Source organism: Telopea speciosissima, chromosome 8 (assembly GCF_018873765.1).
Source record: "Telopea speciosissima isolate NSW1024214 ecotype Mountain lineage chromosome 8, Tspe_v1, whole genome shotgun sequence".
NCBI classification, from domain to species: Eukaryota; Viridiplantae; Streptophyta; class Magnoliopsida; order Proteales; family Proteaceae; genus Telopea; species Telopea speciosissima.
Window position 1 is genome coordinate 25,566,944 of NC_057923.1, and position 126,777 is coordinate 25,693,720.

Here is a 126,777-nt window from a genome sequence, read left to right on the forward strand (position 1 = left end):
GCTTAAGAATTTCTTTAACCAAACTTCTTCTTTGGCTACATCACTAACTGCAATGTACTCAGCATCAATGGTAGAATCGATCGTGGACTTTTGTTATGCACTCCTCCAAACAACACCTCCACCACCCATCATGAAAATCATCTCCGACGTGGATTTTCTATCATCTTTGTCGGTCTGAAAATTAGAATTCGTATACCCCATGACTGACAATCCTTAGTATTTCTTAAATACTTAAGGATATTCTTGGCAACATTTCAATGCTCACGTCCAGGGTTGGACTGATACCGGCTCACAATCCCTACAAAATAGTAAATGTCCGGCCTTGTACACAACATGACATACATGAGACTTCTCACTGTCAAAGCATAGGGAATTCTCTTCATCTCCTTAATGTTCTTTTGAGATTGAGGGCTTTGGGATTTGGAGAGGGTTACTCCATGCTTGAAAGGAACGTTTCCTTTTTGGGAGTTCTCCATATCAAACTTGGCTAAGACTTTGTTTATATATGTGGATTATGATAAACTCAACATCCTTAGCTATCTCTCACAAGCTTAATCCCAAGGATGTAACTGGCTTCGTGTAAGTCTTTCATTGAGAACGTGGAGGACACCACTTCCTCACAAATGAAAGCATAACTACATCATTTCCTATAAGTAGTATGCCACCCACATACAATAATAGGAAACAAACCACACTCCCACTGAGTTTCTTGTAAATGCAAGGTTTATCCATGTTTGTTCAAAGCCAAACATTTTGACTGTTTGATCAAATCAGATGTTTCAACTTCTGGAAGTTTGCTTGAGACCATAAATGGGTCTCTACAGTTTGCACATTTTGTTCTCATCAACACTTGAAGAGAACCCTCCTAGATGATGCATGTAGATTCTTCCTCGAGAAATTCATTCAGAAATGCAGTTTGTACATCCATTTGCCAGATTTCAAAAGCAAAGTGTGTTGTGATGGCTAATAAAATCCTAATTGATTTCATCATCGCTATTGGAGAAAATGTTTCATTATAATCCATACCTTCTTGTTGGGTGTATCCTTTAGCTACTAGTCTTGCCTTGAATCTTTCAGCGTTCCCATCAACGTCTCTCTTCCTTTTGAAGATCCACTAGCATCCAATGCGCTTAACACCTTGTGGTGAATCAACTAGAGTCCAAACATTGTTTGAGTGCATTGAATCGATTTCAGAGCGCACAGCTTTCAACCACTTATTTGCATCTACATCTTTAAGTCCCTTAGTATAAGTATAGGGATCATCATCCGTCTCAGTGGAGACCATATGGAACTCTTCCATAATCTTCTTTTCTACCGTAAGAAGAGTGAAATGTTCAGGTGGCCTAATAGACCTCCCACTATGTTGAGGCTCTTAAGTGTTTGCAGGAGTATCGGATTTGAGTTGACTGACTCATCTATGGGATTGTCAAGTCAGGTTTAAAAGACTATTCTTCTATAACCACTGGTTCAATTCTTTTAGAGATTAGTTCCTCCTCAATGAAAGTAACATGCTTACTAACTATCACCTTTTGGTCAGTGGGATCATAGAAATAATAACCTATTGTGCTCCTGGGGTAACGTAAGAAAAAAAAATTTAGCAGTGCGAGGATCCAACTTATATGTTTGTTGCTTGTGAACATGCACCTGAAAACCCTAAACCCTAAAGTAATTTAGGCTAGGCTTACACCCGTACCACAATTCAAATGGGGTTTTGGATATAGACTTGGTTGGTACATTATTCAAAATATAAATCGCAATATCTATAACATACCCCCAAAAAGATAAAGGTAGCTCACCAAAAGTGAGCATAGTCCTGACCATGTCCAACAAGCTCTTATTGCGCTTTTCTGACACCATATTCTTATGGTGTACCTAAGTTTATCAATTGACACAATTCCTTATGAAGTGAGATATCCTTTGAACTCATCTGATAAATACTCCTCCTCGATCTGATCAAAGGGACTTGATGCACTTGTCTAATTGTCTTTCAACCTCTACTTGAAACTCCTTGAACTTTTCAAAAGTTTCAGACTTTTTGTGCATCAAGTAGATGAACCATACTTAGAGTAGTCATTAGTAAAATTCACAAAGTATTCGAAACCATGTCTCAATTAAATGTTCATGGGTCCACACACGTTAGTGTGTATAAGTTCTAACAGACCACTGGCTCTCTTGCCTCTATTGCTAAAGGGCTTCTTGATCATTTTGTCTTGAAAGCACAATTCATAAGTTGCGTAAGGTTCGACTTTTAGACTTTCTAATGGTCCATCCTTAACCAACATAATAATCTTAACTAAGTTAATATGGCCTAAACTGAGATGCCATAGGTATGTAGTACTCACTGGAGCTCTTTTATGTTTCAAATCAACATTTGAAACCTCATTCATTCTTATAGGTGAATCTAGAAAATACAAACCATTTTGCATATGTCCAGAAACTATGAATTTATTGTTCAAATGAATCGTTAGAGAAGTATTCAAGGAAAAACTATACCTTCTTTAACTAATTTAGAGACTGAAAATGATGTTCCTCTTAAAAGAAGGAACATGATAACAATCCTTTAACAAAATAGTACTAGAATCAAATTTTAAACTAAAATCATCAACAACCATCGCCATGGCTTTCGATCTAGTGTCGATCCTCAGAATCACTTCATTCTTATCTAGTTTTCTTGTTACTTCGAACCCTTACAACATATTGCAGACATGGACAGTGGATCCAGTATCCACTAACCAAGAGTTAGATTGCTCAAAAGACAAGTTTGACTCATAAACTACAAGAATGGTAAAATTACCTTCTTTAGGGGTTTCATTTGACTTCTTTTTTATTTTAGGTAGGTAAGCACGACAGTTTCTCTTGAAATGACCCTCTTTTGAACAAAAGAAGCATTTCCCCTTGGGTTCTGCTGTTTTTTTGTATCTTTCCACCCTTGCCCTTAAGGGTCTTACTCTTGTTGGCCTTGTTCTTCTTCCCTTTATTCTTGGAATTTGAACCTTTGACTTCTGTAGCATTGACCTCACCCTTTTCCTTCTTAAGTGCTTCTCCACCTCTTGTAACATATTGCCCACCTCAGTCAACTCAACATCCAACCTATTCATGATGAAGTTGCAGACAAAAGGGCTATATGCTGAGGGGAGAGAGAGTTGAAGGTCGCATTTCTTTTGTACTTAAGAGTGAAGGAAGTATCCAAGGTTTCTAGTTTCTCGAACAAATTTCTCATCTTCGTGACATGATCAATAACTAGAGTTCCCTCTTCATCTTGGTACTATGGTTAAGACCAACAAGCTCATGGTGCTCATGCAAATCAGTCTGATTGAAAAGTTCCTTAAGCTTATCATCATGTCCTTGGCAAATGTTATGCCTTTGACATAGTCAATGATCGATTTATCAACCGATTCAAGGATGTATAGCATAGCCTTTGAATCACATGAGTGAAAGTATTTGTAGACTTCATGTTGATCATAATCATCATCAACGGGTTTCTGAGGGGCCATCTCATCAGAACTCCAGACAGACATTCCGCAATCAAGAGTAACATAATACTCTGATGCCAGTCATTATAATTGGGTCCTTTCAATTTATGGTCATTGATAAGGATCAAGAGGGCAGAGTTTATGGAGGCTGTCATACTACAGCAAAAGTAATTTATGGCAATGGTTAAAAATTTTACCATTGCCTAATATTATTTATCACAATGGTAAATCTATCACCGTTACTCAATAGAATTTATAATAACGATAAATATACCATCGTCGCCAAATATCAACTAGAGCGACGAAACATATATTACCATTGCTAAACATTATTTATTATAATGGTAATATAACAACTGTTGCTACAAATGATTTTTAACCACGGTGATATACTAACCGTTGGAGGACAACCTTTATAAATATCTAAGGTTTTTTATTGTAATGGTAAATATTAACCATCGCAGAATATAATGGCTAAAATTACCTAAGAGTTTTTTTATTGCAACAGCATCATATAAATCATAGCAAAAGATTAGTTTTTATGGCATTAAAGTATTAACCTTTGCCTAATTCTATTTATGACAATGGTTTAACAACAACTGTATTGGATTATCTTATAGAGTAACACAATTGATTTTCCCGCAGCAATATACATTTAATTTTTTCGGGGTTGCATTCTTTTCACCTTCCAGCTTTGTCTAGTCCCATTCCCGCACTAAACACTCTCCACTATCTCTTCCTCTTCCTCTTCCTTTCCATCTCTCTCTCCAACCTCTCAGTCCCACCTTTCTTCTCTCGCTCTCCCTTTCGCAAATCTCCTGTGTGCAGAACACTAACCCCCTTCTCTATAGCTCGCCTCCCCCTCGGAGCTACTCGCACGACGCAGAATTTTATTTTTCTGTGGAATACCCGCTCTAACCCCTTCCCTAAAACCCCTTCTGTACAACCCCTCTCCCACCCCTTTGAGGTACCAACAGAGACTTGAGAAAATCAGGAGCAGACGACACCAGAATTGGAGAGGTGTTTTAGACTGATAAAATCGATCAGGAGGTAGGTTTTGTTCTCTCACTAACGCTGACTCCTTTATTTGGATTTCAGGGTTTTATCATCGACTTTCTTCCACTGGGTTTGGGTATTGGTCAATCTCTGCAAGGTATCTCTCTCTCTCTTTGGCTTTGGAGTTCTAGCTTCAAAGTCTCTTCCAGTTTTTCAATTTTTCAAGTTTCAACCTTTGAATAACAAAAGAAAGCAGAAACTGGAAACCCTAAGGCCAGCAGTGTCTGTGTTGTATTCATGGACCTTTCAACTTGACCTTCAATGCCAAGTGTGAGGATCCGTTCAGCAGATGCGTTGCTACGCGCGGGGTTAAGTTTTGTTATGTTCCTCAGTTGTGAGAGACAAGGAATGCATCTTCTCAAGATTATGATTATCAGGGGATGGGGGTCATATAATAATATGTAATGGAGTTGCCACCTAGGATTAGGGCTTAGGACTCGATTGAGGTAGCCCTGTGAAGGGCTACATGATTCTGTTTGGTCTGGTCAAAGATTCGGGGTAAGTGGGAAGGTTACAAGAGTGGGAAGGTATAAGGCACCCACCTCACCCGGATAAACCGGTCTTTCTACTAGATGTTGATTTTTGAATATTCTCCCTTTTATGAATGTCCTATACCCACATGCTTGGCTAAATAATGATTCACAAACTACTTAAATGAATTAAACTATATTGTACTAACTACTGTATACACTATACAAGAATACTTAAAGGACTACATCGTGCCAAAATTAAAGATTAGCGATGAAAATGTATACCTGTTCGCTAAACCAATGCAATTATGAGATATACAAAACGGACAGTGTTCCCCAGTTCAGGTGGAGGCAAATGACTGGCTTTATCCTCAATCGGACAAAGTAATGGCTTGCAAGTGTTGGATCTTAGATTCTAGGACAGAATAACGACGTCGTAAGGTTTTGGGAACTGGAAACCCGAATCTCGGGCATAATGGTTATGCCATGGAAGATTTCTGGGAGTCAAGCAAAAAAGGGACGAAGAAGCAGGATTTGGATAATCCAAACTTTGGACATGGGGATAAGACTCGAAAGCTCGGAAACGAGTTGGGGAAGGGCCTCGGAACAAGGAAACTAGGAAACATCAGAAAGTTGTAGCTTTGGGGGTTCCCCCTCTCTCGAAAACTTGGAATATGAAAATGAGGAGGTGAGGGGGTATTTATAGGCAAAAATGGGCTCTGCGGTGCTGTCGTGGGGCTGCCTGGGCGCTCGCGGTGCCGCCTGGTGGGGCCGCGCCTATCTGTAGCACCGTGCAGCATGGCTGCGCCTATTCGCGGCATTGTACGATGGGACCACGCCCGTCTACGGTGTCGCATGGCAGGGCCGCGCCCGTTTGTGATGCTGCGGGGCAGAGCTACACCCGTCTACGGTGCCACATGGTGGGGCTGTGCTTGTTTGTGGTACCTTCGTGTGTGCGGTGCATGCCCCAAGAATGTTTTTGGGCTTTTTGATGCTTTCAAGCGTGCAATACATGCTCCAAGAGTGTTTTTTTGGACTTTTTGGTGCTGGGAAAGGGGTTCCATGGGACTTGGCTAATCATTCGTGCCTTATTGTCGTCATTACTGGGGGGTAACAAAATTCAACATTTATAGTTTGCCCCTTTTTGGCCGAGGCTTGTGCCAACAACCGAAGGGTGAAGACAAAAGATCGCTTGATTTTGTCACCAGGAGCATGTACTGCCGCCACTTTGCTCATAAGTGGCGGAGTTGAACAATAAAACCGCATCTTGGTAAACCATTCGGAAAAATAAATGTGCTCGGTAAAGGCAAACATAATAAAGAACGAGGGCCATGGGCCACTCGTGAGGGTCATAAAGAACCACTCAACCAATGATGAAGGCCATGAGGCCACCCGTGAGGGTTATAAAGAACCGCTCAACCAATGACGAGGGTCGTGAGGGTCACCCGTGAGGGTTATAAAGAACCACTCAACCAAAGACGAGGGCCATGAGGGCCTCTCGTGAGGGTTATAAAGAACCATTCAACCAAAGACGAGGACTGTGAGGGCCATCCAATGCTTTGATCTTTTGGGAATGAGTTGGTATTGCTTACCTGTGCTTTTACCTTTTTGAAGATGAGGTGGCATTGCTCGCTCGTGCTTTTACCTTTTGAGAATGAGGTGGCATTGCTCGCCAATGTTTCATGGCGTTGCTTGTCGGTGTTGCTCGCCAGTGCTTTGATGAGGTAGCATTGCTTGCCGGTGCTTTGATGAGGTGGCGTTGCTTGCCGGTGCTTCTGATCTTTCATTTGTATCATGATGAGATGACATTGCGATCAAATTTTTGAGAGATGTGACGATGAGACGACATTGTGACCAAGCTTTTTGAAAGATGTGATGATGAAATGACATCATAACCAAAATTTTGAAAGATGTGATGATGAGACAGCATCGTGACTGAATTTTTGAAAGATGTGACGATGAAATAGCATCGTGACCAAACTTTTGAAAGATGTGATAATGAGACGGCATTATGACCAAGGTTTTGAAAGAAGTGATGATGAGACGACATCGTGACCAACTTTTTAAACTATGTGACGATGAGACGGCATCGTGACCGAGCTTTTGAAAGATGTGATGATGAGATGGCATCGTGATCGATCTTTTGAAAGATGTGATAATGAGACGGCATCGTGACCGAATTTTTGAAAGATATGGCTAAGTGAAGGTATTACGCGGTCGTAGTTTTTTTAATTTTTTTTGCATGGGGCCACGGACCGAGGCAGCACCACCATGCGCGAATTTGCACTGCAACTCTGGGTGCGTGCCCTGGCTCCACAGTGCTGCCGGCTTCCAAATTGCTATAAATAGGGGGGCTCCCTCATTTCTCACTTCCCTCTTTCTTTTTCTTTGGATTGCTTCCTGGGGCTTTGCTCTCTCTCCTATTTCTCTCTCTTGCTTTTCTTTTACCTTTCTTTTTCTTTTTTTCTTATTTTTTCTTTCTTTTTCTCTCTCTACCTTTGCTATGCCTGCAAAGAAGCAATCCCGACCTAGGGAGCCTTCCTTAGGAACAGTGGGCAATATATGGGCAGAGTGGTACACGGGTACCACCTCGAAAGACACGGCTCACCATAAGTGTTGCACCATTTGGGGTCAGGGCCTTAAGAATGTAAGTTACTTCTGCCTCTTTTCCTTCATAGTGCACTCTACTATGTGTTTGATCTCTGTTGTCCATTTTGTAGGACCTTTTTTGCCCTTGTTACAAGAAGTACTGCCATACGGACGATGTGCGAACGTGGTACTGGCAACTCCATTTTGCAGTGAGGGAGAGGGTGGATCGAACGATGTTTGATCGTACAGCCCAAGTTGTTGCCCCGAAGCTTGATACTCCAGTTGTTCGAGCTCTCACAGACTATTCATGGCTGGCAATGCATACATTTCATCTTCCTACGAGGGAGGTAACCATCACTCCCTTAGACTTTTATATGATTGTCGGGCTTCCCTTTTCTAGGAAGCTTGTCTCCTTGACTCCTATGGACTGGATGAGGTCTTTAGAGGATATTAGCTGACTTCTCAGCTTCAAAGTGGTGGATCGTGTCATGCTCTTGCCTGCTTTGAAGAAGTAGTGGGATGATAGGGAGATAGATGACGACTCCCTTGACCAGCTGTTATACCAGGCTGCTAGGAGCTTCCTCCTCTATCTAGTCTCCAATGTCCTTTTCTATGATGGACGGGGCCGCATAGACACTTCCTTTGTCTGTTTCTTCTCAGACTTTAATGAGGTGAGGTCCTTAACTAGGGTGGATTAGCTTACGCCATTTTCTAGAGATGTTGGATCGTCTGCCTCTTGGGGCACCTGGTCTCACTGGCTGTGCTTATGTGTTGTGGGTATGTTTCGGCTCTCTTGCCTTTCTTTCCTTGCCCTCCTCCTTTTGTTTCTTTTTTGATATAATTTTCTCATGCTATCCTTCCTTGACAGGTGTGGTGCTATGAGGTTATGGGGATCCATGTTCCTTCTTTTCCTGACAAGGCAGCTCCTTATATTCCAAGAGCCACACGCTGGGGGATAGGGTGACACCCCGCTATTGATGATCACCAAGTGCACCTGCAGCTTAATGAATTGACAGCCATTAAGGTAATGTTAGAACCTTCCTTAGCATTATTACTCAAGTATGACAATTGATCTTCCTTGGTATTGGTTGTAGGTCCGATGGAGGCCCTATAATGAGGAGGAGATCACCGAGGAGGGTGACCATGATGAGTATGTTTACGCTCTTGTGCTCACCCCAAAGCAGATAGCTTTTGATGGTCCGAACAGGGTCGAGCTCTATTTGGGAGAGAGGGTCACACTTTAGTGGTCTCCCATTCAGCTAGTGCCTCAGCCTCCCCCTTATGCATACTGTTCTTTTGTCACCTGAATTGCTGAGTTGAGGGTTGGGGTCCCTGCCATAGAGCTGACTTTACCTGACCAGAATTATTGAGAATTCATGTATCGGGAAACAGTCTACGTCCCTTTAACTCGGGAGGGTCCTGTGGTATTCCCCTAAACTCCACTTCATTGAATGTTCTTTTCATTCATTCCTTTCAACCTTTTCTTTCATTCTTTTTATAGTATCCAGGTTGTCGCCTAGTTCCAGGTGTGTACGGGGAGATCCTTCATTCTGGTTGTGGTGCTAGTTCTCGTCTGCCTCAGAACAGGAGTCTTGCTTTTTGCATTTTCGGCATGAGTGACAACATCCCAAGGTACCAAGGATGGACCATGCCTTCCATTACGGATGCCAGTCTACATGTTGTTCTTCCTGCTTGTAGTGTTTTTTTATCATGACTTAGGGCTCCCACTTCCCTTTGAAGGGGTATGTCACTTTCCTTCACCCTTATTGCATTATTCAGCCTTGATACTGATCTTAACTTGTGTCACAATAGGTTAATGCTGAGTGCTATGCTGATGTGCGCCGAATGTAGGCAAGCATGGATGTGGAGCTTTTTGAGCAGGCAGGTTTCATCCGACAGTTTGTGGGCACTTTCTCCTTATTGTATTTTCTTCTCTTCTTCCTCCCCTTTTTTCTCTTTTTTTTTTTTACTTACTTTCTTGAAATGAATTTTTACTCTTTTCCGCTAGAGTGCCCAGCTTGGCGACATGAGAGAGTCTCGAGGCCTTTTTGAGGATCATAATCGGATCCATACGGAGGAGATATGACATCTCCGAAGATAGATGGTGTTTGCAGGACTTGTCCCTATTCCATTCATGCCTCATGATGGTGATGGCAGCGAGGAAGATGGAGATGAAGATGGTGGTGATGACGGTGATGATGAGGAGGATGGTGATGATGACCAGGATGTAGAGGATGAGACTTTATCCTCCGGTGATGTGAATTAGACCCCCTTCCTCTCATGACTTTATTACATACATTATTATATTTTGTTGTAATTTTTATAGATATTTTTTTATGGTTTTATGACAAGGATTGTTTATGGATGATTATGCTTTAAACATACCAAACATTTAACACACTTGTTCATTTCTTTGCAATGCACAATTCCAGACATTTTTATTAAATTTTTTACCATTATATGGATGATAAAGAGGAAACAAAAGAAAAAAATAAGATGGGACTGGCACATAGTCCAATGATATCACCCCACAATTACATATTTCATCCACAACTTGTCTAGTAAGCTCATAACCTTAGGCGTTAACTCTACAGGTGGCTGAATCTTTGCTTCCATCATTTCTGGCAATGATTGGTATTGTGTGGGCACGAGATGAGGCAAATAAAAGGTAGTATGGGTTAAACCCATTAACCTCACAGAATTGTAACCTTAAGTCTTGAGGACTGGGGCTTCCATTGTCCACCAATGGCAATTCCATTGAATCTGCTCATTCGTTCTTTCTTCCAAATACTTCCTCCAATCCTTGATTGTGCGAAATTCCTCCATCTCTCTTCAAATTTGGAAGTGCTTTGGCTACAGCTTGGCGTTGGATATAGGTTTGACTAACCGTAACCTGTCCATTAACCATATTTGCAAAATTGTGGGTAATCCCGTACAATAATCTGTTCCATACTTTCGGGAAACACTCATTCCATCCAAGCCTTTGAAAGTTTCTGCCAATATGGTAGGGATGATGTCGCGCCCTTCTAGAAGTTGCCAAACAAGGTTTGCAATTATAGGTGAGACACCTTTCTTTGGAGTACGTAATAAATACCTTTCGATCATGCAAAAGAGGTATGCCCTTCTTCTGTTCTCTTGTTGGACTCCCTCGACACCTTTTTGCCTTGAGAAAACCTTTGCTACTTTTAAGATATCCACTTTGCCATAGTTCATGACTCCTTTGACTTCTCTCTTGGTCCATCCGAAAAAATCTTATAGACTTTCTTTGTAGTTGTCGCGTAAGGGCGGGTAGAAGAGTCTCCCTGACGGTGGTGAGATCATGCAAGCTTGGAATTCTTCAATTGTAGGTGTTGTCTACACTCCTCCAAATTTGAAAACATGTAGTTTCGGATCTCAACATTGGTGTGCTTGTCGAAGCATGTCGTGATGAACTTCCATACACATGATTCTTCCTAGGACCGGTAATTGAACATCTTCCAAAATGGTCGGATCATCGAAATTCATGTTAATGGTCCACTTGCGCAAGATCTCATCGAGGGTTACTTTCTTTGGGGGATGCATGTTGCCTGCACTCGATCAAAGAACTTTCTTTATAAATTGGAAAAGGTCACTTTCCTCTTTTCTTTTTTTTATTTTTTCTGTTTTTTATATTGATAAGACTTAAGGAATGGTCAACTCCTATTAGTAACACATAGAAGGATGTCGAACGACAGATTTTTTGTTTGGATGACAGACAGAGGTGCCAGGTGGCAGAATTATGGGAGACTCCTATTACCAACTTAGGAAAATGCTGAATGGCGAAGAGAGTTTTTGAATGACAGAGGTATCGGGTGGCAGAATTAGAGACACGCCCCTGGTGGGGATTGGTTATTGAGACCGAACTTGAGCATGCCAAGTTGCCTATGTATCCTTTGAAAAGGAATCAGGTCAAAAATAGTTTATGTAGGCCAGATGGCTGCACATAATATTTTTTGAGTTGATCTATATTGACAAGGCCCTTCAGATCTTCCCCATCCAAGTCAATGAGACGAACTGCTTGCCCAATCAAGATTTCCTTCACTTGATAAGGTCCACTCTAATTAGGTCTGAACTTGCCCCTTGAGTCGTGGATAGGTTTCCTTTGCTCTCAGAGAACCAAATCTGCTTCTTCAATGTTGTGAGGGTGAACTCCTTTTTTTGAATGCCCTTGCCATCCTAAGTTACTTCTTGAGCTGATCCATAGCTTTCATCTTCTTTTCATACAACAAGTTGAGCTCATAATGCCTTGCCTGTATCCATTCTCCTTCAGGTAATTTGCTTTCCATTAATAATCTAAGAGATGGCACTTGGATTTCCACGGGTAGCAGTGCCTCCATTCTGTAGACCAATGAAAAAGAGGTTACCCCAGTAGAAGTTCAAATTGACGTCCGATAGGTCCATAATGCATACGAGTGCTTATCTGCCCAATCCTTGTGAGTATTAGCAATTTTTTGCAATATGACTTTGACATTCTTGTGGGCTGCTTCCACTGCTACATTAGTCTGTGGTCTGTAAGTCGTAGATCGATGCCTTTGGATACCAAACTTGGTGCAGAATTTGTCCACCTTTCCCTAGAAATGCGCTCCTTAATCGGATATAAGGGTATGTGGTACTCCATACCTGCATATGATGTTCTCCCTGATGAACTTTGCTACCTTTGCAGCTGTCAAGACAGCATAAGACTGTGCCTCCACCCATTTGGTGAAATAATCTATGGCAACGAGGATGAATTCGTGTCCATTAGATGCCTTTGGCATAACTTTCCATATTATGTCAATGCCCCATGTTGAAAATTGCCAAGGAGCATTCAATGATTGAAGCTCCATTGGAGGAATATGGATGATATTGGCAAATATCTGACATTTGTGACACCTCCTGATGAATGATGCACAATCGGCTTCCATGGTTGTCCAATAGTATCCCATTTTGAGGATTTTCTTGGTGAGCATCCTGGCATTCATTTGAGGTCTGCAGATCCCCTAGTGGATTCCTTCCATAATCACCTGGGCTTGGTCTTCGTGTACAGAACAATTGTATGCCGTCATAAGACCTTTTATAGAATATGTCACCTTGGAGCATAAACTGTGTGCATTCTTCCGTAATCGCTTTTGTTCACCTGTCATGGAATTCAAAGGATATTTCCTTTCCCTGATAAAATTGATGATAGGTGCAAACCATGTCCTTTCATCAGCCGTTAGAGCATTTATCGATTCTTCATACGTTGGCTTGCATCTTTTATCTACCAAGAATGGGCGGATCTAAGTATTTGGACTGCATTCGACCATTGAAGCCAAAGTGGCTAAGGCATCTACGAATCTATTGTTATCCCTTGGCAAATACTCGAAGGTGAATTCATCAAAGCTCTTAATCAAGCTCTCCAAACGTTCTGGTAGGGCTTTAATTTCTCATCCTTCATTTTTCACTTTCCTTGGGTCTGGTAAATCACGATCGACAAATCCCCATAAATCTTTAACTTTTTTATTTCTAGTGCCATGGCAGCTTCGAGGCCAATTACGTAGGCTTCATATTCTACAATGTTATTAGTGCACGGGAATTCTAGTCGGAATGCAAATGGAAAATAGAGATCATCTGGGGTTATCAACAATATCCCTACCCCATATCCTCTCTGATTGGCTGCATCGTTGAAGTACAATTGCCACCGGTCTTTACAGTTTTCTTCTTCCACAAATGCCAAATTCTCATCTGCGAATGAGTCTTCTAGCGGTTGTGAATCTACCCCGATTGGGTATGCGACTAGATAGTTTGAGATTGCTGGTCCTTTTATGGACTTCTGGTTGACATAGGTAATGTCAAACTCTGACAACAGTAACAACCATTTGGCCATCCTCCTTGTCAAAGCTGGCTTCTCAAAGAGGTACTTAATTGGATCCATCCTTGAAATGAGCCGTATCGGTTGTGTGATCATGCAGTGCCTTAGTCTCCTGGTTGCCCAAACTAAAGCGGTGCACATATTTTCCAATGAGGTGTAGTGAGTTTCATACTCCAACAGTTTCTCGCTTAAGTAGTAAACTGCATGTTCTCCTCCACTCTTCTGATATTGTTGTGCCATCATTCATCCCATTGATGTTTCCTAATAGACAGATATAACAATAGAGGCTCACCCAATACTGGCGGAATAAGAACAGGTGGATTCATTAGTTATTCTTTTATCCTTATGAACGCCTCTTGGCATTCATCATTCCATTCCTTTGGTTCTTCTTTCCCCAGGAGCTTGAAGATGGGTTCATAAATTGTGGTTAAACGAGCTATGAACCAACTTATGTACTGAATTCGGCCTAAGAAGCCTCAAACCTCTTTCTCTATTTTTGGTGCTGACATTTCTGTTATACACTTTATCTTGTTGGGATCCACTTCTCTCCCTCTTTCACTAACAAGAAATCCTAGGAGTTTTTGTGTTGTTGCTCTGAACACATACTTCTAAGGATTCAAATTCAACTTGTACTCTTTAATTCATTTGAAGAAGTTTCTTAATACCTCAAAGTGCCCCTGTTGGGTAACTAGTTTGACAATCATGTCATCTACGTACACTTCCACCTCTTTGTATATCATGTCATGGAAAACGGTTGTTGCTGCTCTCTAGTATGTTGCCCCAGCATTTTTCAAGACAAAGGGCATTACCTTTTAACAATAAGTTCCCCCATGATGTGGTAAATGCTGTCTTCTCTCTGTCCTTCAGGCACATGCTGATCTGATTGTACCCGTCCATGAATGATAACATGGCATGTTTTGTCGTGTTGTCGACCAATATGTCAATGTGTGGCAAGAGTAAGTCGTCTCTAGGGCTCACTTTATTGAGGTCCCAGAAATCCATGCACATTCTCACCTTCCCATCTTTCTTGGGTACAGGGACAATATTGGACAACCACTGGGGGTACTGTGTTACTTGTGGGAATCCTGCATTCCACTGCTTTATGACTTCTTCCTTGATCTTCTCGCTCCATTCAGGTCACATTCTTCTGGGCTTTTGCTTGATGAGCCATGCATCTAGATAAGTAGGTAGTTGATGTTGCACTATCTCTGGATCGATATCGAGTATATCCTTATAGGACCAAGCAAACACTTCTTGGAATTCTTTCAACAGGGCTGTCATTTGACCAACTTCCTCTTTGCTAAGTGAGGAACCAATTTTAACCATTCGGGGGCATTGTTCTGTTCCAAAATTTATGGGGCATATGTCCTCTCGGACAGGTTGGGCCTTTCTTTGCTTCAATTGTTTTATTAAATGGTGATGTTCAAGGATATCATCATCATCAGAAGAAGAATCAGAAGAAGAGGAGACATACTCGGAATGGGCGATTTCATTCATGATAAAAGCAGGAGTACAAACCGACTCGACAAACTCATCAACAGATATAACTAACTCAGAGCTGACCACTCCTTGAGATTCTTTCTTTCTGAACCTTTTAGAGACACTAATCCAGTTTGCAATTGGTTCTTGGAGTGGGTGAATTAACAGATGAGCTCTGGCCACTCTTTATCTCCCGCAAAAATCATGGCTATCTCGAATAATCCTCCGATGTCCAGTTCCTCTCTAGCAGCTTTCAGTTTCATCTATTCTACTTCGAGGGTGACCCAATCGATATTGTCCTGAAAGAAGACTTCAAATTCTGGTTGGAGACTTCCAGCGTCATGATTGAACCAAGGCTCAATGTTTCCACAGTAAGGGAATCTATCCCCTTCTTTGACGAAGTATCCATTCAAAGTCTTGAAGTATGGAGATGGTTTCTTCATCTTGAAAGCGCTTGCCTTCTGGTATTCTTGGCTCATCCTTTCAGGCTTGCTTCCTTTTTCTGATGCTTTATACCCTAATCTGTGATGGTTATCCTATTTAAGAAATGCTTACATCCATTATGTACATTTGCATATGCTGAAAGTCGACCATTGCTGCATATATTGCACATTATCCCCCTAAGAAATAACCAACTTGAGCACACTGACCATTCGAATTTGCAGAATAACAATTGAAGGAAATGGCTCAAGAAGATTCAACAAGATTGGGGTGTTCTTGATAAAAACCTTCTAGGAATGTCTAATGTATCAGTTCTTAAGGAAGCCTAATATGTGGTAAGGAGTCAAGGATCTTTTTGGAGCTTAATTAGCTTATGTCCTACAACCTTAAATCCTATATCTTATTTTCAATAGGGATATACGTGCGAGTTTATGAAGATCGAATGGATCTCTTAAAGGCTGCCATTGTTGGAGCATATGGGACACCTTACCAGGATGGCTTGTTCATATTTGACATCTATAAGAATTTGTATGGATGACATATGTTTTCTCTACATATTTATTTATCAAAAAGTTGTCTCATGAGGCATATACTCCACAATTTGAGGCTTAACCTTGTGTCTTGTAAAAATGGAAGGCCACATGTCATGCATAATTGATCATTACCATTATAAAAACTGCCATAATGACCCTTTCTAGTTTACAGTTCATTCAACCTGCTAGATGAAAAGAGGATGAAAGCCATGGACCACCTCAAAAAGTACCAACTCAGGAGCAAGGGCATTCAACAAAGGAGTTTGCCCATGCAATATTAAAGAAGGAGATTTGGTTCTCCAAGAACAAAGAGCACCCATCCACGACCCAAGGGGCAAGTTCAGGCCTAATTGGAGAGGACCTTACTACGTGAAGGAAATCTTGACCAGGCAAGCTGTTTGTCTCATCATGCAAATCAGTCTAACCGAAAAGTTCCTTGAGCTTATCCATCATATCAGTGGCAAATGTTATGCCTTTGACAAAGTCAGTGATCGATTTATCAACTGATTCAAGGATGTATAACATAGCCTTTGAATCACATGAGTGAAAGTATTCGTAGACTTCATGTTGATTATAATCATCATTAATGGATTTCTGAGTGGCCATCTCATCGAGAACTCCAGACAGACGTTCTGCAGGCAAGAGTAACATAATACTCCGATGTCAGTCATTATAATTGGGTTCTTTCAGTTTGTAGTCATTGATAAGGGTCAGGAGGGTAGAGTTTATGGAGGCCGTCACACTACAACAAAAATAATTTATAGCAACGGTTAAAAATATTACCGTTGCCTAATATTATTTATCACAATAGTAAACTACCACCGTCGCTCAATAGAATTTATAACAATGGTAAATATACCACTGCCGCCAAATATCAACTAGAGCGACGGAATATAGTTTACCGTTGCTAAACATTATTTATTAGAACGGTAATATAATAACCATTGCTACAAATGATTTTTAACCACGGTGATATACTAACTGTTGGGCGACAACCTTTATGACAATTTAAGGTTTTTTATCATAACGGTAAATATTAAACGTCGCAGAATATAATGGCCAAAATTACCTAAGAGGTTTTTTTTTGCAATGGTAGCATATAAACCGTAGCAGAAGATTATTTTTTATGGCATTAAAGTATTAACCGTTGCCTAATTCTATTGATGACAACGGTTTGACAACAACCGTAGTGGATTATCTTTTAGAGCAACGCAATTGATTTTTCCGTAGCAATATACATTTACTTTTTTTGCCATCCCTTAGCAAACAAACATGGACCAGCTCAAGAAGTACTAAGTCTGAAGTTTCCTAAACAAAGGAACTGCGTTTGAGCTGATCCCTTAAAAACCTAAGGGTGCGTAAGCATCTTAGTGAAAAAACACCTAGATTGGTCACTTCAAAAAAAAAATAATAATAATAAGGAAATGAGTCCATTAAAGTTAAATCGCAAATTCATAAAATTCTTATGGAAAAGTGAATTTCACCTGCGATATTTCTCTTAGGTACCACACCATGGAGATGTTGATCCTCATACCACTGGTGCTGAACTAGATGTTCTCCAAAGATAAAGGATGAGACACCTCAAATAAGAGGTTCTGAGTTCAAACCACCTTGGGACCTATCCCCATCCCCTATCCCCCCTATTAAAGCTCTCCAATTCAAAAAAGAAAAAAAGAAAAAAAAAAAGAAAAAAAAAAGAAGATAGAGGATGAAACACCTCGCCAGCTGATCAATCGTGTCGCGACTGGAGGAGTCAGTCACCGTCTTCCCTTCCCACTTGCGACGAAACCACTGGACCCCCTCAGGGGTCATCCCAAATCGAATTTGGGGTGAAACCAACAAGAAAATTCTGTTTTAGATTCAAAAATCTCGTGTTAAACAGGGACTGGGCGATGCACTTGGCGTTACACCCAAACGCCCAGTGTTGTTGTTTGTGGTCAGACTTGATCCTAGCCTTTTGGATCCTTACCCACAACCCTAGAACAGCATGGGAGACATGAAAATCATCTTAAAACCCTACCCCATCCACCCTTGCTGATATCCATACCCTGGGTGCAACAATGGACCCAAAGGAGGTCAGGAACCAACACTGGGTCATAGACCAACTCTGGGGGGGATCTTGCCATCACTTCCCAAGACTGCTAGGACTAAAAGTAAGTAAACCCTATGGGAAAATCCATAAAATTTCTGTATTTTGCATCTTTGGATGATTTATTGGGTGTTTCACCCTAAGGCCCAGTGCAAGTCCCAGAGATTGTTAACTTAACTGTTGGGCATCCAAATTTTAACCCAACCTACCCTAGGACTCTAACCTTTTCTAAATAGTATCTAACATGTTTTAGTGGCCCCATTAACATAGGTTGTAGCCTGGGCGTACGAAGTGCTGTGTCAGAGTCCAACCGGGACCAGGCAGACCGAAGGGCAAGCAGGACTTGAACAAAGTGAGTGAAAGTACACCATATGTGCATGTGTAACGTGACTGATGAATCATGACAACGATAATAAATTTTATTCTACTGTCTTAATTTACATTCTCTTGTTTTATTGGATCTGTATTGAGAATTGTCAATGCAACTGCTTACTTATAATCTGTTAGTTTAGATATCGTAGTCGGCTTGGAAACGGGGCTTGTGGTGGCCCATAGAATGGGATGCGGGGCACCACCTGACTCGTACTATGTCATATAGAATGCATATGATTAGGGTATCATCACCCATGCTACGAGCCCTTTCCAACAGAGTTTAAGGTGTTGGATGTCTATGAGAGAACTAATACCACAGGTATTTTTCGATTGGGTGCCTGTCCTCAAGAAAGATGGTATCACAGACCAATCATAGAGGGCTGGTTGGGCTGACCATGGAGAGGATGTTGGAGTCGACTAGTTTTCTCTAAGAACTCAATGGGTGTATGGCGGGAAAGGGTTAAAGGCCCGCACCAGGGATACATGTATTGGGGATTGTAGTAGCACTATACATGCCTTAGTCTGATTGTTAGGTGGCTTAGTAATAACAATGAACATCATGCATATAGTCTCATGGTTGTGCTTGCATATGCATGCATGGTTATATTTCATTCATGGCTCGGTGGAGCTCACACTCTTGTATGTTCTCTTTTAGATGATACTGCAAGTGGATATCTCGATGGTTGGGAGAATCGTCATGAGCAGGAGGGCAATGTTGATTTTGATTGTGTGGGTTTGGACCCCGACGGAGGTTATCCCTCTGGTGTGGGTGATCTGGGTGACCCTTGAGGATGACCCTTAAGAGATGGAGCAGCTTACTTAATCTAACCTTAGGGATTCTTTTGGGTAGATAGGATCTACTAATTTCCCTTCTTTTGTATAGCTTACTTGGGCTTCTGTTTCTTGCCCTCTTTTGTATAGCTTACTTGAGCTTTTGTTTCTGACCCTAGCTATTTTAGCTTTCGCAACACTCTGTATTCTATTTTTCCATTATTGTGGGTGTTTATGTTTGTGAGTGATATTAACTACTTCTGGATCCTGGGGATTTGGCGGATTATCATCATACATTCTGGGTCACTAGTCCAATCCTCCTGTGGGTGGTTTCGGGCGTGACAAAGCTTGGTATTAGAGCGAGAAGTTCTTTCTATACTCACAAACTGCGAAGATAGGGTAACTAACAATTAAAAGATAAGGAAATAAGGAAATAAATAAATATGAGATAAGCTTGTGAATAAAGCACCATAGAGACTAACAAAATGATTAGGAAACAAGATTCATATAATAAAAAGGGGCATGAGTCGGTACTTCTTGCTTCGAAACTGAAGGTACTACTTCTGATTACAACCTAGAAAGGAAAAGTACCAACTGGTAATAGGGAAATACATAAAGCATGAATTAGAAATAAAACATGGATTCCTAAACTAGAGACATCTGAGCTGGTAGAACTACTCTTGAGCTGGATCATCATCCTATAGGGGCTGTGGCTGACATGAGCTAATCTGAAAATGAGCATCCCAGAAGTTCAGCCATTGTTCAATGGAACCCACTCTTCCCTCTAGAGAAGTGAAACCATCGTCCCATCTTGATGACACCTGGGTACTGGGTACGTATACCCCTAAACTATGTCATCACGTCCTCCCATCCGAAAGCCTCTGGTGCTGGAGGTGGTGCCTGCGAAGTGGAAGCCTCCGAATGGCCATATGTGGGGAGATCCTAAAATTGTACATCGGGGTCTACATTGACATCCCCCTGGGTACCTACATCCCCAGCTTCCTCCTCCTCCTCTGTTTCTTCTTCTTCTTACTCCTCAGTGCCGCTCTCTGGCTCCTCTGCCATTTTCATTTTCTTAATGGAAGTTTTACTGATTGGCTTCTTACCCTCAACCCCCTCAAACTCTCCAGTAAGGGTAACCCCAAAGTGTGCAAAAACCTGGGTAGGAGACCTCCCATAGGGCAGATTCCCATTCGCTGGATTCTTGGCATTATAAAACATAACCTCCATCAGCGGATGTGGCAGGTTAATTTCGGGTCCTCCCTTACCCACCATCAGTAGACAATAGGTAATATATGCTCGCAACATCGAGATACTACCCCGGTTACCACCCTTGGGATAGATGTTGTAGGAAATGCAGCTACTTAAGATCCTCGCTATGGGCTTGTAGCTCACCTCAGACTTTGGAGCCCTTTTTGAACCAATGAGGTCCTTGAACACTTGACTCCTTGTCTCCATGGAAAACTGATCTGAGGCGTCCACCCGTGGCCTGTGATAGGACTTCTTTCCTCTATTGGGGAACTGAAGGATTTCAGCCAAAATAGCTGGGGTAAGTACTATGTCCACCCCCTTCACCCTACTCTGGAGCCCAAAGCCCCCGTCCCAACCGTTGGGATGAGATTTCCATAAAAATGCCGAACAAGGTTGGGGTAACATGGGAGGGTTGGAGATAGCATCGATGCTCAACCTAGGGCATTGAACCTTGCATAGAGCTTGAACTGTTAAAAGTCCACCTCTACCACTCTTTCGTTTACAATTCTCTTGTCTCGGAAATTCTTCCATTCTTGCTCATGTTGGTAACATGAGAACCAATATTGATTGAACTCATGCTCTTTGGATGAGGATCCATCACTGGCTGTAGGAGAAGGAACGGTCGAAGACGAAGATGAAGATGGATTTGACCATAGACGCTTGAGGGATACCGATTTCCTTGTTGTATTGTGCCTTTGGCTTCAAGATATAGCTACATTACAAACAACAAGAACCAGGTTAGGGTTTTACAAAGAAAAAAGGGTAGAAAATCTGGAAAATTTTTAGAAAATAGGCAAATGTCTACCATAGACTCACCTAGAGCTTGCGTGAGGGCGCGGAATTGTGCAGGGATGCCGTAGAATGCTCGGGAGTAACTCACAAGGCACTTTGGGTGCAACCTTGAAGCTCCAGACCTCACAAAATAGAAGAAAGAAATGAGAAAGTGGAGTTCATACTGAGTAAAATAGCAGTCACCGATTCTCTGGGCATTAGCACTGGGCCATACACCTAAACGCCCAGTTGAACGCCAAGAGAATGGCAGACAACTATTTTTTTTTTTGTGTTTTCTTTAATTTGGCTTGAACCAACTTACATAATAGAGATGCATGAACACTCCAAAGCATTTATTTGAACATGGTGATATTGGTCCATATTAAAAAAAAAATAATAATAATATAATAATGGTAAAATAATAATGAATAACCTATGTATGTATGGGTATGAATGTATATACATATACTGGTGTGTAGGAACTTGTGTGTGTGAAAAGTAGTTGAGAATCTATACATATATAGGTAAGAACGAGGAAAACTATACATTAATCTAACTGGATGTTTTCTTTAGGTGTCGGGAGTGACGTGTCGACACACGAGCACGAAAACTGAACTCACAATGGAATACTTTCTATGGCCAATTTCGGATTATCACTATGATGAGAACAACATACATGACCTGAATCAAAAGCTTGAGATTATGATAAGTGACCGTAGGTATCTACAAGACCAGATACACTATAACATGGACCTTATGACTAGGGATTTCAATATCATTGAAGGAGATTTAGTTACCTCCAGTACCACACCACTCGCATCGAGAATATATTTTGCCAATGGTCAGACCTAATCCAATGCTTAATATAGGAATGCAGGTAAGGGTATTTGTTTGAGTTAAAATAAAACCGCAAGCGTACGGGTCAATCGTAGCTACGGGTCGAACACGAGGAGATATACACCACTCTATTTAACTAACTTAAAAGTAATGCAAAGTTAACCAAATTAAAGTGTTAAATTAAACTAATTAAACTAACGAAAATCAATGCATCCAAACTCATAAGCATCTAACAAAATTAAGGGATTAAATCGGCGTCTTAACACATGAGTATCTAACCTATCAAACTAAAGCGAATTGAAAGGAAAAAAAATACAGCCACACATACTACCCATATAAAAAGAAATAAGGGAATAAAAATGCATCCATAAACCACAACCATATAAAATTAAAATAAAAGAAATAGAGGGGGAAGAAGAAGAAGATAGAGAGAGATAGAGGAGATGGAGAATGAGATTGAGAGTTTAGATAGTAAAACCTGGATGTGCTTGCATGAATGTAATTGAAAAGCTTGAATACTTGCATAAACTTAACATGACCTCCTCTTCTAAATCTTCAAGTCTTGTCATCAACTTAAGAACTTAGACTAGAAGGCTTAAAACCTAAACTAGAATTAAGAAATTACAACCCAATTGAAGACTTAAATTGAAATTAAAGCATAAACTAAACTTATTATAACCATTAACTAAAAATCATAAAAGCAAACTAGAACTTAAAAAAGCCAAAAATCACAAATTAGAAGGAGAAGAAGAGAAGAAATTTCACTAAGTGAATGAGCAATTTTTACAAGAGAGGTAGGGGGTATTTATAGGTGGAAGAGAGGAGAAGAGAGAAGATGAAAGTGTAGGAGAAATATTCCCTAAGAAAAGAGAATATTCTCTTCTCTTTCCTCTTTTACAATGCCTTGAATCCTAAGAAAAAAAGAGAAAAAAAAAAAAAAAAGAAAGAAGAAGAAGAGAAGATTGTTTACATAAACCTTCTATTTCTAGAAAAATAAACTTCCAATTCTAACATGTGCTTCCTTTTCTTTGTAGATATCTTCTCCAAGCAATAAAATCAAAGCATCTTTGATTTTTCAACCTTCCATAGATGAGAAAATATAAATCTATCCCAAGTAGAATTCCAGAAGTGCCCTTGAGAAGTTGGAGGAGAGAGAGAGAGTAAGGGTGATGACTAGGATTCCTTTAAGAATAAATAAAATACCCATTCTGTCCTTCAGAAAACGTGGAGCATGGAGTGCTTATATAGGCCTCACCATTGTGTTCCTTGCGAAAAATCACCCAAAATAGACCCAAATTTCGTCCAATTCGGAGTTGGGGAGCCTAAGATATCTCAAGTTGAAGTTGGACTGTCCAGAGCCTTCCAAATGAAATCTTTCGGGTACAGTAAAGTAACTTCTGATAATTCCATTAAGGCTCCTGAAATCCGAACTTCCACTTCACTTTATCCCCATCCGACTGTTAATAATTATAAATAAACCCCTGCAGACCACTTTCGCACGTCGTTACGAAAATGGCCATAACTTCTTCGTTTCAACTCGGAATCAAGTGCCGTTTGAACCGTTGCGAAGCTGGCTCGATGGACTAAGCATCCATACTATTAACACATCTAAAAATCTTAAAAACATCTCCTTAGCATCATCTCCTCCATTTTCACAATAATTCACCTAAATCCTGAAAAGCACAAGAAAGCACCGAGTAACTCTGTCCAATGTGGTAAAATGTATGCTTTATGCCCTAAGAGTTCACACATAAATTTGCTCATCAGTATTAGCTGGCTCCGTCTTTAAGTTTCCAAATATGTATATACCTAGCTTTTGTATTAAATTTGTGAGATATTGATGGTTGCATACACCCCTGAACCATTCCATCTTATGATTCTCCATGTGCGTGTTGCCAGAGTTCGTGCAACTATAAGTATGCCCATCCTAGGCTAAAGCAACCTTAGAGGACTAATGCCTAAATTTTCCATGGTAGGGAATGGTTGTGTTGTTCGGGCTTGGCAATCCCCAACGACATGCGTTACATTAGATAACTAAAAAAGAGACTAGCTCGAATCCAGAGGATTAAAAACCGAGCTGTAAAGTACCTCCTAGCATACCTAGCACATGCTGACACCTATAGCACTGAGGACCGCATTATTTATCTTGCATTAGCCAGTGAGGTTCAGTGTTACCTAGCATACCTAGACCTATAGGCTTATTTAATAGGAAAAAGATTGGAACAACTTACCTTCTAGACACAGGTATAAACCAAAATGTTTTCCTATCATAGGTTTTATTTTAGCTTGTCTTGTACAATCTTTCGTGTCGATTTATTTTCCTTTGATATATGATGTTACTACTATACTGTGAGTTGGAGGATGACAGCTTATATGCTTAAGGTCAAAACTAGAACTTTCCTTAGCTAAGAAATGAAGAGTTATTCATACATGAGGTCCTTTTCAGTGAGTCAATCCTGGTTAACACAAGATCCAACCGGGGTGGTCGGCGTGGAAGAGGCCCTCAATTCGTTCCAGAGGTTGGACTACTAGATGGAGCTGAAGCTCAAAACTTTGAAGTGTCGGTTACTTCTGCAAGGATGCCCCGAGTCATCCCGAATCCGGTGCCTACAGCCCCTCTAGCTACTGCAATTGCACCAACTCCAGCTATGGCCGCTGGCGAAGTGAATATCATCATGACAACCATGATGCGGACCATGCAACAACAACAGGAATTGTTGGGCCAAATGACTGCCCAGTTCAAAACCTTGATATAGCAGTGAGCAACACCACCACTACCCAATCGACCCTCGCAATTTCGACCACCTGTGCCCCAACATGCGGCCGATAACTCTACAACTAAAGTAATGGAGAGATTCAAGAAACTTCAGCCGCCTACATTTTCCAAGATCAGTTCGGAGGTGATGCAACCGAAGAGATGGATTAGCGCATTTGAGAAAGCGTTCAATATGTTAGAATGAACCGACGGCCTGAAGCTGGTATGCGTCGGGTACCAGCTACAGAATGAGGCCGAGGCATGGTGGAAAGTAATGCGACCAAATCTAGAGGCAGTTCATCCCAACCCTACTTGAGACCAATTCAAAGAAGTCTTCTTTAAGAATTACTTTCCAAAGAGCTTCAGGGATTGGAAGGAATTCGAGTTCTTTGCCCTTGTGCAAGGATCGAAGTCAGTGCTTGACTATCAACAGCAGTTTGAGGACCTGTTTCATTTCACACTGGAACATTTGAAGGGAGAGGTTAGTAAGATGAAGAAGTTTGAGAAGGGGCTTAAGCCTGAGATTGGTTCCATCCTATCAGTCTTGTACATTCTGACCTATACCCAAATGGATGATAAGGCCAAGAAAATGGAAGAGAGACTGAAGGAGAAGTCTACGGTGCCATAGGGGATTGGGAAAAGGTCGAGCACCTTCTAGAACTATAATTGACCCAATAAGGTTTAGAGAGGGTCTGGCCTAAATCCCAGCCCAAGACAGTACCGGCAGCCAGAAGTGGGCCAAACTTCTTAATCTTTTTGCCCTGCTTTTAATTGGACTACTTAATACGTCCAACCCACTCAAAGTCAAACAACAACAGCTGCCCCACCACCCTGACCAGTAACGAGCCAAGCAAGCCAAGTCTCCCCTTTAACCGCTCCATCCAACAGATGCTTCATGTTCAACAAGTTCGGGCACATAGCAAGAGAATGTGCCAGCCGGAGATATAGTCCCTACCTGCCATTTCAGTCTGCCGCCCGACCTTTCCAGCCCTAGGATAATAGAACACAAGGGAAAGTGTTCACACTAACCAATGAAGAAGCGGAGGCAAACCTGGAAGTAATGACTGGTACTTACCCACAACCCTGCCAGTTAGTGGACTGAATGCAAGAGAATTGATTGCATCATTATCTTTCATTCAAACCCAAGGTACATTAATCATATCATCCGCTTCTGCATGAGTGTTATTTGACTCTAGTGAATCCCACTCCTTCGTTTTAACCACGTTTGCGAATAAAATGAACATTCAGCTGAAGGACATAGGCCATAAATTAGTAGTTAGCACTCCGACTGGAAGTGTTGTGAGCTTGAGGGAGGTCTATGAGTCTTGGCCAATAGGAGTCTATGGGCGGAATTTGACGGCTCGCTTGATAAAGTTTGACATGAAGGATTTTGACATGATATTGGGCATGGATTGGCTAACGGCGTAAGGGGCAAACGTCATGTCTTCGGAGAAGAAGATTTTATTTAAATTAAAAGACAGTGTAGAATTCACCTACCAGAGTGAGCGGGCGAAGAAACCCAAGAAGATAACCCTATCCGCCCTCCGGGCACAAATGTTGCTGGAGGAAGGATGCCAGGGCTATTTAGCCATGTTAATGGATACCGAACAATGTTAGGTCATTGGAAGAACTTGATGTCATTAGGGAGTTTCCCGATGTTTTTCCAGATGACCCGACTCAGCTGCCGCCAGATCGGGAGACATAGTTCGTGATCGACTTAGTTCCTGGTGCAGCACCTATATCCAAGGCACCATACACGATGGCACCCATGGAGTTAAAGGAGTTGCAGGTTCATCTGCAAGACTTGTTAAAAAAAAGGATTTATCCGGCCAAGGGTATCTCCTTGGGGGGCACCAGTACTATTTGTGCGAAAGAAGGATGGAAGCATGCATCTGTGCATCGACTATCAAGAACTGAATAAGCTTACCATCAAGAACCGATACCCGTTGCCATGCATTGACAACCTGTTTGACCAATTACAAGGCGTGAAGTTATTCTCAAAGATCGATCTGAGGTCTGGATATCATCAGCTGAGGATCAAGAGTAGCGACATTTACAAGATGGCGTTCAGAACCCGATACGGGCATTATGAATTCCTAGTGTCGTTCAAGTTAACCAATGCTCCAGCAGCATTTATGGACTTGATGAACAGAGTATTCCACAATATATTAGACAAGTGTGTCATCGTATTTATCGACGAAAATGTAGTCTACTCCAAAAGTAAAGAAGCTTGACACCTAAGATTGATGTTACAGCAGTTGAGAGAGCATCAATTGTTTGCCAAATTCAGTAAGTGCGAATTTTGGCTCCACCAGATTGGGTTCCTCGGACATATCATCACCAAGGCAGGCATTAAAGTGGACCCAGACAAGGTAAAGGCGGTTCTTGAAGGGGAGACCCCAAAGAAGGCAATGGAAATCTATAGTTTTCTGGGACTGGCTGGATATTACGAGTGATTCATCAAAGACTTCTTCCGCATATCGGTACCAATGACAAAGCTCACGAAGAAGGGGGCAAAGTTTGAATGGACCGACGCGTGTGAGAAGAGCCTCCAAGAATTGAGAGATCGGTTGGTGTCAGCACCAGTATTAAATATTCCAGATGGTACCGGTGGCATGGTAGTGTACACGGATGTGTCCCAAGTAGTGTTGGGTGCCGTATTAATGCAAAAAGAGAAAGTGGTAACCTACACCTCCAGACAGCTGAAGGAACACGAGAAGAACTACCTTACCCACAACCTGGAGTTAGTCACGGTGGCATTTGCCTTAAAAATCTGGTGGCACTATCTATATGGAGAAAGGAACGAAATCTTTACTAATCATAAGGGCCTGAAGTATTTCTTCACCCAAAAGGAGCTAAACATGAGGCAGAAGAGGTGGTTGGAATTGGTAAAGGATTACGATTGCGACATCCAATACCACCCGGGGAAGGCCAACGTTGTGGCTGACGTGCTTAGCAGGAAATCCCAAACCATATCCCTACATCACTGGTCGTTAACGATCAGCTAATAGAAGAAGCTAGGAAGTTCGATCTGGAACTTGTAACTGAAGGAACTGCCACTCTGCTGGCAGCAATGGATGTGAAACCATCGATCAGCGAGGAAATTATTGAAAAATAGCCTAGAGGAAATTGGACAAGAAATTCACCAGGATCCAGACTTCTCGATCTCCAATGATGGAGCACTGAAGTTTAGAGATAGGTTGTGCATTCTAGCCGATTATGATGTCCAAAACCGAATCCTTAGGGAAGCGCACAATTCACCTTACTCAACACACCCTGGCAACACCAAAATGTATAAGGACCTGAAGAGATACTATTGGTGGATCAGGATGAAGCCACACCATAGCATTGTACGTATCAGAACGCCTCACTTGCCAGCAGATAAAAGCGGAGAGGCACAGACCCTATGGGTTATTGCAACCACTCCCGATTCCAGAATGGAAATGGGAAAGGATTACCATGGACTTCGTGACCAGCTTGCCAAATACGAGGAAGGGAATGAATGCAATCTGGGTAATAGTCGATGGCTTGACGAAAGCAGCTCACTTTATTCCCATCAAGATAACTTACTCCATGGAAAGCTCGCCTAGCTCTACATTAAAAATTTAGTCTGACAGCATGGCGTGCCTGTGAGCATTGTATCCAATAGAGATCCCTGATTCACATCAAGATTTTGGAAGAGTCTACAACAAGCCCTGGGATCTAAGCTAAATCTTAGCACCGCTTTTCATCCCCAGATAGACAGACAATCTAAAAGGACCATCCAGACTTTGGAAGACATGCTCAGAGCCTGTGTGTTAGAGATGAAGGATAGTTAGGACGCCCATATTCCCTTGGTAGAATTTGCTTACAATAATGTCTACCACTCCACCATTGGCATGGCACCATACAAGGCCCTGTATGGCAGAAGGTGCCGCACGCCATTATATTGGGACGGAGTCAGAGAATAGAAATATCTAGGTCCCGAGATGATACAAGCAGCTTGTGAGAAGGTGGTTGCGATCTGAGCGGCTCAGTCCAAACAAAAGAGCTACACTGACAACCGGAGGAAGGACATCAAGTTTGGGGTGGCGAAAAGGTATTCCTCTGGGTCTCTCTAGTAAAAGGCCTATTGCAGTTGAACAAGAAGGGGAAACTGAGCGCAAGGTACATTGGACCATATGAAATTTTGAAGAGGATTGGGCCGGTAACATACCGATTGGCCCTACCGCCATCTTTGGAGGGTGTCCACGACATATTCCATGTGTCGATGTTAAAGAAATACGTCAACAACCCGACACATGTACTCTCAGCAGAACCGGAGCATCTTGATGCCGATATGACTTATGAGGAGCAGCCATCAGAGATATGGGATAGAAAGGAACATGACCTCTACAACCGCACGGTTACATTTGTTAAAGTTAGATGGGGAAACCACCCACCTAAAGAAGCATCTTGGGAGCGGGAGGAAGAAATGCGCAAAAAATATCCTCAACTCTTTGGACAACAAGGTAAGCCAATTTCAAGGACGAAATTTCTATTAGGAGGGGAGAATGTTAAACCTGCCCCAAACTGACTAGTACCTTGCTATAGGATCAGAGCCTGAGGTCACTCACTCAAGCACCTTGTGGTGTATTACTTCGATGATTATGATCAGTAAGGAGCCCCCACTGATGGCATCCTACTTACCAGTAAAAGGATGGGTACCATCACCATGCAACTGCTTTGTGCATCATCAGATGTACAACTCCCACACCAGGTAATCACTGCGTAATAAATTCCTGGGGGCCATGCCCACATTCATACCTGATTTACCTTGGTAATGTCTGGGGGGGAATGTTCCCATGTGAAAGCCCCAACCCTTGTGCTGAGGCAATGCAAAATCAGCAAAAGCTGCATTCTCTGGGCGATGCACCAAACACCCAATGCAAGTCCTAGAGTTGCTAGAACCTGTATTTTCATTCAAGACTTGTGGGAACCATGTGCTTTGCTATTGAATTCCTTTAAAACACCCCTTAGGACATATAGGAGCCATCCCCCAGCCTTAGAACCATGTGGGCCCCATCTACATAGAGTTAAATAGAGAGAAGCAAGTGAAAAATGCATTTTCAATGGGAGCAGCCTTGGCCAAACAGGCCTTAGTTACCCAAGGCCTATAAATAGATGGCCCATTTTTAGATTTCATCTCCTAGTGTTCAAAACGTTGGAGAGGAAAAGAGAAAGAAGGAAAGAGAGGGAGAAGGTAGGAGAGGAAGAAGAGAAGAAGAAGAGTGAAGCCTAGGAGTCTTGGCCGAATTCTCTAAGCTTGAAGGTGACCCCCATAGAACCTATCCTACCCCCCCTCATGTTTCCCAGATTCTGTTCCATGTATGTGAATTCCAAAGACTTAATCATATAGCCATATCCTACCATGTTTCCTTGTGTAGAATCATGTAGAGTACATAGTTGAGACATGGATCATTGCATGCAAGCCTTCTTGCATATGTTTTCCTTCCCTTTTATGCTGTTACAAGCTGTAGGTGCATAGATTTCCTATTCTAGCCATGTGTATAGAGTAGTCTCGTGCTAGATCAGGTATGTATCACATAAACGATGGAATAGACACATAGATTCTTGCATGCATGTTGTGGTTATTGTTTTATAGCTTAGATTTGCTAATGTAATAGATAAATATAACCTGAATTCATGTTGTTTATGTGAATTAATGATGCCTATAAGTCTGATTATAGCCTGATTCTTTAATGAACCCAATCCATCAACCCATTAGCTAATCCTGGTTAGGATCATGTAAGCCCATTACAATAGCCTCAATATAAGTGTTACTACCCTCTGGGGTCATCCCAAATCGAATTTGGGGTGAAACCAACAAGCAAATTCTGTTTTAGCTTGAGAAATCTAGTGTTAACCAGGGACTGGGCGATGCACTCGGCGTTACAACCAAATGCCTAGTGAAACGCCCAATGTTGCTATTTGTGGTCAGACTAGATCCTAGCCTTTTGGATCCTCACCCACAGCCCTAGAACAACATGGGGCACATGAAAATGAGATCTTAAAACCCTAACCCATTCACCCTTGTTGATATCCATACCCTGGGTGCACCAATGGACACAAAGAGGGCAGGAACCAACACTGTATCATAGACCAACCTGGGGGGGATCTTGCCATCACTTCCCAAGACTGCTGGGACTAAGAGTAAGTGAACCCTATGAAAAAACTCATAAAATTGCTGTATTTTGCATCTCTGGATGATGCACTGGGCGTTTCACCCTAAGGCCCAGTGCATGTCCCGGAGATTGCTAACTTAACTGTTTGGGATCCAAATTTGAAACCAACCTACCCTAGGCCAACCCTAGGACTCTATCCTTTCCTAAACATTATTTAACATGTTCAAATGGCCCCATTAACATAGGTTATAGCCCGGGGTATGAAGTGCTGTGTCATAGTCCAACCGGGACCAAGCAGACCGAAGGGCAAGTAGGACTTGAACAAGTTGAGTGGAAGTACACCATAAGTGTAGGTGTAACATGACTGATGAGTGATGACAATGATAATAAATTTTATTCTACTGTATTAATTTACATTATCTTGTTTTATTGGATTTGTATTGAGAATTGTTGATGCAACTACGTACTTATAATCTGTTAGTTTAGTTGCCGTAGCCGGCTTGGAAACGGGGTTGGTGGTGGCCCGTAGAATGGGATGTGGTGTACCACCCAACTCGTACTATGTCATATAGAATGCATGTGGTTAGGGTATCATCACCCATGCTACAAACCCTTGCCAACAGGGGTTAAGGTGTTGGATGACTGTGAGAGAAGTAATACCATAGGTATTTTTCAGTTGGGTACCCATATTCAAGAAAGATGGTATCATAGACCAATCATAGAGGATTGGTCGGGCTGATCATAGAGAGGATGCTGGAGCCGACTGGTTTTCTTCGACAACTCAATGGGTGTATCACGGGAAGGGGTTAAAGGCCTGTACTAGGGACACATATATTGGGGATTGTAGTAGCACTATAGCTACCTTAGTCTAATTGTTAGGTGGCTTACTAATAACAATGAACATCATGCATATAGTCTCATGGTTGTGCTTGCATGTGCATGCATGGTGTGTTTCATTCATGGGCTCGATGGAGCTCACACTCTTGTATATTCTCTTTTAGATGATACTGCAGATGGATATCTCGATGGCTGGGAGAATCATCACGAGTAGGAGGGTGATGTTGATTTTGACTGTGAGGGTCTGGCGACGGAGGATACCCTTCTAGTACGGGTGATCAAGGTGGCCCTTGAGGATGATCCTTGAGGGATGGGCAGCTTACTTAATCTAACCTTGGGAATCCCTCATTTTGTATAGCTTACTTGGGCTTCTGTTTCTTGCCCTCTTTTGTATACATGTAAAGCTATTGGTTAGAGATGTATAGACCACCTAGCAAGTAATGGTTGAGAACAGAATAATGATGTACATATTTCTTTAAAGGTTTAATGATAAGGTTTTAGCTTCCGCAGCACTCTGTATTATATTTTTCCAATGTTATGGGTGTGTGTTTTTGTGAGTGATATTAACTGCTTCTAGATCCTGGAGATTTGGCAGATTGTCATCATACATTCCGGGTCACTGGTCCAATCCTCCTAGGGGGTGGTTTGGGGCATGACAATAATATTCTTGAGAGGTCTGGAATGATATTTTTTTATCCAAATCAACTCCACGTTCCATTTTTTAGTTTGAGATCCCTTTTCATATGATTATTTTTTGGAAAATATTTGGCTTTGAGGATTCTTGCCCAAAGTTTATCTGGTCAGATTAAGATTCTCCAGTCCAATTTCATCAATAAGGCCTTATTGTGGATAGCAGTGGATCGGATACCAAGGCCCCCTTGGGGTTTAGAGGTACAGATGGAATTCCAAAAGATAAGATGAAGCCCTTTTCCACACTCTTTCTGTTTCTTCTCTCTAAAAGGAAGTTTTTATTGAAGCACAACTTCAATCGGGGATCATATCACTCCTCCTTACTGAAGCCTAGGGACGTATCAATAAAGAGGAGTGATATGATCCCGATTGATGGTGCTAAAAGAGGTAGGGGTAGGCCTAAAATGGACATAGGAAAAGTTGTGCGAAAGGACATGCAAAGTCTAGGACTTGTACCAAGTATGACCTCCTCAATAAGGAGGAGTGATATGATCCAGATTGAAGGAGCTAAAAGAGGTAGGGGTAGGTTATTGCATTATGACCTTTTATTTGATATCACTGTGAAGCCATTCCATCTTGAGCATGGTTATGGCGATGATTTGGGTTTTTGGGAATTAAGTGAGGAATTGCATTATGGTCCATCTCACCATGAGTGTGAGCATGGTACAAATTTAGGTGTGAGACTAAGAGTGTAAATGGGATTTTCAAATTAAAGGTGTATATATCTGATGAATGTTATGCTTGTTTGTGATGATATTGCTAATTGGTAATGATTGGACTTTTCAAAAATGATTTTCAAAGAGAAAGGTTTTATAAAATGATTTTCAGTGGTTTGGAGTATTTTAAGATATATTTACTCATTGGGCCGTTGTAACTCAACCCTATTGGGGACCCCTCTACAATTTTATTGTAGGTATCACAGTGGTGAAAGGCCACGACTCATCAGAAATAGGCGGGGCTCATTACACAACTTGAACAGTGTTGAACAATGTTGTACAGGGTGGAGGAAATAGCCGAAGGAATCGGGATCACCACAGGAGATATGACATGTGCTCATGAGACCCTGGTCATCTCTACAGCTAACGTGTATTATATGCCTAAGGGCAATGAGTATATTGTATTCATCTCTAAATTGCTTTTGCTTATGATTGTAACTCTGACATATTGAATTTGTAATTAATAAGAGTTAAATTTTCATATATATTGTGGATTTACCTTTTAACCTTACGGTCAACACCCATGAGGGTGGCACCTTTCCCTTATCCCAGGATTGGCGTCACATATTCTTTCTTGATTGCTTCTGAGACTTAATTTCTTCAACAACTACTGAACTTGGGTCTTGACGAAACTTTCCACATTGATTCTTCAAGCCTCCATGACTTTGCTCATATGTTGAATCTTAATGGTCTTTCATACTATTGGGATTGTTTAATCCTTTCATATTCACATATGAATTATACCATGATCCAAATGATTGTTTCATCACCAAAACATGTAGCATGAACCAAAGGTTCAACTTAAATTTCTCTCGTCACATATCAGGTTTCAACAGAAACAAAGTTGGCAATGTGGCAAAACGAACCATTCGAAAATCTAGAACTATAGACATGGTACATAGGACTATTGAGAGAGTGCATGAATATACTTGGGAGGGTACATGACTGAATTTGAATCCAAAATTTGACACAACATATCTCAATTAGGGTTATACCCTAGATATCAAATGTCAGAACTACCAAAACAACCTTCCATGTAGTAGAACTAGGTATGTCAGAAAATACAGGTAAGAAAAAAAAAAAGAGATGGATACATATGTTATTAAATGGACCTGGAATTAAATAATACGTTAAAAAATCCCCGTAAAAAATATGTCAAAAGTTTATATATAAAAAAACAATTACTTTAATATGATTCTTGTTTACAACTTAGTGGAATATTATCATTAGATATATCCCAATTGACAAAAGAGATCTTAGGAGATTATTGGGATAGGTCCCAATTCCTTATATTCTAATTAATGGGGTTAGTAAACATTACTAATGTTTCAATTTTGTCTTTTTTTTTTAATTTTTTTTATTCATCAATCTATAGTTTACAATAATTACTAATGTTCACAAAATTGAAAACATTACTAATAGATTGATGAATAAAAAACATTACTAATGTTTCAATTTTGTCTTTTTTTTATTCATCAATCTATAGTTATTAATAATAGGGTTAAAACATTACTAATTTCATCAATCTATAGTGTGACTTTTTTTTCCCATGAAATTGGGCCCATGTTATTGTATTTCAATTTTGTCTTTTTTATTTTATAATAATTATTTGATCATAAGTAACTATTTACTCACATATATAATACGCTTTGGAAAGGATTCAAATGTTTTCGATTTTGTGTATGTTGTGGAGCATAAAGCTCTTGTATGTGGTCCATGAAAGTAATAAGCCACTTGCAAGGAAAGGAGAGACAGTCTTCCAACATGTTATACAACCCCAACCTAACGCTTTAACTTAGTAGAAAGGATCATTAGCCCTTAACGAAGGGCTACTATTTAGTTAGAGGGACCTTCATAATGATTATAATACAAGTGGGTTTTATTTTTTATGAATCCTATTTTCTTTTTAGGAGAAAAGAATGTTGCCTAGTCGCATGAAGTCTATACCCAGACACAGCTCCCCTGAAATGACCACCAAGCACCACTTTCAATAAGAAAAATCCTCTCTGGTCGATGCCCTTGCACGTCCCCTCATTGAACCCTACGCTGGTATAAGGACCACACAACCAGTTCAGGGACTACACGATCGGCTTACCCCTTGCTTTGTTTTTCAACTGTAGGAAGACCCCTAGATTGTTTTTTTTTTTGTTGATAGACAGTCATTACTCCCACGCTCCATTGGCTTGGTGAGGAGATTTCATTTCATGAGGGGTAGCATGGGAATTCCTTGTCCATAACAGGACCGAGTTTCCATTCACCTACACCATGAGCATTTGTACCATCAGATGTCTAAGGGGAGGTGTACTTTTGACTTCAAATAATATGGGGTAAAATTTTTTGATGAGACAAGAGTACCATCACATGATCACATCACCAGTGGTGAGGGAATTTTTCCTACCCCATAGGTGAAGAAAATTTTGGCCCCACAAGGAAAATGAAGGTTGTTAGGTTTTATGGATCCTGTTCCTAGATATAGAAAGGGCGAAATGACCGCCCCACCATCCATGAAATGAAAATCCCACCTCTGTGAGATGCCCTACAATCCTGCATACACACACTCTCATTGGCTTCGACACTAGGGCATGGGCTTCGCAACGATCACCCTCCTCCATAATATGTATGCAATTCACGAAAACTTGTAGGAAACCAAGCTCGGCTAAATACAAGGCAGATATGGGTTTAATTATGACGCTCGTACTAGTGTAGGACCATTTGGGCCTGGTAAATTACCACTCGTACCCACTATAAGTTTTGTCCTCATCCTATGAAATGTTAACTTGAGGCGAGGGAACGCCTCCATCTACCCTAGCCTATATAAGGTGGTTTAGGGATGAGGAAGGGTTTCTAATCTACAGTTGCTATGACGGCCCCCGCCGTCCTTGCTTTATCTAGAGGAAACTCTCTTGCGACTCGACTCGACACCTCCATCCTCTTAGGGCTTGTAGTTTGGTTTTTCTTCTTTCAGTATTTCTCCATCCTCCATATTTAGCAACTTCAAGGTACGATTGTTCAATTTAATTTTTTGTTTCTATAAATCCTCTCTCTCTGCCTCTTTCCTTAATGAATTTTTACATAAGAAAACTGAAAAGATTTTGGTTGGGATTGTAAACCTATATATTGATCTTGATCATTGGTAGTCTGTCTCCATTCTGTCCCTGCCTTACTTTCATCCATGTTACGTTGGAGCAAATTTTTTCTATTTTTCTAATTAGTCTTATTTGGGAAAGCATGTTTATTTATTTATTTTTTTGGATGAAAAAAAGCATTAGTCTAAGCTGTTAAATAATTTAGAGTAGTGGAGTTATTTAGGGTAATCATATGTGTATAAATCAAGGCATAGGGAATGGACATTGCCTCATTTGCTATGATCCCCCTTTCTAAAGAAAAAAAAATAAAAGAGACCATTCTAGTCTCATTAGCAAATGAGGCAATGTCTATTCCTTTTGCCTTAATTTATACGTATATGATCCCCCTAAATAACACCACCAGTCTAAATTATTTATAGCTAATACTAACATGCTTTGTTTTTTCATCCCAAAAGAAATTAACGTCTTTTACAAAATAAGACTAATCAGGAAAAGGGGAAAATTTTGCTCCAATGTCACATGGATGAAAGTAGGGCTGAAATGGGGACCGAAATAAACCAAGAAGATGGATTGCCAATGATCAAGAAAAATATATCAATTTTACAACCCCAATCAAAATCTTTTAAGTTTTCTTATAATAAGAATCATGAAGGAAGAAAAGGGATAGAGAGAGGATTTAAAGAAACAACAAAATTAAATTGAAAATTTATATGCTGATGTTGCTAAAGCTTGAGGATGAAGAAAGATTGAGGAGAAGAGTGAACATTAAATTTATTACAAGCCTTGGCTAAAGGAAGCTCATAAAGTTCAATTCAATTGGGTAAGTTAGAAATTTATTATATTTTTTAAATTTTATTGTATGTTTATTTTATTACAACTTACATACAACTAATTGTGATCACTCAACCGGTTGATGATTAAAGCCATTGCAGAATCTTCCATGAGTCTGCTAATTGAATTAGTACAGGTAAACATTCATGCTGTTAATATTTTCTTACTCTTATTGGAACTCATACATACTTTTATAATTGAGACACTGCCTGGATTTTCTTTATTTAAGTGATATTGATGACTTTGTGCTACTAGTTTCTAGTTGAGGGAATTTTGCAGTTGTGTTGGTCATATCACTGAACCACCTTCTGAAGTTTTTATTTCAAAGAAAGGTGTTTGGTGGTTTGTTTTGATTTCCATAGATGAGTATTTATGGAATATATATGGTTTGTCAGGTCTTTCTTTCTAAAATAGGGAAACTCAGAACAGCAGGCCAATACAAAAGTAAATGTGATTATTAGTTATGAATCACTGTACCATCTCAGCTGATGGTCTTTCCATTATACAATATTTGAGCAATATTACAAGCAATCAAATCTACTGAGGTTTGGTAACTTCAGAAATTTTAAGTCTTCCAATGGAAACCAAATAATACAGGAATGGTAAGAAATCCTTGGACTGTTATGGTAACAGAGAATGTAAAGATTGTAAGAGATCCAAGAGAGAATGAGGTGACTGACTAGCACAGTCAGAGATTGTGATCTTCGTTTGACAGTCATGTCTTTCTTTCAAACACTTCTTTTATGTCCTTTCTGATCTGCATCATAGTGTACATTCAGGTAGCCTGTATGAATTCCATTCTAGCTGAATTTCTTTTTTAATTTCTGCATGCTTTCAGTTTTCTTAGTGGCAGTTGGATTTCTCATAATACTGCTGTCATATAATAACCTGATTTCATTCTAACTTTGTAGACTTATTCTACTTGCTGATTTAACTCATCAACTGCATTTCAAACATATTTGATTTGTGTTGCTAAAATTATTTACAATTTTCTGTTTCTTGTGCTTATTCCTATAACTTGGATCTTGTATTTTTATTCTTCTATTCTTCTATTAGAGTGCTAGAAGTTTAGAATCCCATTAATAGGCCCAGGCCAAGGTCAAGATTCCTTTTTCTTGATACCTATCCATTGGGATGTGCATGTATATCTCTTTCTTTCTACATGTTTTATGAAAGATGGAATTGAGCAGTAAAGATGTGCTGACTTTTGGCCATGTTGACTATAACTTCTCATCACCACATCAGTTGTTGTAGTTATTGTTGAGTTGTCCTTGTTGTAAGGGAAGCTATGGTTTAGAATAATTACTGAGCTTCTTATCGAACTTTCAAGTACCATGAAGAGACTTTGTATTTCATTAGTATGGGTGTTGCTTAAATTATCTTGTAAACTCCATGTATGTACATGTAGAGCCTGAGTCATCAATGGTCTGTAACATGAATATAATCAGACTTCACTTCTTTGGAGAAATGTCTACTATTGCATCTTGTGCTGTTGGATAATGGGTTTCTAGTGACTAACTATTTTCCCATACAAGTCCTCTATGCATTATTACCATAGAAATTTACTAGCTCTATGGTAAATTATATCAAGTACAAGGGAAAAAAGGCAGCACAAGCTGTACAGATATTTGATTAATGGGCCACTAAGCTCAGTCCAGTTGATTTTGAGGAGTTCAGTCTACCATACTTATGTGGGGAAAGAATGTGATTGTCCCATCTACTTTTTTAATACTGTCGCACAAAGATTGTTACCGGAGGAAAAACCCTCAGGCAGTACAACTTTCAAGCTAGCCTTGGGCTAGGAATGAATTAGGGAAGAACAAAGCTAACACGGCGAAGTCTCTTGATTTCTTTATTGATAAAAGAATGGATGGATGAGTGAATGAATTTACATGAGCTCTAGGGCTCTTATTTATACAAGTTTGGGCCTAACCCCTTTCCTTTTTAGTTAGATGGTCCCTGCGTGCTCGGATTAGGAAACTATGATAGAGACCGAGATTCTCTCATTAAATCTTGAGATCCTTCCATATATGGAACGTGGGTTACGGTTAGCGGCATGTTCCCACTTGGAAGTTTTACAACCGTCTTTGCTGACGTGTTCTGGTTGGTATAACCGTCTCGAGCATGGCTCTTCGGATTCGGGTTTGGAAACTGGTTTGCATGTGGCCCAAGGGAGACCACATGTAAGGCAGAGATTGGTCACATAAAAAGTAGTGTATCATTTGCCCCCTACTCCCTTTACCTGAAGTGAGGTATGGGGAGTATATTTCTTTAGTATCCTGTGTTAGCTCAAATGTAGCTCAGATTATGTGTTCGGTGATGTTGGCAGTTGGTGAATCAACTCGTTTTATCTTTTGGGTCATATTTCTTCTTTGGACGACTTTACCCTCCATGGGTCTTTTATAATCGTGCCACCATTTGCCAATGTTTGCACGTGGGTGCAAAATATCTTTCGGTTTTCACGCCTTTTAAGGGAAACTTGATGGGATGTCATAAAGTTTAAATTTAAACTTTCTTGCTTTCTCGGTGTTTTCCTTGTAAAGGTAGTTTTTCTCATCCTCGACATTCGTGTCTTTTCTTCTTCTCCATCCGGGCATCCTGGTCGTTCAAGTAGAATGAATGGTTGGATTTGGAGGCTTTGTTCTATCGCCCCCCAAGAGTATAAAACGTTCTAGCTTTCCCTGTGTTTCCTTCATCGTTTGCAAGTTTTCTCGCTAGAAACTCTTGGGTTCCTAAAGTCATCTCGCTCAGTGCCTTTTTCTTCAACCGTATCCCTTCTTACCCAAGTAAGTTTTTTTTCTTTCCCTTTCTCTTTTATCGCTTTGCTTTTCTGTTCATTCTGGGAGATGGGGAAATCTAAGAAAAGCTCGATCCCTGAATCCAATCAAGAGGCGGACTCTCTGTTAGATGAGGGCGAGAGGTTGTTTCATGGAGAGGTTCTAAGAGAAAACCGAAGGGTTTCTCTCTGGTCATCCACGGAGGATGCTACAACTTCCAGGATCCCCATATTAATTCCTCGAAGTTCATCTGGCGCTTCTGCCAGTACTTCTAGCCGCGGTTCCAAGAAATCATCGGCTAAAAGGGGTTATTGTGTTCGTCAACCCTAGCACGATCCCATCATCGGAAAAGGGGTGGATGAGATCCCATCCATACTGACAGAGTATAATCTATTGGAGATCCGAAATGTTTATGCAATCCCAGAGTCTATTGATCTTAGGGTTCCATCTCCCGAGGATAGGTTAAACCAACCGCAACCCAATGAGGTTGGTCTCAGTCTAGATGCTTTTGAGGCGGGGCTCTGTTATCCTCTTCCTACCTTTATTTCTTTTCTCCTTAGGCATTACAGGGTTGCCCCCAGCCAACTGGTCCCCAACTGCTGGAGGTGTGTAGGAGCCTTCATTGTTGGATGTTCTAGGTTAGGTAGACTTCCCTCTCCTGCTCTGTTCATCAAATGCTTCACCCTGAACTCAAATAGCGGTAATCCGGGCTGGTACTATCTCCGTCAATGTGACGTTCCTGTTGTGGGCAAGATCCCGTCGGCCATTCATGGCTAGAAATAGAGGTTCTTCTGGGCTTCGTATAAGGGGCCCAAGTGTCCCATTGTGTGGGGTTACCTAGATACCACTACTCAGAATAGAATCCCTTTCCTTGACCCTAAGGATCGGTCCACTCTGGAGAAGATGATGACCGATAAGGCGCGTGTGGAAGTAGCTTCTATTAATGCTCTGGATGAACGATTTGGAGAGGGGTGAGCACCTCGAGGATTTGCCTTATCCTGTCTCCTTCCCGTAGACCTTTGCACTATACTAACTTTCTTTCTTATATTGGCTGTAGTGGAATTTTCTTTGAATTCCCTCACTACGTTAATGGAGGCCGAGAATCTCCAGGTAGCTGGGGATGTTGTTCTTCCTTCCCTCGATAAGAGTAAGAAAAGAAAAGTGCCTTCGATCGAGCATGACAAGGGTCTCCTTAGGAAGGGGTCCAAGAAACTTCCTCCCCCGTCTTCTTAGGGTCTCAAAATTCGAGAGCAACATTCGGATAAGGAGAAGACATCTTCCTCTTCCGGTCATACAACACAGGAGGAGGGCTCTCTCACAGTTTTCAAGGATCTCCCGCCTTTGGATATGACCAAGAAGAACAAGGGGAAGGAGAAAGCAAGCTCGGATGTGTTTGGTCCCAAGTGGTTGATTAATACCGACCAAAAAGTGATTGGCAACACCGTTGCTACTGAGAATTTGGCCCTGAACTGCATTCCTCCGATTGACCAAGAATGGCTCTTAGAGATGGATGATGACATGCTAGAGAGATCCACCCTTGCGCGGGCTTAGGAGGTAATACTCCTTTCTTTCCCTGAAGCTCGGATTTCAGGCGATCCTTGCTAATTTTTCTTATTCCAGGATTTGGCTTGTCTCCGGGTTGGTGGAGCGTAAGAGAAAAATTGCTTCCGTGTATACTGAACTGGAGAAAGAGAGCCGAGAGCTGAAGAGGGCTAGTTGTGAGAGCGATGATCGGATTTACCTTCTGGACACCGAAGTGAAGGACCTAAAGGCGGGAAGAAGACTGTGGAGAAGGCTCGCACCGAGGAAGGGTGAAGCTTGCGACGGCGGAGAAGCAAGTTAAATCTCTTTCTTCTTCTTATGAGAAGACTAAGGAGAAGCTGTGTGAGAAGGAGCAACTGATCAAGGATCAGAAGAATGTTACTGCTTTGAAGTCCCAGCTTAAGGATCCTTGCACCAAGGCCATAGAAGAATATATCAGCTCGGAGGCCAACACCAGAGAGCATCTAAAGATGGCCTCAAAGGTTTTTCTGAAAGTGTCTTATTCCATCTGGCGGCAAGTGAAGGAAAAGGAGCCCGATTTCGATTTTGGTGACATATCTGAGGTGCAATCCATGCTTGCTCGGCTAGAATCAGGTGTTTATGTCCCTACTTCATCTAAGGGTCAACTAGAGATTCCCTAGCCGCATCCTTCTTCTGTGGTTCCTTCTGTGGCTAGCACTAAGGTTGGGGGGGTCAACTTCTTCAGCTAGTGTGGTGGAGACCGGGACCCTGGCTCCCGAGCAGACTGAGGCAACTGCCCCCATTTTTGAGCAGGTCCCCGAGCAGAATACTAAGCAGAGAGTTAAGCTGGGAGAGGAGAATCCTCCGTTAGTACTCGTAGAGGGCGCGGTTCCTGCTTCGGATGCCCAGGATCCCGAGGATGCTCTTGTAGTTTAGCTCTCCTACTTTTTCTGAGTCTTTATTATGTGTCACTCTTTTTTTTTTTAAAAAAAAAGATGTAATTTGCCTCTAGGGCTCTTAATGAAGAATGATCATATTCTCCTTACTTTCTGTGCTTCTTATCCCATGTTGATTTCTTTGATTTTGCATTTATCTGACCATAACCTTTCTGTCTTGCCTATAGGATAATCTCTCGCTGCCCGATAGCACACAATCTGACATTGCGGAACAAGAGAAGGAACTACAAGCTCGGGTAACGGTGTATGCAAATGCAAATGCAAATGCTGTGCTGAGAAAGCGCTACTCTCGTCTGGAGAGTGAATTAGATTACCACAAGTCCCTTGAGAGCTGGGAGAAAGATCTATTGGCAAGACTAAAATTTACTTGGGATGTTGTAGATAATGTTGCTGACTATCTTTGGGCCGAGAAGTACGCTGTTGCCAACCTTACTATAGAGCACGTTGTGAAGTCGGCGGCCTTTCAACGCTCCAGCGAGGATAAAGCACTAGAAGGTGCCAGCGTTTATATGATAACATAAAGGAAGCTGTCCCCCATTTCAAATGGGGGAAGATTAAATTGGGCTTTAATCCTCGGATTCTTGGACGGGAGGTGGTATTAGATCCATCTTCCCTTTCAATACCGTTCTTCCCTCCTCAGAAAGTTCCAGGACCTTTGCCCCCTAATCCTCCACGTCCTGAGTGTGTATATTTGTAGATAATTCATTGTACCTCGGGCAGCGATAGCTGTCACATTTTATCTATGGAATTACCAACTTGCTCGGTATTTTTTTTGCTCATGCTGTTTAGTTTTTCTGTCGTAGTGAACAATTTCCTTCTTCCTTTCGTGTCGCTTTGCCCTTCCTTTTGTCAAGCATGGCCTTTATGACGAAGATCTTTTTTCAGGGGATTTTGTTTGTACTTCCCAATGTAACACGTTAATTGCCCGTGCCTCACTTAACGCCGCGTTTATTGCGCCATTAATGGAACTTAAGTAGGAGCCGAATTGTTGCCTCCATAGTTGAACCCTTTCCCAGTTCTCGAAAGGTACAGTTGTGATGAGATTGAGCCACGTGGCCCTGGCAGTTATTTCCCTTAATTTTGGTGGTTGTCTTTTGATATTCTTCTCTTGGATTGAACCATCGGTTTGTCCTTTAAATAGTGCCTCTACTCTCCGCTTCTGCCATTCATAGTGAAGCCATGAGTCCCCTTTGTATATATCCTTCTTGTGGTTTTGTTGAAGCTCTCATTCTTCTCTGGTGTTTTGGCTGCCGTTGCATTTATGGCTTTACAGGGTGTATGTTTTTGAAGGCTTGTCCTCCTGTAGATGCTACTATTTTTTGCTCCGATCTTCAATCAACATTGGCCCTTACAGCTTTGATCCTCAATCGACATACAGTGTCCTTTGGGTTTCCAGGATTTTGGGCCATCTCTCTGCGTAGTGTGCCCTTGCCAATGCTTGGAGGGATTACGCTGTCACAGAGAGAATGAGAGTCTTGAGGGGGGTGTTTCCTACCGACCCTAACCTCTTCAAGATTCAAGGTGTGGTGGTTTTGCACAAGCAGTGCGGCACGCTCGTCATCTTCATCCTCCTCATCTCTTGCAGATGTAGGACCGGTAATGGGGGCTATTTTGGGCTTTGGAGGAGCTTCCAGATGTCCTAATGGTGATTCTCATTTGGCAAAGCAGTCCCCCCTTGGCTTCTCAGGGTCGCTTTAGAACAGGTTGTATTGCGTCATGAATTTCAGGGTTGTTCATGCACTACCTGATGTTCTTGTTATGGCTACACCTATTTCATATTTCTCGTCCATTGGTTCATGTGTTCTTCAATGCTCTTCTCCGGAGGATCAAGACAAGGCACATTGGGATTGTGGGTTAGGCGCATTTCGATCTTGCCCGGCTCTCGTCTTCCAGGAGAAGAATCCACTTGGAACCGAGCTCAATTTAACCTTTGTATTTGCTACACTATTGGATGCTTATAACAATCTCATGTACTTGTACTAGCATTTTGAAATGTCAATAAAGAACTTTGTTGCTTTTGACTTGTGTTTGCTTGTATTCTTTCTATTGAGCTTTACTTTCTATGCTCGGTCTTTTAGCTCCATAGTAATAAAATGAACTCTGGACCTTTTTTGTAGCTCATTGTGCAATTCTTATTCATGCTCAGATCTCCGTTTTCTTCACTGGGGAAACGCCCCTATGGTGTAACTCACCATTATGGTCGGATGACTATTGTATTCACTGGGAAAACGGCCCTATGGTGCAACTCACCATTATGGTCGGATGACCATTGTCTTCATTGGGGAAACACCCCTATGGTGCAACTCACCATTATGGTCGGATGACCATTGTCTTCATTAGGGAAATGCCCCCATGGTGCAACTCACCATTATGGTCGGATGACCATGATCTTCATTGGCACATCATTAGTAACGACATATGAAATTTGTTTAAAAGAATGATTCCAAAGTTTTATTGCAAGAATAAGCGGTTGCTATAATTTGCTGAATAACCATTGACATCTTTATTAATGTCGTAGCCACATGAAACTTGGAAACAATTTCTATTTTGATTCAAAACAAATAAGAACTGACCTCATTGATAGAGTTTTTGTAAATTTTCTACATTCTAAGACCATGGTATGGGTACTCCCTCCAAAGTCTCCAAATGAAAAGCTCCTGGCGCCACTTGTTTGGAGATTCTTTATGTTCCTTCCCAATTGGGCACTAACTTTCCCATGGATCTCGGATTGGAGGCTTCTACCTTACGTAGAACCAATTCTCCTTGGTGAAATTTTCTAAGCTTCAACTTTGAGTTATAATGATGGGCCGTTCGTTGTTGGCGAGTAGCGTTCCTTACCCGAGCTATTTCTTGGATTTCTTCCAACAAGTCTAAATTCACTCTTAACTCTTCATCATTGACTTCTAGATTGTATAATTGCACCCTCATTGACGGTTCCCTATCTCCACGGGGATAACAGCCTCTGTTCCATATGCTAGCACGAAAGGTGTTTCTCCTGTCGCAAGTCTGGTTGTTGCCGATATGCCTATAGAATGCTAGGCAATTCTTTCGTACACAATCCTTTGGCCGTCTCCAGCTTCTTTTTTATTCCGTCCAGTAGGATCTTATTCATGGCTTCTGCTAGGCCATTGGATTGTGGGTGCGCTACCGAGGTCTTTCTTAGTTGAATTTCATACTGATCACTAAATTCCTTGAATTTTTGCTCAAATTGCTTCCCGTTGTCAGTGATGAGAGTTCTTGGAATTTCGTACCTATATATGACTGAGTGGAGGAAGAATTTCCATACTTTCGCGGCTGAAATTACCGCCAAAGCCTCTGCCTCTACCCATTTAGTAAAGTAATCTACGGCCACGACCACGAACTGCCTACCTCCTGATGCCTTTGGGAAAGGACCTAGGATATCCATACCCCATTGCACAAAAGATAACGGGCTTGAAATTGAAGTGAGCTTCGTGGTCGGTTGACGCGTGATTGGTGCAAATGTTTGGCACTTGAGGCATTTGTGCACAAAACTCATTGCTTCCTTCCGTAGGTATGGCCAAAAGTATCCTTACCTGATGACCTTATGAGCCAATGCCATGCCCCCCAAGTGTTGTCTGCAAATGCCTGTATGGGTTTCCCATAGAACATATTCTGCTTCGGATGGCCTGAGACATTTCAGGTATGGCATGGCATATTTTTTTTTGTACAACAATCCCCCAATCATCGTGTACCGTGCCACCCTCATCCTTATCTTCTTATTTTCATCCTTGTCTGTAGAGAGTGAGCCCCTTTGGAGATAGGCTATTAGGGGATCCATCCAGCAAGGTTCCATCTCAATGGGTAGTGTATCCTCTGCTTCTTCTATGCTTGGCGTACCGATCACGTCTATGTACACGGTTCTGTCGAGGTCTTGAAATTCCAAGGTGGCTAGCCTAGAAAGCGCATCTGCTGAGGCATTCTGTGCTCGGGGTACTTGTAGTATTTGAAAGCTGGCGAACTCATTAATTAAGTTGCACACTTTGCTCAGGTATTGCGCCATGTGTGGTTCCTTTGCCTCATATTCTCCATTGACTTGATTGACCACCAATTGGAGTCGCTATGCACAGTAATGTTCCTTACTACCAAACTCTTGCCAGATTCAGACCTACAATTAGGGCTTCATATTTTGCTCTGGTCTGAAATTCAAAACTTAGTGCATACTGCACTAAGAATCCCCCTGGACTTGTCAGTATCAGGCCTGCACCACACCCGTTAGCATTAGATGAACCGTCCACGAATAAGGTCCAAGTCTCTGTTGCCTCCCTAGCTTTAGTCTCTTGGGCTAACTCTTCTTCGGGTAGGGTGCACTCGACGATAAAATCCCAAGGGCTTGAGCTTTAATGACCGTGCGGGGCTTATACTGAATGTCGAATTCCCCTAACTCTACCAACCATGCAATGAGCCTTCCAGGATGATCGTGCTTAGCCAGGATTTTCTTCAGAGGCTGATTTGTTATTACTTCTATGGTGTAGGTTTGAAAATAAGGTCTCAATTTCTAAGCGGCTGTTATCAGAGCATAGGCATATTTCTCCACATTGCTGTATTTGGTTTCTGCATCTAGGAGTACGTTGCTAACATAATAGACGGGTCTCTGTACCCGTCTGTCTCCTCGGACCAGCACCACGCTTACCGCTACTGTGGTAATGGCTAAATAAAGCTGTAGCGTGTCTCCCGATTCTTGCTTGATCAGGAGTGGTGGTCGGGCCAAGTACCTCATCAACTCTGCGAATGCTGTCTGGCATTCATCCGTCCATTCAAAAGTGAGCTTGGTCCCCTTTGTTTCTCTCTCGCGCGCTCGGTTTTTTTAAGCCTTGAAGAAGGGTAGGTAGCGGTCACCAGAGGCCGAGATGAACCTCCCTAGCGCTGCTACTCTCCCCGTTAGCTCTTGCAATTCTTTGACTCTACCGGGTGAACGCATTTCCAGTATGGCTTTGATCTTAGCTGGATTAGCCTCTATTCCCCTTTCTGAGACCATAAAACCAAAAAACTTTCTTGAGGTAACGCCGAAAGCGCATTTTGCTGGGTTCAACTTCATCTTGCTTTTTCTCAAGACTTGAAACGCCTCATCTAGGTCAGAGATATGGTCTTCTGCCTTCAAGCTCTTTACCAGCATATTGTCTACATATACTTCCATATTATGCCCTATTTGACTCTTGAAGATATGGTTCACCAGACATTGATACGTGGCTCCGGCGTTTTTCAACCCGAAGGGCATACGAGTATAACAATATGTATATCTTCAAGCAATAAAAGAAGTTTTCAGAATATCAGGCTTGTACATCCTGATCTGGTTATAAACTGAATAGGCGTCTATGAAACTCAACATTTCATGGTTACCTGTTGCATCTATTAATAAATCAATACGAGGCAAAGGGTAGTAGTCTTTAGGGCATGCTTTATCCAGATCAGTAAAATCAATACACATTCATCATTTGCTGTTAGGCTTTTGCATCATTACAACGTTAGAAAGCCATTCTGGATAGATGGCCTCCTCTATAAAGCAGGCAGCTAACAGCTTGGTTACCTCCTCGATCACCTTTTCCTCTCGCTTTGGGGAGAAGGTCTTCTTTTATTAGAAAACTGGTTTGGAGGCAGGGTATACGCTGAGTCTATGCTCGACTAACTCCCGATCCACTCCCAGCATGTTGGATGCCGACCACGCGAATATGTCCGCGTTGGCCCTCAAGAAATTGATGAGGGCATTCCTCTGTTCGCAACTTAAGCTTGCTTCAATCTGTACTGTACGCTTTGCATCTCCTTCAACAATCTCGATGGGGACCAAATCCTCCGCTGGCTCTGTTCTCTTGTACTCGGTGGTATCCCAGTTATCATCCAGGTTGATCAAGAGCATCTGTGGCTCTTTTCCCTTGGCTCTTAGATATCCTTCGTAACATCTCCTGGAAGTTATCTAACTTCCTCGGCACTCTCCTATCCCTTGATCAGTTGGGAATTTCATTACCAGATGTGGGGTGGATACCACTACCTGTAGAGGTCGTCCCAATATTCCATTATGGGTAGAGTTTACTTTCACCACCAAGAAATTCATTCTCATTGTAGCGAGCTTGGGGTCCGTCCCCACCATCACCAATAGCTCAATCGACCCCTCAACATGTACCGGGGCCCCATTGAATCCATACAGGGGAGATTCAACTCATTTTAGCATCTCGGGTTTCAAGAGCATCTTCTCAAATGCATTATAATATAAGATCTCCACCAAGCTCCCGTTATCCATGAGTATCCTTCCCACCAAGCAATTGGTGATAGTCATCTTGATCACTAGAGCATCATCATGGGGAGACTAGATGTTGGAGAAATCTTCATCCGAGAAGGTAATTTGATGCTCGGTTCTCAGGGGAGATTCAATTCATTTCAGCATCTCGGGTTTCAAGAGCATCTTCTCAAATGCATTATAATATAAGATGTCCACCAAGCTCCCGTTATCCATGAGTATCCTTCCCACCAAGCAATTGGTGATAGTCATCTTGATCACTAGAGCATCATCATGGGGAGACTAGATGTTGGAGAAATCTTCATCCGAGAAGGTAATTTGATGCTCGGTTCTCCTCCTTTTGTCTGGCACTTCTGTTTGGAATATGCTCTAAGCGTGGTTTTTTCTTGAATTGGAGGTTTCACCTCCCAGCCCTGGGCCTTCATAGATCGTGGCTATTTCCCTTACAGGGGCATTCTCAGCATGTTGCTTCCCTCGGGTATGGTCCACTCTATCCAATCGAGCAGGCAATCGGGGCTTCAGCTTGGTTCCTGGGCGCGATAGTCTTGCCTCCTGTCACTACCATCTTTCTTGATAAACCGGCCTAGACGGCCTCTCTAGATGAGTGCTTCTATCTCGTCTTTCAGCTATCTGCAATCCTCGGTGTCGTGGCCAGGATCTTAGTGAAATCGATAGTATTTATTCTTATTACGCTCATGCGCAGGTTTCACCATGCCGGCCAGCGTAGAGTCACCTGATCCTTTATCTCGTTCAAGATGTATTCTTGGTTGTGGGTGAGGGCCGTGTAAACAGGCTCTGGCTCCACGTCACTCTTGGGAACCCATCCTTCTTATCCACTCTCTTCCTCTTTCCTTCCTTCTCATCTCTGCTGCACTTGGCACCGCTTTCCCCCACCTGGGTATCTTTCTTTTCTTGGCCCTTCTTCTCAGGTTTATCCTCTTTTTCTTGCTCGGCGGCCAGAACTTCAGCCAGATTGATGTACTTCTCACAGCGTGAGAAAAGCTCGTACATATCTCTTGGTTCATCCATGATTAAGGACTTCTTCAGCTCGACATCTTAGATGCAACTACACAACGCCTAAAACTTCACCATCTGATCCAGGTTTTGCACTTCCAGGGCCTCCTTATTGAATCTTGTAAGAAAGCTCCTGATTGACTCATCGGGGCACTGTTTTAAGGCCAAAAAATTGGCGGCAGTTTTCTTATGAACCTAGCTACTCACAAAGTGAGCAAGGAAGGCTCGGCCCAGGCCCACGAAGTTGGAGAAGGAGCGCGGCTGGAGCCGTGAGAACCATTGTCTCACCGCCCCCTTCAGGGTAGAGGGGAACGCTCTGCACATTATGGCGTCTGAGGCACCCTGAAAGAACATCAAGGACTTAAAAGTTTCCAGGTGATCTTCCGGATCCGTTGTGCCCGCGTATTGCTCTATGGCTGGCATCTTAAACCCCTTCGGCAGAGGTTCCAGCTGGATTTCATCTGTAAACGCCAGATCAGTAGTGAAGTGGAAGTCATGACTAGGGGCTAGGTTCTTTCCTCGCATGACCTCCTAGATCTGGTCCTGAAGTTCCAAGACTTTGTCATTCAGAGCTTGTTCAACTTTGGTCATCTGGGAACCCTGATTCTTGGCGTTCCCTGGTACTTCTCTGTCCTTCCGCCTGGCGTTGTTTGCGTTACTGTGATTCTTGCTATGCTCTAGGGAAGGAATTCTTTCTCTATCCTACGGTGGAGGCGGGGGTATTTGGATCCCTGCAAGAAGTCACGCTGCATCTCCATCATCTGTTCCATCTTGTCCTGCCAGTGAGTCTGCAACGCATCGAATTGCTCCACCGTCACGTACCACGGTGGGTCTCTGGGAAGTCTTGGATGAGATTCCTCCTGCTGTGATTCATTCACCTCGAGGATAGGATCTTTCGCCGCCTGACAAGAGCCCACAGGTCGTCCAAAGTTCCCCCCTGAGCGACGGCTGGAGGAATAGTTGGAGCAGCAACTGCAGTTGCGGCCCTGGTGACTTTGGATTGATTTCTAGTGTTACTCATGGTGGGAACTTCAAGGGTCTCTATTCTTCACTTCCCACAGACGACGCCAAAATGTTGCACAAAGATTGTTACCTGAGGAAAAACCCTTAGACAGTACAACTTTCAAGCTAGCCTTGGGCTAGGAATGAATTAGGGAAGAATGAAGATAACACTGCGAAGTCTCTTGATTTCTTTATTGATAAAAGAATGGATGGATGAGTGAATGAATTTACATGAGCGCTAGGGTTCTTATTTATACAAGTTTGGGCCTAACCCCTTTCCTTTTTAGTAAGATGGTCCCTGCGTGCTCGGATTAGGAAACTATGGTAGAGACCGAGATTCTCTCATTAAATCTTGGGATCCTTCCATATGTGGCACGTGGGTTACGGTTAGCGGCGTGTTCCCACTTGGAAGTTTTACAACCGTCTTTGTTGACTTGTTCTGGTTGGTATAACCATCTCGAGCGTGGTTCTTCGGATCCAGGTTTGGGAACTAGTTTGCTTGTGGCCCAAGGGAGACCATGTGTAAGGCAGAGATTGGTCCCATAAAAAGAAGTGTATCAAATACATACTGAAGTGTATCTAATAAGGATTAGAGAGTTTGATTTGGGATGGATTTGAGAGTTTTAATTTCCATAAGGATTTCCAAATCACTGTGTCGGATAGATGTCTACTTTGATAACAAGGAAGTTGCTTTGGTAGTTAGTAGGCCTGATTTTGTGAAAGGTGTAAATATGAAATCCTCATGCTGATGGGATGAGAGTGGAATTTGTATGATGGAATGTGCAATGTTGGGTGGGAAAATGTTTTGAATTAGGGCATGATTCCAAGTCCTTCCTGCCGTGAGATCTTTGACTTTTTTTTATATAAAGGGTGAGGTTCGAAGGAGGATGGTAATATAAAAATGGGAGAATGTTCTCTATGCCGCAGCGCAGCCTGCGCCTAGGCACATGGGCAGCCTGTGCAGGGGGCAGGGTGGTCCTTGCGCACACCCCCATGTGCCTGAGCGTAGGCTGCGCTGCGGCACAGAGAACAGCGCCCCATAAAAAATTTAGGGATCCATGGATGTGTCTAGATGTCTATAGTACACTCATTACCTACTTTCCAAAATAATATTCTTAAGAGGTCCGAAATGATATTTTTTTATCCCATCAAACTCCACGTTCCATTTTTTAGTTTGAGATCTCTTTCCATAAGATTATTATTTGGAAAATATTTGGCTTTGAGGATTCTTGCCCAAAGTTTATATGGTTGGATTAAGATTCTCCAGTCCAATTTCATCAGTAAGGCTTTACTGTGGATAGCAGTGGATCGGATACCAAGTCCCTCTTGGGGTTTAGAGGTATAGATGGAATTCCAGAAGATAAGATGAAGCCCTTTTCCACCCTCTTTCTCTTTCTTCTTTCCAAAAGGAAGCATTTATTGAAGCACAACTTCAATCGGGATCATATCACTCCTCCTTACTGAAGCCTAGGGACGTATCAGTAAGGAGGAGTGATATGATCCCGATTAAAGGAGCTAAAAGAGGTAGGTGTAGGCCTAAAATGATCATAGGAGAAGTTGTGCGAAAGGACATGCAAAGTCTAGGTCTTGTACCAAGTATGACCTCCTCAATAAGGAGGAGTGATATGATCCTGCTTGAAAGAGCTCAAAGAGGTAGGAGTAGGCCTAAAATGACCATAGGAGAAGTTGTGCGGAAGGACATGCAAAGTCTAGGTCTTGTACCAAGTATGACCTTAGATAGAGCCTTTTGGAGGGCAGAGATCCATGTAGCAGATCCCATTTAGCTGAGATTCTCCCGACTTGCTGGGTTGTGCCTCTTTCCTATTACTTTCATCTTTCATTTGTCATTTTCCTTTATAATATCTCATCTCTTTTCCCCTTCTTTTTTTTTTTTTTTTTTGTTTAGATCTCAGTTCACCCTACGTTGTTTTGTTTGGATCCATGTTGCCGACCCCATTAAGTTAGGATAAGGTTGTGTTGTTGTTGTTGTTTGTTGTTATCGAGTCAAGTTTGAGGCAAATTAATTTTGGAAATGGGGAGCAGGACGTGAGGAAAGCTGGAAAAAAATTAAGTACAGATTTGATGAGAATAGTGCAACCTACTTGGGAAAGTAAATTAACTTTCCAATGTGCCAATTAGTTTTTGATTCTGTGACATATTATTCAAGCAGTTGGCTCTAGACTTGGGAGGGAAAGGGGAGTTCCCAAGTATACTGAATCAGGTTTCATATCTTTAATTCCTAGAATCCTCTTGAAGGAGTGTCGAAGGTGGTCTAGTATGTTACTATGAAATAAAAAGCTACTTTTGTCAAGGTTAATTTGTTGCTCTAACAAATCCTCAAAGAGAGCAATGATAGATTTGATTGTAGTAACATCATCAATCATAGCACGACAGAAAAAGAAGGGTGTCATCTGCAAAAAGGAAATGGGTGATCTCTGGAGATTTCTTGCCACTTTAATGCCTTTGAAAAGATTGAGATCCCGATAAGTTTGGAGAAGACAAGAAAGATATTCCATAACTATAATGAAAAGGTAAGGGCTTAAGGGGCACCCTTGGCAAATTCCTCTAATAGGTTCAAAGAAATTAAAACCACTCCCTTGCATTTTAATTGAGAAAGAGAAAGCAAAAAGGATACAACTCATATCACACCAATGGTCATCAAAACCTAGGAATTCAAAGATGGCCTTGATAAAACCCCATTCAATTCTGTCGTAGGCTTTGGACATGTCTAATTTTAGGGCTAGGGAACCCTGTTTCCCTATCTTCTTTTTCTTTAGGAAGCTGAAGATTTCCTGGGGAATGATTATATTATTAGACATTTGTCTCCCTTTAACAAAAGCAGCTTGATAAGGTGAGATCAAAGACTAAAGGAAATGTTTGTCTGTTTGCAATGATTTTTTAGATAAACTTACAAGAGACATTGCATAGACTAATGGGTGCTCCATCTTTTTTTAGGATTAAGGGTATTAAGGGTATGGTTAACAAGAGGTAGGGTGAGGCTTGAGAAGAAATCCCTGACCATATTGATGATGCCAAATTTGATAGTATCCCAATTAAATTGATAGAAGAAAATTGCAAAACCATCGATCCTTGGAGCTTTGAAAGCTCCAATACGAAACACCAAGGATTTGATTTCATTTTCAATAGGTATTATTAAGGGAAATGAGCTCCATTTGTATTTGTGAGATCACAAGGTCAAAGAGACATTCCACAAAGGATGGATCAAGAGGATTGGTTGTAGCGATTAGATTCTGAAAATAAGCAGAGAACTCGGAAGCAATAATAGATGGGTCAGAGATTTTGCTTCAATTTGAATCGACAAGAGAAGGGATAGAATGAGATCTGATATTGCATTTTGCAATGGAATGATAAAATTTAGTATTTCTGTCTCCATCCTAGATGTACATATGTCTAGATTTCTGCATCCTACCGCTTTCTAAAATGAGTTGAATATGATACTCAGTCTCTTTGATGTTGGATATGACCTCGTCAGAAGGTTTTACAGTTTCCAATATGTAGAACTGATAAAAAAGGAATTGTTTCGGATTGGAGATTTAACCAAATACCTCTCTATTCCAAATTTTGAAGAAGTTAGAGAGGGCAGATAATTTGGTTGAGAGGTTAGCATCAAGAAGGAGGTTCCATTGTTGTTTGAGGAAGGAAAGGAAAGATGGGCGTTTGGTCCATGCTGCTTGGGAGTGAATTTTTTTGTTTTTGGTTATTGTTGTAACATTTTAGTGTTAGAGAAGTGCAACGTAAGAGCGGGTTATGATCAGAGCTAAAGGATGGCAGAAGTTGTAGTGTAGAATTAAGCCAAATGTTAAACCAATAGGGCATACTAAGACACCGATCGAAATGCTCTAGAGTTTTATTGGGTGGTTTTTGTTGATTGGTCCATGTGAACCAGGAGCCTGTTGATATTAATTCATCAAATTGGAATTTATTGAGCAGCTCTCTACACATCAAAGCTAAGGGGGTATTGAGGTTAAGAGGCTTACCCTCATACTTATCTTCAGGGTCGAGGAACTAATTAAAATCCCCTATAATGGTAATAGGGGTGGTACAAGAGGAAATGAATGAGCTTAGGTTGGACCAGAAATTAGTCATATCAGCTGGTTTAGGAAGTGCATTGATACAAATTAAACACCATAACTTGGAGTAAGAATGATCACCAATGAAGACAGCATCGATTCCCAATGAATGTATTGGAAATGAGAGATGGGTTCTTACAAAGTAACCAGAGACCACCACTTAACTTTTCTTCCCAGTACTTTCAATAATAGCAATAGAGGTGTAGGGGTTACAAGGTTTGGGGAGAACTTTTAGGTCGGGTGTGTGGATTTTGGTTTCGCACAGGAAAATAAAATTGGGTTTCCATTTATGTATGTGAGAGTACAGAACTCTTCTGGTAGTCTTGGATTTAAGACTTGTAACATTCCGATTAAATATGTACATGATCAAAGGGAAGGGACTTAAGAGTTAAGACGGAGATTATAACGTTTAGAAAACTTGAGCAAAATAAAGGATGTAGCAAGGAAAATAGTAATAACGACGAAACAGAAATCAGAAATGGAAAGCTTTACCGAAGAGGATGATAATGTGAATTCCTTGTCCGCAGCTCTGTTCCCAGCGTCTTGACAAACATGTATAGTTCTTTTTTTTTCTATGAAGAACGGTGGGTTCATGATGAGCCATAATTTACCCCGAGCAACACGTGTCATATCAGACCACACCTAGCAAGTTCACCCAAAACTCGGGTCAGAAACATGACCTCAGGATAATTAAATCTCGCCAAAAGAATGAATGGTTAATTGACTTAACCCAACCATGGACCTCGGTCAGGTCAAAATCACACTTCTTGCGTGACTGCAGTTATGATTTTGGCACGACCCTAGTCGATACACGTGTCGACCAAAGGTCGTGCCACCTAAGATTATATGAAATCAATACTATCGTCTAGGATCAAGCAAAGCTTGGATATCGTATAGAATCCAGAACCTATAAATAGACACACCTAGCCAAGGTATGGGAACTGAATTGATTCTTGCTTACTCAAGTTCCTTAAACTTGGGATTCTTATCTGTTGCAAGCTCTGACTTGGGCATTGAAGTGTACTAACTAGCTCAGGCTGGCACTTCTTTGTCTTTTGTTGTTTACTTGTGCAAGACAACCCGACCAGGTAGACCGCAGCTCGAATCAGAATCTGTTGCAAGGGTTCACAAACTCAGTCTTTCATTTGAGTGGAGAGAATGTCCAGAGATTTGAAGATTTTTAGGAGATCGGTTGAGGTATATATATTGTTAGCTTGGACATTGTGGACTCTTTTTTTTTTTGTTTTTTTTAACTCCCAATGTTGCTTGACTTGGTGTTTAATCTTTTCATCAATTTAATACACTATTCTTAGGTGAGCCCATAGAGCAGCAAGGCTGTATTATCTCATATTGCCTTTGTTTGATCCACATCTGCATTCTAGCTTTATTCTTCAAGATTATTATTATTTCACTATATTAAAAATTTTACCATCACTAACTACTGTGTACATACAACCTTCTGCTGCTAAGTTACTAGTCTTTTATTCTTCACAAATTTAGATTAATTTTCATCACTTCAAATCCAACCAAACACAGCCATTACATTTTTTTAGCTAAAAGTCGACAGGTGAGATGAGTGTTGAGTTACATAAGTTCAAAATCCTGCTCAAACTTGAGAAGTATCCTACAAATTAAGAAGCAAGCATGTTGAGGCACAATAGGTGACTAGATAATCCTAAACCACTTCCAGCTCTGATGACAATTCTAAAAAAAATTATTATTTCTTTCACTCACACAGGTTTCTTGATCTTCATGACAAAATCAATGGATACAATGTGATTCTCCCAAAAATTTCAATGTTTCTTAGTGTATACATTAACTGAATGTAATCACTGGTAATCAGCTCGTCAAAGCATTATTTTGTGCCCTGTACTACGAGAAGGGGCAGGATCTGTACTCAAAAAGATCGTTGCAAAAAAAAAAAAAACACTTCTTTGCCCTAAAGCATTATAACCTTGAAATGCTGCTGGCAGCAGCCCCTCAACCCACCACCACCACCACCTATTTTGTTGATCAAAAGGAGGCGAGGATAAGATTCAACAGCTCTCTCAATACAATGAACTAAATATACACATTTCTAACAGAATCCATCCTGCAACCAGGCAGAAGAAAGGTCATGTAGAGAAACAAAAAGGAAACCGAGTTTCAATGCAAATCAATTGCTCACCGCAAATTTGCTCAAAAAAACCTCATGGAACAATTTTTAAAAGGCTTGAGCTGCCTCCTCTCCTTTCATAGTATTTAGGTAAACTTTTTTCATGTCCCCAAGCCTGGCATGGTTGCAAATCTTGTAACTCTCTTGGTATACTTTTTTAGTCTGACTCTCGCAGATGGGTAAGCAGCAGACTTGAGTTTAAACGGTAAGGTCCTTGAAAGCCTCTAATTTTCCATTTGAAGAATGAGTTAGACGACTCCGAAAAACTTCCTGATGGCTTGGGACCCCATTTTGAGGCGCCTTAGACATCTTTTCTAAAGCATATTTTGCAATGGCTGAACTATAAAGGCCTTCAAAGTATGTCGAGAGAGGGAAGTACTCAGCACATCGTGCTTTCCACCCTGCACAAGAATAAAATCAATCTTGAATTCATCTAGGCAAGATGATATGTGGTTACAACAAAAGATCAATTCTTCCCTTGTATGGCCTACAGTCAATGATTTTTAGCCTTGTGGAAAGGAGTGGAGTGATAATCAACCAGATATCAGCCCATAATTAATAAAATAAACAAATAGAATTGAATTGTTCCAGGATCTTAGACCAAGAAGAACTACATCAAAAGGTTTTACTTCTGAAAATGGCACGAGTCGAGCAACCAATTAGACAAACAGAATATTACATGGTATTTAATCCTCTTAATTAATTATAAGTTAACCATTTCATTTTTGAACATATCAGAGATGAAAATCTTAATTTCCCCCTATACATCAAGTACATTCATGTTTAATTCATATTCCTCTATCCATATATGGGATATACATGACCATGTCTGTCAAGTGTGTTTGACAAAGAGAAAGAGCCAGTACAAGACCAGTATGGGATGTAAATTAGGCATCTATGAGGATCATCGCATGCATATTCAAAAACAAGAGGTAGGTCTAAAGGATTTCCAGAGTACGATGAAGGGCTAACTGGTATCAGAATAAATGAGAGAGCGAGAATGGACTGTCAAATCACAAGTTTAAACTAGAGAGCATTACTGACAACCCCCCCCCAAATTTAAGAATCAACTAGAACTTAGGCATATAAAGAGGAGGTCACCTAATGACTGTTGATTGACAATAACTTTTCAGTTTATGAAACTATAATACAAGAGATCTAGCAGTACGTGTCCACAGAAATAGAGCATAATGGATAAACTAGAGACGTTCTTTAGGAGTGTTAGAATATGACAATGAGCATCTCGGCATTAGCGCCAGTCTAGTGAGGGTATTTTGGGGCTTTTGGTCTCTTTTGTAATTTTACCCTATTCTATTTATAATAGTGAAGAGGGGAGAATAATCTAATTGATTGTTCTCCCCAAAGGATTACAGTCAATTGTTTCCCTCTTCTTCTTCCTACTCTCTCTTTTCTTCTTCTAATCTGTTATTGTTTACATGGTATCAGAGCTTGGCTCTTAGGAATCGATTTAATTTCCTAGGACCTACTCTATCTCTCTCGGTTCTCATTGGAGTTACAGTCTGAAGTTTTTCCAGGTTTGAAGTTTTTCGTGAATTTGGTTTGAAGGGGCTGCAGCACCCTATGCTGCGATTTTCGGAAGATGTTTGAGACTAGTTCATGAAGAAATAAGAAGAACTAGGTCTCCCTTTTGTGGTTTGTACCGATTCAGGGCTAGTAGTTGCGCTGAATTGAAAAGAGATTCAATTTCAGGTCTCGGCTTTTGATAGATTTGTTTGAACCTTTTTTTTTCCTGGATTGATTGTGGTTGAAGCTCGATTTTTGGCTTGTTGAAGATCTGATTTGAGATCAGTATTTTTCTTGTTGGAGGGGCATTATTTGAAGCTGCAAATTCCTTTTGTTTGATCGCAATGGGTGTCACAAGTGGAGATTCTAAGTTGTCGCAGAGGTTATCTCGGGTTCTTTCAAGTCTATCACAGAAAAGAAATTGGAGGGTGTTAGTAATTTCCAGCAATGGAAGAAAATTGTCTGGGTGGTTTTAATTGGTCGTGGTCAACAAAAACACCTTACCAAGGCCAAACCAGAAGATGATGAAATATGGGAAATTGGAGATGCCCGTATTCTGGGACAGATGCTGAACAGTATGACTTCCCAGATCATTGACTTAGTGACTCACATAGATACTGTGAAGGAGTTATGGGATTATTTGCATATTCTATATTCTGGACAGAATAATTTGTCTCGTATTTATGAACTATCACAGGAGTTCTATTGAACCGACAGGAAGGATCGTCCAATGACTCAATATTTTGTTGATTATAAGAGGATGTTTGAAGAATTAAATGCATTGCTACCTATTAGTTCTGATGTGAAACAAATGCAGGAACAGTGGAACAACTTGCAGTTAAGGGGTCAGTTATGGGGTTTTTAGGAGGTCTGGGTCCAGAATGACTCCATACGCTCAACCATTCGTGGAGGTGATAGAGTTGCCTCTCTTTTTGAAACTTTCTCTCATGTTCTTCGTGTTTCTTGCAATAGTTCTCATGAACCAGCACATAGCAATGGTGAGAGTTCAGCTCTTGTTGCATCTAGCCAGAAGAGGCAATGGTGGACGTACTGGGGACCGCGGTGGTGTCCGTGGTAGTGGAAGAGGCAGTAGTGGTGGTAACAGTGGTGGTACTGGTGGTGGTAATAGTGGTGAAAATTTTGGTCCTATCAAGATCTGTAATCATTGTGGTGGACCAGGACATATCCAACACTTTTGTTGGAAGCTTCATGGTAAACCACCACAACAATAATATGCCAATTCAGCGACTAATACCGAGTCTTCTGTTCCATCTTCTGAGGATAAGGTGGTGAGATTATCGGATGAGGATTATGCTCGGTTCACACACTTTCAAATATCTCAGCCTTCTACATCTTCCTCCACTGCTACTTTTGCCCAGACAGGTAATGCCACTGCATGTTTCTCATCTCCTCGCCCCTGGATCATTGATTCGGATGCATCTGATCACATATCTGGTGGGTCAGGTAATTTTTCTTCCTTCCAGTCTACCGAATCTAGTGTTACATTGGTTGATGGTTCCTTTGCCAAAGTCACTGGCACTGGCACTGTTTGCCATACTAAATCTGTCTCTGTCTTCTGTCTTCTATCCTCCATTTACCTGACTTTCCTTGTAACTTGCTTTTTATTAGTCAAATTACTAAAGCCTATAATTGTTCCGTGACATTTCCCCTGATTATTGTGTTTTTCAGGATCTTACTACGAAGAAGATGCTTGGTAGGGGACATGAGAAAGGGGGCTGTATCTTCTTGATGACTCTCCTTCAGTTGCATGCTCCAGTGTCCTGTCTCCACACTAAGTTCATTGTCAGTTGGGTCATCCATCGTTGCAGAGCTCACAGAAGTTAGATTCTCATTTTCGTTCTTTTTCTAGTCTAGAGTGTGAGTCATGTCAATTTGGAAAGCTCGACCGTGTGAGTTATTCCCCTAGAGTTAATAAACGGTCTATGAACCCTTTTTCTTTAGTGCATTTTGATGTATGGGGACCTTGTCCTGTTACTTCTAAGTTGGGATGTAAATATTTTGTTACCTTGTTGATGACTATTCTAGAGTCACATGGATTTATCTAATGAAGCATAGTTCTGAGTTATTTTCAATTTTTCGTACCTTTGTTAATGAAATTCAGACTCGATTCAATACCAATATTAGTGTTTTGCGTAGTGATAATGCACTTGAGTATTTTTCAGCACCTTTTAACTCCTTTATGGCTGACTGTGGTATGTTAAACCAATCTTCGTGTTCAGCCACACCCCAACAAAATGGTGTGGCTGAACGGATGAATAGACATCTAATGGAGGTGACTCGTTCCATTCTTTTTGAAATGAAAGTACCAAAAATATTTTGGACTGATGCTGTTTTGATTGCCTGTTTTATAACGTATGCCATCTTCTGTGTTACAAGGGGGGATTCCTCATTCTCTTTTATTTCCGACTGAACAACTTTTTGTTTTACCACCTCGTATTTTTTGGTTGTGTTTGCTTTATTCGTGATCATCGTCCAGGGCTGTCCAAGTATGATTCCAAATCCATTAAGTGTATTTTCTTGGGATATTTCCGGACTAAAAAAGATTATCGGTGTTATTCTCCTGTTCTTAAAAAATATTTTGTCACTGCCGATGTTTCCTTTTTTGAGTCCACCTTCTATAGTGATAACTCTTGTTCTCTCTGAATTGGACGATGAGATTCCTTTGTATGTGGTTTAGCGGTCTATTTCACAGGTTCCAAAGGCTGCAGTTTCATCACCTCCACCTCCACCTCCACCTGTTCGGCCAACACCTTCTCCGATTCGGTTCACTTTTGTTTGTTGTCCTCATGATGATGCAGTTCCCCAGGCCTCTACTGCTCCTCCAGCATCTACTTTGTCTACAGATCTAGCTGCTCAGTTAAGTGTTCCTCCTGCTGATCTGGATATTCCTATTGCTCATCGTAAGGGTGTTCGTAGTTGTACTAAACATTCTGTCTCATTTTGTCTCTTATGCTGGTTTGTCTGCTAACTTCTCTTCTTGTCTCTCTACTATTGAGTCTTATCCTACTCCTAAGTTTGTTTCAGAGGCATTGTCCCATTCTGGCTGGAGGACAGCTATGGAGGAAGAATTGTCTGCTTTGGCTGAAAATCATACTTGGGATTTAGTGCCTTTACCAACCGGTGCAAAGGCCATTGGTTGTAGGTGGGTGTATATTGTGAAGGTGAATCCAGATGGCTCCTTGACCCGTTTGAAGGCCTGTTTGGTCGTAAAGGGTTATACCCAGGTCTATGGGGTTGATTATTTTGATACCTTTTCCCCGGTTGCCAAGCTTGCATCTGTTCGTCTCTTGATCTCTCTTACAGGTTCTCATCACTGGCCACTTTTTCAGTTGGATGTGAAGAATGTGTTTCTTCATGGTGATCTCCATGAGGAGGTTTATATGGAGCAACCTCCTAGGTTTGTTGCTCAGGGGGAGTCTGGTCTGGTTTGCAAACTCAAGAAGTTGTTGTATGGTTTGAAGCAATCTCCTAGAACCTGGTTTGGGAGATTTTCTGATGTGGTTTTAGGGGTGTCAATGGGTCGGGTTGGCCCGGGCCTAACCTAAACCCTAACCCAGCCCTAGGGGCCTTAACCTAAACCCTAAACTAACCCAACCCTGGTAGGGCCTAAGAAACCCTCAACCCAGTCCGACCCTGCCAGGGTTTTCCCTAACCCGACCCAGCCCTGATTAACCTTGATAGGGTCGGGCAGGGTCGGGTTGGCCCTAATTGACCTTGTCTTGACCCCGACCCTGATTTTGTTTGCAATCCCAAGAGTAATCGAGCTCTCCGTCGTCCATGACCAAAAACCGATGAACCACCGAACAAAAGATACGAGAAGAAGTCTACTCAATGAGACCGTAAGATTTAAACCACTATGCAATTACCCGAATAATATACTGCTACTCCATTGAGAGCTCTGTTAAGAAAATTGATATAGGAGTTAGAATTAGAAAGCCTGCCAGAATTTCGAAATGAGAAAAGAAGAGAAAAGAACAAATACAGAGATATTGAGAAACTTAATATTCTTAACAAAACCAAAAACTGGATAAGAAGTTAAGAATCAAAGCATAAAATCGGTTAAAATGGTCGAAGTATTTTAATGTGAACTAAACTTAAACCAGCAAAACCCAGTTGGAATTTAGTTCATATAGGATCAAATGACTAGGAAAAGAACCAGAAAACAAAGAAATCAAATAACTTCAGCAAACAATAGGCCTGAAACTGCAACCGATGGGTTGATTCAGGGGGTAAAATAAACCTGCAAAGTTAGATTAAATTCTGATAACAAAAAAAAGCAGTATTAGAAATCCTACTGCCACAAGGAAGCTGAAAACAAAATAGAATAGTAAGAATCAATTAGCAGAACCAGAATTTATAACGGGATTTCAATATAACGACATCCGAAAGTAAACTGAAATCAGATCTAGCCATCTAGGGGCATATAAATTCACCAACCACTTTGCGCACCAAGAGAAAATGAATCAAACAGAAGCCCTAGAATGAACTTAAGAAAACCAACCGATAAGATTACATTTTGATGAAAATTCATAAATACACCGTCACTTGATTCCTGTAATGGTTCCTCTAATGGTTTCTCACCTGCAAACTTCAGTACAATAAAGAATTGGAAAAGGAACGATAGTCCGATTCGATCCCGAAACAGGATTCGGTGCACAACAATAGACAAAGGAAATATAGAAAACAAAATAAATCAATGGAGCTTCAGCGATCTGACTTCGAGTTCCGATTTCCGCACAAGAAATTCAATCTGAAGATGAAACCCTAGAAACCTTGGAAGGGTAACAATCGATTGTGGAAAATCTGAAGCGGAGAAGAAAAGAGTGATTGGTTCAGATTCCGAGCCTTTTGAAAATATCCATTCTTCAGGCAAGGAGACTGAGGGAAGGAGGAAGACAGTGAACGGCACCCTTACTCCCTTATAGCGATTAGGATGAAAAGTTGAAAACTGAAAAGGGTGAAAGGGATTTAGGGTTTAGTCGTATGTGCCCTTAGGGGTTTTTTTTTGTCTTTTGCTTTTTAATTTTTTTCTATATATATATATATAATATACAATATTCTATACTTATAATTAATACAGGGTCGGGCCAGGCTAAGCCCGGACCCGACCCGACCCGACCCTGCCAGGGCCAGACTACAACTAAACCCAAACCCGCCCTCAGGGCTGAAAAATCAGGGTCCGGTCCAGGCCAGGCTCAGGGCGGGTTCGGGCCAGCCGGGCTTTATTGACACCCCTATGTGGTTTTGGAGTTTGGGCTGACTCGGTGTGGCAGTGATCATTTGGTGTTCTACCGGCATAGCAAGGCTGGCAGGTTGTTTTTGGTGGTATATGTAGATGATATCGTCATCACTGGTGATGATGTTGAAGGTATTAAGCAGCTGAAAGTACATTTACAGCATAAATTTCAAACCAAGGATCTTGGCAAGTCGAAGTATTTCCTTGGAGTTGAGGTTGCTCAGTCTAGCAAAGGTATTTCTCTCTCCCAGAGAAAGTATGTACTTGACCTGCTTACAAAAACAGGTATGCTTGGGTTAAACCTTCGGATACTTCAATGGACCCAAATTTGAAGTTGATAGATGACAATGGTGATATTCTTGATGACCCGAAAAAATATCGAAGACTTGTTGGTAAATTGAATTATCTCACTGTGACTCGACCGGACATTACCTTGCTAGTCAGTGTAGTGAGCCAGTTTCTGTCCTCTCCAAGGACGTCACATTGGGATGTTCTGATTCAGATCTTGAGGTACCTTAAGAAGGCTCCAGGACGTGGTCTACTCTACACTGATCATGGTCATGGACCGATTGAGGGGTTTTGTGATGCTAATTGGCTAGGGTCTCCCGTGGATAGGAGGTCTACTACTGGGTATTGTGTCTTTGTGGGAGGAAATTTGGTGTTTTGGAAGAGCAAGAAACAGCCAGTAGTAGAATATGAGAGTGAGCATCTCGGTATTAGCATCATTATATTTGTAACAAGCTGGCATGATTAACATCTATGCTCTAGCTTGAGGAGGAGTGTTAGAATATAAGAATGAGCATCCTGATATTAATGCCTGGTGCTAATACCGAGACTAGTCTAGTGAGAGTATTTTGGGAATTTTGATCTCTTTTGTAATTTTATCCTATTCTATTTATAATAGTGAAGAGGGGAGAATAATCTAATTGATTGTTCTCCCCAAAGGATTACAGTCTATCGTTTCCCTCTTTTTCTTCCTTCATTCTCTTTTCTTCTTCTAATCTGTTATTGTTTACAAGGAGTATTGTGTGATCAGTTCAAAACAATTATGGGAAAATTTAAAGCAGATACCAGCCATAACTACAATGCTGAATCTTTGGCAATTGAAAACAACAGAAATATAGTAAGAAGCCTGAGGTGATGAATAGCAACGGTAAATGATAAAATAAAGGATACAAAACTGAATGAAGCACTGATACACGATAGGGATGGTCAACTGAGATGGTTCCCACATGCATGGAAAACGAGGGACCAGGACAATGAGGCAATAGTGGACAAAATGTTTTGGCAGCACTTACTTGATGCAGCATCAGGGTCGAACAAGACTGTTCCAAGTAGTTTGTGAACTGAAATACAGTCTCTGAGCTTCCATTCCTTGACAGGTCCCAATGCTCCATTTCTAATTAGTAAAACATGCAGAGTTAGTCTAAAATTAAGAAGAATAGGTATACCATGCAAACTTTGGCACTGCCTTTGGGTTGGGGTTGGGGTTGGGTGGGTGGAGAATCAAGAAAGAAACATTACATCAACATGAGATTGTTGGTTGAATCTTCAATAATTTTGACAGCCTCAGACTTCTTTTCAGGTTCCATGACATAAAGTACTTCTGCTGATGCTGCTCTATGCATCAATGAATCTACAGAAAAAAGCAAAAAAGGTCAGAAAAAGAGACTATTGTAAGCATAAATCTTCAACTATGATTATCCACATATATATGGTAGACAGCTAAAGAATATGGAAGACACCTTTGTGTTTCTCTAAGAAATGGCTATTTGCTTCGATCAGAGATTTCCCATGCAATTGACTGCAAAAAAGAAGGCAGCATGAGATATTTTCTGCTTTAAGATAAAAAAATTCTAAAAACCTAGCAAACAGTAGAAAAACTCAATAAAGGCTAAACAAACTGCAAGAAATCAACCACAAAAGCACAAGAGTCAAAGCCAAAATCTGTACAAGGAGAGGGGGAGGGGGAGTAGAAACTTAAAATCCAACCTGAACAGGAAGCTACTCACTAGGATAGAATCGTTATTGCACAAAACAAAACCTAAACCGCATCACACACAACATCCCCCTTCCCCCACCAAAAAAAATCGAGGAGAACACATAGAAAACCGAGCAAGAGAATAACACTACATTATGGCAGGAAAATGCATATGATAAGGAAACCTCAAATCTGGACGCTCTGCTACTAAGACACTGCAAATAAGTTTCTCTGAATCAGATGCTGGAGCTGCCATTGATCCCACTTTATGGAAGAATCTTATCTGTGATAATAAGCTCAAAATTAGCATATGGAGAGTAATGTACTGACAATTTCAAGGCAATTGGTGACAAAATTCACACTAATGGGTAGACTAAATATATTATGAAAAGAAAACATCAGACAAAATTAAGCATACAAGGAGTAACATACCAAGCATCGATGTGAATCTGGATTATCTGCATCCAACCTAAGAAGTTGCTTTACAGCCTGGAGAGAAAAAAGGTAGTTCCAAGTCCTAAATACACTAAAGTAAATAAAAAGATAGGAATTAATTCATTAAGACAAACTTCATTCAACAGATGGGGGGGTCTTTCCCTTTAACCACACACACCCACACCCTATATGAGTGTGTGTGTGAGAAATAGAGAGAGAGAGAGAGAGAGTTCAACAGCACGTTCACAACAGAAAACCAAAAGGTGAGGGAATTCCAGAGGAGCAACAAAAATGCATTTTGTATGCAAATGGAACGATCAGTAGCACCTTATGTTTTTCCACAGTTGTCAAAGGCGGTACCCATGCTTTGGAGCATATTTTTAGGGGCTGGGTGGTTGACCACCTTTTGATAATAAAGCGGGTGCCTTGGGACCCTAGACATCATCTAGGGTGCCTAGGCGTCCTGGGTGGTGACTTCTTTGTTTATATACATGTTTTTCATTATGGTATTTCTAGTACTTATATTGGCTCGTGTACATATTACAGTTATGTGAGAAGCAAGCACTGAATCAGTTTGTTTATTAAAATAAAAGAATATAGAATACATAAGTTTGTAAGAACTTTAATAATCAATCACCATTCAGAGAAGAAACAATAAGAGAAGAGAGAAAGAGAGAGACAATGGAGAAGAGAATGGGGAAGAGCTGTTCAGCGATAGAACAAGTCAGTGAATCTATCGCTGGACAGAAAAATCTTTGTTTATAATAAAATAACAAATCCGAGTTCCAATTGGATAAAGAAACCTAGGCAGAAAGGAAACTAAAACTAAAAACACAACTAAACTATAACACAACCGCAAACTCCCGATGGAATAGAACATAATAATAAGGTCCAATCAGGGTCCATGACTCCTCTAGACCAATGCTCTAACACTCCCCCTCAAGCTGGAGCATACACATCTCCCGTGCTCAGCTTGGAACAACACTTCCGAAAAGCTGGACTGAAAAGAGCCTTGGTAAACAAATCAACCAACTGATCCGTAGACGAAACGAATGGTGTAACAACATAGTTGTCATGGCGCCGCCATGGCATCCTGGCACTGGAGAAATGTGCATATCGACTTCGATTTCTTCTTCCTGTCTCTCTCCCTCTTCGATTTCTTCTTCTTTAATTTTTTGTTTCTTCCCCAACCTTAGACCCACTCCTTGTTTCCCCTAATCTCCTATTTTAGCCTTGGTTTCTGAATTTCTTCTTTCTGGGCGGTACTACCAGATTCTGGAAAGCCATCATAGGTTCCTTACACAAACATCGACTGGTTCTGAAATTTGATCCATTAGTTCTTCTCTTGGGCGATCCATATCTGGAAGTTTCATATCCAGCAGTCTCTCTTTCTGTGAGATTCAATTTTTTCGAAGTAACCTGCAACTAAGACATCCGCCAGATCTGATTTCAGATCTCACCATTCGGTTGCCAGCAGAATTTTGGGGCTTTTTCTCGTTGGGATCGGCAGATCTTGGTGCTGCGATTTTGTTCCAGAAATTGCAGGGAGAATTGTCTTCACAAGGAGTTTCCTCTGCTGGAACTACTCCAGTTCACCGCCTCTCTGCCTCTCTTTCTATCGTGTTATTGCAAGGTTGAAGAAGACATTAAGTCTTTAAAATTGCAAGGATAACTTATATTATTTATATAAAACCCCCTATATTCTTTATTGCTATTCTGTTTAGCCCATTCACTTTTCTCTCTAACTCCATCAAATTACAGTTCTGCCACTCCTTTACAACTTCAGATTAATTACAATTCTGCCATTGCTCTTATAAATCTTGATTTATCTACTAATTTGCCATTCAACTTTAGATTTAATTACAATTCTGCCATTGCTCTTATAAATCTTGATTTATCTACTAGTTTGCCATTCAACTTTGCCATTCAACTTTGGATTTAATTACAATTCTGCCATGGTCAACATGATCGCCAATGGCAACGCCATGGCTGGTGACGTGTGGATATATCGATCAGACACCCCTCCACCAACTTGGATCGCCGTGAGGCCGTGACAACTATGTGTAACAATGAGCTTCTTCATAACAGCATTCCTTATAAAGTGACAATCAACCTCATGTTTCGTCCACTCATGAAACACATGATTACTAGCAAAGTAGCAATGTAGATGGCAGCTTGATCATCTCAAAACATGTTCATAGGTTGAGTAACTGGGAACCCCAACTCTTGAAAAAGAGACTTCAACTACATCAACTCAGCTGTCATATGAGTCATAGCTCGATATTCTGCTTCAGCACTGGACCTTGCCACAATGGTTTGCTTCTTACTACGCCATGAGACAAGATTGCCACCAACCATGGAACAAGATCTCGGTCGAAACCGACCAAGATTTCTGAGATATCTCAGTTTCGTGGAAAACTGAGATGAAACCTGCATGTATTTTAAAAAGTTCAAAGTTTTGACTAGTTTCAACTAGTTTCGGACGAGTTGATGGTAATTTCGCAAGTTTCGACACTTATGCCCATCGAAACGTGGGGAAACATGGCTCGAAACCAGTACAGAGTTATTTATCCCAAAAACCAAGCTAGAAACCATGACAGACACTTATTTATGCCTAATATCATTTAAGTAAATGTTTTTGTATTTCATTTACTTAAGTTATTATTCATAAATAAGCAAACTACCCCCTATTTCAATCCAATAAAAATAGTTAAAAAATAAAATTCAGAAAGGATAAAAAGTCAACCCCCCAGTTCAAACAAAAACTGGATTTTCGGTGGTAGGTGCAATTTTCAACTTTCTAATGCTGGGGTTTTTCTCAAATCTAAAATTTCCATAAATCTTAATATGGTAAAACATTGTTAAAAACCAAAAGTGCGGTAAAATATTCATTTGTTTTGATGTCCAAAAAATATTTTCATTCAGAGCGATTTTGATAGCATTAGTTTAGGAGGTACAAGAGGAAAGTAAACTAAGAACGCAACTAAAATATAACACAACAACGAACTCCCGGTGGAATAGAACATAGTAATAAGGTCCAATAAGGGTCCACGACTCCTTTAGACCAATACTATAACACAAAATATCAAACTAGGTGGTTTGATTCTTCTCCTCTCAAGTTCAAGCTCTGCAAATCCTAGTGAAGTCGATGATGGTCGGTGTACAAGGCAGCACTCTTTCCGGCGGCACCACTCCCCTTTACGGCAGCATTCATTGCGACAGCACCCCTCCCCTTTTCAGTAAGTTTTTTTCCCTCTATTTTTTTTCTTCTTCTTTTCCACCTTTTTTCTTCTACTACTTCAATTCTGTTTTTCCCCTTCTCCCCCCCCCTTCTTTTTTCTTCTATTACTTCTTCTTCAGGTGGCACTCTATTAATCTGTTTTTTATTTTTTCTTTTCCTCCTGCACTGCCTAGTGCCGCCGCCTTCTTTTTTACTGCCTAGTACAAATTCTGTTCAAGTTTACCGTCTTCAATGTTACATATTAATTTTACTGCTTATTTTTTCTTAGTTTATTTTCTGTTTTGCAATTGTGCACTCACATTTTTTACTGGTTTTACTGGTTGTTATAATATATCCTTGTAACAATATAAAATCCTGTAAACCAGCACCTTCAAGAAGAAAAGGAAAAATAAGAGAGACAACACAGTGGAGAGAAGAGAGAGAACCTTAAAGCCATGATAGGATTCAGAAGTATATTCTATCGTGGCCTAGGTCCCACCACTTATAATGTTATTATTAAAAGTCCCAGTATAGTTCAAATTACACCCAAAGACAATAAACAAGACTTAACTAATAACAATGACTATCTTAGACTTCTCCCTCTCTCGACTTAACACTAACTCTCCCCCTCACGATACAATATTCAGCACTCCCCCTCAAGCTGGAGCATATATATCAAAGGCTCCAAATTGGAACAACAAGAATATACATAAATAGCAGAACCAGTCTTGAAAATATATAGCAGTCGTAGACGCCATTGACCATAGAGAGGACTACATACTAAATAGCAATACCAACACAATAACACCAATCATCAGCAGCAATAGTAGAGAAAAATCTTCGTGTCAAATAAATCAGGACAAGGAACAAAATAAACGGTACAGAATACCAGTAAGCCAAAATATCATAGCAGCAACATCATAAACCCTTCTCAAGGAAGGCAAGTAATACTCTTCACAAAGATGGAAGATAAAAGTGCAGCATAGGTTGCTGTGAACCACAGCATAAAGAGCAACATAGGTTTGCTGCGAACCACAGATAACAGGATAAGTTAGCTGTGAACCACAAATACAGCATACGGTAGCTGCGAACCACAAATAACAGCATAAAGTTGCTGGAACCCACAAGTAACAATCTTGTTGCGACAAACCACAAGTAACCATCTTCATAAGAAAATAAGTTATTGATGATAAGAGCAGAGGACACGAACAGATAAGCATATGACATTAGGCTGATTTTTTTTTGTTGAAGGTCGGCAAGTATAAATTATATTAAAAAAGAGTTAAAGAGTTAACGTCCAGGCATACCCAGACGAGTAAAAGAAACAATTCAGCCTGAGAAGCCCCACCTTCAGCAATGCCATCAGCAGGGAACAACTCAGACTAACAAAGATAAAAAAGATTTAACTAGAGAACCGATACCGCAGTCTGCCTTGAACATTCTGCTCAAGCAAGGTACTAAAACTCGGGTCTCGGTACCAACTCGGCTCTTGGAAAAACCAAGACGAGTCGAGATCTCGGCTAGAGCTGAGATCTCTCGGCGAGTTGGTGCATTTTTTTTTTCCAACTCGAAGCCTCAACTTTGGATCAACCCGAGATCCGAGATCTTGCTGAGATATATCGAGTTTTGCCGAGTTGGGTAAGGTATTTAAGTGGTAGGTAGCCCAGGTGGGTCTAAAAAATGGGTCGAAACCGAGATCCAAACCGAGATCTGAGATCTCACCGAGATCTTGCCGAGATATTGCACTTTTGAGACTCACAGGCAGTCTCGTCTCGGCTTTTCCAAAAACCGAGAAACTCGGCTAGATCTCGCGAGTTCTCGTACAATGCGCTCAAGTTCCAACAGAATATGAGAAGAGAAAACAATCAAAGTAGAGGAGGAACCCTTTTTAGCAGCATCCTTCGCTAGAAATTTTGCTACCGGATTAGCTTCTCTATAACAATGTGTTATTTTCCACGGTATGGAACCCAAGAAATCTTTGACATACATCCAGGATTGATTAAAAAACCATGGAATTGATTTCCTGTAAATAGCACATATCACAGATGAAGAATCACTCTCTATCCACAGGTAGCGCACTCCCATTTGTTTAGCAAAGCCAATACCGTGGACTAGACTCTCCATTTCAGCACATAGTTCGTACCAACACCTAGATATATGTTAAAAGAAAAAATCACTTTTCCCTTATCACCACGAAAAACTCCATCAGCCCCTGCTCTTCCTTGATTCCCGAGAGAACACCCATCGATATCTAATTTAATCCATCCTGGATTTGGCTTACACCAGCCCACTTCATGAATCCGTTGTGGAGAAGGGTAAACTATTGGAATATTCAAATATATAGCGCAAAGAAGGTCCGAAACAGATTTGACCGAATCTTTGAACTTACATCCCAGCTCACACAGATCTTTTAAAACTAATTTAAAAATAAGTGGAGCAATCTTCCTCTTTCCATCAAATCTTCGTGCATTTCTTTCGATCCAAATATGGTACGGAATTAACATCACTCCGAAATCCAAGCGCCTTTAAGCGAAAGTACCTTAGATTTCCTTTTCCACCACTGTAACAGATCCAATTTCGATGGTGGTGAAAAATCATTAACCCCAAATAGTCCATGAAACAATGATCAAATGATAACACTAACATTATGCTGATAACATGAGTAGATAATAATAATAATAATAATAATACTTAAATATCAGATGATAACTCCAATCTCCCCCTCACGTGTAGACATATGGACAAATAATGTAGAGGATGCAATAAAGGATAGCCCATCATCGTATGGAAGCAATAACCAGCATCACGAAGGATGAGCAACACATAAATCTCATAATCAAAGCAGCCACAATAATATCAGTAGTAGCAACGTATCAGATCAAAGTAGATAAAGAATTCCAACAGCAAGACAAATTTCATAATAAAACCAGAAATTCCAGCCGCAGGGAAACAAATCACAGAGCAGGGCAAAAACACAGTTGTAGGAAGTAGAACCACCAGCAAGCAAGGATCAACTTCCCAAAGTAGGATCTAGATCTGACGACTAGGTGTAGCAAACCAGAATAAATCCTATTGAAGGTATTAGTAGTCATATGCAGGCAGCAAACTATGAAAATATTTCCGTAACAGCGGCAGAAAACTATGCACAGGGAGAGTCAGTGAGCAGAAGAAGAAGAAAACCAGTAACTGAAGATTTTTTTTTTCTTCATCATCACTCTGATACCATGTAACAATATAAAATCTTGTAAACCAGCACCTACAAGAGGAAAAGGAGGAAGATGATAGAACACAGTGGGGATAAGAGAGAGAACCTTAGAGCCATGATAGGATTCAGAAGTATATTCTATCATGGCCTAGGTCCATCACTTATACTGTTATTATTAAGAGTCCTACTATAGTTCAAATTACAACCAAAGACAATAAACAAGACAAGACTAAACTGAAGAAACAATTGAATGGAATGGCTTATCAATGTGATAGCCCTCCACGATTTATTTATAATAGTTTTACAGAAAATTCCAGAATATAAGAATTACAATAATACCCCAAATAGGGAAAAACAACTAGAACATAAACTACCCCATGGGTCGACCATATATCATGGGTCGACCCATGTTACAATAATACCCATATTCCAACACTCCCCCTCAAGTTGGTGCATAGATATCAGTCATGCCCAACTTGCACACTAGAGGTTGAAACACCTTTCCACTCAATCCTTTGGTGAACACATCAGCCAACTGGTCACTAGATTGAACATAGGGAACACAAACAGTCCCATTTTCCAGATTCTCCTTGATAAAATGACGATCAATTTCAATGTGTTTCGTCCTATCATGCTGCACTGGATTATGGGCAATACTTATTGCTGATTTATTGTCGCAGTAGAGTCGCATAGGCAGAGTAATAGGAATGCTCAAATCTTGTAACAAGGTTTTAAGCCACAACAGCTCACAAATGCTAAGAGCCATAGCTCTAAATTCAGCCTCTGCACTGGAACGGGCAACCACAGTTTGCTTCTTGTTGCGCCATGTAACACAATTTCCTCCCACAAATGTACAGTAACCTATGGTGGATTTTCGATCATGAGAGCCAGCTCAGTCTGAGTCAGTGTGGGCCTCAATCTGGAGATGGTTATGACAAGATAAGAAAACTCCTTTACCAGGGGCAGACTTCAAGTATCTCAAAATTCGGAACACTGCTTCCAGATGGTTAGACCGAGGGTCATGCATAAATTGACTAATAAGGCTCACAGCATAGGCAATGTCAGGCCTAGTATGAGATAAATAAATGAGACGCCCGACTAACCGCTGATATCTCCCCTTGTCCACTGGTTCCCCATCAGTGTCTCGAAAACGAGCATTAGGCTCTATGGGAGTATCCACAGGGGAACAGCCTAGCATGCCAGTTTTTTAAAGAAGATCTAGAGTATACTTGCGTTGAGATAAAAATAGCCCTTGGGAAGAATGGGCTACTTCAATCCCTAGAAAATAGCAAAGTATGCCTAGATCCTTGATCTCAAATTCCTTGGCCAAATAAGTCTTCAACTTGGAAATTTCAGCAGGATTATTTCCAGTTACAACTATATCATCAACATATACGATGAGAAGAGTAATGATGCTGCCCGTCTTCTTGATAAACAAGGTGTGATCTGCATTGCTTTGTTTATACCCAAATGTCACTATGGCCTTCCGAAAGCGACCAAACCATGCACGTGGTGACTGTTTCAGACCATACAAAGCCCGTTTAAGTTTACACACCTTGCCTTGAGTTGCAGCAGATGAGAATCCAGGAGAAATATCCATATATACTTCTTCCTCTAATTCACCATGGAGGAAAGCATTTTTAACATCAAGTTGCTGTAGACTCCATCCCAGGTTCACAGCACAAGAAAGAATAACCCTGATAATGTTCATTTTGGCAACCGGCGTAAAAGTCTCCAAATAGTCTATCCCATATGTTTGTGTAAACCTGCGAGCAACCAGCCTTGCTTTAAAGCGGTCAACAGTTCCATCAGCTTTTTGTTTAATTACAAAGACCCACTTGCAGCCCACAGTCTTCTTTTGTGGTGTAAGCGTAACAAGATCCCATGTACCATTCTTCTTAAGAGCTTGCATTTCTTCGACCATGGCCTCTTTCCACCTAACATCTGCAAATGCCTCCTGCCAAGTCTGTGGTATGGAAACAGAAGATAAAGAGGAAACAAAAGCATGAAATAAGGAGGACAAAGATTCATACGAAACAACCTGAGAGATTGGATGTTGCGTACAAGATTTTTTTCCCTTCCTAAGGGCAATGGGTAAATCAAGTGATGGATCAGAAATAATAGGAGAAGAATGTGAATGTGGAGGATCAGAAATATTACCAGAGGAAGTCTCATTCAGTCCTGGTCCAGAGGACAACTCTTGGTTCGGTAATGCTGCAGTGTTGGGCTGTATTTGCCCCTTTTTCTTTCGATAATACTGCTGCTTAAAGTCTTTCTTTAGCTGAACCCGCTGCTGCTCCCCCTGGACAGCATCATCTTCTAAAGGTACATGATAATCATCAATGGGCTCATGCAGCAGCAGTACTAGAGATAAGATCATCGTCGAGCAAATAAAGTCAACCACGCATTTTACCAGCTCCAATCGTTCTCCCTGTCCCCAAGTCCTGAAAGACACAATGAGAAGGATAAAAAACAGCTTTACAGTTGAGATCAGATGTTAAACTACTGATAGAAAGCAAATTGGAAGTTAACTTAGGGACATGCAAGGCAGAGGACAAAGATAAAGAAGGAGAACAATGGACAGCTCCCTTCCCTGATACAGAGGAAAGAGAACCATCGGCTATTTTGATTTTATCTTTGCCTGAAGAAGGAGAATAACGAAAAAATAAATTCGATGTACCAGTCATGTGATCAGTGGCTCCGGAATCGATTATCTAAGGATGAGATAATGCCGAAGCACACTGACCAGCAAAAGAAATACTTGGTTGGGAGAAAACAAGGTTGGATTCAGAAGAGGGAACCACAGTCGAGGTAGAGGCAGATGTAGATGGAGATGTGAGAAACACAAGGTTGGTCATCATACGACGAAATACAGCAAGTTCCTCTGCAGAAAGAGTGGCATTAGGGATTGTTTCAGTAGCTTCAACCTTACCTGTGCACCACCACAATTACTACGACCACGGCCACGACCACTACCACGGCCACCACCACGACCATCAGAAGAGTCAGATGGCCGACCATGCAATTTCCAGCAAAAATCCACAGTATGTCGTTCTTTTCCACAATGGGTACATTTAAGAGGTTCCTTCTCAGACGAGGAACGGGTACCAGTATTAGAAGAACCACCCCCAGAAGTTGTTAAAGCTGATCTCTCTGGCTGTGCAGGAGGTAACATAGTGGAACGACGAGTATCCTCCAACTGTATCATAGAGTAGGCTTGTTCCAAATTGGGAAAAGGGGAACGATTCAAAACTTGAGACCGAAGCTGATCATACTCCACATTAAGTCCAGTAAAAAAAGTATAAACTATGAATTTATCCTCCCTTCGCTGAAATTTTGTAATATTGGAAGGACAATCAAGTTGAAAGTTGTCATAGTAATCAAGCTCTTGCCATAGACTACGGAGTTCAGAGTAGTATTGTGACAAAGTAAGTTCACCCTGTTTAGTTGCATGGAGTTTTCTTTGAATATCATAAACTTGTGCATCATTCCCTACCTGGGAATATGTATCCTTAGCAGCCTTCCAGATTTTGGCGGCTGTATCAAGCAGTACATAGCCATGGGCAATGGAATGGAGTCATAGCACTGAGAAGAAAAGACATTACCAGGGAGTTATTGGAACTCCACTTATCTTGTAATGGACCAGCATCACGTGGCTTAACAGTAGTCTCATATATATAGCCCTTATAACCCCTTGAATCAATGGAGAGAAACACCGATGTAGACCAGAGTAAATAATTTGTACCATCGAGCTTCACAGGGCTGACAGGAAAGGAGGGATAATCATGATGATTCCCTTGTGTCACAGATGGGCCAGTGGATACCACAGTAGATTCTTCTGAATCAGGCATACTGATGAGGCTATCGATCAACAATTAAGAGTCCAAAATACAGAGATGATGTTCCAGAAAAATTGCAGATATGAAATCTTGAAAAAAAAGTCTCGGTTCTGTTGAAGAAGACCTGATCCCTTGTGGTTTCGATCTTAGAGTGCAGAAATCTGATGGAAAAAAAAAATTAAGACGAAGACCAGAAGAGACCTGGAGTGCCGAGAACCAAAAAAAATCGGAACTGTTGTGACTGATGAATATCGAGTCCAAAAAAAATTCTGCAGATGTGCAATCTTCAAAAAACTAATTCTGCAGATCTTCAATCTTCAAAAACTGATCTCAATTTGTATGGAGATCATAAAAAAGTGGAAAGAAAAAGGAGGTAAAGGCTAGAGCAGGTACTAGATCATATTAGATCACCTCCAAGAGTCCAAGTACCGCCCCCATGGGAGAGTAGAGACCTTAGGAGAAGAGAGTCTCGGTTTGTAGAGGAAGGTTTAGGGTTTTAAGAAGGCTAGGTTAATCGATCTAAGAGAGATCGATCTTGAAGAAGGCAGAGATGGGAGAAGGAGGGAGATCAATTTGAATTTAGGAAATTATTTCTCAGGTATCGATAGTAAGCTCTGATACCATGAAGAAACAATTGAATGGAATGGCTTATCAATGTGATAGCCCTCCACGATTTATTTATAATAGTTCTGGAGAAAATTCCAGAATATAAGAATTACAATAATACCCCAAATAGGGAAAAACAACTAGAACATAAACTACCCCATGGGTCGACCATATATCATGGGTCGACCCATGTTACAATAATACCCATATTCCAACATAAACTAATAACAATGACTAACTAAGAATATGACTCAACTTAGACTTCTCCCACTCTCGACTTAACACTAACTCTCCCCCTCACGGTACAACATTAAGAATCCTCAGGTTGAGAGGGCTGGAAATTGGAATGATCTTGATTACCCTTTTCATTGTTGAATTCATCTTAAAGGGGAACAAAAAACTGTTAGCTGTTAGCAATATTATTATTGTTAATATTTGGTCTTTAATAGGATCCATGTAGCCAACCCCATTCAGTTGGGATAAGGCTGAGTTGTTGCTGTTGTTGTTGTTGTTGTTGATTGACCAAGCCTGCTTAATTAGTTCTGCAGCTTCTTGTTTTTTGTTTTTTTTTAACTATAATTATTTATTTATTTATTTTTCGGTTATCCCTGGAAAGGAATTAGGCCCCCATTTAGTTGGGATAAGGCTGAGCTGTTGTTGTTGTTGTTGATTGACCAAGTCTGCTTAATTAGTTCTGCAGCTTCTTCTGTTTTTTTCTTTTACTATGATTACTTATTTATTTATTTTTGGTTATCCCTAGAAAGGAATTAGGTTATACCATTACCATCATCACCACCATCTATGGTTTTGGTTGTTAACTTGTTATTCACTTATTTGTTTTAATAATTTAAGAGATAAGGTATACGTTATAGCATACTCAATGATGTTAGAAAAAAAGGGGGGGGGGGAAATAACACTTGGGTGCGTTGGTCGCCTAAGCGCTTAGGCACCCCTCAACCACTTTGGGTGGGTCGCCTTGACAACTATGTTTTTTTCTTTTTGGAAGAAGAAAAGAATGAAGATGACATGCCCCGCAACAGCTCAGTAAGAGAGCATCAAAGAAACAAGGAGACTACCAAGGGAAAATGAACAGCAGAAGAGGAACTCAATCCCTGTACCCCCAAAAAAAAAAAAAAGATTTGTGCAGTTTGTGGTATGTACAAAAGCGATTTTCTTCTCCTTTCTGCCTTTTTTTTTTTGTTGGGGGGGGGGGGGGGGGGGGGAAGGGGGTGTGGGAGATAAGAATACTTTGTATAGCTACCTGAAAAGCAAGCAAAATCTTCTGCTTCCTCATGTTCACTTCAAAAGAAAACGAGTGTGTCTCCAAGGACTCCGATGAATGCTTCTGAAGTAGCTTCAAGTATTTTGTAGCTTCTGATAATGGATCTTCAACCTGTAATAATGTAGTTCAAAACAAAAAAGTACATTATGTTTCCAATAACCGAACATATGCGCTCAATATCAGCTCAGAATGTCCCTACCCTACTGACAGTATGTGTGCACATATCAGACGGTACCTGGTGAACTTGTGTTAACAGCCGACGTAATTAATGGGAACCAGTTCAATTGCAACAAAACTTACCCACTACAGTAGGGAGTGATGTGTATGTTCTGCATTTTATTTTTTATTTTTTCTCACAAGAGCAGATGGCCTGGACAACTATCACATTGTGTATAAGAAAGTTTTTTTTTTTGGTTGTTTGAATTATTATCCATTTTCAATAAGATTCTGATATATTACCAGAAAAAGAAATAAGATTCTGATATAGGGGAAAAAGGGAAAGAAGGAGAAGGGAAAAAAAAGTCGACACTGTAAAACATCAAAAGCTCTGTAGAAGGAAAAGTATCATGAAGCTGAAACTACCTGCAACAACTTCTCCCCATTGGGATCAGGATCTGCTGGTTTGGCATGTTGCCGCTTTCCAGTCTTAGAGACACCAGCTGCATTTGATTCCTCTTCATTCTTCTCTTCAGCCTCCTTCAACAATAAAAGATTTTACAATTAAAAGCACTGAGAATAAAGGTTACTAAGAACACCCCAAAGAAACGCTAACATACTTTCTTTGCGCGAGCTTCTGCTTTTCTCTGCTTTTGTCTCATCTTCTTTTTCTGAGAAGGAAGCAACTTTGACATTTCATCATCTTCTTCAGTTGCTGATTTTGGAGGAGAATCATACAACTTTATATAGCATCTGCCAATACACATAAATGAATATGGTTGAAGAGAACTTGGAAATGTAAGAAAGTAGCTAATGTAAGACATGATAAAACACCACTCAGTGAAGTACACATACAAAGGGTGCTGATGTGGGATCACTCACTCAGGAGCTTCTCTGTTTAAGCAGAGGACGGCAATTGCACCCACCTTCTTTTCAACCTTCCTCTCTAACTTCCCATTTCCTTTATGTACATCATTTAAAGTGACGGGCAGAAGAGACTTTTTAATTGACAATTAAAAACCCCAAAATCAAAAGACCTTTCTTCCTCCCAAATTTCTAAACCCCCAATCTCCCTTGCAGGAAATATGGAAAGAGTGTTCTCCTCTCCCTCTCCCTCTCCAGCAAATTCTGTCTCCGGTCAATGGAAATATGAAACATCTCCAGCGAGACCATCTTGTTCATCTCAACCACGAAAACTTGGACTAAGAAACTTTAAACGATGTACTTAACTCTAGGGGCACATTTTAAACTGGTGAACCCTGTAGTGAACGAGAAACTCAGAGAAAGGAAGATGTCTCTGGAAATCACACAAAATAGGATCCCTAGTGAATGGGAAGAGAGATCATTGGGGAGAGAGACATAAAGAGAGTAATGCAGTTCAAAGTTCTTGAAAGAATCTGGCACCAAAAACACTGATAACGGTCCAGGATCAATAGACCCAATATTTGGTCAGAATAGACCAGTCAGACGATCAGATTTCAGAAACTGATAAGTTTAAACAGAATTCAGAATGATAGACATGAATTTCAGAAGTTGGAAGACCAACCAAGAATAAGAGATCAATGTGAAGACTAGAAAGGAAAAGAGAGAATACAAAAAAATCGGGGAAAGAAGAAGAGGGGATACAAGAGATAGCACGTGATTTGCATTAAAATTCAAAACTAAAAGAAGAACAGGGGAAAAGCAACTGGATAGATCTGCAATACCAGTCTCGGGTGCAGAGCTCAAGAGCTCTTGAAAAAACTTCAATTTCTATTATCAAATCATGTCTAACTGATGGGGATATAATTTCCTAAACTGACTCATAAAAGGACTCATACTCACACAGACACACTGAATAAGTAAATACTCAAAAATCAAAATAGAACTTTCAACTCAACTCAACTCAACCTTATCCCAACTAAATTGGGTCAGCTACATGGATCCTTTTTTTCCAATCAGCTCTATTCAAAGCCATACTTGTTATTAGTACTAAACTATGCATGCCTTTCCTCACCACTTTTCCTAGAATCATTTTAGGCCTACTGCTGGCTCTTTTAGCTCCTTCAACCTAACCAATTCACACCTCCTTACTCCAGCATTCAAAGGCCTCAGTCGCACATGACCTTGCCACCTCAAACAACTTTCTTACAACTTATCATATATAGGAGCTACTCCTAAATTAACTCTAATTTGTTCATTCTTTAATTTATCCTTTCTAGTTTTACCACTCATCCATTGTTCTTCCTTCAAAGGCTAACATTCAACTCCATATATCATTACTGGTTGTATAACTACCCTATAAATTTGAGTTTAAAGGGAATCCGTCGATCACACAACACTCCGGATGCACCCCTCCACATCATCCACCCTATTTTAATTCTTTGTGCAACATCATCCTCTAGTTCTCCTTCTTTATCTATAATTGAACCTAGGTACTTAAATTTTTACTTTGTGGTATCTCCCTATCATCAATTTTCACCACCTTACTTGCAGTCCTATTGTGACTAAAGTTACACACCATATAATCTGTTTTTGTTCTACTTATTATCTTAAAACCTTTTGACTCCAAGGTTGATCTCCATAATTCTTTACATTTATCCCTACTTTTGCTTCATCCACCAGAACAATATCAACACCAAGGGATCTGATCTTGAATGTCTCTAGGCAGATCGTCTAGAGACATTGTTTTGTGGTTGATCTTCCTAGCAACAGCATCCTCTATTTCTCCTTTATCTTAAAGTTGATCCTTGATGTAATCCAATATTAATTGGGAATACACTAACCCCCCCCCTTCAAAAAATACACACTACACCACTGTATATCCCTTGTTTAGTTAGAACTTTGTTTTCCTTACTATGTTCTGTTTGGATCCGTGTAGCCGACCGACCCCATTAAATTGGGATAAGGCTGTTGTTGTTGTTGTCCATCCTAGAGATGACGTCGTTATCACACTTGGGTCAACCGATCAGTTTCAGTTAAGAACTCAGAAGTATATGAGTATATTCAAACTATCCACGCATAACGGAATGCTAAAAAACGAAGACAAATTAGATAGCCTTTTTAGATTACTGAATGAATTGAATATTGAATCATTAGGATATACTGGGATCCATTTTCTCCTGCAAAGAGATTCCTTGAAACAATAATAGTATGATGGTGAATTTTTTTTTTTTTTTCACAAAGATGATGGAAAACCCATAAAGGAGGTACTCTGAAGAGGCTTCAAGAAGCTACATGAACAACATAGGATACTATCCAATGCACTGTTTAGGATGCAGCAATCCAAGTGGTTGCAGTTTTCTGATGTTTAAGGCCAAAAAATAATACCAAGCAGTGGGATTCTTAACGTAATGACTAAGGACCAGTTGGTACCCCTCAACCAACCCCTTTTGGTTCTTCTATTCCTCTCTTTGGTGCATTAAGAAGTCCTAGTTAGGTTAGCATTTGAAATTGAATCGGTTCAGGATAATATCTACAAACAAATCAATCCTTTACCTGATAGTCCCGACTGCAGCTTTATGAAAATATGCATGTGAATGCAACCGATCCTGAAACTTCAGCATTTCCACATATGCACGCAGAGTCATTTTCCTTAAGGAATAAGTATGGAAGTCGAACTGGTCTTCAGTCATATCAGTGTAATGCTTCTCTACAGCCAAGAATTTTTTCAAAGCCCGACCAAGATCATCTTGACGATAGTAACTTTCACCAGAAGCTAGTTCATACCTTCTCACGATGCATAAACCCATAAAGATTAGCAGCGAAATCACATAAGCCATTTGTGATAGAGATTCGAAATGAAGGGCAAAAAAACACACCATATGCACTGCATATCATAAAGGTTATTGTGTTGATCTCCATCCTTTGTGAACAATACAGCTGTTTTCTCTGCTAAGCCAACCTTAAGAGAAAAGGATAATTATCAACAAAATTCAGTTTCACATGATAAGAACATTAAAAATGAGGAAAGAAAAATAAGGATGATGGAGATGAACACTATAAGTAAGAACAAACTATGCAAATAGAAAAAAAAAAAAAAAAAGAAGCATTCTTAAATAACAGTGTATACCTGATCAGCCTGTAGCATACGCTTAACACATTCACTATTTATATAGCGATCCGCAAGATCCATACATCTTGCTTCATCTGCCAAAGCAGCAGCAGCAGGCAAGTCACCTGCATGCTTCAATATCCTGCCCTGTCAACAAAGACATGCCAACTCAGTAGGACATTAAGTGAACACATGTCGACGAGATTGAGAGCGCTCTTTAACTGCATCATGAATGCCAATACACTGCTTGAGCTCATGAATGCAGTTTGGGATCAATGCTAGAACAAACGTGATCCTTTCAATCAAGAATGGAACATTATATAAAATTGGCTGATTAGAGGAAAATTGTCTTTTTATTTATTTAAATTTCTTTTGGTAAATAAAAAAAAAAAAATTGATATTTTTGGCATTTGAATCTGTTGGAATCCAGTTAAAGTTGGAGAAAAAAAATCTCTGCCTTTGCTATTGCCAATAGCAAGAAGTTTCTACAAAGTATGGCAGCAGCCTAAGTAGTCCCTCTTCTCACCCTCCATTTTGAAAATAAATACTGGCTGCGCCCCTAGCTTCCATAGATATGTTTGTGAGATAGGTTGTATTTTTCTCTTTTAATAATTTAGGTTCACCTCCTCCCCTCTATTTTTTTCCATACTTCCAATCATTATTGAAATGTTTTGATCAGCATCTAACTGATCCCAAGCTAGCTTACCACTGACACCAAGAAGCAGCTGATGTGATCACAGTTAGTTAAAATGTTTTGGTTCATCTCTTCCCCTCAATACTTTACATCATTTTCCACCTGAGTTCAGACAAGGAAAGCAGCACTTTCATGGATATCCCGCAGGAGGACTAGCGATTTAACATAAAAACAAGCTAGGAATTAGATCCAGGCTTGATATCAAATTTCAAAGCATCCGACAGGACTAGTTTGCTGTCTAGGTAGTTATTTTGGTTGTAAACACCATTCTGTTGAATATTCACTCTGATACCAACTGCTGTCAAGATATTTCTTTCATACTACACCCGTCGATCTGCGTTATTGTATTATTACTGGTATTGGTGAAAAACCCTTATCTCCTATCTCATCCATTAAATTCACCATATAAATTTTTTTAAATGAATAACAATAACTATTTAATGATGAAAAAAATACAGTACAGGTAGCAATACAGATAAAGTACAATAACACAACCACAACCCCAATAGGCATGTGCCCATGATCCAATAAAACTGAGACAACATATAAAGAGGAATCTAACCAGTTACAGCACTATGGGAATGAGTGCCCTTAACATAAGCTAAATCAAATCCATGTCTAGCCATCAAATCTGCCACGTCATTGACTATTTGGCTTCCATTGGAAAGAAATGACCACCTTAGCTCCTGGATGTCAGACATGCCTGATTATGTGTGCAACCTACATCATTTACCAACAAAAAAAAAAACGAGTGTGCAACGTCCCTAGGACACCAACGTTTTGGTGTTTTTTTTGAAAGCCCATGCTATAACTGAAGATGAATCACCTTCCACTACAAGACTGGAGCTCACACCTGTAGTGGAAAACTACAAACAAGTAAAAAGTGAAAGGACGTCAGCCCCTTGAGGAATCATCCTCTCCTATAAGGCAAGTATAAAACACACCACAGATCCTTTCTGCAACCTTAGAACTTCTCCAACTGCCACCCCCCCCCCCCCCAAAAAAAAAAAAAAAAAAAATCAAATTTAAACTTCACAAATCCTCCAGCACTAGAGACCATGTCTTTAACCTCCTTTTCCTAGGAGAGTTGAAGAAAATCACATTCTCCCATAGTCTAAAGAAATATGTTGAGGGAAATCTCTATCAACGGGTCCACTGAAGTCAAATCCGCAATCTTGACCATGATACGCTCAATGACCACCCTTTCTGAGGACTCCTAACTCAAAAGCCTGGAGTAGTTCTCCTCCCAAACACACTACAGCACCGCCACAGAGTAGCTCTACATTAAAAGCTCATCATATCTCTTCAACACGATTTAAGCAAAAATACAAACTCTAGGGGCATCTTGTGGTACCCTAATCTCTAGTATTCTCAGAAAAATTTTCAAACAATCAAACCTTACCAATTAACTCCACAAACCTGCCCCAAAAGTTCTAGCACTATGGAAAGAAACCATGAACCCCAACATTCTCTCACACTACTACCTCCACTAGCCTAAATAAAACCTCCGGTCAGGAAGGATTTTGAACAATTAACTTCTAATCAAATATTGCGTTCAAGTGAGAATCAGGTAAAGCAAATTAAACAGAGATATTCTTTATAAGTAAATTAAACACTGAAATACCAAGAAATGTAATTACTTTCCATTTATTTGAACAATCAATTTCTACCCAAAGAACCAGGAACTATCTTCGAAGCTCCTAAAACTTACATTTGGATAATTATGTCATTTTACTAAACCAACAAATTACTTTTCTTTGAACAATCTGAAATTAATTGCAAATACATAACAAAGGAAGTACAGTAATCACAGGACAGTTAAAATGTTTCAGGTTCACACTTTCACTGGTCATTCCCTAATGCTCAACTGAAGACCCTATCCAAAGGCAAAAAGGTAGAATAAAGCTCTGAAAGAGTAAACAGCAAGGTTACAATTTAAAATCAAAATAATAGTAGTAAATGATACTAAAGCTGAAGATTATACTAGATAGCCAAAACTATATAATATGCACAGGATAAACCACAAAATTTGTATTGAGAATACTAAATAGCTTACATACCATCGAGAATACCTAAAAGAACTGGCATAAACAAACCTTGACTGAGTAGAGATCAATCACAGTTGGTGTATGATTGATGGCCTCATCAATTTTAGTGAGAGCAATATCATATTGACCACATCGGTCATAATGCTGTACCAGCACAAATTCCCTCAAATAAGTGCTACTAAAAAACCATGGACAGAGGATATTAGCAAATTTTATTCAAATATGGTTGAGAAAAAACCTGAGCTAATAAAAATAAAGTCCACATAAGTGTTGAAGGAGGCTCTTCCAGTTGCCTGCATTTAATGAAATACATGGCTATATTAATAGAAGATAAACGTAAATGAGTATGTAATTACTAAACATATATGCATACATACCCGTGATTTCCGCAATCATATTAAATTTATTTTTTATTTTAAATCTACTATATAACTATATTGAGAAAGAATAATAAAGATGATTCAGGGTGCCCAAACTGACTAATTTTAAGGGGCCATTGCTTAGAGCAGTGGTAAAAGGTTCAGGCTGCCAAGGCAAATGCCCGTGTTCGAGTCTTGAGGGAAGCCACTGTGTGCAAAAATGCCTAAAGATAGGACTGACCAAAAACTCACCCAACCCAGGATCTCGCATAGGCAGGACCAGCACTGGGAAATGGCCCACTGTAAACTCACTAACATGACCAATTAACACCAAGACTGAATGATGATTTAAAAAATGGCTCGATCTCGATTTTAGAATGGAATCTGTCTCCTAACCCAAACCAATATGATCAAACAAATAAGGCTGAATATACAAACCTGACCGAGCCTGACTGACCCTACTACCTCTTTCCACTTTGATAGTGTTCCACAGTGGGACAAAAAATAAAGCATCTCATAGCCCCCTTCTTTTTCTCCTAGAGTAGAAGTTTTAAATATTTTTGAGTGTTAGTCACTTAGTCCCACATCAAATAACTAGGAAAAAGGAAGGAGAAGGATCTATAAAAAAGGATATGCCTTGAGAAAAGGAGAGAAACCTAATCGGTGTGAACAATAAGGCTCTTGGTTAGTTCATATAATCAATCGGTCTAAAACTGAAATAAGACCGAATGACCTAACCCGAATGAAAACCGAGACCTACCAACCATTCATATATAGTTTCAGTCTTGTGTTTTGAGACTGTTCAGTTAATTAGAAGGTCTGAGTCAGGCCCATTTGGTCTGCACCATTAAAGTCAGACCGACTGATTGACACCCCCTGCAAATGACAGAGTTAAACCCTCAAACTAGGGAAAACAAGATCAAATCCAAATTACCGAGGATACGATTGTAGGCGCTTGTAGTAACCTCTCATTGGTTGAGCGCATGGGAAGGGGGGTTAGTGAGAGACTAACCAAGGCCATAGGTGAGAGGCCTTGGTCATTCCCCCCTATTCCTCCCTTCTTCTCCTTTTTGTTTTTAATTTGTTGTTACTGCAACACAGTTCTGTGGGGAATTTGATACCTGTAACAGCAGTGATTTTAATTGCTATTCTAGAAGTGGGAAGTGTTGATATCATCAAGTGAATACAAGGGGAAGGCACTGTCACATCATCTCTGACTTGCGGCACCCTTTTCTGTGGAGTTATATTGCAGCAGACCTTCATACCTCAACAACTCCTATTCTGACTTACTGATTCAACCATTATTTTTGAAGGTGTATTCCCACCTTTGGGACCTTCCTTCGATCTCAGTTTCAGCCACATCCAGTGGTTGGATCTTCTTCAACTTTGTAAGTGGTTATTCTGCCCTAGTTTCTAATTTCATTGCTTTTGGTGTTATCTCCACATCTGACCATCAATTACCCATAGGGTTTTGAAGTGTTACTCCATTGTTAATACCCTCCCTTCGACAAAGAAGTGTCATCTGCTGGTTAGTTTGTTAGTTACTTAGTTATTAGTAAGTTCAGTAACTTGCTTTTATGTCCTAATCTGCCCATTGGATCACAGCCATCTATACTAGGGTGTTGTTCGACCTTAGTTTCAGGACGATCAGATTTCTGGTTTGTAAGTTACAATAAGTTGCATTTTCTGGTCTTATTCAATATACCTAAGGTTCTACCCCGTGGGTGGTTTCTGTCGTTACTGTTTCTTAACCTAGGAACCCATTAGAAAAGATGGGGTGCTTTGTAAGATAGGAGCCTAAGCTTGGTGTGAGACACCTCAGGTCATATCTTCTTCAAATTTTCTATTTTGCTTCTGCTAGTAGCCTAGTATCACTCATGCGAGATCAAGTAAGTCACCCTATTCTGTTCCTGAGTTTGTTGAATAAAAAAATACTGATATTCTACTAAGAATATGAAGTAATTTCATTGTTGAACAATAAGGGTTTACGGAGTTAAAAACTGAGTTGATTTTTCTGCAACTTGTAATAGCCTGTGCGACACTTCTGTTTTATATCATTATTGCCCAGTTTTGAAGACTGTTGTAGGGAAACATCTAACCATTAGATTGTGCTAGGATTTGGGGTGAATAATCACTGCCCTAGAGGGTAAACCCGATTGGTGTTTGGCCCCGATCAGACTGGTGGATTTCAAGATCTGAAGTTTCTCTTAAATCTGATCACTTTTGGATGCTGCGATCCACTTATCTTAGACTAGTTCTGAAACTTATTAGAAGATAAACCAGACTCCTCTAGTTTCCTTTGGGGAAACTCTCATGGGTAGATGGGTGTCTCCAAATAACCAGGAGGGGATATTCATTTCATTTACACAAGTGCAGACAGAACAGGGAACTGATGCAGATGCACTTCCATGGTTGGACCGGCTTGACCCAGTCTAGAGACCCAGACCGAGAAGAACCAGGTCCAAACTTGGCTTTTGGCCCACTAGGGATATTTAAGGATTTGATTACTTGTTTGGAGTTGTCTACAAAATTTGCAATTTTTTTATTTCACCTTATGGTAGTTAGATAACATAGCAGTTTTTTTTCTTTTCAGTTTCAGTTCTAGAATTCAGTTAGGAGTCTTTTTTTTTTTCTCTTATATATTGATGTATCCCATAAAGATTTGGAGATTGGATTGAGTAGAATTTGAGATTTTCAATTCACAGTAGTATTTGCACGAGACTGGTAGCGGACCAGCTAAGGTCCTCTTTTCCTCTCTTTTTTTTTTGGGTGAATAAAAATTATATTACCAAGAGAAAAAGATTACAAAGAGCCCCAAAGGGAGAAGAGGAGAGAAAAGAGAAACCACCCGCCAAAGCAATGGCTAAGGGGTAGTAGCAACAAGAGTAACATTTGAGAGACCCCAGGAATCAACAATAATTCTGTTCCTTGGGGAGTCTTTACAAAAGGAAGGGGGAGCTAGAGATAATTTTGCTTTAATTTCAAAGGAAATGGAATCCCAAATCATACTATAAGATCGAGATTTGGAGGTCCATTTCCAAATGTTGTGCTCCATCCAAATATGAGAAAGGGCTGCAAGCCATCTTGCCTATGGAGTCACAAATAGAAGAGCCAGCGAAGGTCATATCGATCCAAATCCACTCTCGAGAGAATGGCAGAATTCTCCTTTGGGCAGGCCAACATTTGTTGAGGATGCCTTTCCAAATTGCAGTAGACATAGGGCATTCAAAGAAGAGGTGATTGAGATCTTCATCATTGCTCCAGCAGAGGCAGCAAGCTGAAGGAGCAGAGATGTGCCGGCTGCGAAGAAAATCCTGCGTGGGCAAGCATTTGGTGAAGACTAGCCAGGCTGTGAAACAGTGCCTAGGAATGTGGTGCTTAAACCAAAGGAGTTTCCTCCAAGGAACCACAGAGCCATTAATACGAGTGAGGTTCCAAGCTGCTTTGGAGGAGAAAGAGTTGCAGTTGGAAGAAGACCAAGTAACAAGATCCCCTCTAGCCATCGGCCTTCTAGTAATGAGGGGGAGATCATTCCAAATAAGGTCCAAAGAAGCGGAGGAGATAGGAGGAGCCCAGCCATTGTGATCCATAATATCTGCAACCAAGGAAAGCCTGTGAAGACCGGAGGCATAAATAGCCCTGGGGATAACCAAGGGAAGCAAGATTCCTTTTGGATGCCAGTGGTCCAACCAAAGGTAAGAGGAGAGCCCATCACCAATCTGAGTGCGGATAGCTTGAAGGGCCAGCTGCCGACAAGCAAGGATATTTCTCCAGACCCAAGAGGCATCAGAAGAGACAGGGACAGTCCAAATAGAGTCATGGCGAAGGAGACCTGAATATATCCAATCTACCCAGATGCTTTTCTTCCTTGAGACAATCTTTCAAATAAGCTTGATAATACCCGCAGAGTCGACATCTTTGATTCTCCTGATGCCTAACCCACCTTCCTTCTTGGGGAGGCACACTGCAGCCCAACTGAGAGGGCGAAGAAATCTGGAGGAATCATTCCCCTTCCAAAGGAAAGAGGCTAGGAGGGATTCCAGAGATTTGATAGTAGAATGGGGTAAACCATAAATGCCAGACCAGTAGATGTAAGAAGCCTCCAAGACTGATCTTATAAGAACCAACATGCCAGCATAGGAGAGAAGCTTGCCTTTCCACAGTTGAAGTCTTCTCCTGATAAGATCCAACATTGGGGTGCAATGGTGGGCAGAGAGCCTAGCGGGGATCAAAGGAAGTCCCAAATACGTGACAGGCAGCTGACCCTCGAGGAAGCCCGATTTGTCAAGGAAAGCCCTTTTGTCCTGCTCAGAAACACTAGCAAAGAAGAGGAGAGACTTCAAGGGGTTGGTACAGAGACCTGAGAGCTCTATGGAAATGCTGGAGACAAGACATGATAGCTTCAAGCGAGCCAATTGCAGCCTTGGAGAATATCATCAAATCATCAACAAAGGCCAAATGGGTAAGCTTGAGAGCTTTACACTTGGGCATAGGAGAGATAAGCTGCCGATCAGAGCAAATTTGGATTTTCCTGGAGAGAACTTCCATTGCCAAAGTGAACAAGTAAGGAGAAAGAGGGCAGCCTTGCCTAATCCCCACAGTAGCACCAAAATAACCAGCCGGGCTACCATTGACCAGAACTGAGAACTTTGGAGAAGAGATGCAGGTGCTGACCCAGTTAACAAAGACCAAAGGGAAGCCCAGTTTTGTCATAACTTGGGTAATGAAATCCTAGCTCAGAGAGTTAAAAGCCTTGTGGATGTCTATCTTCAAGAGGATAGCCGGGGAGTAGTTTTTCCTGTCGAAGCCTCTGACAATGTCATGACAGAGAAGAATATTGTCATAAATATTCCTACCAGGGATGAAGGCTGATTGGTTGTTGCTGACCACCATATCTACCACATTCTTGAGCCTGCGAGGCAAAATCTTTGCAATGAACTTGTAAAGAAGGTTACAGAGGGCAATGGGCCTGAAATCATGCATAGCAGAAGCTCCTTCCTTTTTCGGGATGAGGCAGAGAAAAGTGTGGTTCATGTGAAATCCGCAATAAATTTAAATTTTTTGGAACTTGTGTGATTTCAGGTTCCAACTCTGAGTCTATGGTGGCATCGATGCTATGGGCTGCATCAGTCGAGGATACAGATGAATCTCTCGACACTCCTATGGAGGATTCCAGGGAATCTTCCTCTCAGCTTGCTCTTTTGGGGTCAGAGGACCCCTGTGGAACCCCGCACTAGAGTTACCAGTGTCGGATCTGCTGCCTAGAGGCTATGCAGAACCTCTCCCTTAATTAAACTCGATGCAAGTATAATTTAAATGTAATTTATAGTATTTTGTACGACCAATTAGAGCTATAGGGGTATTTTAGTCAATTTGCCCTTGTGGGACCCACTCCCCCAATGGGGAATCCTATTCCTGACATTTACCCGTACCCGGTTTACCTTTGAAATTTTAAGACAACATTATATAGTTAGAATAATCTAAGTAATAAGTAATTTTAATAAAAAAATCAGATTTAAAAAGCATTTCTAAAAACAGATTCTACTTTCTTTTAAAACAAACCAAACACTATCTAATTAAAGCACTACCTATATATATGTAACTAATCTAATAAATCATACACTATTCACAAATCACTAAGAAGAAGGGAGAAAACGATTTCAGCTTGGGAACCTTAGAAAAGAAGAAAAGAGAAGAAGGATAAGAAGGGAGACGGGAGCTCTATACTTGGGGTTTGGTTTGGTAATTGAAATTGAAGCTTGGGAATCCCTATAGGAGACTTTATTGCACAAGACTTGGGCTGTCTTCATCTTTGTTCACTGCTGTACCAAGGTAAGCCATGAATCCATGCTCTTTCCACCTTCTCTTTCTCTAATCTTCAAGCCTAATCATGCCTAAATAGATTTCTGCCATTAAAATCTTTAATCCAAGCTTAAACAATGGAAATTCCACCTAATTTCTTACTGTTTTAGTGTTGTTTGGGTTCAGCCATACCTGAATCTTCATGGCTGTCCCTCTGTTGAACACAATTGCTGATTCTAATGGCCAATTCATAAACCCTAAGTATGAAATTTGGGTTTGATTGATAAAAATCCCAAAATTTGAGTTGAAATTTTCAAATTAATTAAAGAGGTTAGTTGGACCCACCTTAACATTGACTTAGAACATGAAATTCAGGGCATGCATGTCAAGATCTGACCATTTGGAGCAAAACCCCCAACTCGGCCTCAGGGCCAGATGCAGTTGCAGGCCTAGGGCCGGACGTCCGGCCCTGTATCCCTCTAAATCCAGCTGCTCCTTTTTGTGCCCCTGCTGCCCTAGTATCTTGGGGTTTGCCCTTAGCTTCTATTTGAACCTAATGGATGTCATTTGTATGTGATTTAGGGCTGTAATTCCTGTATTTTCTCTATCTTGACTGGATCCTTTGGAAAGTATTTGGCTAGGACTAGACTACTACTGTACAGGTAAGGGAACTTGATTTTAATTTTTGGTGTGTTTATCACTTTAATTTGCTGTTGTTCTGAATGCCATTTCATGCATCATTAAAACTACTCAGATGCATATAGTTTCTTAACTCGTATTTATTGCACTAGAATCTGCATGTGAACTAGGCTGCATTGGCATCTTGCATTGCATTGATATTATTGTTATTGTGAATTTATTGATGGTCAAGTACTGTACTTTTATAATTCAGCTATCCATACATGTGCCATCATGAATAGATTGTACTGGGCTAAGTTGTATGTCATCACCCAGTACTACGTCCCTTACCAACAAGGGAAGAGGTGTTGGACAACCCGTGGTACAGCCGATGGGTATGCCGAGGTACCATTCACTGTCCCATATTAGCATGTGTACTCCACTGTGGGAATAAATAGTAGGGTTGGTCTTTGGGGGTCTACTGGTTGGGCTGCCTGGTGACATGCCTAAACTGGTGGGTCCTCACCGTAGTAGAATGGTTTCGCTCGGGTGACCGACGTCTGGTTATGTGTTTCCGGGGCCGAGGTTAGCATCTACTACAGTAGTACTTAAACCTCATGAGACTTAGTATCCATGTTAGGAGCATGTTAGATTAGAACATGCATCATAAATTATTGTGTTTGTTTGCATGCATTCCCTTGTTGGGCTTAGTGGAGAGCTCACCCCTGTGGATATCCTTATTTTTCTTATAGATGAAGTTACTCTCGTTGCTGCTAGTGTTTCTGTGGGGATTCCTCCTACTCAGGACTCTCCTGCTGCTCATGGAGTTGATATTCCTCTCCTGGTTGAGCACGATGCTTCGTGTTCCTATGATGACTGCACATTCTCCTGATCCTCCAAAATGATCAGGCTTTTTCTTCCTCTTTTGTTATAACACTTTTGTAGTAGTTATTGTCATGGTTCGAGATCTCGCCGAGTTTCTCGGTTTTGTGAGATAGCGAGTCGAGATGGGAGTCGGTTCCTAAAACTGCAATATCTCGGTCAAGTCTCGATTGCCATTTCTCTATTTTTTTTAGTCATAAAATTTCAATATCTCGCCGAGATCTCGGTATCGAGTTATATGGTTTTTTACCCAGTTTTCATGACCCATATGCCTATATGCCCATTTTTTTAAAAGAGAGCAATGTATAGAACTCGGAAATCTCGAGTTCTGTCCAAAGCTCTCAAAAGTTTAAAGAAAAACACTCCAAGAGCTCTCTCTCTCTCAAATTTCTTCCTATTTCTCTCAAATCTTTGGTGGATTATGATGTTTGAAGTGAGATTCAAGTGGTAAAGTGAAGATTCAACTCCAAATCATCACCTATTTGTAGGATTTCAAAGGTATTTTCTAATTTTTCCCAAATCTATTTTTTTCAAAAAAATTTGTGCAATACTTGTTAGATTCATGTGGTTTTGATATATGTTAAACATCTTTGCCCGATCTATCACTTGATGGAGTCGAATTTATTTTTCAGTTATTAAATTTTTTATTATAATTTCTGAAAAAATAAATAATTTTTTTGAAAAAAGAAAATGAAAAAAATAGGATGAATAGTGATTGTTTGAAAATGAATTTGATATATGTTAAACAACTTGGGATGCTCTCACCCATGGATTAATTTTTATTTTCACCTATTAAAAATTATTTTATTTTCAGATTTAATAAATATATTATAAAAATTTATTAAATAATTTAGGAAAATATTTTCACAACATATGTACATTATTAACTTGAAATGTCAAATACATATATTTATTTTCTTATACTTTAGTTATTATGTTTAAAAAATTCAAAATATTATTTTAATTAAGAAATAAATACTAGGTTAGGGATAAATAAGAGATAGTTATTTCATACGTTTAAGAGTTATGAATAGCATACTTTAAGTCTTGAATACCTTACTTTAAGTGATCTTTGGTTATTAATACATGCTTTTTTGTAACAGTATAAAATATAGGACATTTTGTACACAATGTCTGATATAGCATGGCAACATGGAGTCCCCATGTCCGCAGACAAAAAGAAGTCCAAATGCAATTATTATGGGAAGTTGCTATCTGGAGGAGCCACTAGGTTAAAGCAACACTTGTCTGGTACAGGCAAGGATGTTGTCTCATGCCCAAATGTTCCTGTCCAAGTGAAAGTGACAATGGCACAACACTTGAAAGGAGGAAGATTAAAGAAAGCTGAGAGGGAAAGAATGCAACAAGAGTTTAATGAGACAGTACTAGAGAGGACTGGTGTAGAGGTCCGTGGTGGAGATGATACTGACATTGGGCCTCCACCTAGTGAGTTTCAATCAGAGGCTGAATGGAGAATTTACCAGCAGACTTTGCCTAAGAGTAGACAAAGTTTTCATTTTGAGAATATAAGAACATATGAGCAGGCAAGAGGAGCTGGTGGATCTGGCTTAACTGCACCAGTGCAAGAAGATGAGAGGAGGAAAAGCACTGGGACAAGAAATATACCACGACCCCAAACCCGACCACGAGTACAAGCTCCAGATCCCATTTTTGAGTAGGATCCCACAACTTTTAAGCAAAAGATGCCTACCAGCCAACCATCCCGCAAATATTTGGTGGTAAATAAGAGGAAGCATGAAAAGCCTTCAGCAAGTTCATGCTTTACCATGGCATTCCAGCCAATGTAGCACAAGGAACATACTATAATGCATTCCTTGATCTTGCAGGGAGGCTGGTGCGCAGGATGGAAGGACCTTCACCACATGAATTATACAATGTATAATTGCCTCGGGGAGGTACAGAGCTGAAAGATTACATTGATAGTTTGAAGCCAATGTGGGAGACATATGGGGTTACTCTTATGGCTGATGGATGGACTAGACCTACTAGACTATCCATCATAAATTTCATGGTGAGTTGCAATGGAAAGACTGTATTCTTGAAATCCATCGATGCATCAAATAATGTAAAGGATGCATCATACTTGTATAAGGAGTTTAAGCAAGTGGTGGAGGAGGTAGGACCAAGGAACGTTATCCAAATTGTGACGGATAACGGTTCCAACTTTAAAAAGGCTGGAGAGAAGTTGATGAATAAGAAGAATAAGAGGATCCGGCTCTTTTGGACCCCATGTGCAGCCCATTCTATTTATTTAATGCTGAAGGACATAGGGAAAAAGACTTTGGTGGCGGGTGTGGTAAGAAAGGCAAGACAAGTAACAACTTTTGTGTACAACCATTCTTATGCTTTAGCCTTGTTGAGGGACAAATGCAATGGAGATTTAGTGAGGCCTGGTGTCACTCGATTTGCCACCAATTACATTGCATTGAAGAGCTTTCAGACTAAGGCGATAGGTCTGAGGTCTATGTTTGCAAGTGATAAATGGTTTAGTTGGCAAGGTTCTAAGTCAGGAGAAGCAAAGGCAGCACAACAGACCATTGCAAGTGATGGATTTTGGAAGGACTTGGGGAAAGTGGTTGTCATATTAGAGTCAGTGGTGGCAGTACTGAGGATGGTTGATACAAAGAAGAAGCCTACCTTGGCCCACATTTATGCTGCCATCCAAAAAATGAAGGAAATGGTTAGAGCTGCTATACCTCGAAGTGCAAAGTCCTACACTAACATCATTGATGAGCGGTGGGAGAAGCACTTGAGTCATCCATTGCATAAAGCTGGTGAGGTCAACATACTTTACACTTTAAATGCTATAATTTTTTTACATTTACATATTCAAAACCCAAAGGCATTAAGTCAGTAAAGTCACTAACAAATCATATGTGGTGTCTACTTTACCAGCATACTATTTGAATCCAAAGTATCACTACTCCCATGATCTTGGGCTAGACATAGAATTGTTAGAGGCAATTCAAACTGTTACTGCGAAGTTAGAGCTCAATCCTAAGACACAATCTGCTTACAATGATGAGGTGAGAGTATGAGACTTTGGTACTTTGGTAGTTAGTTTATGAATGTAATTACTAAATAGGAAATACTAATTCCTCAAATTGAAATTAGATCAAATACTTTAGAGAGGCCTCAGCAAGTTTCGGTCGACAAGCTGCAGTGGAGGGTAGACAAAAGTCAGACCCTGGTAGGTGGCATGATATTACATATTTACATTTATGAATTATAATTTTCTCTCTTTAGAATTTACATATTCTTACTATTCTATATATGTAATGCAGCCGACTGGTGGGTGCTTTATGGTACAAGTTCACCCAACCTGAGGAAGGTAGCAGTGAGAGTGCTCTCACAAACTTGTTCATCCTCCGGATGAGAGCGCAACTGGAGTACATTCTCATTGATACATTCAAAGAGGCGGAACAGGTTGGGTAGCGAACGACTGGAGCAGCTTGTGTATGTGCACTACAATATGAGATTAAGGATGAGGCACATACATGAAGGAATTGAGGCCAATGATAAAGAACCCATTGAACTGTCCAACATTTTCCAAGAGGACTCTGATGACGATGAGGATCCCCTATTCCAGTAGGTGAGGGGATCATGGTACACCTGATATGGATCAGCCTGGGGGTAGGCCCGACCCCACCATTGCGTCTGTAACCGGCACGGATGTTGAGGATTATATGTCGTCACAAGAAGGGCGTGCACATGCAGAGTCACCGAAACCTTTTAAGCCTGCTGTAGGAAGTCCTGCTGCTGATGATGATGGTAGTGGTGATGACAGTGGTGATGGTGATGATGGTGATGGTGATGGTGGTGGTGGTGGTGGTGGTGGTGGTCGTGGTGGTCGTGGCATGTCAAGTGGCCGTTATTATGATGATCGTCATGAGGGGATGTGCGAGCAGTACCAGTATGAAGTAGGAACGCAGGGGGACCCTGTGCGTTTCATAGGTGAGTCTCAGTTTACGCATGCCACTCAAGATCAAGACCATGGTAGCCACCCTAAAACATACAAAAGAAAGAAGGGTCGCCAACACTCACATCAGTCAGATGCTCAAGATGATGACAACAGTATGAACACCATGCTTGCAAGTTTTGGAAGCATGAGTATAGATACTACTAGTGAGCATCAGTCATGGCAATCATCTCAGCATCATCATGGCTATGACTATGGCCAGGAGAGCACCAGTTCTGATTATAGTGCCTATGGTCAGTATGGGCAGTCAGCAGCTAAGTATGACAGACAAAGCTCTGGGTCAGGTTTTGGGTACATATTCCCAGTCCCAAACTAGCCATACATGCCTCAAACTCAAAATGACAGTAGCAGTGGATCTTACACTTCATACCAACAGCCTCCCATGTACCCTAAGATAGGGAGATTGGTATATGTTGATGAGAAGACTTATATGGCAGCTGTGTCACACTATGTGCAACACTATAGCAATTCCATGACATGGGAAGTCTTTGTGGATCAATTTGGGGATGAATTTATTACTCAATCATATTTTATGTAACAAATTCAGTGAACATTGATGTAATGTACTTTTTATTCGCATGTTTTGATTGATAATTTGATATGTACTAATTAGAATGTTTTGATAGCTAAATTTGCTAAGTTTTACTAAATTATAGGTAGAGTAGGTTGTTTTAGACTTTTAGTACGACTCGTCGCCTACCAACCTATGGTCTAAAGTAAAACTCATATTTGGACTTGTTTTTTGGCAAATCTGGGCATGCCATTGTGTTTAAATGGCCTGAAATAGGCTGGATACCAAGTTTCAGACCCAAAATATGTGTAAAACCCATCGAGTTGGGGGTCCGAGTCAAAAAAAATAAAATTGCACCAGACTCGCCGAGATCTCGACTCGACTCGGTTTCTGGCTTGGCCGAGATGCCACCGAGACCCGAGTCTTAGAACCTTGGTTATTGTATATAGTCTTTTTGGGCCTTTGAGTTACTCCTTTTGTGAATCACCAATGTAACTCTCTTGTACATAAATGTTCATATAAATATAACTGTTATCACTAGTTCTTCTTTATTACTATCTTGTTGCCTTATTTAATTGCTTCCGCTGCATTTAAATTCTGATTATTATGAATAAAATTGTGAATAGAGTACTGCACTTGCGATCCTGGTGGGTTGGTTGGATGCCTCAGACATCCAGTCACACTTGGCCCTTATAAACCAGGCCGGGATTCACACCTTGGATCTGACTAGGGTTGAAGAAGAAGCTCTCGATGGCAGCGAAGAGATCCTTTTTGATGATGTCCCAAGAAGCTAAGAAGAATCCCATGCTAAAACCATCCGGCCCAAGAGCCCCATTCACTTTGAGGGAATGGATAGCAGCAACAATCTCCTCTTCTTTAGGGATGGAGCTGAGGAAGTCCAAATAATCAGGAGAAATGAACTTGTTGAGCAGAGGGCTCGGCAGACACCCATTAGGACCTTGAGGACCCCCCAAAAATACCCTCAAAATGCTGCACTGACAGATCTTTGATATCTTTCACATTTTCAGCCATGGAACCATCCGGGCGGGTGAGTTGAGTAATGGAGTTTGCATTGACTCGAGCTTTCACAGAGCGATGGAAATAGGCTGTATTTGAGTCCCCTAACTCTAACCATTTGATTCTAGACTTTTGCTTGAGAAAGCTTTCTTCACGAGCCAGGAGGGAGGAGAGTTCCTCAGAAACAGCCTTCTGTTTTTCAACAAGATGGCAGTTTAGGATATCTAATTGGAGCCGAGACTGAATGGTAGCAAGCTTGTCCTTGCACTCTGCAACCTGAATGGTAATATTACCACAAGTCTTAAGATTCCAATCCTTGAGAGCTGCTTGACATTTTTGAGTTTCCTTGAGACAGCAATGAGGGGGTTGGAAAATGCAAAGACTGGCTTATCCCAAGCTTCTTTGATTAGAGGCAAGAAAGTTGGGTGGGATGTCCACATGTCAAAAAACTTGAAGGGTTTGGGACCAAAAGAGATGGAAGGTTGGATGGATAGGGAGATGGAGGAGTGATCCAAGATATCCGGGTTTTCAAAGGTGGCATGAGAGGAAGGAAAGTTGGTTAACCAGTCTTCATTGACTAACACACGGTCAAGCTTACAAACAATTCTGTTAGAACCTGCCCTTTTGTTACTCCAAGTGAAAGGGAACCCTGACCATCGGAGGTCATTTACACCAATGCTCTCAGACAGTCATTGAAGGCACCCACAGCTTCCAAGTCCACATTATCACCCCCCTGTTTTTCAGAGCAGAACCTGATGACATTAAAGTCCCCTGCTAATCCCCAAGGCTGAGAGCCAACAAGGCTAGCAATGGAGGTAAGGTCAGACCATAAGGAGGCTCGCTGGGAAGGACAATTAGAGGCATAAATGACAGAGAAGAAGCAAGTGAAGTGGCCCAAGCAATCTGAAATAGACAGGTGCCTAAACTGGGGAGAAGCAGTCAAGGAGGTAATGGAGATAATTTTTGGATCCCACAAAACCCAGATGCGACCATTCGGGTGATGGGAATAGTTGGAGAGGGAGGCCCAGCCCGGAGCGATGGAGGTTTGGATTTTTGAGGAGTTAGGCTCTTTAATGTGAGTTTCCAAAAGGCAACAGAAGCAGGAGAGAGAGGAGCGAATGCGAGAGCAAACAGCGGCATGTTTCGAGGCTGAATTCAGGCCTCGAGTATTCCAGATGAGACCATGCATCATTGGGGGCGAGGGAGAAGGGGCAGCAAAGGCACATCAAGGCGTGCCAGAACAGATTTGGACCTGGTAACACTGTGGTGGCACCGGCGGTAAGAACTTCGAAGAGGGGAGGTAGCCAAAGATGAGGGGCCATGTCGGGCTTTGTTAGGATTTCGATGTGAAGAAGAAAGACTGGGAACGGGTGAAGAAGACGAACTTCCAGGCAGGTCAAGATTGAGGGCCAGATCCGGGTTCGAAGTGTTTGGAATACCCGATCCAGAAAGGGCTTCGGGTAAAGAGTGGGAAAAGTTTAAAGGTAGGGGGTGCAACCCAGGGCTAGAAGGGTCAGAGGAGATTGGGTTAGGAAGGAGTTGCTGACCAGGCAACAAGGGGCCCACCAACAGAGGAACGTCAGGGTCATCGCTGACCAAAGGATAAAAAGTAACCTCAGTAGTTGATGCAGGCACTAAGGCGTTAACATCAGGGAGCAAAGAGGGTTCCAACTCTAAAGTCGACATAGCCAGAGAGTTGGTAGCAGCGCCAGGACTTCCAGAGCTCAAAGGGGAAATTCCCTCCAGATCTATTTCCAACATACGAGATTTGCTTCTGGGACAGACATCAAACTGGAGTTTCTCGGGGCAAGTGGAGATGTCGTCTTCTTCAGTAGGTGACAAAGCGCTGAAGCGATTCTGGTCATCGTTCCAGGATGGCAGAGAGGACTGCGGCAGAGCCTTGGAAGGAGCAGCGGGGATCTTTTGCGACCCAGTCTTTTTCCGGTGCCGGAATCTAGTTCTCACTCTGCCGCGAGACAGAGATCGAGTCGCAGGCTTTCCGGGGACAACCTTCTCAGCTTCGCAAGGAGGAGCAACAACGGCGTCAGTAGGAAGAGCAAGGGCATCAGCCGGTTCGGCCGGAGGGGAGCACAGATGCAATTTGTGACCAAAAACCTTGCACACCAGGGACTGTGGAGGTTTCCAATCGTAATGAACTTCTTGTTCAAAGGAGTAATCGTCTCCGTCATTGACTTTGATAAAAGGAGGCAAATCTTCAAAGGCCGACACTTCAACACAGATTCTCGCGAAGGCTAAGCGATCTTTGCGTCTAGTTCGCACATCAGTAAACAGAGGTTTACCAAGGACAGAACCAATGGTGCTAAGTACTTCTGGTTAACCCTCCTCCTCAGGTAAATTTTTCTTAATCCTTCCATCGTTCTTTCTTTGTACCAAATTATCTTCTTCCTTTTCCGTTATCATTCTTCTTTTCCAGCTCTGATTCCTCCCTTTTTCTTTATTCTATGTACTTGTGACCTGGGCTGCAAGAGATTTATGAAATCAGCTCCATTGTAATAATTCTCCTTCAAATATCATTTATTTTCTGGGGGCAAAAATATCTCTCCTCTGTTTTTTTAGGGGTGGTGGAGGGGTGGGGGTAACCATTCAAAATTTTTTTTCTCATACCCTCCATCTTTCCTTGATCAATTTATCTTGCAGCATCTGTCTTATACCTCTCCCCCCCCCCCCCCCCCCCTCCCCCCCTTTTTCCAAGCAACAAAATTTTATCAACATCAAAAGCATCCCAGGGAAGAAATTGCAAAGGAAATAGAGAAAGTTCAACTTAACTTCTAAGTACCCAGTTTCAAGTTCAATGCAGTGTACCTCTAAAAAGATTTCGCACAATAGTTTCTATGTAGTATACTAGTATGTATAACCTATCTGAAAATAAAAGAAGATGGGAATAAATCAAAACAAACAAATAAAAAACTACAATAGTGAAATTTAGTAGCAGTTCTGGACTGGTCACAGGAAAATAAAATTTGAATATCAGGTAAGGATGAGTTCTGTGACAATGTGTTGTGACTTCACGAACTTCAGTTTATTGATCCATAGGAAATTTAATAATTATATAATTTTGAAAAAGAGAAGTAATTTTCGAACACCGTGCGCCTCAGTTGCAAGCTTGTTTAAATTTCCAAAGATAACATGGGAGGTTTTAAAGTTTATTATTCACAAATTACCTCCCTGGATATGCTCCAGGTGTTCTAATTGAATCTTCCAACTCAAGAATCAATTTCTCTAAAATATCTGCCTGTGAAAGAGATGCAGAAGCAACAAACCATAAACTGTCAAAACAAACATCCACTCCAAAAGCAACAACATCAACAATTAACGAAAACTAAAATGTGTTTCCAAATGTTTTCACTGCACATGCAGATGCACACACACACACACACACACACACAGAGTAATCAAACTGACCTTGCCAGGGTGATCATATAAAGGACTGAGATCAGAGAACAATGAAGGAACTCCCTAAAAGCAGGGCACCAAAACAGAGCTATGTGAGCTTGGTGATAGAGCAGATTTAGATAAATCAAAACAGAATTAACAAAGGCCGATAATCAAGCAAAAATCATAAACATTTTTTTACGAATCATTACCTTGGATAAGAGAGGCCTAATATAGTTATCTGCTGCCTCTCGGAATTTTTCACCTTCTAGAAAATCAAGTGGTATTCTCTGCAGAAAAAAGTAAACAAAGTCCAAAGGTTATGTGAAACTGAGAGTCAGAGAGATTGCTCACCTAGTCGCAAAATTAGCACAAGCGTAAATGAAGCTTCAGAAGAACCAAAGCAAAAGAGAATTACTTTTTCCCAGCTAACAATAAACTAATAATAGAATAATACAAAGTGTTAACCATTGTTACATGATATAGGGGGTTTTACCTTCTATCTTTACTAGGTGTCTTGGGAGTCCTAGTGTGTTTAGGAGTTGTCTCTAAATTACTCTATTCGAGTTGTAACCATAGTTCGAAAACTCGTCTCATTACAGTGTCTCGAACAGGTCGAGAGTTGAGACAACCGAAACCTCAAAATTTCGCAGAAACATTATATTCTGTCTGAGTTTTGCTTGGCCATTTCGGGGTCCAAAAGGCCAAAATGAGCGAAATACCGAAACAAAATGACCGAAATAACTAAAATTTCGATTCTGCCATTCAGATACTGTTACATGGTATCAGAGCAGTAACCAAGTACCTGATTCTCTGTGTAATAGACGTTTTGAGAGTTGTTTTAAGTTTCTGGTTTAAAGAAGGAAACCCTAGTTCATAGAAGAAGAAGAAGAACTAGGGTTTTGTATGGGTTTCTATCTACTATTTCGCTGTGATTGCTTATTTGTTGAAAATTTATTTACCTCTACTGCTGATCGATTGAGTCTGCAAATTGCTGCTATCATGGAAATCGAATATGCTGCTAAAGCTACTGCTGAATTGATTTGTTGCTGACTCGATTCCACTTACTGTTGCTGTTAATTGAAGAAACCAGTCAAGAAGAAGGGTTTGCAATTGATTTGCTCCTGCTGGTGCATCTTGGAATCGATTTTTTAGTCTCATGTTGGTTGAAGACAAGGGTTGAAGAAGATTGGTCTGTCCGCGTCGCTTATCGATTTGCTGTTGCTGCTATTTGTTGTCTATGATTGAGGAGTATCATTTACCGCCGGAAGATTTATTGAGTATCGATTTATCTCGCGAGGAAGATCGAACTGCTGAAGCCAACGCTGCTGTTCTCATTTCCATGTTGAAGACGATGACACTTCAAGTATTGGAGATGAGAAGAAGGAGATGATGGAGTTATTTCCTTTAATCCATTAACTTTGATTTCCCCTTTGCTCCTCCTAATTTCTTATAATTCTGGTTTGTCCTCCGTATTTTTGTTCCAAGTCTGTCTTTAGAAGACAACCACACATCGTGGTGGGTTTTATCTCCATACATTTTTATAATCCCTTAATTGTCCCTACTAATGTAGGACAGGAATGAAAATTCAACCAGTCCCAAAACAGGAACTGAAATCAGGGAAAACTGGTTCAGTTTAATGGGTTAAGGCTGGGATGGTTTGATAGGGTATGGTTTAGTGCAAGGGTGATGTTAGTGTGGAGGGATAGGTCTGGGACAGTAGGAAAAACAAGGGATTAAGCATACAAATCTGCAGAAGGTTTTTCTTCTCTGCCAATTTGAGTAGCAGGCTAGGAAATAGGGATTTAATGGGTTTTGGGGAGATTTCTTGTGGAGGCCAATCAACAGATCAGAAGGGGCTGAAAGGGGGATTGAGTGGAGCTCTAGGATGGGGGAAAAGGTGCTCAAAAGATGGAGGAAAAGTGAAGGCTGGATAGGGCAGGAGAGAGGGAGAATGGAATTAGAAAGTATTGAAAATAAGTTCAACAGTCACAGCAGCAGTAGTTCTCGGCTGGAGTGGGGATGTCTTCTACGTTCTAATAGTTGGATTGCTTGAAAAGAAAGAGAACAAGGACTGAAGAGTAACCTCCTGGGCTTCCCACCGCAAGGAGTCTGCTTGGATCACACACCAGCTCCATCACCAAGGATCGAACAGCATGGAAATAGCTTTATTGAAGCAACATGCAAGCAGCAGTATTTCGAGAATAGAAATCATGGCCTGTATGACCTCTTGGGTAGTATTTATTGACTGTCACAAAGAGAGAAAAGGCAAGGGAACAAAATTAGGAAGTCCTAAATTAGAATCTTCTAATTTTGATACATGGCTTTGATTACAAAATTACAAAACACAATCAGCTTCTAACTGATGTGACTACTAATTTTAATCACCTACTAACCATAAAAATAGAAACTAACTATTAACATGAAATTAGAAAGTAAATATCCTAGACCACTAACTTAGCCCACATGGTAGACCATAGCTTAAACTAGACCAATTGAACCAGCTGGTTCATTGGTTTATTACATGACTCAAAAATTAAAACATAGCAACCCAATAGAACAGCACTGTATACGTGAACAGTACCACGTGAACAGTGTTACACCAGCAGTAGTTGAGACTCAAAATCGTGGCTGGTTGTCAAGGTAGGCAGCAGCCTTCTTCTTTTTCTTCCTTGAGTACACCCTTGGTTCTGCATCAACTCTCCCCAACTTGAAAACATTCGTCGAGACAAATGGGTGAAGGCCATATAACGTTCGTACTAGTCCAGATCAAGCTTCTTGAAGTCATCGGTGTGTATCCAAGTGCTATCATGTCTTGGGCGACCCTTCCATTTGACGAGAAAGGCATGGTAATCAATGCGACGAAGAGTGGTTTTGTACATGACGTCCAAAACCTCTTCAATGATGTCTTCTATAGGTGGCTTAAGTTGGGGTAGGTGCAGCAATTGTTCCGTGCCACCATCATCAGTGTGGTGCCCCACATAAAGGTATAAATCAGCCACATTGAAGACGTTGCTTATACTCATGTCTTCAGGCAACTCAAGTACCTCTCCAGATTGACACGGACCATCACCATGTCTAATTCCACGCAACGGCGATGACGACCAGTTGTAGCCTTGTAAACATCGTTGCTGAGAGCTATTCGTCGCCGAACATTAGCATGCACCTCTGTGATATGGCGCAAAAACTCATCAGCTTCAATGCTGATGCGTGCTTGTGGTGGAGGTCTATAGGCCGTCGGGGTTGAACTCCAAGTAGTATCTCAAAAGTATGGAACAAAAACTCATCAGCTTCAATGCTGATGAGTGCTTGTGGTGGCAGTGGAACAAGGTCTATAGGCCGCCGGGGTTGAACTCCAAGTAGTATCTCAAAAGGAGTGCGACCGGTAGTCCGATTCACTGAGCTGTTATAAGCAAACTCAACTATATCAAGTATGGACGGCCATGTCTTCTCATAATCACGCAAAAAGCACCTCAATAAGTTACCCAAACTCCGATTAACCACTTCCGTTTGTCCATCAGTTTGTGGATGAAAAGATGTGGAGAACTAGAGCTTTGTGTTTGTTGATAAGGTGGAAGGCTTTTGTTGCTGGATAAGGTGGAAGGCCTTTGTTGCCGCTGCTGTCCATTCAAATTTTCCCTTACTAAACTTCATACATTCAGTAATAGGGGCCATAACAGCACTGAAATTTCGAATAAATCTCCTCAATGAAGCCAAACCATGGAAACTTTGAACTTCAATGAGTGTCGTAGGTACCGGCCTGATTGTTGATGCTTTTAACCTTCTCCGGATCAGCTTCCAACCCCTTGGCTGAGACAATAAAGCCAAGAAATACAACCTTGGGCAGCATGAAAGAACACTTCTTAAGGTTCAAGTACAGCTTCTCTTGACGAAGAACTCTCAAGACTTGTTTAAGATGGTCAATATGGTCATTTTGGTCCTTGCTGTACACCAAAATATAGTCAAAATAAACAAACAAAAATCGACCAATAAAAGGACTAAGGGCCTTTTTGGTATCATTTTTCATTTTCATTTTGGCTTATTTTTAAAAAATCATTATTAAAAACCATTTTGATCAAAAATGAAAAACTGTTTGGTAACTACTAAAAAAAATAGATTGCAGAATGAAAAATAAGTTTGGCAACTACCCATGTGTAAATAATTTTTATAACATTTTTGAACAAATGGGCCTAAGTCAAGAAATTTGAGCATTGAAATTAGACTTTTTTTAGAGAAATTGGCCCAAAGCCCATTAATATTTTAGTGGTAGGTGAAGAAATTCTTCCATCAACCATCTTCTTTCCCAAATCAACTCTAAACCGTGAGGAATAGGGAAGAATAGAACTCAACAGCAACAACTAGTATTCGAAGCCTTATCCCAAGTGAAGAAGATTACAACAATTTCAATATTAATAGCATATACAAAGTTAAAATATCCAAATCACGATTAAACAAGCAGACTTTGTTGAAAACCATCAAATGGAGAAAACAGACAGAATCAAAATCAAAAAAGGAAATCGGTTGAAAACACCTACCTATAGGTGGATATTAACAATGAAACTGAGAGAAGGAAATCGGTTGAATACATCATTCCCAGAACTCAAAGTTTCCACAAAGAGAAGAAATCCCAGTCCCCAGTTCTTCAACCCCATGAATCCCTAAAAAAGACAGAATCAAAATCAAAAAGGGCAAGTAAACACTCTAGCTCCAACAAAACTGTGATTTCCTCCTAATTACAACCAAAAATTAAATTAACAAAAAAAAAGGACACTAGTTCTAGTTCAACAAAGAGAACCCATATCAATATATTCAGCTGGAAACCCAGAGAACCAGCAAGAAAGAGCTTTGAGGACTAAACCTGAAAATAGAAGAAATCATGTCGCAGAGAGGGAAAAAGGAACCTCCCTAGGTTAGGAAGTGGGAACTGACGAAGCACATGCATATCGAAGTAATCAAACAGCATAACAGAGAGAAGAAAACCTAGAAAAAAGGGCACAAGTTTCTCATTATTACATCTCAGATACTTCAAGAGCTTCCCAAACTGCTACTTCTTCTTTTTCTTCCTCCTCCTCCTTATATAACCATTTCGGAGGTCCTGAAAGAAATCATATTAAAATCTCCTTTGGAAGCCAACGATTATTCACCGTTTTACAGGACAAGAGAGAGAGAGAGAGGTAAACAGCGATAAAAGAATACGGAGGAAGAGATCTGAGGATCCTCCAAGCTGAAACCCTAGCAAGGAAAACAAAGAATCGAAGGTGAGAGAAGGAGGTCACAGGGTTTGCAAGAAGAAGAAGAAGAAGAAGAAAAGAGGGGGCGGGAGCATGACTTTCTAATGATAAAGGTAAATGACATTTTTACCCTCGATTTTGAGGGCTTAAGAGCATGTGTTCATTAAACTAGCGAAAAAATGAAGGAAAAACAGATTTCGCCCATAATCCATAATAGAATCTGAGTTTATTATCATTTTGGGGGTGTTTTTATTTATTTTAAATAAAAACAAGTTTCAAAAGTGATACCAAACACATGAAAAATGAAAAGTGATACCAAAAAGGCCCTAAGTACCTAAGTCATAACTCGCATGAAAGTGCTAGATTGCTAGGTGCATTTGAAACCAAAGGGCATGACTCTCCACTCATAAGCCATCCTTGGTTTTGAAGGCGGTCTTCCATTCGTCTCCCGGGTGGATACGAATCTGATGATAACCGCTCGTAAGGTCCAATTTAGAGAATATCTTTGCCCCGCACAGCATGTCTAGCATGTCATCAAGCCGTGGAATGGGGAACCGATACTTGACGGTTATTTTATATATCGACCTGCTATACACACACATCCGCCACGAACCATCCTTCTTTGGAGTAAGCAAGGCTGGTACAACACATGGGCTTAAACTCTCCACAATAAAACCCTTTTGAAGAAGCCCATTAACTTGCCATTTGAGCTCATTATACTCTGTAGGACTGAGGCGATAAGCTGGTAAATTTGGTAGCACTGAACCGGGTACCAAATCAATGGCATATTGTGATTGGTGGTAACTCATCTGGCAGCTCATCAGGAACCACACCAGAAAAATCAGAAAGTAACTCTTTGATGGATGGAGAAAATGTTATCTCAGGTTGAGGAGTAACCTCCCTCGTAACAAGGGCCAATACCATTCCCATATCATGGTTTGTGTGGAGGAATTCCTTGTGAGGAACAGCCAGCAGCTCCTTGTGTGGTACAGGCTTCTTCTCATCACCGGTGCTCTTATGCTTGGTTCTCAAGGCTCTCCGTTGACGCAACTTAGCGGGTACATTGATTGGATGGAAGACGGTGTGAACTCCTTGAGCTGAAATACACACTAATTTTTTCGTGCACCAACCATGACATCATTGTCATGCATCCATGGTCTACCAAATAAAACATCAGTGAGGCACATAGGAATCACATCGCACCATATCTCTTCCTCATACATATGAAGTTTCAGTGGTACAGAACAACACTGATTTACTTCCAAGGTGATACCATTCAGCAACGATACCTTATATGGCTGAGGATGCTTCTCCACCTTCAAGTTTGCCTTCTTCACAAATGTGTTCGAAGTGAGACTGACGTAGCTGCCAGTGTCAACAATCACCAGTGCATTTTTATCACCTGACTTCATGCGGCTGTAAAAGATACAAGTGCGCTGCCAATCCTCTCCTTTGGTTTCAGCCACCAATATACAGCTGACTACATGAATGTCATGAGTACCTTCATCAATAGCATCATCCTCATCAAAATCAACCCCATCATAATCAGCATCGAATGGGTATGGGAGTATATCAAAATCTTCCCCTTCCACTGCATTTTCAACTTCAGCAACAGCATTCACTTTTTAACGGAGTGGACAATACTTAGCATAATGTCCAATCTCTTGACAATGGAAACATTGTGCCTTGTTGCCACTAGTCATAGGAGCTTTGCCTCTGTCTTGTCGAGTAGGGGCCGTGGATCGATTAGGGGCTGCAAGCTTGGGTGCTGGAAATTTTTCCTATTCTCCCCAACTTGATAACCAAACCTCTTGTTATTGGAAGCAAATAACTCTTTAGCATGTAGGGCCTTCTCAAAGCAGTCGCTAACATTCACCAATCACCACGTCCGTGACGCCAATGGCCCTATTAACCCGTAGACCCAATCTTAATCGTGACAAGACTTGAATATCTTTCTTCCTAATCCTTGTACGAGATGAGGGAGAAGTAAACTGCTCCATATATTCCGCAACCGATAAATTCCCTTGACGAAGAGAATTTAATTTATCTTGGAGTCGCCTTAAAAGTGGGTGGCAAATACTTCTCTCAACTCTTCTTTCATCTCCTCCCACGTAACAGGTGCTCTACCACGTTCCTCCAATTCATTCTCATGAGTTCTCCACCACTCAGGTGCAGCTCCAACTAGCTTAACTTTCGCACCTCCGACAGTTCATACCAAGGTTTTAGGTGTCGGTTTTGCCCCTGGTTTCGCCAAACCACGAAACCGAGTTCTACCGAGATCTCGGCGAGTTGGTGTATTTTATTCGTCTTGACTCGGTGGTCATATGGCCAAGATAGGTCCTGAAATTTGACATCCACCATATTTTAGGCCTTCTAAACACAATGGAAACATTAGTTTTTACAAACTCAAACCCAAAACGGTAATTTGACTTCGAACCCTAGGTTGGTAGTCTACGGCATAGGTGAGCTCTACCGTAGGCTATTCCACACAATATTTAGAACACATATAATTAAAGTAGAGGTGAAAAAACAACTTAATTAAGCATTAGGAATTAAAAAAAAAAAACATAACCATAAACCATTTAAGCATTAGGCATCATATTCATAATCATACATGGTGATGGTTTGACGGTTTGTTAATAATTGTTAAAAACTTGGAAAAAGACATAGATTAAACAAATGCACGTGTAAGTGTGTAACAAGTCCTACCATTTGAGAATAGTTAGTACTGAAACGAGTGGCGGGCCGGATCATCAAAACAACCATGTTGTTGTTGTTGTTGTTGTTGTTGTTGCTGTTGTTGCCGAATCAAGTATTGCTCTTCTTTTTACCTAACTGTTTTTGAGATGCAATGCAGCTCCCTCTCTTGATGTTGAAGCTTCAATCTTGAATCTCCAAGCTTTGATCTTCAGTTGAGGTGAGATTTGCCAAAAAAAAAAAAACACCAAAATCCTCACCTCTAAGTGTTTTTCCTTCACAACAGAGCAAGATGGGCGAGACAGAGGCGAGATTTCGATATGAGATCTCGCTGAGATCTTGTACCATGGTTCATACTAATCAAAGTAGTCATCCAACGCAGCCACCAGTCATAGAACACTTGGGGATCATGTTTTCCCGAGTATTCCTTGAGTTCAAGCTTAACTTTTTGAGAATCACTAGTATGCCTATGAAGTGTGGGTTGATCACCAGTAAAATAACTCCATAGATGCTTTTCAAAAGTCGGTTGTACTGCTGGAACCCTTTGTGGGCCTCTTCCTACACCCCTCCGGTTAGGAAAATTGGCTGCAGAGTGAACCGGCTGAACTTCTTCATCAGGTGGAAGGGGTGTGGCATGATTAGGGGCAGCAATTCTAGCCTCCATTGCTGAGAATCTCTCATCCATAAGCTTATGGCTCTCAGTGATATGGTTACCCAGTTTGGTATACATCTCCAGCATAGCTGCCATGGGATCAGGAACAGAAGGTCCAGAATATTGTTCCCTGACATGGGCTCTGATACCACTTAATGTAGGACAGGAATGAAAATTCAACCAGTCCTAAAACAAGATCTGAAATCAGGGAAAATTGTTCAGTTTGATGGGCTAAGGCTGGGATGGTTTGATAGGGTATGGTTTAGTTCAAGGGTGAGGTTAGTATGGAAGGATAGGTCTGGGACAGTAGGAAAAACTAGGGGTTAAGCAAACAAATCTGCAGAAGGTTTTTCTTCCTTGCCGATTTGAGTAGCAAGCTAGGAAATAGGGATTTAATGGGTTTTGGGGAGATTTCTTGTGGAGGCCAATCAACAGATCAGAAGGGGCTGAAAGGGGGATTGAGTGGAGCTCTAAGATGGGGGAACAGGTGCTCAAAAGATGGAGGAAAAGTGATGGCTGGATGGGGCAGGAGAGAGGGAGAATGGAATTAGAAAGTAATGAAAATAGGTCCAAACCAGTCACAGCAGCAGTGGTTCTCGGCTGGAGTGGGGATGTCTTCTAATGGCTGGATTGCTCGAAAAAAAAGAGAACAAGAACTGAAGAGTAACCTCCTGGGTTTCCCACCGCAAGGAGTTCACTTGGATCATACACCAGCTCCATTGCCAAGGATCGAACACCATGGAAATAGCTTCATTGAAGCAACATGCAAGCAGCAGTATTTCGAGAATAGAAATCGTGGCCTGTATGGCCTCTTGGGTTAGTGTTACACCAGCAGTATTTGAGACTCAAAATCTTGGCTGACTGCCAAGGTAGGCAGCAGCCGCCTTCTTTTTCTTCCATGAGTACACCCTTGGTTCTGCATCAACTACCTACTACTACTACTTAATGTCCTTGTCTTTTACTTATTTTAAGTTTCAAATTTACCTCCCATCTGTTGTTTTAATTCAGCCTTCATCCTTATTTAGTGTTATTGTCTAGTATGCCTCCAATCAATAAATGATAATCCCTCTTCTATCCTTTGCCCTTTTATCCTACCAAGTGCCCCCTTTCAAATTTCTGGTTATTTACCAGAATTGCCACATATATGTCATTGGGCTCATATATTTACCATATTATTATTTGGTGGGCCCCGATCATATCAATTTGGGGTTCTGATTTTTGAAAATTGGCACTTGCATGACAATTATTTGCTACCGTGAGGGGAGATTGGAAATTATTTCTACCATGAAGGGGTGAATTGGAGATTATTTTATTGGGATTTTGTTGCTGCGCTACTCTTGATTATTGGATTTTTTTTGTGATACTCATCCTTTGAGATGCTAATTATTGGTAATCATTATTTGTCCACGTGTAACGCTGCATGTGAGGGGGAGATTGAAGATTATTATTCTCTTATCTGCTCAAGTCATCAGCTCAAGCCTATTTTTATCTGAAGATTACTATTATTTATTTGTTCGTGTCCTCAACAACAATTTTATCTGTGAACATGGTATTCAGCAACAATTCATATTTATTTGGTCTGCAACAACCTAATGTAGTCTGAACCGCAATAACCTACACTGCCTATCTGGTCCTCAGTAACCTATATTGCAAATTTATCATTGAAGTTTTTATCTGAGACCACTGTTTGGAGCTCAATGTCTGTCTTTATTTGAGCAGAATACTACTTACTCTCAGATATAAATAAGGCTTTGAGGGGGAAGACTGCTAGTATTGATCAATACTCTCAAGACAGTCCCCCTTTCTCCCATCTATTAATTCTACCATTCAGATACTGTTTCACAAAGAACTAAACAACAATAAATACACCAGAATCCAGATCCGTGATTGGCAAAGTCAAGCAAAAAGGTCTATGTGATGATAACATACAAAGAAACCAACAAAAATTAAGATAAAATACATTGAGCTAAAATTAATAGCTCATACATCACTTGGAATTTTGGATATTGTAACCCGTGCTATTGAAATAAGTCTTCCACCAATTTCTTGTGCTTACAATCAAGCGTCTAGGTCCTTTCCTTGTACATTAACCCTAAGATCGCTCCTCTAATGCAAGTCAGTTATTTTTTTCCATATTTTAGGGAGGGTTAATTTTACAGTAAAGGTCCCCAGAAATCCAGGGTGTTCAGATAATGTCATTACCTGCACTCTCTTTTTGTCAACGCTATGGAGACTGGTAACGGTTAGGTGACGCTTAGGCTGGCATGGACTCTATTTAGAGGTGTTCATGAGCCAGACCATGAAGCAGTCTGAATTTAAATTTATCAGGCTTGACCTCCACTTAAACCAGTTTAAATTTAAGAAATGTCAGGCACAGTCCTGGCCGATGTCATAGGGACATTTTCAGTATTTTAAGGGATTGCAGTCTATTATATTTTCATGTTATTCAAGGCTAGATTTGCATTGTTAATTTAGCCCTGAACTTAGTTTTGAATCCTAATTGATGCAGATTCATCACCGAAATAGGCTTGTTTTATTATGAATAAGTCTAGGGTTGAGTTCTATACATGTTGGGCCTTTGGCAAGGAACTAAAACTCATCTCGAGTACAGGTTTCGACCAGCCAAATTTCCGAGTTGGCTCGCTCAAGTTGGGGTAATTTTTTTTCCCAACTCGAAGGCTGGTTTCGATGGAATTTAGACCTATTTTGAGGCGGAAACTTGGTACTCAGCCTATTTTAGGCCATTTAAACACAATGGCACTATCAGATTTTGCAAAAAAACATAGTTCAAATAGGAGTTTCACGTCGGACACTAGGTAGGTAAGCAACGACGTATTAATAGGCCCTATTCTACACATAATTTAGTAAATAAAAGCAATCAAATCATACAATTAATATTAAACAACTTAAATAAACATTACAAATATAAAGTTCAATGTTAACATATATGAGATACATCTATTCTTCCAAGCCATGTTTCCGATGCCAGTAAGGCTCAGACTATGCCACATAGGTTTCCCATGTCATAATTTCACGCCAGAAATGGGTGTAGTCTACCACACAGCCTGCATAAGTGTTGTCATCAGCTATCTGAAGGTACCCTATCCTAGGGTATGGAACTGGAAGAGGCGGTTGCGATGGGAAGAATGGGATCGATCCACTGCTATCCGAAAACATGTATGGCTGGGTTGGGACTGTGAATAGGTCGTTAACAAACCTTGACCCAATGCTCAGAGTGTCGAAGTCATGGTCATAGTGTACTGACTACGACTGCCCATAGCCACTATATTCGAAACCCGTGCTCTCCTGGCCATAATCATTGTCATGATGAGGCTGAGATGAATGCCACGACTGACGCTCACTAGTTGTATCTATACTCATGCTTCCGAAACTTGCAAGCATGGTCTTCATACTCGTGTTCGTACTGTATAAACTGATCCACTAGGTCCTTTTCGATAACCTTTCAGATCATATTATCTTACCAATCTAATAATGATCTTTAAAGTCGTGCCATGAACTGAGTACCAAAGAAAGTACCTTACCTTAACAGCAGATGACCAAGTGTATTGCTGCCCTAGTGATTTATACAACGCCTCCAATTGTTCTATATTATCTGATGAATACTGGTTGTTTTCTGAGCAAAACCCCAGGCATTCTTGCAGGCCTTCATAATACCTGAATGGGACATGTCAAAAGCTGAAATTAGCTAACCTCTAAATGTTTTTAAACTATATATTCAAGGCATATCAAGCACTTTAAAGAAAGAAAAGGAGAGAAAAACATTAAACTATGTCGTTATAACAATCAGTTAACTGCAACAATCATGAGCAATCAAATGAAGCAACTAAAATATGCAAGAGCGGGGTGGATTGTTCAAAGTAACGCAGGTAATCAATCCAGAATCAAATGCATCAATGATACGCAGAAAGCAGTCATCATACTGGAAGTCTGAAAGTCCTTTCACGATGCTTATAAGAGAGTAAAGAACAATAAGCCAAAATTAAAATAAAAGAAAGTGACCTGTAATTGTCAGGATTCATAGTGAGTAAAGCTGTATAGACTTTCTCTCCTTCCCCTAGACGACCCAGCTTCACTAACAAAGAAACCTGTTGTTCCTTGAAGGCTAGTTTATCAACCTGGAAAGACATTAGAAAGAAACTAGAGAATATTATCAACAAGTAAATTCAATGCCTAAAAACATAACCTAAAATATTCCTAGCATCGCCAAAAGTAAAAAACACTTACAATTTTAGATTCTTTCTTGTACAATTCCTCGAGAGCTCTTTCAAGAAAACCATATTCCTCTAATAATGAGATCTGCATAAATTCCAATAGTTTGTTAAAATCTTTGTAAACAGGAAACCAGGAAGATTCTGCACCACTTGGATGAGAAAGCAAGTAAAAAAATTACCATTAATGACCTTTTACTAATCAAAGATATGTTCACATCATGCGGCATAATTCTTTCAAATGAGCAAAACCCTGTGTTAAAAGGCTTGAATTCTCTACTCACCAGCAGACACAGAGTGAAGCAACCACATTCTCATTTCTTTCATTATGTATGTTATTATTCCTTAGAGGATAAAAATTAATATTTTGACAGATTATTTCTAGTTCTCTCCCAATAAGAAGTAAGAAGCAGATAATATTCAAGTATTTCATGGGTGTTTGGAAAAGAGGTGCTTTAAAAATTTAGAAAAATAAAGGTGCAGTAGGGGAATAAAAATAACCAGATGAAGTGGGCCCCTGGATGCAACAGTAAGGTTGCTCCATTGTGACCAAACGGTCACGGGTTCGTGTCTCTGGAAACAGCCTCTCCGCGAAGCGAGGGTAAGGCCGCGTACATATGACCCTCCCCAGACCCCGCAATGGCGGGAGCCTTGTGCACTGGGTACGCCCTTTTGAAGTGTGCCCCTGGATGTTGCTCTGATAGAGCTTCGTCTGGATCTCATTCCATTTGTAGTAAAATGATGAGCCAGTTTGGTCAAATTTCAAGGTAGGGGTAAAGACCTCATTTGGGTTTTTAGAATTAGAAGGAATCTCACTGTCTGTATGAATAAAAAGATCTGAGATTGACCTTGATACAATTAGGGGAAATTTGCTCAATTTTAGACTAATAAATGAAGAAAAAAGGTAGGTAGGCGTGTGAATGCATGTTTGGTACAAGAGAAATTCCATACCTTATATAAAAGCATTTCACCATGTTCACATCGTTCATTGTCTGGAGGATAGCCGTCCTCCAGGGTCCCTTCGTAGGCTCCTAGGATTTCAATTGCTTTTGCACCACTAGAAAATAAATCAGAAGACAAACAGCTTAGACATTCATTCAGGGAAAAGGAGAAAGTCTACTGTGTTTGAATGATAGAAGAAACAAAAACTTTGATGAGGCAAGGTCACGATAAACCAAATGAATGAACAGAATCAGAGATGTATGCAAGGAGCCAAGCCTTCAACACCTAAGGCACCTGCCTGATTGCAGTGAGGGAGAATTTTAAAAAAAAATATAAGTATAATAAATGCTAAAACACTTAGAAGTAATATATAATTAGCATAAATGATAGATAGTATAATATAGTTAACGACAACTGACACACTATGAAAACAATATCACACCAAATACGCAAAATCACAAGTATTCAGCAAGAAATACATTAACCAATGCATACCACAACGAAGCATAACATCTTATAGGGTAAAACCTATGTACAAGATAGCAAGGCCTAAGCCTAAACAATTTGCAAAATTATATAGCAGCCTTTGTTAATCAATTAGAGCAAGCCCCTATGGCTGCAATTGTGGAACAACAAGGAGTTATGCTTTTACTTTATTTTTATTTTTCTTTGTGGCTTGACTAAAGAAACCTAACAATAGACATGCAACAAAGCATAAGATCTTATAGGGCAAAACCTATGTACAAGATAGCAAGGCCAAAGCCTAACCAATTTGCAAAATTATATAGCAGCCTTTGTTAATCAATTAGAGCAAGCCCCTATGGCTGCAATTGTGGAACAACAAAGAGTTATGCTTTTACTTTATTTTTATTTTTCTTTGTGGCTTGACTAAAGAAACCTAACAATAGACATGGACAAAGGCACATAGATGCAGAAAATCCACAAATTAGTGGCACGAGTAAGGTAGTGAGATACAAGGGTACAACTCTCACCTGGTGCATGCAACTCAATAAACACAAAAACAAAGTTAGGGAAAAAATGCTTGCCGTCTGAACATCTCTTGTTTACAACAACTCGCACTAAGAACAAATAGAGAGTACATTCCTCTAAATGAAACAATAAAGTGAAGAACAATAATAATCCAAGTAGTAAAGCTATTACACCAACCCCTTATTAGATGAGCAAATGCTGCATGTTCCTCAACAGAAATGTAACAAAAACTATGAAGAATGGATTTCCCTAAGGATGCAATAGGGTTGATGTCATTTCGTCTCCAGGTGCCCTTCGGTGGAAGGGGCAAGTTTTTATTGAGGGGCACCACAATTGCAGTATGCTAGTTCCTTTGGGAAGATAGGAATAAAAGGCCTTTTAGAGATTGCTTCTCTTCTATGGAGAAGTGATTAATAGGGTAATTACTGGAATCTCTTCCGCAAAGACATTTAGTAATAGGGTCACTATCAAAGTTATGATTGAACTGTGATGCTGTAGTGGAGGAATCATCAGGTCTACATAGTTCATGAGTGGTTGCCTCAACCTGGCATTGTCAAATTGAACTTTGATGATTGCTCTCTTGGGAATCCAAGTCCATCTAGGGTTGGCGATGAGGAGAGAGATAGCTCAGGGCTTTTTTCTTTGGTTTATATCGGCCATATTAGGGAGGGGGATGCAATGAGGGCCCAGATTCTATCTATGCGCACATGTTTCGACATCTCAATCAGCTGGGGCTACAGCTACATCATAGCTGAAGGTGATTCAGTAGTGGTGATCGGTTGGTTTAGGAAGTTTTATCATAGTATTATACATATAGTCACTTCATCTCCAGAGTCAATGTTTCATTTTACAGAACAGTTAAAAACCAGCAATGATGTATAGAGCTGAATGTTGGGCAGTGAAGAAACAACATATAAACAAACTTAGTGTCGCTGAAACGAGGATGTTGAGATGGATGAATGGTAAAAACTAGAAAAGGCAATAAGAATTAAACAAATGAGAGCTAATTTAGGAGTAGCACCGATACATGATAAGTTGTGAGAAAGTCGTTTGAGAGACATTGACTTATGCAACGGATGCCTTTGAATGCTCTAGTATGGAAGGGTGATTTGATTCAGATTGAAGGAGCTAAAAGATCTAGGGGTAGGCCTAAAATGACTAGGAGTAGTGGAGAGGAAAAGCATGCATAGCTTAGGAGTAGTAACAACTATGGCTTTGAATAGAGCTGATTGGAGAAAAAGGATCCATGCGGCCGACCCCATTTAGTTGGGATAAGGCTGAGTTGGATTGGGGTGAATTGAGGAGACAAAGATCGACTTATTGGCAGATGAGCTCACTAAATAAACTGCTGTGAACCAGTGAGGTCACATATTGCAGTTGGGGATGAACATCCTTTACGAGGTTTTGAGTCGGGTCTTGTTGGCTGGACTTTTTGACCCTCGTACTTGTTTGCATTTGTGTTTTTGTGTGGGGTGAAGCACTGAAGTCCCTTATTGTATTTCCTCTTTTATTTTCTCAACAAAAATTGTTATTCATCAGAAAATTAACACAAAGAATGGCGCATAAAGAATTCAAGATAATGCATTAATCAATGTCCACAAAGCACGTTATATTTGTTGTAATTATCAATACTCCAGGTATATCTCAAATGGTTTCTTCAGGTAAGGGTGAAGACTGAAATGGAAGAATACTTTTGTGGCATGTCACTTGTAAGTGATCAGATATTTCTGGAGAATAAAAATGCTATTAGAAAGACTTGAAAAAGTAGTACCTGTCATATTTCCCATAGTAAGTCAAAAACCTCCTCAGGAAAAGAATAAACTAGGCCGCGTTTCGTTGTGTTAGAATGCTCCCCGGAACATCTCCAGAGTACAATTTCCATGATTTTTCCACGTGTATTAGTTCATCTGGACTGAAATTTTGCAAATGTAGAAACTACCTGAGGCCAAAATTTGAACTCCAAATGTGTCGCCACATGGCAAAACTGTAGTGTGGAGATGTTCCCGGGAACATTACAAGAATGCAACTAGATGAGGCCTTAATTTTAAGGTGTTGTACCAGATACTGATGCATGAGGCAGCCACAAGACAAATCACAAAATAGACATGAACAGGCATGCCAACACGGATAGCACATAATCCTAATTCATATCTGTCACAGCATTCAGGTTAGCAAACAAATCCTAATAACTGTATTAATATGAGGAGATTAGTTATTATTTGATCCCATTTAAATCAAAATATGATTATTGTTTCCATTCATAGGAGAATAATGTAGGATTAGTTTCAATTCTAGCAAAATTGTTATTCCCAATCCATGAAGATCGTTTTTGTTTTTTTTTCTTTTTTAGGTAAAGATTGCTATTTAGAGAACTGAATTGAGAAAATTTACGTTTTAGAGTTCTAAAATTGCAATTTTAGGAATTTCTTACTCCTTCCTTCCTGCCTCACAGGAAACAAGAAACAGAATTCATTTGAATGGTACAAGAGAGCTATACAATTCAAAGGGAACCTAAAAAGCGCACCACAAATGATGAAAATTAAAATAACATATGCATCTCTAAATATGTACAAATAAAACAATAAAGAATAAGAATAACATTAATAATAACCAGCAACACTGCCACCTCCGCCGAACCAGCACCCCTCCATCCCCACCAACTTCAAGCACAAGAGTAAAGGAACACAGAATTCCTCCAACCTCGCATCAAAAACATTCTAACCCCCACCCCCCAAAGAAAGAAAATTGCAATCCCCCAACTCTTAACTGCCAACAAGACAACTAAAACTTGCAATGTTCAAATATTTTCTAAACAGTAATAATCCATCATCCCAGACAACTTTATATTTCTTTTTCATTGTCAAATAAGGGTATATCACACAACCATATATCTCACTGTTGTTACTTCAGTCTCTTAACGTTAGAAAATGAGAAAATAGATAATTTTCACATCAAGAAATTGTCAGAAAAAGGGCCAATCGTACTTTGAATTCAAATGATGGGCAACCGCAAAGCCAATCCAGTTCATACGATGATTTGGCCTTAGTGTAAGTAGTTGTTGTCTTGTTTCAATGAAACCAGTCAAGTCCCGCATTTGTGCCTGTAGCATCAAACTAGAAGGGATAAGTAACAGACATTATGTGAAGCAATCTATACCTAGATATGAACATATGAAACTTTTAGCAAAAAAAAATATACAACAAAGCCAGGAGCAAAAGTAATTGCTCAAATATCAGAAGTCTTAGTCTTCAGGGAAACTAAACAACTGTTCCTCTTTCTTCCATATGTAAACTGGTGAAGAAAATAAACTTAAAGCCACAACGCAGACCATATCCAAATAAGAAATGATAAAGGTTTCAAATCTGAGCAAGAGAAAATAGCCTAAACCATCTTATTCCAATATCAAGGGTTGAGGTAACTCAGATTGTTTTAGGAAGCAATAGCACAAGTTAATGTCCTAGTGAACCTAACATAAATAAATGAAGCAGCAACCCAACCCAGCATGAACATATCTCATGCAGTGTGAACTTGATAGTGTTTGACCTAAAAAAGTCAAGTATCAAAATCTAAGACTAATGACTGCTACCTAGGTCCATTACTTATCTAACCCATCCAACATAGTTGCCAAGGCGTCACTTAGGCACCGCCTAGGCATCCAGGCAGATTTTTGCGGGTCTAGGCGGTTGTCGCCTTAGTGGTATCGAACGCCTTGGGCTTTATTTATGCCAAATATGATTTAAGTAAATGTTCTTTCATTTACTTAAGATAATATTCATAAATAAGCAAATACCCCCTATTTGAATCCAATAAAAATAGTTTAAAAATCAAACTCCAAAAGGACAAAATGTCAACCCCCCCCCCCCCAAGTTCAAGAACAAGTTTTCGACGGTAGTTGAAATATTCAACTTTCTAATGCAGCGGTTCTTCTGAAATCTAAAAATTCCATAAATCTTAATATAGTAAAACATTGCTAAAAACCAAAAAGCAGTAAAATATTCATTTATTTTGATATCTATAAAATTATTTTCATCTAGAGTGATTTTGACAGCATTCGCACACACCAAATAAGGTCTGACTGGAACATAACTCCTTCAATATAAATCAGAGGCTGAATGGAGAATTTACTAGTAGACTTTGGCAGAGAGTAGACAAAGTTTGCATTATGAGAATGTGAGAAGATATGAGCAAGCAAGAGGAGCTGGTGGATCTGGCCCAGCTGCACCAGTGCAAGAAGTCGAGAGGAGGAGAAGCACTGACACAAGACAAATCCCATGGCCCCCAGCCCGACCACGAGCACATTCCCCAGATCCCATTTTTTAGCAGGATCCATCTACCTTTAGGCAACAACATGCCTACCAGCCAACTATCCTGCAAGTGTTTGGTGGTAAACAAGAGGAAGCAAGGAAAGCCTTAAGCAAGTTCATGTTATACAATGGCATTCCAGCTAATGTAGCACAAGGAACATACTATAATGCATTCCTTGATGCTGCAGGGAGGGTTGGCCCAAGATGGAAGGGGATTTCACTACATGAATTATATAATGTATATTTGCCAAAGGAGGTAGATGAGCTAAAAGAGTACATTGAGGGTCTCAAGCCTATAGGGTTACCCTTATCGCTGATGGTTGGACTAGACCTACTAGATAGTTCATTATCAATTTCATGGTGAGTTGCAATGGAAAGACAGTATTCTTGAAGTCTGTCGATGCATTGAAGCATGTAAATGATGCATCATACTTGTATAAGCTACTGAAGCAAGTGGTGGAGGAAGATACAGAAGCAAAGAACGTTATCTAAATTGTGACGGATAACAGTTCTAACTTTAAAAAGGCTGGAGAGAAGTTGATGAATAAGAAGAGTAAGAGGATCCGCCTCTTTTGGACTCCATGTGCAGCATATTCCATTGATTTAATGCTGGAGGACATGGAGAAAAAAGTTTTGGTGGCAGGTGTGGTCAATAGGGCAAGGTAAGTAACCAACTTTGTATATAACCATGGTTATGCTTTAGCAACGATGAGGGAAAAATGCAAGGGAGATTTAGTGAGACCTGGTGTCACTTGATTTGCCATCAATTACATTGCATTGAAGAGCTTTCAGACAAAGGTGATAGGTCTAAGGTCTATGTTTGCAAGCGAACAGTGGTTTGGTTGGCATCGTTCTAATTCAGAAGAAGGGAGAGCAACACAACAGACCATTGCAAGTGACCAATTCTGGAAGGACTTGCATAAAGTTGTTGTCATATTAGAGCTAGTGGTGGCAGTACTAAGGATGGTTGATACAGAGAAGAAGCCTACCTTGCCCCACATATATGCTGCCCTGGAGAAGATGAAATGGTCAGAGCTGCAATACCCCGAAGTGCTAGGTCATACATTAACATCATTGGTGAGCGGTGGGAGAAGCACTTGAGTCATCCATTCCATAAAGCTGGTGAGTTCAACTCTTCAACATACTTTACACTTTATACGAGTTTTTACATTTACATATTCAAAACTCAAAAGCATTAAGTCACTAACAAGTTATATTTGTGGTTTCCCCTTTACTAGCATACTATTTGAATCCCAAGTACCAGTACTTGCATGATTTTGGGCTAGACACAGATTTGTTAGTGGCAGTTCAAACTGTTATTGAGAAGTTGGAGCCCAATGCCAAAACACAAGCTGACTGCAATGACGAGGTAAGAGTATGGGACTTTGGTACTTTAGTAGTAAGGAAATGAATGTAATTACTAAATAGCAAATACTAATGCCTCTAACAATGTTTGAAAATTAAAATGAAAATAGATCAAATTCTTCAGAGAGGCCTCAGCAAGTTTCAGTCGAAAATTTGCAATGGAGGGTAGACAAAAGTCAGACCCTGGTAGGTGGCATGGCTTTACAGTTATGAATTATAATTTTATCCCTTTAAAATGTACATATTTTTAATATTCTATATTTATAATGCAGCCGCCTGGTGGGTGCTTTATGGTACAAGTTCACCCAACCTAAGGAAGATAGCAGTGAAAGTGCTCTCACAAACTTGTTCATCCTCTGGGTGCGAGCGCAACTAGAGTATATTCGCAATGATACACTCAAAGAGGCGGAACGGATTGGGTAGTAAACGACTGGAGCAGCTGGTGTATGTGCATTACAATATGAGACTAAGGATGAGGCACATACGTGAAGGAATTGACACCAATGACAAAGATCCGATCGAACTAGCCAACATATTCCAAGAGGACTCTGATGATGATGAGGATCCCCTATTCCAGTAGATGAGGGATCTTGATGCACCAGATATGGATGAGCCTGGAGGTAGGCCCGACTCCACCATTGCGTCCGTAGCCGGTACAGATGTTGAGGACTATATGTTGCAAGAGGGGCGTGCACATTCAGAGTCACCGAGACCTTTTTAGGCTGCAACAAGAACTGCTCCTGATGATGATGATGATGATGGTGATGGTGTTGGTGATGATGGTGATGATGATGACCCTGCTGGTGGTGATGACCCTGCTGGTGGTGGTGGTGGTGGTGTGGTGGTTATTATGATGATCATGTGGACATGCGCGAGCAATACCAGCAAGATGTGGGAATGCAGGCGGACCCTATGCGTTACACAGGTGAGTCTCAGTCATGGTTCAAGATTTCGCGAAATATCGCCGATATATCGGGATATTTCGGAAATCTCGACAGTACCAAGACGAAATGGCAAGGCGAAATGGAAGAAGTTCATATTTCGATGATATTTCGTGATATTTCGGGATATTTTGGCGAAATTTCGTGATTCTTGTGAGTCTTGCACTCTTGTGCGTTTTGAACTTGTGATTTTGTGTATTGACTATTGAGTAATGAGTATTGACTATTGAGTATTGAACTATTGACTATTATGGAGTTTATGAGTTATGACTTATGAGTTATTTTTGTTTTATTACTTTGTTTAAATTTCTTATATGTCTTTAAGTACCTAATCAATGTGTATTTAACTATTTATACATCAAGGTCGACGACCGTATACTGGTAATCAAGGGTGCAAACCCAAAACACCACTTTGAGTTCATTTTTTTGGCAATATGAAGGTTTAAATGTGTTTATTTAGCTTAAATAAGGGTGTACATGAAGTATTAGGCCTTAATATGGCCAAAAACCCACCGAGATGGAGTGTCGAAATATGGCAGAAAAAATACCATATTTCGGCGATATTTTGGTATATTTCAGCCATCTCGACCAACCCGAGATACCGAGATATCGCGAGATTTTAAACTATGGTCTCAGTTTACACATTCCACACTAGATCAAGACCATGGTGGCCACACTAAAACGTACAAGAGATGGACGAGTCGCAAACACAACCAACCTCAGCATGATGACACGAGTATGAACACCATGCTAGCAAGTTTCGGAAGCATGAGTATGGATACTAGTAATGAGCATCAGTCGTGGCATTCATCTCAGCCTCATCATCACTATGATTATGGCCAGGAGAGCACCAGTTCTGAATATAGTGCCCATGGTCAGTTTGGCCAGTCAACAAATGAGTTTGACAATCAAAGCACTGGATCTGGTATTGGGCCCATATTCCCAGTCCCATAAATGCCTCAATATGACAGTAGCAGAAGCAGTGGATCTCACACTTCATGGCAACCGTCTCACGCTACATGGCAATAGCTATACCCTAGGATAGGGGCCCTGATATATGTGGATAACAACTATTATATGAATGTTGTGGAGCACTATATGCAACAATACAACAACAATATGTCATGGGAAGACTATGTAGAACAAGTGGGGAATGAATACGTGATTCAATCTCATTTTATGTGATGATAGTTGTAACATTGTTAAACTTAAACAATTTGATGTATCACTTTAACATTTCTAATGCTTATTAAGTTGTTTTACTATTAATTGAATGTTTTGCTAGCTTTCTATTACTGAATTATGTCATTAATGTGTAGAGTATGGTATTTTAGTACGTTGTCGCCTACCAACTTAGGGTCCGATGTAAAAGTTCTATTTGGATTTTGTTTTTGCAAAATCTGATAATGTCATTGTGTTTAAATGGCCTAAAATAGGTTGAGTAACAACTTTCAGACCCAAAATAGGTCTAAAACCCACCGAGATGGGGTTTCGAGTCGAAAAAAAAAATGCATAAACTCGCCGAGATCTCGACAAGATCTCGCCTCATCTCGGTTTTTGGAGGGGCCGAGATGCCTCTAAGACCCGAGTTTTCGAACATTGATATTAATAACTATTACAGACTTAAAGTAATGTATTAAAAACTTAAAGTATTGTATTCATAACTATTAAACATAATGTCAAGCTACTAGAACAATCAAATAACTCTCTCTTATTTATTCCCTAACCCTAATATTTATTTCTTAATTAAAAATAATATTTAAAATTTTTATTAAAAATAATTATACCTTAAATTATAAAATATTATAACATAATCATGTACTTGGCACCATTTGAAGTTGGACATTATGTACATATGTTGTGCATAATTTTCCAACAAAAACAGGTATTTTTTCTTAATTTTATATATTTTTTTAACATTTTAATAATATTTTTATTAATTCTAGAAAACAAAATATTTTTTTTAATGGGTGAAAAAATAAAATGACTCCATGAGGCTGTAGAGCATCCAAAGTTGTCCAACATATATGAAAATCACATCCAAACAATAAGTATTCATCCTACTTTTTTCAAAAAAATCATTTTTTTTGCAGAAAATATATTAAAAAAATTAATAATAGAAAAAAAATTCAGACTCCATCAAGTGATAGATCGGCCAAAGTTGTGTAACATAACTCAAAATGACATGAACTACAAAGGATTCAACAATTTTTTTTGAAAAAAATAGATTTGGGGAAAAATAGCTTACCTTTCAAAAATCCTTCAAATACTTGATGAATCTTGCAAAAGTGGAATTGAATCTTCAGTTTGGCAGCTGAATCACCCTTGAAAGTTTGCAATCCATCAAAAAAATCAAGTGAAAGAGAGATTTTGGGAGAAGAAGACTAGAAGAGAGGTATTTTGAGGTTTCTGGACAGAACTCGCCGAGATATGCGAGCTCTGTCAAGTTAGGTGGATAAAATAGAGGTAGGTGGGTTAAAAACATAGGTCGAAACCGAAACCGTGTCCGAGATCCGATATCTCGCTGAGATCTCGACAAGATATTGTATTTTTTTCTCTCGACCTCTATCTCGTCTCGGGATTTTGGAAAGCCTGTAGATCATCCTTAGATAGGCCAGTGTCTGTAGTCGGGGCTGTAGGAACAGATTCAGAGTGGTTCACCTTATTTTTTGTCTTCTTTTTGGCAACCCGTTTAGCCTCAAAGTCAGCTGGCTTCCCGTGAAGTTTCCAGCACTTCTCTTTGGTGTGGTAAGGCTTGTGACAATGCTCACAAGTAATAGTCCCTGTAGTAGAATTACCAAGAGAAACATGTCCGACAGGGGTAGGGGTAGCCTGGGCAGCAGACTGGAGGACTAATCTGTTAGTAATAGGAGGGTAGAGCATAGCAGCCCGACGGTTCTCTTCAGAGGAGACCAAAGCATAGGATTGTTCAAGTGTGGGAAAAGGGGAATGACCCAATACCTGAACACGAATCTGGTCATACTCTATGTTCAAACCAACTAAAAAATCATAGACCCTGGTTTTGTCCAGATGCTTCTTATACGTAGTGATATCAGCAGCTATAGTGGGATGGTAACCAGAAAAATGGTCCAGTTGCTGCCAGAGACTGCGCAAAGTAGCATAGTATTTGAAGAGAGATAACTCCTCCTGAGTAGTATTATTGACCTTCTTCCGGAGTTCATACACCTGTGCATCATTACTGAGCTGTCCATATGTCTCCTTGCAAGCAGACCAAATCTGATGGGCTGTATCAAGGAAAAGAAAACCATCGGCAAGGTCTGAGTGCATTGAGCCAATCAAATAGGACATAAGTATACCATTGTTGGAGTCCACCTAGTCAGAGAAGGGCCAGCTTCAGCTAGCATGACAGTAGTGCCATCAATATGGCCAGTAAGCCCACGGCCAGCAATGGGCAGAGCTAGACCATATCAGGTAATTGCCCCCATCCAGTTTGATAGGATTAGGGAGAAGATCATGGGTGTCATTCCTACTGTACCCATTATCAATAGAAGTACCAGTAGAAACTTCAGATTCAGCCATAAGTGCAGCAAAAAAAACAAATCGCAGAGAGGGGCTGTTGTGAAGAGAACCCCAACAAATACTTCAAATTAAAGGCTGAAAATTGGAGGAGAATCCCCTTTCAATGTCACAAGATGTGTCTCCAAAAATCAGCAGCAACAGACAAGTGTAACCCCTAGATCGATTTTTTCAGGGTTTTGAAAAAAAACTTGTTAGGCTGAAATCGATATAGGGAAGAATAGGCCCAAAAACTGTATTG

At 40.6% G+C, this 126,777-nt stretch overlaps 2 protein-coding genes across 2 annotated transcripts; both read right to left on the reverse strand.

Moving 5' to 3' along the window:
• Nucleotides 1-13,025: 13,025 nt before the first annotated feature.
• LOC122672198 lies at nt 13,026-13,676 on the reverse strand. The gene has a single exon (XM_043869695.1). It carries the CDS (start codon nt 13,674-13,676, stop codon nt 13,026-13,028), a length of 651 nt encoding a protein of 216 aa, XP_043725630.1.
• A 42,988-nt stretch (nt 13,677-56,664) lies between these two features.
• On the reverse strand, nt 56,665-119,525 carry LOC122672839 (N-terminal acetyltransferase A complex auxiliary subunit NAA15-like). Its single transcript, XM_043870336.1, has 22 exons — nt 119,374-119,525; nt 115,409-115,514; nt 114,474-114,545; nt 114,249-114,364; nt 113,771-113,903; nt 101,861-101,938; nt 101,679-101,732; nt 101,438-101,508; nt 85,305-85,359; nt 85,115-85,210; nt 82,343-82,471; nt 82,092-82,174; nt 81,769-81,999; nt 78,912-79,044; nt 78,718-78,831; nt 78,115-78,246; nt 65,981-66,037; nt 65,734-65,831; nt 65,313-65,371; nt 65,092-65,203; nt 64,866-64,966; nt 56,665-57,187 (listed from the first exon to the last, which is right to left on the reverse strand). Exons 1-22 carry the CDS (start codon nt 119,496-119,498, stop codon nt 56,985-56,987), a joined length of 2,358 nt encoding a protein of 785 aa, XP_043726271.1. The 5' UTR covers nt 119,499-119,525; the 3' UTR covers nt 56,665-56,984.
• Between the last annotated feature and the right edge of the window lie 7,252 nt (nt 119,526-126,777).

Excerpts from the sequence above, each read along its gene's own strand:
- LOC122672198 (XM_043869695.1), bottom strand. The coding sequence starts at position 13,676 with ATGGCACAACAATATCAGAAGAGTGGAGGAGAACATGCAGTTTACTAC.
- LOC122672839 (XM_043870336.1), bottom strand. The coding sequence starts at position 119,498 with ATGCTACAGGCACAAATGCGGGACTTGACTGGTTTCATTGAAACAAGA. Across the intron at positions 85,360-101,437 it reads CCTGGAGCATATCCAGGGAG|GCAACTGGAAGAGCCTCCTT; the intron begins GTAATTTGTGAA and ends CATTAAATGCAG. Across the intron at positions 65,372-65,733 it reads GCAGAGCGTCCAGATTTGAG|TCAATTGCATGGGAAATCTC; the intron begins GTTTCCTTATCA and ends TCTTTTTTGCAG.